The sequence below is a fragment of the Hemiscyllium ocellatum genome, chromosome 16 (assembly GCF_020745735.1).
Source record: "Hemiscyllium ocellatum isolate sHemOce1 chromosome 16, sHemOce1.pat.X.cur, whole genome shotgun sequence".
NCBI classification, from domain to species: domain Eukaryota; kingdom Metazoa; phylum Chordata; class Chondrichthyes; order Orectolobiformes; family Hemiscylliidae; genus Hemiscyllium; species Hemiscyllium ocellatum.
The window spans coordinates 33,342,359-33,464,631 of record NC_083416.1 but is presented as its reverse complement, the minus strand read 5'-3'; the positions used below and the strand labels follow the sequence as shown (position 1 = coordinate 33,464,631).

The 122,273-nt window shown below is 40.2% G+C and overlaps 1 protein-coding gene across 5 annotated transcripts; it reads left to right on the top strand.

Annotated features, from left to right (window-relative positions):
• The first annotated feature begins 30,261 nt into the window (after positions 1-30,261).
• slc26a2 (solute carrier family 26 member 2) lies at positions 30,262-91,277 on the top strand. 5 transcript variants are annotated; one of them, XM_060837116.1, is made up of 3 exons: positions 30,262-30,276; positions 84,869-85,492; positions 89,302-91,277. In XM_060837116.1, the coding sequence occupies exons 2-3, from the start codon at positions 84,881-84,883 to the stop codon at positions 90,829-90,831; spliced, it is 2,142 nt and encodes a 713-aa protein (XP_060693099.1). In that variant the 5' UTR covers positions 30,262-30,276; positions 84,869-84,880; the 3' UTR covers positions 90,832-91,277. The 5 variants fall into 5 exon arrangements, with proteins under 5 accessions (XP_060693099.1, XP_060693101.1, XP_060693097.1 ...); XM_060837118.1 differs by lacking the exon at positions 30,262-30,276 and adding an exon at positions 52,742-52,813; XM_060837114.1 differs by lacking the exon at positions 30,262-30,276 and adding an exon at positions 67,101-67,236.
• Positions 91,278-122,273: the final 30,996 nt, after the last annotated feature.

Sequence of the window (122,273 nt, the reverse complement as noted above, 5' to 3'; positions counted from 1 at the left end):
CATATGAAGACAGTATTGAGGCATTTGATTGTCTGTACAATGGATTGGAGTTGATGCATTCATTACACCATGAAGAGAAAAATATCCAAATGACATTTCAATTATGATCAGATCATTGAAAGATTTCTTTTGAAAAGTCATTTTCATTGGGCTGGCAGGTCTTGTAGCCATTGTCATATAGTTATAGAATCATTGAGATGTACAGCACGGCAACAGACCGTTCAGTTCAACTCATCCATGCTGACCAGATATCCTAAATTAATCTAGTCAAATTTGCCAGCATTTGGCCCATATGTCTCTAAACCCTTCCTATTCACTTACCCACACAGTTACCTTTTAAATGTTGTAACTGTACCTGTCTCCACCACCTCTTTTGGCAGCTTATTCCATAAATGCACCACTTTCTGCATGAAAACGTTGCCCAGAGGTCCCTTTCAAACCTTTCCCCTCCCGCCTTATAACTATGCCCTCTCACTTTGGACTCCCCTACCCTGGGGAAAAGACCTTGGTCATTCATCCTGTCTATGCCCCTCAAGATTTTACAAACCTTTATAAAAAGCTGTCAATCAGCACCTGGAAAATCAATTCGTATTTTTAAGTAACCTCTCAGATATATTAGACTGGACTTTCTAAGGAGTGGCAATCTCAAGCAGATTGCTACAGCTTCCCTCGTTTTTGTGAAACAAGAGATTCCACATTTCTGACAGGAGATTCCGCTCAGCACTCCTTCAGAAATACATGATTTCCATTCAGTCAGTTGTCTCATAGTGCAGAACTATCAGAGGGCAGGCAGCCCATGCCCCCTTTTCACAGCAATCAGCTAGTGCATTCTGAAATTTCACAGTCCAGAATCACAGTCAGTCCCTTTGACAGCTGCTACCAAGGGTTAAGTCCATAATCGCTGCTGAAAATGTGTTGCTGGAAAAGCGCAGCAGGTCAGGCAGCATCCAAGGAACAGGAGAATCGATGTTTCCTTCCAGCAACACATTTTCAGCTCTGATCTCCAGCATCTGCAGTCCTCACTTTCTCCTCGAAGATTACGTCCACAATGAAAGTATGAGGTTCAGGTGCTAGGAGGGTAGGTTGCCAGGTTGATGTGTAAGAGTGTGAGGTGTCAGGTAGGATAGAGCCAGGTTAGATAGAGTCCAAAATGTAAGGGAAGGGTTTTGGGATATTGGATCCAGAGAAGAGAGAAGGCTGAAAGGGGTAACCAGTCCAGAGCCAGGAAAGAAGGGCTGGAGAACTTTTTTTTATTCATCTGAGGGATGTGGGTGCCCCTGGTTGAGCCAGCATTTACTGCCTGTCCCTAGTTGCCTTTGAGAAGGTGATGGTGAGCTGTCTTTTTGAACCACTGCAGTTTACCTGCTGTAGGTTAACCCACAATGCCATTAGGGAGACAATTCCAGGATTTTGACCCAGGATTCTGCTGGGTCTGAATTGGGGAAAGGAGGAGTAGGGGAATATAGAGGAGCTAGTTTGGAAAGGACATAGGGGAATAGTGGAAGGTTTTTCGATATGAAGCAGGGGAAGGAGGGGAATGGGAGAGGGTGGTGAATCTCTAGATAGGCTAAGTAGGGATCAGGGAGGTATGGAAACAAGTGTTGGGTCTGGAGTAGGGCTGAAACATCTCATCATATCCTATCAAATCAGGAGGTTGATATCTGATGAGGTGTAGTTCGGGTTGAGGGAAGTAATTATGGAGTTAATTGAAAAGTTATTCAGGAGACTATGCATTTAACAGATTAACGTTTCCTAGTAATTATTTACTTTATTTCATCAGAACCCTCCAAATTTGCCAATTTAAATAGATGCTTTTAGAGGGGTCCAAGGGGGATCATCAAAATTACCAAGCAATTTCTTTGGAGTTTGTTCTGATGGGGATTCCACAGGGTCTACATGTGCAACTCCCAAACTTGAATAATGGTTGCATGGCCAGCAGAAACTCTGGGCCAAAGTCTCAGATCTTTTGCCGATCAGTGGAAACCACAAAATAAGACATGGTTTTCCAGAATATACTTTGTGAAGGTACAGTGTTTGTTTTCCATACTGCTTTCTTCTTAAAAGAAAATATTTCACCTCCTAATTAAATATCATGTCAAGTATCCTGTGACCACTACAAATACCTATAATGCTATGGGAATGTCATCAGCTCCAGTTTGCCCTGCTCGGAATACAACCTTTTTGGTTCAGCATACTTTGCCATTATTGGATTGATATTTGGTTAGAATCAAAGAATTCTGTACCTAATACTATTGTTGGAATATCATCATTAAAAGCATGGCAAAATATATTACGAACATAGCCTAGATCATAACATTTCTTATTCTTAAAAGGCAAATGTAAGGTGTTGTGTTCTGGATGCAGCTCGATTGATCAAACTACCAGGCTTAAAGCAAAACACACTTTATTCTTATACTACAGTTAAATACCACCAAAAGAAAGAACAATTGGAATAACTTAACTCTATTGGATTAGATTATTTAGCTAATAAACAACAACTGTTCCAATACAGTAACATCCTTTAAACACACCCTTGGCAAACACAAATTCAGTAAAATAGATTATCTCACATGCAATTCTAGCACTGGGAAGAGAGCCCATGCTTTTAGCTGTAACAGAGAGAGGAATAACAGCTTCCAGATCCAGTTTCAAAACTCTAGCATCTACTGAAAGTTAAACTAAAATCCTGATTTTGTGGGAGCTTGACCCCACCCTTTTATGCTGCTTCTGTTAGAGTGATAGAGTCATGGAGATGTACAGCATGGAAAAAACCCTTTGATCCAACTTATCCATGTCAACCAGATATCCTAACCTAATCTGCCAGCATTTGGCCCATATCCTTTTAAGCCCTTCCTATTCATGTACCCATCCTGATGCCTTTTAAATGTTGCAATTGTACCAGCCTCCACCACTTCCTCTGGCAGCTCATTTCATACATGCACCATGCTCTGTGTGAACAATCTTTCCCCGTAAGTCCCTTTTAAATTTTCCCTTCGCACCCTAAAACCATGCCCTCTAGTTCTGGACTTCCCCAACCCAGGGAAAATACATTGTCTATTTACTCTATTCATGCCCCTTATGATTTTATAAACCTTTATAAGGTTACCCCGTCAGTCTCCAACACTCCACGAAAAACAGCCCCAGCCTATTCAATCTCTCCCTACAGCTCAAACCCTTTAACCCTGGCAACATCTTTGTAAATCTTCTCAAGTTTCACAACATCCTTTCTATAGGAGGGAGACCAGAATTGCACACCATATTCCAAAAGTGGCCTAGACAATGTCCTGTACAGCTACAACATGATGTCCCAACTCCTATACTTAATGCTCTGACCAACCTTTTAAAAAAAACCCAAGGCCTCACAAACTGTTCACATTATTGGCATGAAACAGACTGCTCTCACCTCTGCCCCACCCTCTCTTCATATAAAAAGGACACAATACACCTCTTAAAGCTATAGTATCATCACACAATCAACCTGCTCAGAAATATTATTGCACACCTCTGTGCTACTTGAGGTGGGACTTGAACCTAGGCCTGCTGGCTCAGATGGTGGGACATGACCCCTGAATCGCAACACCTCCTTCCGGAAGGTAGCTCATCAGACAGGTGTGGGTGAGGTCCTATTTGGCCCACACAAGGGCATTAATTTGTGATAGGATGGGAAGGTCTCATGTAGCCTTCTGATGTGGACACATTATATTCTGTTCATGAGAACATTTAGAATAGTTGGAAGAATCCCAGCATTAGAAGAGAAAAGATTGGTGAACTTGCCAAATGCTGATTCATGAAAATATTGTTTGAAGTCATTTCAGGCTTGTGGTACTTCCTTTCATTCATGTGAAAAACTGGGCAGTCCTGCCTCGAATCACTTGTGCACTTTTAAAGATAATGTGGCACTGAATCCCAGTTTGGGCAACATTCCACAGCTGGCAGATTGTGAATGGCAGCCATTGGTTTATAAATAGCCCCATTCATTCCAAATCATGTCACTTCATGATTCCATCCACACCCCCAAACCCCCAGCCCCTCATATCCTTGTGATGATATGTGCCCTTCTAACTATTGCTATTGGCCGTTTTAACTCCTGTGCAAAGAAATCCAATTTATTTCATGACTCCATCACCTTTTGCCCTTACATCAATTTATCTAGCATTCAAGATGGGCAAATTAAATGAAATAAGATTATACATAAAGATGTAAAATCTTAGGATTGAGGACAACCTTCTTCCATTCCATGATGCTGGACCTGAGATGACTAAATAGTCTAATATTAGATCTACAAACTTCACCATAAGTGGGTCAAATGTATTTCTGAAATGCATTTGTGGGATTTTTGAACATTCATATGCTCCTTCCATTGTTTCTTTTTGTCCTCCGCCTGGGCTTATCGAAGACACTTGAATCATTTGACTCTTTTGCCAACACTTCACCTCCAAATTAGGTGATCTTGGCCTGTAAATTCCTTCAAGTTGTGTTGATAAAGATGTCAAGTGCAGGTTACTAACTGTCTAAGTAATCACAAAATGTTTTTTTCTTGCTTTTATCTCAATTTCAGGTTATCTTACACAAAATATTAAGCAATCATAAATCACTTGATTGTTATTCCATCTGATGTTGCCATCAACACCAATGGAATGACAATATTTAACAATGAGTAAGAAATTTATCATTTTCAATGGCATGTAAAATGTTATATAATGTTATTGGATCTCAAGTAATACCACATGTTCTATTCTTTGGGGATTTACTTCTAATTTTTCAGCATAAAAACATTAGAGCCAAAATTTTGATCTGTATTTTGGATGATTGCCATCATGGTCTCACATATTTCTATGTCCCTTATCACAATTATATTTTTATCCCAATTAATAAAGTAAGTATTAGCTCAAACATATCTGCGCCTTACAAAACACAATTAGTGTGATCCTAAATCACATCTGTGCCTAGAAATGTAGCAAACACACCACCCTTCAATACAATACTGCAATTGTCTTTGCCTGTCACATACATAGACGACTCCATGAGAAAATTATGTTGTAACTATACTGCATGCACAAAACAGAAACTAAAATTCCAACTACAAGAAAATAGTTGTAACTATCTCGAACTATGTCAGAAAATTTGCGTGAACATTTTGGAATTTGAAAAAGCATGGTAGTGAATATTATCCACAGTACAAATAAAAAAGCATACTTAAGTTTAATCATAAACAAATATATTCATATCTGTAACAAGCAAATATGCTGATTATCTCCAACTATCTCAGAAAGTATAATGCTAAAGCCTATATATAGTGAGGAAGTGAGCGCATAGGGAAAAGTTAACTTGTGTAGGCACAAAAATGTTGGGCCAAATTACCTTTTTAAGACCATAGTGTATTATTCTATGGTTTGAAAATGAGTTGTTGATCTCTCAGTCAAAAAAGCTTGATAGAAACACTGAGTAAGAAAATGCACTCTATATCTGAGATGTATGTACAGCATTTGATTCAACTATAAAAATACCATAGCTTTTGATTATCTTTGTACTTTAACAAGTTTATTTAAAAATGAAATATTGAAACATATTCTTTTCATTGAGATAGTTTATCATGTACTGTAATTATGTGGTTTAGTTTCCTGATTATAAAATGCAAAATGCTCTGAAAAAAGTTGAATTTATAACTGTAACTGTGCTGACGAAGACATTCCATTAAATCAGCTTGTAGGGCATGACCTACAAGGTAATCCATGTGTCTATAAGTGTGACAGGATTAGTTTGCATGTTAATTTCACATTGATACTTAAGTCTTAATGAAACAACAGTCTAAATAATATAACCTCGTGTCTGATGCAAATTTGAAATATCAATAATTTGTCTTACCACTTTACAATTACTAACTAGCCTGTTGTGTATTTCCAGCAATTTTTGTTCCACAGCTCCTTATTATGCCCTCACGAAATGGTTTTATGTTTTGAGACTGCTGGCAATTGAAAGGTTTTAATAACTTTCACGACTTTTATTTTGTAACAAACATTTGACCAATAACAGAATTGTCTGTTAACTTTTGGTTAAAATATATCTCCTTTTACCAAAATATATTTTAAATTTCATTTAGTTAAACATAAATGTAATATTATTGAGATATTTCTGTAGTATTTATTATAAGTAGTATTGTATCCAGAATCTGTAACTGAAATCCAAAATATAACATGACAAATGGAGAATGCACCAATCACACATCCAAATCCTTAAAGCATGAACACAAGATTTGTGTTTCAAATAATTCAAATGTTTCAAATAACAATTTCTTTCATATTTTAGTAATCACCCATTGTATCCCTTTTAATTACATTGCAAAACAAAACATTCTTTTTAACTATTACTGTCAGTTATACATAGTCTGTAGCTAGAATTAAAATAATCAGCTCAACAGCTGCTTAATTTCTACACTAAGTGCATAATGTTTACGTTAAGTGCAATAAATGGTTTCCAAGATAATAAAAACTGAAAGAACTGTGGATGCTGGAAGTCAGAAACAAAAACAGAAATTGCTGGAAAAGCTCAGCAGGTCTGGCAACATCTATGGAGAGAAATCAGAATTAATATTTTAGGTCGAGTTACAATTCCTCAGAACATAATTCATTTTTGGATCACTGGGCCCAAAACTTGAACTCTGATTTCTCTCCACAGATGCTGCCAGAACTGCTGAGCTTTTCCAGCAATTTCTGTTATTCTTTCCAAGATAATGTCAGCTTTCTTCTTTCAACTGAATGAAGTTACGCAAATGTAGTATTTTTACCAATGCTTTGTTACTTATTCCCATGATGATGCATTACATTATATATTGTTTTACATCATAAATTGAGTCTAAAATATAAATATATAGAGAAACCAAAATATTGGTATAACACTAAAGGTCCCAATAATACCTCTGTAGGCCATAATGGTTGCTGATACAGTTTATTATTGCAAATGGTGTCTGCGCGAATGTTAGTCTAGTACTTGTTTTATACTATTAATAGCTAAGTAGAAATTTGTCCTTTGCAGATGTGATAAGTTAAAAATCATTACACATATTTTCTGTCTAGCTACACAACTTTGAACTCTAGAATTCAAGTGTGGAAGCTTACATTCTACAAAGTTACAAAGACAATTAAGTTAATGGGGCTTTTGTTGCAATGCAATTAAGCACAACATTCTGCATCCTCTCTGACTGTTCGATTTTGTGTTTACATAATCTAAGCTGCTAATTTGTTTTTACACATTAATGAACCCTTTTTCAGATTTCCATTTCAACAGCAAGGGCTTTTCATAAACCCTGAAAAAAATAGCATACATTTCTGTACCTCTTATGCTATAAACTTTGCTGATGTTTCAATAGGATTTCCACAAAACTACATAACAGTACTTTATCTAATCCCATCAGAAACTCCATTACTAATAATAATTTTCAAAAATGTATTAAATGAAACTTTATATGAATAACTATTTTATTCTATACCATCTGTTTATTTCTGATGGCAAAATTGCATTTTAACAGTTACAGTTATTTTTCAAACTTTTCTCTAGAAAGTTTTATTGCTTAAAATAAACACATCCATATAAATAGTAACTTATAGTTTAGTTAGCTTATCCTTTCTGGAGTGTTACAGATATTTTTGTGCATTTTTCCTAGACTATTTCTCATTGCTTTTGCCTTCTCCCGCCCTTAATTTCTCATTCTGCGTCTTTAAAGTTTCCTCCTCATCATTTGTGTGCCTCTATCTACCCTTTCTTGCTGTCTGCTTCTCATTTCCTCTTTATCTCTTTTGTCCTATCTTCTTTTGATATTTCCTGCTACCTCTGTATGCCTTCCACTGAAGATTATTTTTTGCTTGTTTCTAGATTAGATTAGATTAGACTTACAGTGTGGAAACAGGCCCTTCGGCCCAACAAGTCCACACCGACCCGCCGAAGCGCAACCCACCCATACCCCTACATTTACCCCTTACCTAACACTACGGGCCAAACTAAATATCCAATTTAGTTTGGCCAATTCACCTGACCCGCACATCTTTGTGACTGTGGGAGGAAACCGGAGCACCCGGAGAAAACCCACGCAGACACGGGGAGAACGTGCAAACTCCACACAGTCAGTCGCCTGAGTCGGGAATTGAACCCGGGTCTACAGGCGCTGTGAGGCAGCAGTGCTAACCACTGTGCCACCGTGCCGCCCACGAATAGCATAATTTTCTCTCACTATGTGAGAAACATAGGCTTTCAGGAGAATAACCAGCATTGAAAAATAAGTGCAGTAAATTCCGTTGGCTTTTGCCTGGAAACAGTGTCTCTAAGATGCAATGCCAAGTAGATAGATACTTACATGTTTTATATTATATTAAGTACTTTTCATTAGATTATCTTTGAAATGTTATAAAAAGTATTTGCAGTACCTTATCTTTATCCTTGATATTTACTGTTTTCTTAGTGTGAGCCACATATCCAATGATCCCAGTGTCAAGAGGAAAAACTATTTCACAGTCTGGTGTAACAAAACAATCTTCGAAAACAGAATCCTTTTGAACATTAAATAGCCTAGTGGCAAGTTCAGGTGTTCCATTCCTAGATCTGTACATGAACAAACTCATACAATCTGCTTGAATGAGAAATGTGACTCTTCTGAGTATATTAAACACTGTCTTTTCCATATTAATATCCTGCATGTCTCGAATCAGCTCAAAAATAATTTCACTTTCCTCAACAGAGTTTACCTCCCGGAAAGTACTGTAGTCTCTTTTTGGTTCTTGAGATCCCAGCATGTTAGCAACATGTATCGATCGTAGTCTTGTGTCGTAGTATTCCTTGGCAAAGTTAGGATTGCTGTCCAAAAATTTCTCCACTTCTTCTTTCGTCGCACTCATTTTGGAATACGTTGTTTCCTGACCTTACCCACGCCCAATAGAAAAATTAGTTTCCCAAAATAAGCTAATAATATATTGTCATTCATTCCATTTCAGTGCTTCAGGAGTAATGATGTTTCATGGTAACAGTAGCCTTACTAACACCTACACAGATCCACGGTTAGGTGCAGCACTCAACAGCTTTCAATTACATTTTCTCAGTAATGCTGAAGATGAAAGTAGGATTACACCTTAGCATCACCTGACATTAATTAAGCCTCAAACTGATCAAACTGAGATATATTTTAATGTTAAATGATGATCAATTGTATAGATAACTATTCAGTGCTAACTCCTAATGTCTATTTAATTGTACTAAATAATTGAAAACAGCTGAAAGTAAACTTATTGTTTCTGACGTATTTATTTTTTCATTCAATTAATATGTCAAAAGCTCATGTAGCATAAGAAATTTTTAAAATCTCTGTTAGCATTGGAGCCAGTTTAGAAATCTCCATTCCTACATGCTGCATTATCCATGTAGGGTTACATTTTCAAATTCAGCTGGCACTTTCTTTAAATTAAAATTAAATCATTACCTTCTAAACAGAGTAGAAGGTACTTGGATTGAGTTGGATTGAAAATCCTCCTGTCATCCCTTGTTGATTTAAATGCTTGTAATGGGATAAGACTTCTTTATCCGAGGATTAAGTTAGTAGATATAGGCCTTGTAGGTACAAGGTTATTCTTGTGATGCAAGTAGTGAAAAACATTTAAGCATTTGCATATTGCATAATTATGAATTTATACAAGTTTCAGTTATGGAAATCATTGAGAGAAAAATTAGGGTAGAATTTGACAGTGGAGGGTATGACATGTAAGTAAAACTGGATGCTATAGCTGTTTGATGCTAGTATCCCCCTAAACCTGCTTTTTATCATGGGTATTTTACCCAATGTGAAGGAGGTCTTGGGCAGATTCATTGCTCATCAGCCATTTGAGGCCGTTAAGTGGCCAATTGATTGTATTTTGAGGCCTCAGGCTGCCACATTTGTGATTTGTATGTGACAGTGAAAACTGGTACCAAATGTAAGGCCAAGTTGTGGCCTTGTTCTGGATAAGGCGACCTACTGCATCCAGTACCATTGGAGGTCCTTATTCTGTCTAGATCTCCCATTTCAAGTCAATTCAAGAGCGACTATCATAATCGCCTGATGAGCCTGCAATGTACAGGGAGGTTTGGTTGACTTTTACACCACAAGTTTGAGAAGAACAAACTCACACGTACAATGTAGCCCTTAGTCAAATTTTATTAACACAATTGAAAATCTGTTTATCTCAAAAATAAGAATTCTTCATAAAGTGTACTAGTCTGATAGCAAATCATTAAAAATGTCTTTTAAAGATGAGTGGACCATTTAAATGTTTTTGTGATCGTGTGGTAGTAGTTACTAAGTAAATGATCTTTAATATATGTGAACATTTTAAAACTTGCTAAATGGCTCAAAATTTGCCATTATTTTGAAATGCTTCCAGAACTAACTCAGTTGGTAAAATGTCAACATTTGCACTGGAGGCACACTCAGTTTTGAGTTTTATGTCTCCTCACCTTTATTGATTCTTTCATCATTCCGGAGTATAAAACTATATATTAGATTAGAATCGCAAATTGAGGCCAATCAACCCATCGAGTTTGCATTGACCCTCCAAAAAGCATCCCACCCAGACCCCAAACTCTCCTACCCTAACCCCGCATTAGCCATGACTAATTCACCTAGCCTACATATTCCTAGATACTACAGGCAATTTAACATAGCTAATCCACTTAACTTGCACATTTTTGGACTGTGGGAGAAAACCAGAGCACCTGGTGGAAAGTTACACAGAAAGAACGTGCAAACTCTATGCAGTGCATCACTCAAGGCTAGAATTGAACCCAGGTACCTGGCACTGAGAGGCAGCAGTGTTAAACACTGTACACCAATGTCGCCATATTTATCTTAATCAAATTCAAAAGCAGAAAGAGTTTAAACAGCAAAATGTTGAGGAACAACTGCTCAAGGAACATCCACAGAAAAAAACTGGTATAAGATTTCACATGGCTGCATATGCTAATGTTTGAGTTTAAATCAAAAGTAGAACCTATTGAGGTTAATTACAGTGGAATAATATTTTTTCATGCTATCAATGCGAACACTGAAACTATGGCTATATTGGTTTGACAGAACTGGTTTCCTTTGCTGTCAAAATTGCAGAGGTCAGATTTCAAGTGCAGGTAGTTTTTCTATAATGCAATGGTTGTGTACTTGTGCAGCCCCTTTTAGGAGAAAAATTGCACTTTAGAAATAGTGCTTAAAGTGTTGATGATGTAATTGCATTACAGCCAATACACATTTTAAAAGTTGGCGCTTTAGAAACAGTGTCCCCAATTTGGCAATCGCGTTATAGTGAATTTGCATTGACGAAACGCGTGTTATGGCAGAATGACCTGTACTAAACAAATTTGAGATGAGAAGTAGCCAAAGAAGCAACAAATGAACAATACATTCCGCTTGAGACAACTGAAGCTTTTGCAACTGAATTTGATCAGATTGCAACACCGACCAGTGTTATGACAAATCCAAGTTACACATTGGATGCTGAGAGACTAGAAACTTTAAAGAGAATATCTGACCTTCTAACCATTCAAAGAAGAATCTTCAACAACTTTAACAATAGCATATAAAAAATGCATCTCCAGATAACACACTTAAATACTGTTGGAAAAAAGACACATTTTGTTAAAACTTTTTATCTTGCGCTTATCAGAATACTTCACAAGAATACCAATTCAAAGAAGAAACCAATTCAAAGAAGAAAAAACATTTGCAGTGCATAAGAAGACAGTGCTGATTGGTTGGTATCTGGACTCTGATTTATAGAGAAATTGTCTTGGAGAACGCACGATTTAATTTCTTCACGGCTCACTAGAATCTTTGTCCATCCAAATTCTGAAAGATATGTGAAACCTGTGCGATTAGATACACGTGATCATTGTAGCAAATACAAATTCTTAGTCTGATACTATAAGGCCTTATCATTTCAGCCTTGGATCATTCTATTACATCACAAGATGAGTTGCAGTAAAACCAATGCAAGATGTATTTATGGCAGTAATCAATGATGCCAAATTCAAAACTTCAAATAATGTAGATATTGTAGAGAAATTTATAGTAGAGATCTCCTCAACATAGTCCTACGTATCTATTTCCTCACTGGTGCAAAGAATTTGCAATGCTGGAAACAACTCCTTATTGGTTCTGCTCTTAAATACTTCATTTAAATGTGGCAGTTGTTGACTGTCAAAATTCTATTATATCTTGGTATGTCAGACTTTTGTTGAGATGATAAGCCACACTTCAAAAAGAACTCCTGATTTTTGTTACAGGAAGATTAACAATTGACAAGCTATGTTCAGGCCTGGGAAATTAGTCTGTAGCTAATGGCAAGGGAGCTAAGGATTGACAAATCCATTGCTCAAGCCTCATCTAAATGAAATGCCACTGTTGTCCAAGCTTCCAGGATCATCTCACTTTCAGAAAAGATTGAACTTGAGATTGCATGCTTCATCAGCCATGGATTTCAGGTAAGTCCTGTTTAGAGGGATTGAGTTGAAATTAACTAACGGGAATATGGTCATGGAAACAGTGAAATTGATGGATGGGTTGAGGTAGATAGCAGTGATAGCTCTGCTCCTCCTGGTCCTAGACAAAGGATTTTCTTTTAAATTCCATACCCACTTCTAGCTGACAATCATGGGAGAGTGAGTGCTGAAGAACTACCAGTGACACAGTTCTAATATCTGTTCACACTACAAAGTCACAAACTCAAATACGTATTCACCTTTCTCTCTACACATCGCTGACAATCCTTCAGCCCTTTGATGTGCTGTTAAATTATTCTGCACAATAGTAGACATTATAAATAGAATGTAAGTAATTTGTTTTCCTATTTGGTAATGCATATGTGATGTTAGCATGTCTCAACACAGTGCTTTCTCTACATGCTGGTAGCTTGCATGTCTAGATAAATCACTCACCTATAAATTCTTCTCCTACTGCTGACACAACCCTACAGGGTTACAGTGACAGGTAGTTAGGATTCTACTATACTTTCTGACTTGAATTATTTCTTACACATACCGTGCATTCACTTCAGTCACATCAGCTGCCACAGTAGTTGATTGTCCTGGCTCAGTACAACATGAACACTGTCACTTTCACAGGAATATCTGACTTAACATTACCGTGAGAGGGAATTTTATCTAAGCCTACTTCTGACTTACCACTGCTCTGAGACACACATCAACATATCCACTGATCTATATAAAGAAAACCTAGATAACAATGAACATTTGGACCAAAAAGGATGATATTGTTTCAAACCAAGGAGATTTGTAAAGAGATGGCTGTAGTTTTAAAATTCATGTTGACGAGAGCACATTGTGAGTTATATGCAATACTGCAATTTTCCTGGAACAATAAGAGCGAAAGAATACACTGTAGAGCCAATAGGTCTAAGCAAAAGGAAAACTGCTTGGCAATAGAATTCTGATTGGCTCCTGATCAGATGACCAAAGCTTGTGTGAAGCCAGCACCACAGAGAAACACCGAATTTGTAGAGAGAAAGCATCAAATAATCTCTCTTTTACCTGTGAGGAAATGAAGTCTCCAGTAATTTCTGCAAATTCCCTGTTGAAGGAGAAGGAAAGTGTCTTTAAAAATAGTGAAAGGGCAAATTTTCAATTGATAAATAAAAGACAACATTGATATGCAAGCAACCTCATCTCATTACCAAGGAACTTAAAAAGGAATTGAAAGGAAAAGAAAAATCAACTCACTGAATCACATGCTCCAGTCTGATGCTATTGAACTTTGTTTCTCCGATCTCCTTATTTCTTTTACAACTCTCAATATCCATGTCTTGTCTGTCTTTGTTTGCTGTTTGTGAAGGGGAAAGTTAAGGAAGGAGAGAATTTGCATTGCAGATTTTTATGCCGGCAATTCATATTTTGTAACTGCCATTAGTTAAAGACAATTTATTCATACGAACAGTTATTTTCTTGTAAAGCAAAGAAAACTGGTGAGTGTTTTCTTTTAACCTAGGTTCGTCAGTTGAGTAAATTGGGGCCCTTGGATCGCTTGACTAAATGTGAGCTCTGAAAATTATGAATACTTGCATCAATGATCTCTTAATGTAATCTTGCAGCATGTCAAGGTCAAATAAAGAACATTCCTTTATGTTGATATGTGAGGCTTCTATAACAAGAATCTGATCGTTTAACAATCTTTCTTCTCCTATGATTAAAATATTCACTTCCAAGGATTCATCTAGAGATGTTTCCGTAGTTGCTATACACCATAATGCCATATAGTTTTGAAAACATTTCAATAATTTTTGCATAACTTTCACCAAACCATGCAGAAATACAAATGACTTATGTTATCAATATTGCTTAGACAGGAAGTACTTTTTATGTACAGGCCCTGTGAGGCCTGGATGTTTAAGTTCTGCACCTGAAGGAGGAACTACTTTGGTTTTTGACAGGTAGCTGTATTTCAGCTACCACTACTACACTCCTAGAGGTACACTCAATTGTATTGAGGTGGCTCCTGGCTTTATGCAATAGCAGAAAATGGGTAATTGGTAAATTACAAACTAGAAAAAGACTGAGTTCACAAACAGTAAAACTACTGCCATCTGCTTTTAGTCTAAACATCTGTTTCTAGGTGCAGTCCATTTATAAACTTTGAATAAATGAACTACTGAGTGGGTTACATCCGTTGCAAACCCTGACTCATCAGAGTTCCAGACATGAACTAAGCCACATAATTTCCTTACAAATGTACAAGCTGAAATTTGGAGTGACTCCAAGTGTCAATAGATTTAGTTTCTCCAGTCAACAAAACATTTCTTCCTGAGTTATGATCAAAGAGAATAAGCTCTGATTTCTTCTGAGTGCAATATGTTCATTGTTGTCCAAAAGTCACTGAGTTATAGATTCATTGAGATGTACAGCACAGAAACAGACCCTTTGGTATAACTCGTCCATGCCGAACAGATATCCTAAACTAATCTAGTCAAAAGACCTCTCAACCCTTCCGATTCATATACCCATCCAAATGCCTTTTAAATGCTCCAATTGTACTAGCCTACATTACTTCCTTTGGCAACACATTCCATACATGTACCACTCTATGTGTAAAAGGTTTTCCCCAGAGGTCCCTCTCACCCTAAACCTATAGCTCTGGACTCTCCCACCCCAGGGAAAAGCCTTTCTCTATTTATCCTATCTATATCCCTCATGATTTTATAAACCACTTTAAGGTCACCCCTCAGCATCTGATGATTCAGGGAAAATAGGTAGAAGTGACCTGTGCAAGAAGGATGGATTGCACCTGAAATAGAAGGGGTCTAATAGACTGGCAGGGAGATTTGCTAGACCTGCTCAGAAGGATTTAAACAATAAGGAGGAGGTGTGGGACCCAGAGAGATAGTTAGGAAAAATCAATCTGAGACTGGTACAGTTGGAAAAAGGAGCGAGTCAAACAGTCAGGGCAGGCTGGGACAAAGCAGAGAACAAGGTAAGACTGATGAAGTAGACTGCATTTTCATCAATGGAAAAGGCCTAACAGGGAAGGCAAATGGACTCAGGGCATGGTGAGGAACAAAAGGGCTGGGATATCATAACAATTACAGAAATGTGACCCAGAGGTGGATAGGACTGGCAGGTCAATGTTCCAGGAGGCAGGAAGGGTGTGTGTGTGTGTGCGCGCGCGCGCGCGCGCATTGGGGGGGCGGTGGAGGTGGGGGGGGGGGGGGGCATTTTTGAATAGCATTACCTCTCTACTTAAGAGAGGATTTTCCTGAGAATATACCAAGGGAAGTTTTTTTTGGTGGAACTGAGATATAAGAAACGGATGATCACTTTATTGGGATTGTATTATAGACCCTCCCTAATTGTTAGCAGGAAATTGAGAAACAAATTTGTTAGGAGATTTCAATTACCTGTAAGAATGATAGGGTGATTATAGTAGAGAATTTTAATTTTCCAAACATGGACTGGGACTGCCATAGTATTAAGGGTTTAGATGGTGATGAATTTGTTAAGTGTGTACAAGACAATTTTCTGATTCAGTATGTGGATATATCTACTAGAGAAGGCACAAAACTTGACCTACTCTTGGGAAATAAGGCAGTGCAGGTGACTGAGGGGTCAGTGAGGGATCACTTTGGTGCCAGCAACCATATTAGTTTAAAAATGGAAAAGGATGGACCAGATCTAAAAGTTGAAATTCTAGATTGGCGGAAAGCTAATGATGACAGGATTAGGCAAGAACTTTCAAAGGTGCCTGGGAGCAAATGTTCACAGGTAAAGGGATGGCTGGAAAGTGGGAAGCCTTCGAAAATAAGATAACAAGAGTTCAGAGACAGTATATCCCTGTTAGAGTAAAAGGAAAGGCTGGTAGGTGTAGGGAATGCTGAACGACAAGACAAATTGAGGTCTTGGTTAAGAAAAAGAAGGAAGCATGTGCCAGGTATAGACAGGAGAGATGGAGAGAACCCTTAGAAGAGTTTAAAGGCAGTTGGAGTATACTTGAGAGGGAAATCAGGAGGGCAAAAAGGGGACATGAGATAGCCATGGCCAGTAGGACTAAGGATAATCCAAAAGGTATTTTACAAATACATTAAGAACAAAAGGGTAATTATGGAGAGAATAGAGGCCCCAGTTGAAAAATGTGGTGCTGGAAAAACACAGCAGGCCAAGCAGCATCCGAGGAGCAGGAGAATCGACGTTTTGGGCATAAGCCCTTCTTCAGGAATGAGGCTGGTGTGCCAAGCGGGCTGAGATAAAAGGTAGGGGGGTGGGGAATTTGGGGGAGGGGTGCTGGGAATACGATAGGTGGAAGGAGGTGAGGGTGAGGGTGATAGGCCGGAGAAGGGGTGAGGGTGGAGCGGTCGGGAAGAAGATTGCAGGTCAAGAGGGCGGTGCTGAATCCGGGGGTTGGGACTGAGATAAGGTAGGGTAGGGGAAATGAGGAAGCTGGAGAAATCTACATTCATCCCGTGTGGTTGGAGGGTTCATAGGCGGAAGATGAGGCGCTCTTCCTCCAGGCGTTGTGTGGTCAGGATCTGGCGATGGAGGAGGCCAAGGACCTGCATGTCCTTGGCGGAGTGGGAGGAGGAGTTAAAGTTTTCAGCCATGGGGTGGTTGAGTTGGTTGGTGCAGATGTCCTAGAGGTGTTTCCTGAAACGTTCCGCAAGTAGGCGGCCTGTCTCCCCAATGTAGAGGAGACCACATCGGGTGCAGCGGATACAGTAAATGATGTGTGTGGAGGTGCAGGTGAATTTGCAGCAGATATGGAAGGATCCATTGGGGCCTTGGAGAGAAGTAAGGGAGGAGGTGTGGACGCAAGGTTTGCACTTCTTGCGGTTGCAGGGCAAGGTGCCGGAAGTGGAGGTTGGGTTGGTGGGGGGTGTGGACCTGACGAGGGAGTCGCGGAGGGAGTGGTCTCTCTTGACCACTGATAGGGGTGGGGTCTGTTTGGAGATGGCGGAAATGACGGAGGATGATACGATGTATCTGAAGATTGGTGGGGTGGAAGGTGAGGACCAGTGGTGGTAAGGACAAGCCAGGGAACGATGGATCGGTGAGCCTGACATCAGTGGTGGACAAGTTGTTGGAGGGAATCCTGAGGGAAAAGAGTTACATGTACGTAGAAAGGCATGGACCGATTAGGGAAAGTCAGTATGGTTTTGTGCATGGGGAATCATATCTCACAAACTTGATTGAGTTTTTTGAAGAAGTAACAATGAGGATTAATGAGGGCAGAATGGTGGACATGATCTATATGGACTTCAGTCAGACATTCAACAAGGTTCCCCATGGCAGACTGGTTAGAAAGATTAGGTCTCATGGAATGCAGGGAGAACGAGTCATTTGGATACAGAACTGGCTCAAAGGTAGAAGACAGAGGGTGGTGGTGGAGGGTTGTTTTTCAGACTGGAGGCCTGTGACCAGTGGAGTGCCACAAGGATCAGTGCTGGGTTCACTACTTTTCATCATTTTTTATAAATGATTTGGATGTGAGTATAAGAGGTATAGTTGGTAAGTTTGCAGATGACACCAACGTTGGAGGTGTAGTGGACAGCGAAGGTGGTTACCTCAGATTACAACGGGATCTTGATCAGATGGGCCAATGGGCTGAGGAGTTGCAGATGGAGTTTAATTTAGATAAATGCAAGATGCTGCATTTTGGAAAAGCAAATCAGAGCAGGACTTATACACTTAATGGTAAGGTCTTAGGGAGTGTTGCTGAACAAGGAGATCTTAGAGTGCAAGTTCATCGTTCCTTGAAAGTGGTATTGCAGGTAGATAGGATAGTGAATAAGGCGTTTATTATGCTTTTCTTTATTGACCAGAGTATTGAGTACAGGAGTTGGGAGATCATGTCGTGACTGTACAGGACATTGGTTAGGCCACTATTGGAATATTGCATGCAATTCTGGTCTCCCTCCTATTGGAAAGATGTTGTGAAACTTGAAAAGGTTCAGAAAAGATTTACAAGGATGTTGCCAGAGTTAAGGATTTGAGCTATAGGGAGAGGCTGAATAAGCTGGGGCAAATTCTTTTGGTTAAATGCCAATTATATTGATTTCATGTAAGATTTCACTCCCAAGTCTATCAGATTTTCTCTTTCTATCATCCCAAAATTGCCTCACGAACAACTTACCCCACCCCATGGCACCCCACTCATCTAATACTTACCAGACCTTTCACCTTGCCTGAACAAAATGAATTCATCACTGGCCAGATATCCATGAATGCACCAGCATTCCTGACACTGGCACCAATTATAAAAAGACTGTGACATACCCAGAGAAGCACCGTCAAAACAAATTCCCAAATACTTCATGACATTTACCCCAGTCACAGCCAATTAGGAGAATTTGGTGTCTTGTTTTACAGGATGTCACCTGACAGTCCTGGTGATTGGGGTGGTGCAGAGGAGGGCTAACCTCTTCCCCAGGAATACCAGAGAAGTCCACAAGACCAGAGCCTGCCAGCATGGTTCATGGTTATCACACAGGTCAGTGTGGTCTCAGCTGTGTGTCAATGACCTTCTCCCCACTATAAGTGTAACCATTGTCACTCTGCTACCTCACACTCACTTTTTATCTGTGACTGCATGAACCTCCCACTGAGGATCTTGCTCCATCAGACTAACCATTGAATGCAACATTACCTCCCCCCCCATGTCAAAATCCCCACACTATGCACTCACCATGGCCTCTGCATTATCTATTCTGTCACTCAGGGCATCTCACCAGCTTGCACTTACCAGCACCCAACACCAACAGCTAACAAAACCTATTTTCATCTTAATGCTTCCATTTCTCTCATTTGAAGAGAAGAATCCATATAGAAAGAGACAAGATGTGTGGTGAGGTGCCCAACATTCACATCTTCACCCATTAATGTCGGAGTATTACCTCAAGTAACTGATTGACTGTGCCAAGCCTCTGGGCAGGTATTGGAGGCTGTGCTTGACTTATAGTACACAGACGTTCTGATTCAAAAGGATCACCCTTGGCTTGATTGAGGACTAAAATCTTCCATCGGCCTCCGAAATCAGTCCGGCGCCATTAACCACGCGGCCGCCACAGCGCCCGCGGCAACAACCACTACCGCGCCCGCGGCAACAACCGCCGCCACCTACCATGATGTAACTTTCGCCCCCACAGACCTTGCAGCAACCGCAATCGCTGCCCAGACAACCCCCTCCACGATCGCCAGTAAGACCATCGCCGATGGATTTGCAACCTCTGCGCTATCAGGAATAACACTGTTTCTGTCGTCGCCACAGCCACTTCCGCCCCCTGGGTTGCCGTGGCCGCAGCCACTTCCGCCCCCAGTGACATCACTAACCTGCACGACCACAACGCCGTATGTGTCTCCGCCCCCTCACCAATCTTCGACACCACGCCGAACCCCGCCCCCACGCCGATCTCCGTCACCACGCCCAACTCCGCCCCCACGCCAATCTCCGTCATCACGCCTAACCCCGCCCCCACGCAGATCTCCATCACCACGCCTAACCCCGCCCCATGCTGATCTCCGTCACCACGCCCAACTCCGCCCCCACGCTGATCTCCATCCCCGGCCCCACGCCCAACCCTGCCCCCACTCCCTGCTTCAGCCTCACACCAGGTCCTACCTCCCAGCCCTGCCGTGTTTTCACCATCCTTCCAGATCTACCCTTCTCTGAGGATGAAAGATCAGTCCTTAGCAGAGGCCTCACCTTCATTCCCCTACGCTCTCGGATTAACGAGTTCAACACGTGGTGAGACATCGAACAATTCTTCTATCGCCTTCGCCTCCGTGCCTACTTCTTCAACCAAGATTCTTGCCCACCCTCTGACGACCCCTTCTCCCACCTCCAACACACCCCATCCACCTGGACACCCCGTGCTGGCCTCCTATCCGCCCTCGATCTCTTCATAGCCAACTGCTGCCGCGACATTAACCGCCTCAATCTCTCCACCCCTCTCACCCACTCCAACCTCTCACCCTCGGAACGTGCAGACCTCCACTCCCTCTGCTCCAACCCCAACCTCACTATCAAACTGGCAGACGGGAGGCGCGGTGGTAGTTTAGCGCACCGATCTTTACATTGCTGAGGCTAAACACCAGCTCGCGGATACCTCCTCCTACTGCCCCCTTGATCGTGACCCCACCTCCCACCACCAAACCATCATCTCCCAGACCATCCATAACCTCATCATCTCAGGGGATCTCCCATTCACCACCTCCAACCTCATAGTCCCACAACCCCGCACCGCCCGTTTCTAACTCCTGCCCAAAATCCACAAACCTGACTGCCCCGGCCGACCCATTGTCTCAGCCTGCTCCTGCCCCAGCCCCACCGAACTCATCTCTGCATACCTCAACACGGTCCTGTCCCCCTTAGTCCAAGAACTCCCCCCCTGTGTTTGGGACACCATCCACGCCCTCCACCTCCACCATGATTTTCACTTCCCCAGTCCGCAACGCCTTATCTTCACCATGGACATCCAGTCCCTGTACATCTCCATTCCCCATCACGAAGGACTCAAAGCCCCCCGATTCTTCCTTTCCCGCCGTACCAACCAGTACCCTTCCACTGACACCCTCCTTCGACTGACTGAACTGGTCCTCACCCTGAACAACTTCTCTTTTCAATCCTCCCACTTCCTCCAAACCAAGGGAGTAGCCATGGGTGCCCGCATGGGCCCCAGCTATGCCTGCCTCTTCGTAGGATATGTGGAACAGTCCATCTTCCGCAGCTACACTGGCACCACCGCCCACCTTTTCCTCTGCTACATCGATGACTGTATCGGCGCTGCCTCATGCTCCCACGAGGAGGTTGAACAGTTCATCCACTTTACCAACACCTTCCACCCCGACCTCAAATGCACCTGGACCGTCTCAGACTCCTCCCTCCCCTTCCTAGACCTTTCCATTTCTATCTCGGGTGACAGAATCAACACGGACATTTACTATAAACAGAATGACTCCCACAGCTACCTAGACTACACCTCCTCCCCCCCTGCCCCCTGTAAAAACACCATCCCATATTCTCAATTCCTTCGTCTCCGCCGCATCTGCTCCCAGGAGGACCAGTTCCAATACCTTACAACCCAAATGGCCTCCTTCTTCAAAGACCGCAATTTCCCCCCAGACGTGATCAACGATGCCCTCCACCGCATCTCCTCCACTTCCCGCTCCTCCGGCCTTGAGCCACGCCCCTCCAACCGCCACCAGGACAGAACCCCATGGTTCTCACCTACCACCCCACCAACCTCCATATACATCGTATCATCCACCGTCATTTCCGCCACCTCCAAACGGACCCCACGACCAGGGATATATTTCCCTCTCCCCCCCTATCTGTGTTCCGAAAAGACCACTCCCTCCGTGACTCACTGGTCAGGTCCACACACCCCCCACCAACCCAACCTCCACTCCCGGCACCTTCCCCTGCAACCGCAAGAAATGCAAAACTTGCGCCCACACCTCCTCCCTTACTTCTCTCCAAGGCCCCAAGGGATCCTTCCATATCTGCCACAAATTCACCTACACTTCCACACACATCATTTATTGCATCCGCTGCACCCGATGTGGCCTCCTCTATATTGGGGAGACAGGCCACCTACTTGTGGAACGTTTCAGAGAACACCTCTGGGACACCCGGACCAACCAACCAACCACCCCGTGGCTCAACACTTCAACTCCCTCTCACACTCCACCAAGGACATGCAAGTCCTTGGACTCCTCCATCGCTAGACCATAGCAACACGACGGTTGGAGGAAGAGCGCCTCATCTTTCGCCTAGGAACTCTCCAACCACAAGGGATGAACTCAGATTTCCCCAGTTTCCTCATTTCCCCTCCCCCCACCTTGTCTCAGTCAAATCCCTCGAACTCAGCACCACCTTCCTAACCTGCAATCTTCTTCCTCACCTCTCCGCCCCCACCCCCACTCCGGCCTATCACCCTCACCTTGACCTCCTTCCACCCATCACATCTCCAACGCCCCTCCCCCAAGTCCCTCCTCCCTACCTTTTATCTTAGCCTGCTGGACACGCTTTCCTCATTCCTGAAGAAGGGCTTATGCCCGAAACGTCGACTCTCCTGTTCCTTGGAAGCTACCTGACCTGCTGTGCTTTTCCAGCAACACATTTTCAGCTTGATTAAGGACTGCTGACAACTGTGTAATATTTCCTGACTGAAGCCTATGCTAAACAGCAAGCCACGACAGAGGTGCTGTGAATCTGGTAGCTCTAACAAAAAGGCAAGGCAAGACAGGAGTTCTGCGAGCATCCAGTTTGGCTCAAGGTTACTGAGCAGTAGGGGAGCTGACCAACATCTTGATCAAGTCCATGAGGTCAGCTCCTGTCCCTGGACTCAAAGTGCCCTTGTAGCTGCCTTACAATGGTAGTTCCTGCTGTGCCCTGAGGTGCAGCAATGTGGCTTGAGTGGATCAGAGTCATGTTATGATGCTATAGAGACGCTGGCAATTACCTGATGCCAAGATCCCTAGACCTGGAGTGCATGCAGTCATTACCCATGAAGCATGCTGCAAGATGCTGGTGCTGGATGTCCAAATGGAGGTGGGAAGCAGAGAGCTGGAGTTGCCAGATACCCACTTAATCTTTCACATTGGAAATTCTCAGCATTTAGTTTGCACCTGCCAGATATTAGGATAGAAAGCTGAATATTAGTCAGGTGAGATCTGCAGGTAATAAAGCTGACAACAAGCAATGATCCTCATTAGTAAGAATGTCACTCCTACCAAGCAAGAATCGCATTTCAGAATTCTATTGGAAATGCAACTAGTTGCACCCAACATTGAGAAAGGCCTCACTGGACTTCTTACATGGTTCTCCCAGATTTCTTGCCATTGTCTACAGTATTCAAAGGGCCTTATAAGATTCCATCTTTTGTGTTCCTAATGTTACCCTCCCATAGATAAGGAATCTGGCAAAAATCATTTATAAACACAGCATCAATAAATACTATGATTACGATATAATCCTTATTCTAATACACATTCCTTTGAATCTTAATTGTAAACTTACTGCTATATGGAGAATAAAATATGTTTAGGATGTTTGCTCTGTCTTGGTGTTGTAACAAAATTAAATATACAGTGCTTTCACTAAATAAACTGATTTTCTCAGAGTGACAAAGAAATGCATTCACATGATGTAATAAGAACAGTGAATCACAGTGCTTTTCCTATACCACTCAGTTATGAAGCAAAAAGACCTGTGTGTTTCATTTGGCTCATGATAAATTGTGGAATTCTAAGACTGTTGGAGCAAAACAGCCTTGAATTGAAGTTTTGTCGCCAATATAAACCACTACTCTGACTGACTAGTCTACAATTTTCTGATATCAAAAATACTGCAGTCATTCTACGCTTGAATTAATTTACTGTATTCAGTGTCTGCCCTTTAACATTATATAACTTGTTTAAAAAAGTATTCAATAAAAAGATGCATATTGCAATCAAGCTATAAACCATGCCTTACTGTTATTTATTGAAATCTATCAAACATTTAATGCAGCATAACATAAAAGCAAACTTTTGAGAAATGGTAGCAATACAAACATTAACATGGCCAACCAGAGACAGCTCCAGATCAGAAGAGGGAAGCTGCACACGCAGTTTTGATTTAACTATTTGTGCAAAGGATGCACGGTATAACAAATAGACTTTCTAAATAGGGATTGGAGGCAGATAGCATCAAAATATTTTGAGGCAAGTTAGATAGCTATTTGCTGACATATCACTCAGCAAAGAATCCAATCTTTTGCCAAGTTAATGTCACTTAAAGCAAACCTTGTCTTTCAAATCAAGGTGTAATCTGACCACATTAGATACTGGAACTGTTTGTGAAAAAGTGTCTGTGTCGTAAAAAGCATGAATCATGCCAGAAATTGCTCCTAGGTCACTGATGCTACATTGGGTGATTTACTGGAGGAAGTGGAAAGCAGGAGATAAGTCATGTATCCACAGGGGATAGACACAGTCCATACAAAGTCTTACAGGCAGTGAGACTAAAGAACCATTCAGTTTTATTCCAGAGTCAAGCCTTTTACAGCTGCATCTAGCTGCAAAAGATGCTGTATAACAATGGTCCCTCAGATATGAACAAGCAAATTGAATGTATCTTCAAATGTCATATCCCAAAAATTGCACTGCCACCCTCATACACTGCTCAACATCTAACATCACCAATCACCTATTTAGAAACTCCAACAATCATAGTTTATTCCCAACATTCATATACTTTACCTTACCTTACCCATTTAGCACCTGTATATGAAACTTCACATATTGACAGCCATTCAACCATGATATCCAAATCTCCACACTCACTGCCAAATTCCCCTTTCTCTTGCTAGAACATAAATGAAAAGAACTTACTGGAGAGGGACTGGTGAATTGAATTGAATTGAATTTATTGTCACAATACTGAGACATAGTGAAAAGCTTTGTCTTGAGAGCAATACAGGCAGATCACAGAGTTAAATGGCATGGATTAGTAAATAATAGGTAAACAGCTGCAAAAATCAAAACACAGGTACAGGTGAATGCTAAGCGTATATGAGTCCATTCAGTATTCTAACAACAGTAGGGTAGAAACTGTTCCAAAACCAGCTGGTGCTTGTGTTCAGGCTTCTGTACCTTCTTTATGAATGCTGACGGCCTTTCTTGTGGGCCTGGTAGATGGATTCTATAGATAGGAGGTTGACCTTTGTGATTGTTCGAGCTGAGTTCACCACTCTCTGTAACCATCTCCGATCTTGAATGGTACAGTTGCCATACCAGGTTGTGATACATCCAGACGGAATGCTCTCGATGCTGCATCTATAAAAGTTGGCAAGAGTATTCGCCGTCATTCCAAATTTCCTCAGCTGCCTGAGGAAGAAGAGATGTTGCTGGGCTTTTGTAACCAGTGCAATCACTTGAAGAGTCCAAGAGAGCTTGTTGTTGATGACCACTCCCAGGAGCTTGACACTCTCCACTCGTTCCACCTCTGAGCTATTAAGGTGTAGGGGGGGTATGAGTAACAGACTGCCAAAAGTCAATAATGAGTTCCTTGATTTGGCCAGCATTGAGAGCTAGGTTGTTCTCAGTGTATCATTTTTCCAGGTCTTCCACCTCCTGTCTGTTTCATTGCCATCCGAGATTTGACCAACTATGGTGTTGTCATCAGCGAACTAGTAAATGAAATTAGTCTGATATTTGGTGACACAGTCATGGGTATACAGTGAGTAAGTAGGGGGGTGAATGCGCATCCCTGGGGGGGTTCCAGTGTTGAGTGTTAGTGAGGATGAAATATTGTCCCCAATCTTTGTTTGCACATCCTCATTCCCATGGGGGAGATGGTGATCATTGTCTCTGGAACAGCCATTACTAAGACTATAATCACTGTCAGAGTTGAAACTATTGAAGATGATGGCTCCTGGTTAATCTTCCTCTCACATCCCAGTTGTCCTTCATCCCAGAGGCTCTTCTGATTAACAACCAGCATATGGTGTAAGCATGGATCTCTTATGTTCCTCACCATTCCTTCATCTTAACTTTATTATTGCGGATTCCTTCATTCAGTTACCAAAGAGCTGGCACATAATAGTGGAAGAATAAGCACAGGACGAGCAAGAAGACACAAGTGTCAGATACCAGCACAACATTATTTGAATGTTATCTTACCGTTGTGGTTTATACATGGTGAGGCACATTGTTTAAGTGATTTGCAAACAAACTAGTGAACTAGCATAGTCCAGGTACCAGTTCAGCAGAAGAAAAGTTCGCACAGGAGTCCTGAGGCAAAAAATTCAAATGATCACCTCAATGGGAATGGTACAGGTGTCATGCACACTGAAATGTTTTGGTGTATTGAGCTAGCATACCTAAAGCCCTCTGTGTAATCTCAAGGAAAATCGTCAGAATATGGTGCTATAACTTGAAACCTATTTTCTCAAGCATGAAAATGCTACCTAACTCCATCATCATGCTTGTGAAAGCAAACTGATGTAATGTATGAAGGCTCCTATCTAACCTACCATTGCAGCACCAGAAGAAGTCAACCAGTGGTGCAGCAGAATTTGAGTGTGAAGTCTCACAAGCTCAGATTGTTGCTAACAGGACTTCTTAATATCACTGTCTAGTGATCTGTCCCAGGTATTGAGTTTGTGGCAGTGTCTCAATGGAACATCTACCTGTTGACCTCTCTCAGGGTGACAGTAATCATCTTGCTAGCACTCCAGCAGTCTTTGTCAATGCCTGTCAGACAGCCAGGTCACATTGCTACTGTCCATGCTGTGTGCTACAATTTTGAAGCACAGAATTCTGGGGTTAAAACTGCTCAAGGTTGTCTTGCAAGGCCATTGGCAGTCTGCACTGGTGAAAGTCAGCCATCTTTCACCAGACATGCTGCAGCCACTGGGATACACAGCTGAGGAGCAAAAACAAAAGACAAATGAAGGGAATATACAAGGATGGCTCATTGATACATTGGATGATGCCTGAGTAATTAATATGTGAAATGGCAGATTTGCTTAATAAATTGAATTTGCTATATTCATATTGTGTTTGAAGGAAAGATGTGATGATTAGAATCAGGGAGAAGAGAAAGGGTGGAATTGTTGATGAATGGGATTGCATTGGATGAGTTATGCATGATCTTCCCAGTGGAAAAGGACAATGCTTATAGCCTCTTCCTTTTGTTCCTTTTCTGTTCTTTCTCAGCTGATTCTAAAAATCTTGCGGGGCAAGGGGCTGTGTCCTCATGCTGTTGAGGTTGAGCGGCAGACAATGATGAATCTTTACCGTGGATTATTACCCTAGTCATTCTGGGGTTGATCAAGTGGATCATCTCAATATTAGGTTTGGAAATACAGACTCTGCGGCACTAAATTGGTCTGAACAATAATCCATCACACCCCAAAGGAAAGGACACAGCAACTGCCTATCCCCCTCTCCCCATCCCACTCTACTCTCAGAGAATGACCATTCTTCAGATAGCCTTTTTAAACAGATTTCAGCCATTTTATATTACTGTGGATATCACTGGGTTTTAATCAGAATCCTTCAGTAATATGATCTCCAAGCAAAAGAGGTATGTAGTCAGAATTGGAGGTTAGCAAAGTAGGAGATGTGTGTGACAATATAAATAGTAAAGTATAAATATTCATGCAATTTAGTGCAGTCAAAACAGCCAATCGCAATGAAGAACGAGTTCTGGGAAAAGAAAGAAAATACAATTTAATTTCTTGGTGGGAATCCAGTTAAATTCAATTATTGTTGCAGTAAAATATTTATGTAGGATAGCCATCAAATAATATAGTAACATTTAACTTAATATTTCTTATTGCAAAAGCATACTTTATTCATAAAGAATCTTTGTGTACATACACCATTATGAAAGCAGTTTGATTCTGTATAGTCTTTGCATATGGAGAACAAACATTGGAGTTTGACTTTCTCTATAGTTGCATCAAACCCAAAGGCATTTCTTATTTATGCAAGATACTATTTGCATGTATTTGAAGCACTGGGAGGGTTCAGCAACTGAATGTATCCCCACTGAACTTTGCCAGGAAGACTAGGTGAATTACTAGGGGACACAGGTTCAAGGTATGGGAAAGTGTGTTTAAAATAAATGTACAAGACAAGTTTTTCACACAAAGGATCGTGAGTGATTGGAACCTGTTGCCAGAGGAATTCGTGGAAGTAAACACAAAGCAACATTCAAGAATTACCAGGACAAATCCATGAATAGGAAAGGAATAGAGAGATACAAATCCTGTAAGTTAAGACAGTTTTTAAATGGAAGGACAAAATGTTTCAGTGCAGGCTTGGAGGGCTGAAGGGTCTGTTTCTGTTCTGTATTTTACTTTGTTCTTTATTTTATTTGACTTTAGATGGTGACCTTTCCCCACTGTGCCTTGGTGGTACATGCCCCAAACTTTAGTGTGTCCATCAACACATAGTCCTGGACCTTGGAATGTGCCAGTCTGCAACACTTGGTTGAGGTCAACAGTTTGCATTGGAAGATCCAACAAGTTTTGGGCAGATCAAAGAGCATCTTTCAACGAGTTGATAGTCCTTCAGGCGCAGTTAATGTTTGTGTTGGTGTATGTCCATTGACACAGTCCTGTATCATGGAGCTGCTCAGGATGACTCCACAAGAATCACTGCATCTTTCTCCAAACCTCCTTTACAAAGACATTTTCCAGATGGAGATGTGTGACAGGCTGTACTCCCTGCAGCTGAGGGCTGTGTGAGGTGGTGGAGAGAGTCCAGGCATACATGAAGGATCTCACAGATAGTGCCCTTCTCACCATCGGCCAAGCAATGCCTTGGTACTTGTTAGAAAACTCTGGTGATGAGGCATTTTGTCAAGTCACTTTGACAGTCTGCTCAATTAACAGCCTGACAGGATTCACCTTCTCTTATTCCCTCAAGGTCTTGAGAATGTTATGTGCTGAACACTGTTTTATAGACTTGTGGTCAAAGGTGTTTTCTTCACAAATCTTTCCACAAAGGGCAGGAGTTATGGAATGGTCCAACTTCTTGGAGAATTTCACGGCAACAAGGCCAGACTCATGCTTCATAACAATGGGGACAGGTAGAAACTCAGTACATAATGACATTTATTGTTTGCACACCGAGGGTCTATGCACAACTTGATGCAGCCACACATAAAGGTGGCCATTAGGATGAGGGTGATGTTGGGTACATCCTTCTCCTCCCTTATCTCAAACATTGAACATGGTATCCTTTCAGACATGGCCCATCTTTGACCTTCAGATGAAGTGGAAGATGGCTCGGGTGACTGCAATGACACATGTTCAGGGAATGGACCAGACCTGTGCCATGTACAACAGCAGAGAGACTGCCTCACACCAAATTACCATTTTTTACCTGCAATGGAGAGGGAGCACTCCCATAAGCCCAGTTTCTGTCTCACCTTGGTGATATGCTCCTCCCAAGATTTTGAGCACACCCTGACCCCTCCGAACCATATTCTTTGCATCTTCAGATAGTCTGTCCTGACAGTGAAGGGAATAATAGATTGGTTGATCCAGTTCCCAAAGACATACCATGGCACTGGAGGTCAGTTTGAATTGATTGCAGATGCTCATGAGTCTGCGCACTGATAGCAGATCCGAGCAGAAAATGACAACGTCACCTATGTACAGGGAAGCTTTGACCTGCAGACCTTTGCCACCTAGAGTAGTCAACCCTCTCAGGTTTGCATCTTTCTTAATGGATTCAGCAAAATGCTCTATACAATGCACACAAACAAAGCAGGAGAAAGTGGGCAGCCCTGCTTGGCTCCAGATCTGATCAGAAAACTTTCTAATTCCTTCACATTGATATAGACTGAACTAACAATGTTGATGTAGAATAATCAGATCAAATTGCAGATCCCCTACCTAAAGCCCATTTTGGACAACACCTCCCTCATTTAGGTTACCTTAGACAGGATTTTACAATTCACACTCAACAGTGAGACTGTAGTCAATTTCTAATTTCCTCTCTCTCCACCTTCTACTTGTAGGCAAAGGTGATACCTTTCCTCATGGATTTGCATATCCCAACTCCCAGCATACTGTCATACATCTCCAGCAGGTTCTGACCAATCAAGTCCCACAGAGCTGAATACAACTTGGTTGGTAAGCCATCACTTCCAGGAGCTTTATTCTCTTCAAAGGATTTAAGACCCTTGGTCAGCTCATCCAGAGATTACATTTAACATAATACTCCAACTGAAGACTACAGATTGAGGGAGATGACATTGTTCCAATTGAGGTGAGAATTATCATCACAGAGTTCTATTTGCCATGTATTTATTATCCAAAATACTAGAGTGAATTCAGTGAATCTTAAAATCTGATGTATGCTTTCAATATTTGTAACATGTTTTGGGTTGCATTACTACTTCTTTACACATAGAAGTGTGTCTTCATTGGAATTAGGTTCAATCTTTTTGTGCTCCAAATATGGATTCCTTCACTGTTGAATTCTAAGTAGATCTGACCCTTTTAAGTTCCACGAAAGTTTACATAACTGTCAAATTCCACAGAGGACCTCAATGATCTGAGGAAATCATCCAGAACTCATGATGGCTGACTTTTCTCATAAGTTTTTTTGAAGAACATAAGCTCAACGGTTGTAAAAATTACAGTTGACTGTGTCTTGTGAACTTGGTGAACTTAGCTTATCAAATCATGCACAGCGCCAATGTTCCTGACAACTTGCAACAAAACTGTGTTACTCTGCAATTTTTAATCTGAGTTTTCCTTATCAGTGATTTTCTCACTGCTGTGGTTAGGGTGTGTAAACTTTACTTACACTTTCAAAAATATTCGATGCAATTCATTTTTTGAGCACTTATTTTTAGGAAAATAAACCTTTCACTCTTACAACCCTTTACAATGGCTGGTATACTTTAAACCAATAGTTTCAGTATCATGACACCTGCTTTACCAAGTAATACAAGGTTTTTCCAGAGTGATCCAGGTAACTGTAGGGGTTTAAATACTTTATATTACTGGGTAACATCTGAAACCTACTGACCTTTTTTAACAAGCTTTCGTGTAGACTGGGTATAATCCAAATCTTTCTGATCTGATTAAAATTGTAGCAGAAATTGAAGTTTCACCTATTTCAGCATGGCAATCTATTCCTTTTTCACATTTTGTGAGACAGCATCACTTTCATTGCATATACAATCCTATAAATGAACTGCTGCGAACAATACATCGTCATTTCAGAGACTATAACATTTCTCATACCTAGTTACAGTCATTTGGATAATTTCTAATACAGATCTTAGGTTTTGATGGCTTCTTCTACCAACCATGCCCTGTAATAGCAAGATCATTCGAAACAGCAAAAACTATAAGCAAGATTACATTAAAGGCATCTTAAATTTATTTCATCAGAGTTACTCAAAATTATAATTACTGAATTTATGTTCATGTGTACTTTTGTAAAACTACTTAAACAGTTAAATCTTTGCATGAATTAAATCAAGTATGCATAAGTGTGAGAAAATAGTTTAGAGAATGTCAGTGTTGTACTTGCAAAACACTTAGACATGCATGAGGAAAATAATAATGTTCCCTCGGTTCAAAGATTAACAGATTTAAACAAGACTGAAAGCTAACAATGAAGAGGCGAGCAAAACCCCAGCAAGAGAAAATAATTACGGTCAAAGTGTGTACCTAGTAAAAGTGATGTGGAAAGAAAAGGGGGAATGAGTAAAATCTGCATTTTTAAATCAAATTATTTCAAGCCACATCTTGTTTTCACACTAAACTGAGGATATAGTACTGAAAACAATCAGCTAAAAATAGTGTTCTTGGTTAATTTTTAGAATTTGAGTCGTTTGTCTTGCAGCTTGGTAATAGGCTATCATCCCAGCATGTATCTGTGTATCAGTTTAGACTGGAACTCTCGTAGTGTATCATTAAACCTCACTATCTGCTCTGTAGTGTATCACATTATCCAGAGTACATTTTGGACTGTAATCTTCTATTTAATCTAACTAGCTAAAGCTTTAACTTCTTCCCCAATATTAAAAGGATTAGCAAGATCTGTACTATATCCAGTCTACATAAAAATGGGGAGAAAATAAGCAAGCTTCAGATGCTACCCAATAATATTAAATCTTTAAAGCCCTTTCAGCAAAGTTAGCAACATAATGTTTTTAAAGGAGAATTCCCTTTAACTAGTATGACTAATCAGGTGGGTGATACCTATCAATTTGATAGGCAAGTTCAATACTTCCAGTACTGACTCTCATGAGAAGGACACTTCTCTTTAGTGCTGACACTCACTGGATCTTTGACCCTCTGGCCCAAGTTCTCACTGGGCCAAAGGTTGCTGAGGTCTGACTCTCACTGCACAGTTCCCTTGGCGCTGACAACATTGTATGCAAAGATTCCTTGGATGGAATCTTCTGCACCCACCCGTACATTTAGAAAGCTGGAAGGGAGAAAGTAATTGGGTGGGAAGTCAAAATTGAGAATCCCAGTGCCATGTTCCAATTTTGGCATTAGAATTCTGATGTTTGGTTCTCACAACATTTCAGGCAGGCCAACCTGTGGACCATAATGGTCAGGAATTTCTTTCTCATTCATTAGCAAAACATGAATACTTATTAATACCCCAGCTAACTAAAATTACATTCAGGAAGTGAAAAGTGAAAAATGAAGTAGTACAAAGCCAAACATCTATATGAAGCATACACCTGACGTCATAGACTTAGAGTCATAGTGTCATAGCAATGTACAGCATGGAAATAGACCCTTCATTCCAACTCGTCCATAACAACCAGATATCCCAAATTAATCTAGTCCCACCTGCCAGCACTTGATCCATATCCCTCTAGACCTTTCCTATTCATGTACCCATCCAGATTTCTTTTAAATGTTGTAATTGTACCAGCCTCCACCACTTCTCTGACAGCTCATTCAATATATGCACCACCCTTTGTGTGAAAAAGTTGTCCCTCAGGTCACTTTTAAATCCTACCCCCTCACCCTAAACCTATGCCCTGTAGTTCTGGACTCCCCACCCCAGGGAAAAGACCGTGTCTATTTACCTTATCCATGCCCATCATGCTTTTACAAACCTCTATAAAGTCACCCCTCAGCCTCCAACGCTCCAAAGAAAACAGACCCAGCCTATTCAGCCTCTCTCTATAACTCAAACTCTCCAACCCTGGCAACATCCTTGTAAATCTTTTCTGATCCATTTCAAGTTTCATAACATCCTTTATGAAAGCTCCATTGAGTATACATTTCAATAAAACTTGGGAAAGGATATCAATGTTACTTGGTTTCAACTGTTACAAAATACAAAGATTGCAGACATTCCGGTCAGCCCAGAAGAACACTCATTTGTAACCAGTTTCACAAGGCCTTGTTGATTTTATTGTTAACTGAATGAGGACTATGTGGCCTAGCCAGTCTTCCCAAATAAGGCAGCCTACTGGCTGACACGAGCAAACCTGACCAGAGCAGGTATGTGGTTTCAAAGGAAAAACAGATACAACAAGAAAAAAAAGACAGTAAATAGAAAGAGTGAAAAGGTGTGTCAGGGAGTGAACCGAAATGGGCGTGTTGTTAGAGATGTCAGAGCAGCTTGGGGCCCAATGATCAGCTACTAGGATGTAAAAGAGAGAGTCACAAAGATAAGGTAAAGAGACCAAGCAAGATTAGGAGCTGCATGTTGAGAGCTGTTCTGCTCCCAGCAGATGTTACTACTGGATCGGTCTGATCCCAGACTGATATCTGTTTTGAAAGATCACATTATGTCCTTCTTTGAAAAGAAGCTTTACAAAATAGTTTTCACATGGCACAAGTATACTCCATGCTGTAGCTTTGGTGTCAACAATAAAACAGAAATTTCTTAGACAAAACAAAAAAAAGGGAAAAGAGAATAAATTAAGCTTCTTACATATGGCACAATTTGGAAAGATTCCAAAACACAGAGTAAAAAGACAAAGCAAAAACAGAAATTGCTGGAAAAAGTCAACAGGTCTGGCAGCATCCGTGGAGAGAAAGCAGAGTTAATGTTTCAGGTACAGTGCTTCTGATTTCTAGCGTCGGCAGTTTTTTTGTTTTTTTTTGTAAAAATACAACATTATTTCTTCCAATATTACCTCTTCACAGTTCTTAAATACCAGAGAGAGTTCACTTTTCTATCATCTCTACAGGTTTGACTCAACTGTTTCTTTCAATTCCAATCTTGAGACTTTAATGTTTTCTTCAATTAGTCACAAAACTGAATTTAAGTTTTCTTACCTGTAGAGCTTGAAACCAGATAAATCTTGTTGACTATGAGTTCCTTGACTGGGATTGTTAACATGGGCCAATCAGGAAGCCCTAGCTGACCAATATAACCAGGGATTAGAATTTCCTCAGTTAAGGATTGACTCTGAGCTGGCTGGTTCTAGCCAGTATATTGTGAGGAGGAAGAAATGTAGAGTTTGCTGAGCTAGGAGACATTTGATTTCTGGTTTTCTTTTTGCTTTTGTGTTTCTCTTTTTCTTTTACTGGGCTGAAATTGGGTGCACAAGCACTCCTACCATCATGCTGCTGCTGCTCCTGCTGCAGCCTGGGCCTGCTTCTACTGCTGCAGCCTGGGCCTCTCCAATTTCTGGGCCTGTTTCTACTGCTGCAATCTGAGCCTCTCCAATTTCTGGGACTACTTCTACAGCTGCATCCTGGGTGTCTCCAATTTCTGGGCCTGCTTTTACTGCTGTAGCTTAGGCCCCATCTACACACAAAAATAAGAAAAAAAATATAACTAGGCATTAGAATCTCTTCAGTTGAGGACTGACTGAGCTGGCTGGCAACAACTAGTGTACTGTGCATAAGTAAATAAAGGGTAACTTGGTGATGAGATAATGGCACCAGTCTCATTACCTGAAAATAATTCTTTTAGGGTTCTAACCAACTATTTCTATTCTGGAATTTTAAACTAAAAAACCTTAGATCCAGTTTGCTGGGTTTCTCCAACAAAGACAGGTAGTAGGGTGCCTGATATTTGTCTCCTCACCATTATAATTGTATCTTGGAGTCTGAGGGACAGACTCTATCTTCTATTGAGGCTTCATACAATGTGAGGTGGAGTGATTGAAAGTTGGAAGAGTAGAGTGTTGGAACTTACTTTTGCAGAGTCCAGAAGGTTATCAACTTTCTACTGTTGCTACATGTCAGCTTGTGCATTTTGACAAGTTATTAAAGCCCAACACCATGAATCTTACCCTGCTTGGGGCTGAGCAGATGCCGGATCTCTGGTAGCCCTCAGTGTATCAACAACCTGGAGGGTTTCTTCCTTGGGCAACTGCAAAGACCTGGCAGTAATGCATTCATTGTAGTGTGCTCCTGACTCTTATCCAACTAAAGTAGCTGCACAATATCAATACCTGGGTTACTGGAGCATGTAGAGGACAGCCTTTTCTCAGAAGGATCTGTGGGGGATCCAAGATGGCGGTGACCCAGCAAGTCTGAGTCTATAGTGCCCCTCCCAAGACTTGGGCAAAGTGGCTCTCCCACCTTCACCACACTCACCAAATCATTCAAAATAGTTTCTACTTAATGTAATTAGTTGCTTAATACTGAATTTAAACAATTTAATCTCCAGTAAAAATGACTAAAGGGAAGGGAGCCCGCAGTTCTCAGCTGGCAGGAACCCCTCCCCCACCCTCTCCAGCTGCAGCAGACCCGTCCACAGCAGCCCCGGAGGACTTATCTACTGTGGCGAGCCTCATGGAAATAATCTCATGAGGCTAAAATTGATGCCTTCATCGAAGAGTCCCAGAGCCGATGGGACTCACTCTCGGCCCCGCTACAAAAGCACGACTGAGACATCAAGGAAATTGAACGCCGAGTCGGAGGGGAGGAGCTAAAGGCTGCGACCTCCGAGACTACAGCAGAATTGGCAGTGGATCAGGTCCGGACTCTTGAACAGCGAGTCCGGACCTTAGAGAATCACATTGACACTGTCGCTTCTCGAGGTCGTCGAAAAAATATTCATTTGCTGGGCCTTCCCGAACGCTAAGAGGAAGGCCAGCTTACAGTGTTCCTCGAGCAGTGGCTTCCACAGCTTTTAAACCTGGAGGCTGGATCAAGCCAGGTAAGGGTGGAATTGGCCTACTGGGTTGCAATATGCAGGCCCGGCTCAAACCAGCGCACCCGCCCGGTCCTGTTCCGGCTGCAGAACCATAAGGAGAGGCAGATGCTCCTAGAAGCTTCTAGAAATCTTGGGAAAGATCCCCAAACCATGATTTATAAAGGATCCAAGATTATGTTATTCCAGGACTTTTCCCCAGCTCTGGTCCGAAAGAGGAAAGCGTTTGATGAAGCAAAGAAGTGTTTAAGGGACTTAAATAGTCAGTACTCCTTGCGCTACCCAGTGACGCTATGCTTTAACCATGCAGGGTCCGTGTGTAACTTCGGATTGCCGGAAAACGCCAAGGAATTTTTGGACTCTCTTAGATAAATTGTAAGAGATAATTGATGTTGGTTTGCTCTCCTTCCACTCCGGTTTATATCCCCCTTTTTTTATATTAATCCCTTTTTTTACCTTTCTGTTTAATATTATCTTCGGAGGGTGGAGAGAGGGCTCTATTTATTTGTTCTCTACTTATATATAGGCCAGGGAGTCTAGTTAATGTTGGTGGGGGGAGGTGGTTACCTTATCCTATTTTATTTCTGTCTTTAGGAGCAGGGTTGTTTTCCCCTGTTATTTTGTATTATTATATTTAATTATTACTTGTTGAGGTTGTAATTTTATAGTTATATATGGGGCATTGGTTGGGAGAGAATATGATGGACGTTTGGAAAGGAAATGATACCCCCTGGGATTGAGGGGGAAAATCTCCATTTAAATATTTTTTATTATTTAGGGATAGTTTTTTATTATATTGATGTGAGTGTATTAAAGAGCCTTTATCTTTGTGAATTTTATATGCTCTAAGCTCGGGATGTTCTGGATAGGGTTTCCCCTCCTGAGGGGTCTCGGACTTGCCCGTACTGACTATGGTTGATCAGTCAGTTAAGTGGTGCACCTGGAATGTCAAGGGGAGTAATTCACCTGTCAAAAGGAAGAAAATATTATCAAACCTCAAGAAAGAAAGGGTTGATATAGCTCTCCTACAAGATACACACTTATTGGATAAAGAACACTTGAAATTACAACAGGGTGGATTTGATCAGGCCTTTTTCTCTTCTTTCAGCTCAAAAAGCAGGGGAGTTGTTGTTATTCTTATTCAGAAGAATTTCCCTTTCAAAATCCTAAATGGACGATATATTCCGATTAAAGCCCTTATAAATGGAGAGGAGTATAGGATCTTAAATTTGTATTGCCCCCCCCCCCCCACCCTCCCGGCACATCCTTTTAAATTTATAACGGAAGCCTTCTCGAAATTGATGGCTCTTGGTGCCCGTCATACTATTATAGGGGGAGACTTTAATCGTATTATGGATCCAAAAATAGCAGGAGTATCTCCCAGATCTAGACAATTGGTGGATTTGAACAAAGAATTAAGACTAGTAGATGTATGGAGATACCTTCATCCAGAGGGCAGAGATTTTTCTTTTTACTCCAAGCCACATAAATGTCATACCAGAATCGATATTTTTTTTGCCCCCTTGATTTTTTAAAATTCCATATCATCCTGTAAAATAGGCAGTATAGCAATTTCCGACTGCGCTGCTGTATATATGGAAATCAAGGCGAAGAACAATGAGATGTCCCCTCGGCATTGGCATATGGACCCCTTTCTGTTGAAAGATAATAAATTTGTGAAGTACTTCTCTCAAGAATTTAAAACTTTTTTAGAAATTAATTCAGGTATGGCTAGCAACCCATCAATGATGTGGGAGACCATTATCTCATACTCAGCGACCCAGAAAAAATTAAAGGGAGAACAACAGCGTCTGCTCGAAGCTCGTTTAAAAGCGGCTGAAACAGCATACGCTGACAGACCTTCTATTATCAAATTGCAAAGGATTACGGCCCTTAGGACAGCTCTAAACACCACGCTTACCCAAACGGCTAAGAGGGAAATATTATTTGCAAAACAAAGGTTATATGAATTTGGCGATAAACCTGGTAGATACTTAACATTTCTCGCAAAGAAAAAGAAGGCCCCTCAAACTGTCACGTCTATCAAGGAAAGTACGGGTATTCTGACTCATGATCGTAAAAGGATTAATGCAATCTTTAGAAAATTTTATTTTGATTTATATAAGCCACAGGATTACAAAGACAGGACGAGGAGGATGCAGTCATTTTTTAAAAGCCTGACCTTTCCGGACCTAACTCAGGAACAGGTATCGGTCCTGAATGTTCCCCTAACAATCCAAGAAATACTTGACGCAATCAGGCAACTTCAGAGCAGTAAGGCACTTGGCCCAGATTGCTTTCAAGCTGAATTCTATAAAGAATTTACAGGAATATTGGCTGTATGGACACTTATGGACATATATAACTATTCATACAGTCAGGGCTGTCTCCCGCCTTTATTGAAAGAGGCAAATCTCCCTCTTATCCTCAAAAAAGGAAAGGACCCAGAAGATTGCGCGTCATACAGACCAATATCCTTGCTAAATGTAGATTTTAAAATCCTCTCTAAAACGTTAGCATTGAGGCTAGAATGGGTATTGCTACATGTCATAAAGGAGGATCAAACGGGGTTTAGTAAGGGCCGTAGATCATCCGATAATGTTAGAAGGGTTTTGAATGTGATTCAAGCCTGCCATCAAGGAAAGATACCATTAGACACGGAAAAGGCATTTGACAGGATTGAATGGTCATATTTGTTTTACACATTGGAAAGGTTTGGCATTGGAAAGGTGTTTATCAAATGGGTCTTAACACTGTACAGTGATCCCAAGGCAGTTGTGATTACCAATGGATTAGGCTCGGATAGCTTCAGTGTGGATAGAGGCTGCCGTTCAGGGATGTCCTCTCTCTCACCGTTGCTATTTACGCTAATAATTGAGCCACTAGCAGGAGCTATACGGGCTGATCCTAATATAATGGCCCCGAGAATTGGTACAGGTAAACACAAAATTACCCTTTATGCAGATGATGTTCTTCTGTTTCTCAGTAATCCCCTGATGTCCGTGCCTCTTTTAATCCAAGTTATTAATACATTTAGTGTATTTTCAGGCTATAAAATTAATTTCTTAAAATCGGAGGCTATGCCAATGGGTGGCCTTGCTAGTATTGGATGGATCCCACTTATTGGATGGATCCCACTTTCCCTTTCAGTGGTCTTTGGAGGGTTTCTTATATTTAGGCATTTTATTACCCCAGTATTTGGTCAGTTATACAAGGCTAACTTTGTGTATTTACTGGAAAGGATAAGGCAGGACCTCCAGCGATGGGGAGACCTTCCAATTTCCTGACTAGGTAGAATAGCACTAATTAAAATGAATGTCCTGCCCCGTCTCCTATACCCTATGAGAGTGCTTCCGGTGATGCTGCCGAGGCTAGCACTAAGTAAATTATATTCCTGATTCCTGATGAAGGGCTTTTGTCCAAAACGTCGATTTTACGGTTCCTCGGATGCTGCCTGAACTGCTGCGCTTTTCCAGCACCATTCTAATCTAGACTCTGGTTTCCAGCATCTACAGTCATTGTTTTTACCTACATAAATTATATGGATGGTTGGGTTCCATTATCTGGAATCATAGACGGCCCTCATTAAGCTGAAGAAGCTGCAGCTTCCACAGGCAAGGGGAGGATTGGATTTCCCAGATTTTAGGAAATATCAGTTAAGTTCCCTATTAAGTTACATAGCCAATTGGGTCTTGTCTGACCCGCAATCAATCTGGCTGGACATCAAAGCTTCTCGAGTAAAATGCCCGCTTATTAACTTCTTATTTTCAGACAAGAGGAAAATCATCATGGATCAATGTAAAAACCCTATGATACTAAAGACAATTAAAGCTTGGAACATAATGCGGTAAAATGAGGGCAACTCACATAAAACATCACCCTATGCTCCGATAGTGGGAGCATGGGGATTCCAACCAGGGTTTACAGATGCCACTTTCAAACTCTGGAGATCGAGGGGTATCTCCTGGTTAGGGGATCTGTTTAAAGAAGGGGTCCTGATGTCTTTGAACAGCTGCGTCAGAAATTTGAATTACCTAATGGAGACCTCTTTCGATACTTCCAAATTCGAGATTACATACAGAAGAAGACTACGTTATTAGACAGTCTTTACAAATCAGATAGAGAACGTAGAGTGCTATGGCCAATGGAGGTATCTTCCGTCAGCACTATTTATCATTTAATTACAAGATAAAGTATCGGGAGATATGGACTATCTGCTTAAAACATGGAATCAGAATTTGGGACTGAAAATCTCTATAGAAACGTGGAATGATATTTGGGAAAATGCCAGAAGAATCACCATTTGCAACAGAACTCAGGCCATTCAGTTGAAGATACTTCATAGGACCCATATAGCACCAGATCGATTGGCAAAATTTAAGGCAGGAGCATCTCCAATGTGTCCCAAATGTAAGATAGAGGTAGGCACTCTTGTACATTGCTTATGGACCTGTCATAAGATCTGTAGGTATTGGACTAAAGTAGCAAGTGTTCCGACAGAAATCTTAGGAACGGAAATTAGAGTGGACAGTGTATCTCTCCTTTAGGGCTTTTCAAACTTATCCTCCCTGGATTATTTTCTATTCTCTCTTTCTGTGCAAGGAAAAATATTTTGGTAAACTGGGTGGCTGAGAGCCCCCCTGGACTTTCAAATTGGCACAGATTAATCATGAAATATATTCCCCTTGACTTCCTTACAAATACGGTGCACCAAAAGACCGCATTATTCCATAAAATATGGCAGCCCTTCTTGAATTACATAAGTACAGATATTTCAGCCATCCTGACAAAGGTTTTTGTTTAATTGAGATGGCGAACCTGGCTGGTCTGGGGCCCCTTGTGAGAGGAATTCCGCACGAATATGGGTTTTGTTATGATTTGATGTTAACACATTTCGAGCATATATCTCACTACTCAATTTCTGTGTTGTCTGTCAGTTTTTTTTTCTCTTCTTTGAATAATATAAGAAACTTAATTATACACTCTGGTTAGTTGTAGGTTAGATTAGTAGTTACTAGATTAGTGGTGCTGGAAGAGCACAGCTGTTCAGGCAGCATCTGAGGAGCAGTAAAATCGACGTTTCGGGCAAAAGCCCTTCATCAGGTAGTTAGTTGAGTTTTGTTGTTTTTCTCTCGGTATCTTTTTTTTTGTTTGATAAAGTTTGGTTATTATTTATTTCAGATTTAATTGTATATCAATGTTTATAGTTGGGTTTTTTTATTTGTAAACTCATAAAAATATGTTAAATTTTCAATAAAAATATCTATTAAAAAAAAAGAAAGATCTATGACTTCTTCCTCAGTGTTGAAGGATAAAATGTTGGCTGGAGGGACTGGTCTCTTCAGAGCAAAGACTAGATGGCTGTGGCTTAAGCCAAAGAGAGGGTCTGATCTGTAAAATAGGCTTGGAAGATTGGGCGTGTTAAAAAGCCACACAGTAATGGAAATTGGGGAGCTAAGCAGTACTTGGTGGTGAATCTTGCTTGGTTGCTCTGACATTGAGGTTTCAGAATCTGTTCTTCAGACTCAAGGATGCCGTTCTCCTAGGGGTGAGGAGACAAATGTCAGGAACCTTGATACCTGTCTTGGCTCTTTCAGTCTTACTGCAGCATGCTTTCTTTAATGAGACAAAGATGATTGAATGTGGCTGGCCCAGCTATTAGTATTGATGCTGGTAGTAGAAAGGTAGTGAGCTGTCCAGAGAGAGTGAGTAAGAAGTGCAGAGGACAGGAAGGTTAGTAATTGGGGGAACTGGTGTGATTGGAAGTCATTGAATCATCTTGCAATATGAGGTGTGCACAGTAACTGAGTTCGAGTGAGTGAACGTTGTAAAGGTGAAGTTGGTGGCAGTTACCCGTACAGAGCCTAGAAGATTATTAACTTTGTCCTGCTCTGTTGGATACTCCTTTACACCACTGATCTGTTTGGCATCTCAGAACAGGCTGGGTAGATCTGGTGCTGTGGTCTCTGGTGACGCTGAAAAAAGAGGACAATCTGCCAGTTCATTACACCAACCAATGGGACCTCCAGGTGCCTGACAGAAAATCAGTGAACCAACTCACATCTGTTGGCCAGCGTGATGTAATTGTTCCACACTGCAACTGCAAAGGACTACTCTTGGCTTCCAGCATTTGGACTGGTGCACACTGGGATTTGAATATGGTGCCAATGGAGTGACACTGGAAGGTGCCAATGAGCTTTTCTCTTGCTGAAGAGTCTAACAGAGCATGACAGCAGCACCCTGTGGGCATGGTGCTGACTTCAGACAGAGAGAAGTGGAAGATTGTATGAGAGAACACATTAGAGCTCATGGACTGAAACCCTGCAGAAAACTCCCTGAAATTGACACTGAGGCAATTTTGGGGAAAATTCAGATTTTATGTTCTTTGTAAATCATTGCTTGATTTCGTTTTTAATGATCAACATTGCATTGCATTGCATTTAGTGTGCGATATGAGATGAAGTGGCCCATTGTTGCCAGGACAACATGTTTTTTTTGAATGGGTATTAGTATGGTAATTCTTGAAACAGTGGCTTTTCACTGATGTTCACTGAATGGAAGACCCTTAAGTTTTATAGTGAGAGGTTTTGTAGGGGCTGGAGGAGTAAACTACATGGTATGTTAAAGATAATCTGGAGAAACGACAATACTACAAGAATTCCAACCTTTAAAGTTTGAATACAAGAACATTGCACTGAACTGACAGACGTCACTGAACCAATGGGGAGGTGATGCCCTAGTGGTATTATGGCTAGACTATTATCCAGAAACTCGGCTAATGTCCTGAGTTCAAATCCCACCAGAACACATCATGGAATTTGAATTCAATTTTAAAAATCTGGAACAACTAATCTACTGATGACCACGAAATCATTGTCAATTGTCAGAGAAACCCATGTGGTTCACTAGTGTTCTTCAGGGAAGGAAATCTGCCATCCATACCTGGTCTGGCCTACATGTAACTCCAGACCCAAAGCAACGTGGCTGACTTTCAATTGCCATCGAAATGGCCTAGCAATCCACTCAGTTGTATCAACAGCTAAGAAGTCTCAAAGAAATAAACCTGGATGCATTGATCTGGGCTCCAGAAAAGTCAATAGCAGAAACAGTCCTGCAAAGTCCCCCTTACTAACACCTGGGGGCTAGTGACAAAATTGGAAGAACTGTCTCAGAGATTCTTCAAACAACAGTCTGACATAGTCACATTCACGGAATCATACCTTACAGACAATTTCCCAGACATCACCATCCCTGGTTATGTCATGTACAAATCTGGCAGAGGTGGTGAAACACTGGTATGCAATCAGACCCTTGGGAGTCCTTAATGTTGAATCTGAACTGTATTAAGTCTCGTGGCTTCAAGTTAAACATGGGCAAGGAAACCTCCTGCTGATTATAGCATTCTATCCTCCTTCAGCTAATGAATCAGTACTTCTCACTGTTGAACAACACTTAGAGGAAGTACTGAGAATGGCAAGGACACAAACTGTACTCTGGGGGATTTCAATGTTCACCACCAAGAGTGGCATAGCAGCTAGCCAGTCAGACCTAAAGGACATAGCTGCTAGACTGGATCTGCAACACGTGGTGAGGGAACCAACAAGAGGGAAAAATATACTTGACTTCATCCTGACCAAACTGCCAGCTGTAACTTGTCCATGACAGTATTGGCAAGCGGGACTACTGCACTGTCCTTGTGGAGAAAAAGTCCAGCCTTCACACTAGAATAACCTCCATCATACTGTGTAGCACTGTCACTGTGCTACTTGAGACAGACTTCGAGCAGATCTACCAATTCAAGACTGGGCTATGGGCCATCAACAGGAGCAAAATTGTACTCCAGTACAATCTTAACCTCATGGCCTGACATATCCGCCACTGCACCATTAGCATCCAGCCACGGGATCAACAAGTGATCCCCAGCATTACACCTTACTTCAGCCAATTCCATTCACTCTGTAATATCAAGAAATGGTTGGCGACATTAGATATTGCAAAATCTACAGGCCCTGATAACATGCTGGTGACAGTACTGAAGGCCTGTGCTCCAGAACTTATTGCTGTCCCAGCCAAACTCTCTCAACACAGTTACAAAACTGGCATTTATCCAACAATGTGAAAAATTGCCTCGGTATGTCCTACACATAAAAAGCAGGGCAAATCCAAGCCAGCCAATTACTGTCCCACCAGTCTACTCTCAATCATCAGTAAAGCAATGGAAGGTGTTACCAACAATGCTACTAAACAGCACCCATTTTGCAATAACCTGCTCAGTGACGCCCAGTTTGGGTTGTGCCAGGACCACTCAACTTGTGACCACATTACAGCCTTGGTTCAAATGTGGACAAAAGAGCTGAATTCCAGAGTTGAGGAGAGAATGACAGCCCTTGATATCAATGCTGCATTACACATCAAGGAGTTCTGGCAAAACTGAAATCAGTGGGTATGAGGGGGCAAACTCTCCAGTGGTCAGAGTCATACCTCTTAGATAAGAAGGTGTTTGTGGTTGTTGGGGAGCAGTCATCTCAGCTCCAGGACATTTTAACAGGAGTTCCTCAGCATTGTGTCCTGGACTCCAGCATCTTCAGCTGCTTCATCAATGACTGTCCCTCCGTCATAAGGACAGAAATGGGGAAACAAATGAGTTCAGCACCATTTGCGATTCCTCACAAATTGTGATTTGTGAAATGCTCCAAGACCTGGACAATATCCAGGCTTGGGCTTACAAGTGGCAAATAATATTCACGCCACACAAATGTCAGGCTATGACCATCACCACTGTGAGACAATCTAACACAGCCCCTTGACAATCAATGGTGTTCCCATCACTAAATTCCTCACTCTCAACATCCTGGGGGTTGTCATTGCCCAAAAACATAATTCGACTTGCCATATAAATACAATGGCTGCAAGAGCAGGTCAGAGGCTAGAAACCCTGCACTGAGTAACTCACAGTCTGACTCCCCAAAGCCTGTCCATCATCTTCAAGGCCCAAGTCAGGAGTGTGATGGAATACTCCCCACTTGCCTGGATGAGTGCAGCTCCAACAACATCCAAGAAGCATGACACCATCCAGGACAAAGCAGCCGACTTGATTGGCACAACATCCAAAAGCATCCACGCCCTTCACCACTGATGCTCAGCAGCAGCAGTATGCAGTATCTACAAGATTCAGTGCGGAAATTCACCAGACAGCACCTTACAAACCCATGAGCACTTCTAGAAGGACAGAGGCAGCAGATACATGGGAATACCACCATATTTTTCCCTCCAAGTTTCCCTCCAATCAACTCAGTATCCTGATTTGGAAATATATCACCATTCCTTCACTGTCACTATGTCAAAACCCTGGAATTCCCTCCCCAATGGCATTGTGGGTCAACCCACAGAAGGTAGACTGCAGCAGTTTTAGAGGCAGCTCATTACCATCTCAAGGGTACTAGGGACGGGCAATAAATGCGAGCCAGCCATTGAGGCTCACACCCCACAAATGAATTTAAAAAGTTCCACGGTCAAACCTTCTGTGATGTGTTGCATTGTAGTTATCAAATTCATTTTACAATTGATAATTGTCTTTAAAAATTCACAATGAGCTTCTATGTTTTGAGAGATTGGTAATTTTAAATCCTCATATTTTGGCAGTTTTAGTTTAAAACAATGTTTTCTCCTGCCTTCAATTATGACATGATTGCAGTTGAAAATTTGGTTAAACTAAACTTCATGAACGGCGTCCAGATTACATGATCAAGGCAAAGGGAAGGCAACCGTTGCAAATGAAAATTTAGATATCGGTGATTAAACCCAAAACCAAACCTGAAATTGCTGGAAAAGCTCAGCAGGTCTGGCCGCATTTGTGGAGAGAAATGAGAGTTATTGTTGACCAACCCTTCCACTGAACTGATTAAACCCAGATAGATTTGGATTTTGACATAATTCTGTGTGAAATTACTAAACCCTGTGAATTGAGGGATTGCTTTATCAAAACAAAAAGTGAACAATTGAAGAAGTCTGAAAAACCAATTCAAATGCAATGGCTTAAAAGAAATGTTTAAGAATGTGAAAGAAATTGAATGTTTCCAAGTAACCTATGTTTGAAGGATTCAAATCAAAAAATAAAACTCAAGTAGCATTGAAGGGCTGAATAGCTTACTCCTGCTCCTATTTTCTATGTTGCTATGCAAAAATAACAGGAATGGTTCTCGTTTTCTGTCTGTCTGCAAAACAATTGTTCTTGCCATCATTACTATGTTGGACATTGGATCAGAGCTGGTGGGAAAAACAGCTTTGGAGGATTGTCTAATAATTGGATTGAAAGCTTTCAGAACACACCACTGCGAATAAGCAATTTTAAACTGGTCTTTTCCTTTCCATTCCAGTCACAAAGTGCCATTGTCAGCAGCTAATCAAGTGTATCACAACATATGATATATGTGATAATTCCATAATGTCTTCAGTGTAACTCTACCATTAAGAATACCCATATCACAATCTGAAATCACCATATCCACTTTCAGGTCAGTATTATTTGCAATGTGAGGATTTAAGAGAACAGGAACTAAATTCCCTCCTTTTAAAGTGTTAGGCTTTTTGTGAATTCTTTTCACAGGACATGGGTGTTTCTGGCGAGACCAGCATTATTGCCCATTCATGTTGTTAAACTACCTTTTGATAAACCTTTGTACCTGTGTTGCTTGTCTTATAGGAGCTCAATAAATGTTCCTTTATTCAATTGTGTCAAGCAATATATTCAAACTTGGCAACAGAGCAATGCATGCCTTGAACTGTAGACTTTATGAGATTTTGTTGCAGTAACACATAGGACTAGATTTTGAAATTGCTACACAGTAATAAATGGGTTGTGTTGATTTTCCACACAAAGTAGGAATAACCAGTGAAATTGCCAATGAAATAATTTATTTATCTCGTTCCTGCCTCAGGCAACTGTCTGTGTGGAGTTTGCACATTCTTCCCGTGTCTGCGTGGGTTTCCTCCGGGTGCTCCGGTTTCCTCCCACAGTCCAAAGATGTGCAGGTTAGGTGAATTGGCCATGCTAAATTGCCCGTAGTGTTAGGTGAAAGGATAAATGTAGGGGAATGGGTCTGGGTGGGTTGCTCTTCTGAGGGTCGGTGTGGACTTGTTGGGCCGAAGGGCCTGTTTCCACACTGTAAGTAATCTGATCTAATCTAATCTCAATTTACCTTTCAAACTAAATATCTATTCTGAGACTTGAATCATGGATTATCAAAAAAAACATTAAAATGTTGATTAGAAATATTTATTTATCAGAATAAACACACACTGCAATTTACAGAGACAATTTGTATTTTTGGATGTTAATAACATTGTATATATAGCCAGTAATTTAGAATATTTCATTAGCTTTTGCACATCAGTTGTTTAATTCCATTTTGAGTTTCAATATTACTAATTATTTTGTAGCACTAGAATTTATTTGTCAGGAAATTCCATGGATACACTCCTGTTTCATTATCCTATGCATGTGAATAAGGCTTGATTCTAACTCTGCTGAAGTAATGCCAATGAAAAATAAGTTTATCTGATGAATTTCTTGCCCACTATGGTAATATAAACACTTTTCACTGAAAGGAAAACTGCAGACATCTTTCTTAGGGCTGAAGACAAGAGTAGGCTACAATCTGAACGACCCTCCACAGGTTATGTACATCTGAAGTTGTTCCAGCATGGGACTGAGAGTTAATTTGGAGGAGTAATATAGATCCTCAGTACTTGAAATACATATAATTACAAATGTGAAGGTTGTTGTTTATTGCTCAACTTAAAATCATTTAAACAGCAATAGTAAAAAAAAACAAACAAGGTTAAAAAAAAGAACTTTGTCAGACAGGTAATAAACTCATTTATATGATGCAAAGGTTTGTAAAGCACAATTATTTATCTATAGGGTAAAGGTTCATGGTGTCTTCATTACAATGACAGAGAAAAAAAGGGTACAGAATTGCAATATACATGCAACATTCATTTTTTTCATGTTTAAGCAGTCTAGGATGGGCTGGTGCATCAAATTGCTGCTAGACATATTTATTTTGGTACTTCCAAAAATACTTAGAAGAGCCCAGCATGGGAAACAACCTTCATACCAACTGAAGAAAATATATCCAGACTGAAAGGTACTGAAAACATTAAAAAGCTGGGATTGTTTGCAGTGGATGGCTGCATTTTGGAATCCAGGTATTCAAAAGAGTTTTGTTAAAAGCCGTCAGGAATCAACCTGATTGAATTCACTGGAATATTACTAATGTTTGCCCTGTTGCCCAGAGATGTCAACATCGTGAATATGTCAAGGAGCAAATTACTGCCGATGCTGGAGTCTGTACTGAAAGCACAAATGCTGGAAATCACAACAAGTCAGGCAGCATCCGTGGAGCCATCTAAACTCAAAGTAAACTTGCTCTCTCTCCAAAGATGCTGCCTGACTCACTGTGGTTTCCACAATTTTTCTTTTCAGCGCATGTGTTATTGTGGGCTTACAGATCATTTGGAAAGGGATGAGTAGTGAAAAAGATTGTCATAATCCATTTTGGATCAATCACATGGGCTGGATTTTATTGGGAGCTGTGGCTGCTGATCTCATGTAAAAATGCTGGGGCGAGTTTGACTCCATGCTATGGGGCTGTTCTCAGCCAAATAACACTTGAAACAGCATTAATTGGCTTATGATGGTGCAACTGGCCTCATCTAGGTGGAAGTCCTGCACATGAGGGCACTCACATATCAGCAGCATTACTGGGAGCAGTGATTACTGCTGGGGTTGCTTCCAATCCCTAGAGCTACCCATATTTGCAGCTCAATAAAGGTAGCTGAGGAGTGGGTATTACTGGGACTGGGTCTCACTGAGGGATGCAAGGAGGAATAGCAGCCAGGGTGGACAGAGTGAGGTTGGGGGGGGCGGGATCTAAAGATGACAGAAAGTAGAGGATATCTGCAGCTTGGGTAACTCCAGTTGGAAAAGTGGGTGACTCAAGGATACAAGGATTCCCCCGTTGACTCACTTTAATGCCCAAAGCCGAAACAGTGCTATCTACCAGGCTTGCAACACATCCTTGGTTTTCTCTTTGTAGTAATGGCCAGAATTGACTTAAGTGGCCATTAATTGGCTTAGTGCCTCAGGAGATGCAATGGTGGGCATGTAGGTGGGTTTGCCCAACGCCTTGCCCATTTTGCAGAGGCAAGCATACAAGCAGTGGGTAGGAACATAAGGCAATGTTCAGGGTCCTAAATTCTAGGTAATGCTGTAACAGTATCCTTTTCCCCATTACCCTCCATCTTCTAACCTGCTCCCTGGGAATCATAAAGTTAAAATTGTAGGAAGGAAAAGGGGGAGCATATGTGAAGGCAATACCAGGATAGAAGAGCTAAATTCAAAAAGCAGTGTCACAGGGGTTAGGGGTGGCCAATATTCCTCCTGTATTACCAAGCCACATACAGCTCAGACAAACTGATTAGAAACAAATAGTTAACATCTGCGAAAAGGAAAACTATGGAAACTGGCACCAGCAGTGGGACAAAAAGGAATTTTTCAACTGGCACCAACTGAACTAGGTACAAACCAAGATCCTGACTGAGAGCATGAACAGAACCGTAGAAAGGATTTAATCCACTCAGGTAGGAAGAGAGCTTAGAAAGAAACTAAAATAAAAACAAACTACAGAATTAAAGAGGGGATGTGATGCTATTACAGGTTATAAACAGTGTTAATGGGTTTAGGCATTTTACAGGTGGTAGTTAGTCACAAGCCTGCTTCTGGACAGCACAGTGACCTGTCATCCCTGATTGCTGGCACAAACAGAGACTCTGCAGCTTGGCCATACCCACAAGAAAGTTAACTTCTACGGAACCTGTTAGTAGAAGGAGAGGCACGTGCCAATGCACATCCAAAGGTCATAAAAATATAAAACTTAGGAGCAAAAACAAGCCATTTGGTCCACTGATTCTGCTCCGTTATTCAATGAGATCATGACACAACTTAATCAACCACTCCCCATAAGCAAATCCATTCACACCCAAAATGAACCATCTGTGGGTTGCCTCCAATGTCAATATATTTTTCATTTGATAACAGGACCAAACAAGTTTATGGTAATCTAGGTGTGATCTAACTAGTATTTTTAAAGCTTGATCATGATTCTCCTATTTTAAATAAAGGCTAACATTTCATTCATCTTTCCCACAACCTGCTGAACTTGTATGCTCGCTTTTCATGCAGAATGACTCGTAAATTGCTCTGTGCTGCACTATTCTACAGTTTCTTTTCCATTTAAATAATATTTAGCTCTTCTATTTTTCTTGCCAAAGTGCATGACCTCACATTTTCCCACATTATATTCCATCTACCAAGTTCTGCTGAGCTGCAATAATATCCCATGCAAAAGTTTTACGTTGCTACTTAACTTGGCCTCTTGCCTCTCTGCCCCAAGTTTCTCTCTCTACAAATGAGTATTTCCAGTATTATCCATTTTTATTCCAAATTTACAGCAATCACAATATTTTACTTTTAAATGCAATTCCTTTCTGCTCATATAGTTTCAAATTTTCTGTAGAGGAGTGCTGCGCAGAAATGGCTTTTTAATCATCACAGTCTAAAAGAAAGAGCTTATACAAAAGCAGGGGAAGGTAGAGATCCCATGGACCAGAGTAATCTAAACAACAGCAGAGGGATAGAAAAGAAGAGTCCAGATTTACAGAGTATAGATATTCAAAAAGGTTTGAGGGATCTCAAGAACAAAATTAGATGATTTTACAAATATATGAAGGAAATGTGGTGTAAAATTGATCCTTTAACAGGCATATGTGAAATCTCACTTTTCCAAAAAGAATATTAATCATTATCTTAACAATGCTCTCTTGTATCCTTTCTAGCACTGCCATTAGACTGATTGGCCTGTAGTTTCCAGATTTAACCTTGTGTTTTTTTTCAAACAAAGCTGTAACTTTGGCAGTCTTTCAGTCCTCTGGCACCTCATAATCAGGGATAATTGAAAGATTGTAAGCTTGCCTCAAGATGTCAACATACTGCACATTCAAAATATAACAGAAGTAACTTGCTGGTGAACAGAGTTCCTTCAGTGTTCCCATGCACCGTCTCAAAACTCCATGATAAACTATTCACAAATTCAGCTCTGCTAAGTCGCCATGCAAGAAAGACCATGTGAAGAAGAAATACATTTTTGTTGGTAGCACAGTCTTCTCTGGATCAAATATTATGAATTCAAATCTGACTGGGCTTTGGGGCTAACACTCTTGTACCATCTTCCAGAATAAAAATATTGATCTAAGATGCCCTAAATGCTCCCTGAAGTGAACATAAAAATCTCACGGCATCATTTCATGGAGGAGGGGAGCTACTCCAAATTTGCTATCTAACATTTATCCCATAATCAATCAAACAAAGAATGTCAGAAGGAAAAACCACTAAAACATGAGAATGAATTAATTGGTCCAAATACAACTTGTATACCTGAAAATGGACCACTACTGACGTTTCCAAGCTTAGCCAGCTTTTTATTAGTCTTTATTCAGTATTATCAGAATGCTGTGCTAATCTGATATCTGCAAATTGTTGCTTTCCCTCCATTTCAGTGATGATTATGCTGCAAAGTAGTTTTTCTATAAACACTTTACATTATTCTGAGGCATGATATAAAAGCAAGTCTACATTTTTTTTCTCAACGTCTAAACTGGATAACTAACTCAGTTGAAGTTATGTTAATATTCTTTCTTCACCTCAGCTACCCTAATTTCTGTACTTCAAATCAATTAATCCTCCTGTCATGTGCTATCTCCAAAATGACACTTTTGTTTGTTTTAATCCTCAGTGGGCCTCAGCATTTGTTTAACTATATATTCATCATGCTTTGATTATAAAGGATTTTTGGTTTCTCCTTTATGTTGTCTACCAACATCTACTCTTCTCTCTATCCTATAATGTCACATAAATCTGATATAGAAAGCAAAATAGAGAGTGTGGGTAAAAGAATGGAGTTAAGAGACAGATAAAAAAGAGAGAAGGAAAATGCTTGTTAAAATATTTTAAGCCATCCAATAAGGAAAAAAAGCCACACTATTAAAATTAGTTTTCACTGGCAGAGGGATTTTTTTAGCAGTAATTAGGATTTTTTTACTTCATGAAAATATATAATTAATTACAACTGGAATGGACATGAGTGTTTGGTAGAACTCCAGTAGGTAGTTGTGGCACAGCCTCCATTACACAGACAAACTCAGATCAATTTCCTGGTTAATACATTTAAGTGTACATATTCGTACTCATTGGAACTTTTGGCCACTTTATATGTTAATAACAATAAATGTTGAAGTTTGCATTATACGTTTACAGAAAAATCCACTATATGAGATTAAAAATCTGATTTTTTTTCTCTTCAAAGTTGATTTCGTTCTGTATTTGTTTTAGTTGAAAAAACCTGTAAGCCAGATGGAGATTTCAAAAATATTGCTGTGTCGCAAATGAAATGTATACACTCTGCAAAAGTATACGCAAACTATTTGATTTCTTTTTATATTTCTTGCCTAGAGACACAAGCCTAGAAAGAAATGAAGATAGCCATCAAGAAAATTTAGTAGAGCCAGTTGTTACTTTCAGATACTAACTGACACTATAAGCTCCATCCATCAGGATATAAAAGACTGTTCCTGGGAAGAGCTAGTGAGTATCTAAGATGTTCAGTTGTCTTTAAGTCGTCTACTTACCTTTACATTGAACCCAGTGTCTCACAAGAGACTATGTATCTTTGATGTTATGTAATTTATAGGAAGTAATATGTAATAAACCTATTTGTCAAGACCAAGGCCAATCTTCTGTCAAAGGCATTTATGCATGGACATTCTTCCTCACTTGGTAAATTAATGTATATGAGAAAGATTGGTGCCAGTGAATCTATCCAAGGTATTAGGGATGCAGCTAAGGATTCATTCACTGTCTAATAAAATGTAAGCACTTCTGGTTTCAAAATTACAATGCTGCTCAACATGGCCCTCACTCAACTTTTGAGAAAAGATAGAGCAAAAATAAAAAATGTGTATATAGCTTATTTTTCTGAATACAGGAGTGTCTTTTGAAGTTGTTTGATATTGCTGTGCATGAATTTAGGAATTCCATTTTGCAGACATTGGTCACAACAATTTATGTAACCAAATCAATGTGATATTGCCAGGTCAATCAAAGGTAAACCTTGAAGTTTATGTACACGCAAAGCCAGCTGGCTCATTCTTCTTTCAGACCAAGGTAGTTTATTTCCTAATTTAAATGTTAATAGAGGAATTGTGTGATGTGAACATTATATTCACACCAATAAGTCAAAATGATATTTCACAATGCTACAAGATTGAAATTTACCTTTGTAAAGCACCATGCCTTGTAGCTCCTCATAATATATTCAACTTAGTAAGTAAAATACCAAAACTTCAATGTCAAATTGCACTTGAAAGGAAAGTGATGGTTGGATGTCAGTGTAATTCTGACGAGGTCATTGATTTCACTGGTGTTCTTGGTTTTAATGAAATATAAAAATATTGGGTTAATTCAAGGTGTGTAACAATTGATTGTTGACATTTGTGCATGAACATATTGTTTCATTAAGGTTATAAAATTATCCAGGTGGATAAACCCATTAGTACTGTTCACTTAAACTTCCAAATTAGACTGGGTACATGCTGTATGGGGAACATGGATTACTTCCAAATGTTCTTTGCCACAGAGCACTAATACTTCTGTGCTACTGCATTAAAAGGACCAGAGTACAATATTTAGAATCTCATGGAATGTTAAACTATTATTTTTTCTATGATTCATGGAATGCAGTTTTAAAACAAATGACAAGCTTGTATATTTATGTCTTTAAGCAGAATTGAAGGTAGAGATCCCCACATCTCCAGTAATACCTATTCATAAAGTAGTGAAGCACAGAAATACAAGGCGAGTCTTGCACTCCTTTTAGGTGGCAAACCTGGAGGCAGGTAGGGCACTATATTAAACACGATGGTAACATGGGGTTTGTTAAGGCCATCTTTCCATCTCCAACAGAATTAATTTCTAGGCAAAAGAGCACATGGTTTACCCTCTCACCTGATGCATTAAGTGGCCAGCTAAGGGACACTTAGAGCATCAACCTGGAGTGACAGGAATTGACCCAGCTGCAGGAGGACTTTTTGCCATGTAGCATTCCTGACAGACCAAACTGTGCGTCTAAGATTCCAGGGATGTTCCTTTAGTAACAATAATGGTACTCTCTCCTGTGGTACTGCTGAACAAGCTGTTGCCGCTAATTGACAGCTACTCTCACTGGGCAGGACTTTCATTCTTTGGACCTTGATTCCAGACAAAAGTGGCTTCACCACTGCCTGATTGAACCTGCCCAGGAAGACACACTTGTAAATATGTGTCTGACTCCACGTTATTTATGTTGTTGAATTTTCAATGCATTATTAGTTGCTGCAATGGTTGCATCCATTTAGGGACATTGTACTTTCTTTCTGGTCCATTTTGAATGATGAAGGTCTAATGATTCACCATGTATTGTGTCACATCATCAGGTGTGGCATTTGAGTATTTTGACATGTTTAAACTTTGGTTTATGGTTTAAAAATGTTTAAATTTTGTGCATTATTTGCAAAGTCAAGGGCATGGAACATAGCAGATAGTGTTCACTTAATTATCATCTCTCTGAGGCTTATGTCTGAGCAGTATATGCAACTGTGGCTCAGTTGTTAGCACTACTGCGTCACAGCATCAGGGACCTGGGTTTGATTTCACCCTTGGGTGACTGTTTGTGTATTCTCCCCATGTCTGTGTAGGTTTCCTCTTACAGTCCAAAGACATGCAGGTTAGGTGGATTGGCCATGCTAAATTGCCCATAGTGTCTAGAGATGTGGAGTTTAGGTGAGGATACAGGGATAGGATGGGTCTATGTGAGATGCTGTTCGGGTGGTTGGTGTGAACTTGATGGGCCAGATAGCCTGCTTCCACATTGTAGGGATTCAATGAACTCAGTTTTTGTATATTTTGCTAACATCCTCATGGCGTTATCCCATTTGGAGAAGGCGTTAGTGAAATTTGTGCGATATTCTTCCAAATTACACATGCATGTAACTTTCAATGTTGCATGTTGCTTGCTTCTGTCAAGAGCCTGCAGAATTTTTCCTTGTTGGCATTCTGGGTACTGACCCACCAATGCAGCTAGGCCAGCATCCAGACCTGGCCACCAGACACAGCTTCTCACCAACTCCTTCTTTGGTGGAGTTCACCCAGTGTGTGGTGACGATTTTTGCTCAAGACAATCACTCTAACTCCCCGTAATAATGTGCTATCATCTATGGTGATCTGGTCTGGATTGGTCCAGAAAGGTTTCAATTCTGGTTGTGATGGCCTTTTTGTTTCCCCCGTCACCTCCAACTGCTTTTGTTTTACCAGGACAGGATCTTTTTTGTGCCCATCGTCTGATATTGTCAGCGTTGAATGGAAAACTGTCCAGAATGGTTTAAAACCAGAATGGATTCATCCAGTGGTGGCACCACCAGTAGTGTACCTGCGAGTAGGAAGAGGCGCACAGCACATTTGCCACTTGGCCTTCCGGACGGTGTTCCAACTTATAATTGAACACACTTAGACTAAGAGACCACTGTTGAATTTGATTTGAAACTATGAGCAACGCGGCCCTGTTCTCTTTCAATAGTTCTAGCAAGGCTTTGTGGTCCATTCCTGTTGCAAATTTACGGTCATAAAATTATTGGCAGATCTTTCTCACATCAGAGAGCTCTGTCAAACTTTCCTTCTCTATTGGGCTATATCTTCATTTGGCATTAGCCATAGTCTGAGAAATGCACGCTATCGGGCATTCCTGTCTGCTGGACCACCACTATCCTCATACTGTACAGGGAGGCATCACATGTCGTTACAATATTTCACTTGGGATCATAGTGAGCCAACACCTTAGATAGAAATAGCTGATTCTTCACTTCCTTAAAGGATATGTTTTGGCTATGAGGCCATTTCCAAGGCTGCCCCTTACAAAATATATGGTGCCAGGATGGAGGCCAAGTTACATATGATTTTTCTGTACTAATTCCCCAGTCCAAGGAAAGACCTATTCTCTGGTACAGATGTGGGAGCCAGGGCACATTTAATCATCCTCACTTTATCTTCCAACAGGTATAACATAGTCTTCTTGACCCTGCAGCCTAAGTAGATGAATTGAGATGCCTTAAACATGTGTACTTTTTCCCTCCTAAGGCAAACCCCCACCTTGAAGAAACATTTAAGCACTATGTTCAATTCCTCTAAATGCTTGTTGGTCTTTCCGGTTATTAGCACGTCATTCAGATAACTGGTGACCTGGGCTAGACCTTGTAAAATGTTCACCATCATCCTCTACAAAATGGCACAAGCTGCTGAAAGGAGAAAGTGAGGACTGCAGATGCTGGAGGTCAGAGTCGAGAATGTGGTGCTGGGAAAGCACAGCTTGTCAGGCAGCATCTGAGGAGTAAGAGAATCAACGTTTTGGACATACACCCTTCATCAGGAATGAGGTTGATGAAGGGCTTATTCCTGAAGGGTCAATTCTCCTGCACCTCGGATGCTGCCCAACCTGTTGTGCTTTTCCAGCTCCACACTCTAGACAAGCTGATGATACCCCAAAAGGCAGTCTCATATATTGGTACAAACCTTCATGGTTATTAACTGTAGTATACCTCTGTGAATTGTGATCTAATCACAACTGCAAGTACGTATGGCTCATATCCAGCCTCATGAAGGATTGCGCATAGGTCCTCTATTCAAGGGATTGGATCTTTATCGAAATGCGAAAGCGGTTTACCGTTTGTGTGAAATGACCCATCTGGCTTCACAATTGGTATATCTGGTGCTGCCTATCTGGTTTGATGATTCCTTCCCTTTCTAGCCTCCTAATTTCTGCCACTGATTTTGCACACAAGGCAAATGGAACTGGGTGGGCCTTACTGGGTGTAATTGCTTCTTGGTCAACATACAAGGTGGTCTTGGCCCTTTTGATAGTCTCTAGACCTCCCTGAAAATCTTCAGGGTATATATTAGAACATCACTCAGGCAGCTATTTATTAATCGAAAAATGTTGAGCTAATCAAACTAATCTTTCTCAACCAATTTCACCCCATCAAGCTTGGGCCCAAGCCTTTTACTACCATCAGTGATAACGGAACTAATTGATTCTCATAAGAGACCGGAAACAAAGTTGTACCCTTAATCTGTAGGGGTTACCCAGTATAGGTTCTCAGGAGTATAGGTCTTAAGTGAGGACTGCAGATGCTGGAGATCAGAGTCAAGAGCGCATGCTGAAAAAGCACAGCCAGTCTGGCAACATCTGAGGACCATCAGCCCTTCATCAAGAATGAGGGCCATGGGCCAAGGGGGTTGAGAGATAAATTGGAGAGAAGGTAGGGCTGGGGGGAAAGTAGCTGGGGATGTGATAGGTAGATGAAAGTGGGGGTAAAGGTGATAAGTTGGAGAGGAGGGTGGAGCAGATAGGTGGGAAGGAAGATGGACAAGTAGGACGGGTCAAGAAGACAGTGCCAAGTTGGAAACTTGGATCTGTGATAGGTGGGGGGGAAGGGAAATGACAAAATTGCTGAAATCTACATTGATCCCATGTGGTTGGAGAGTCCCAAGGTGGAAGATGAGGCATCTTTCCTCCAGGTGGCAGGTAATAAGGGTATGGCACTGGAGGAGGCCCAGGACCTGCATGTCCTTGGGGGAGTGGGAGGGGGAGTTGGAGTGTTCGGCCATGGGGTGGTGAGATCACTTCATGCGTATGCCTCAGAGATGTTCTCTGCAGCATTCCGGAAGTAGGCGTCCTGTCTCTTCAATGTAGCGGAGACTGCATTGGGAGCAATGGACAATGTAACTGACGTGAGCGGAAATGCAGGTAAATCTTTGACAGATGTGGAAGGCTCATTTGGGGCTTTGGATGGAGGTGAGGGGGAAGGTGTGGATACAGGTTTTGCAATTCTTGCAGTGGCAGGAGAAGGTGCCGGGAGGGGAGGGTGGGTTGGTGCGGGCGTGGACATGACAAAAGAGTAGCGGACGGAATGGTCCTTATGGAACACAGTTGGAGTCTATTTGTAGGTGGCAGAAATCGAATAAGCAGAGCTTGGTGGGATAGAAGGTGAGGACCGGGGGAGCGTTCTGACCTTGTTGCGGTTGGAGGGGTCGGGTTCGAGGGCGGAGGTGTGGGAAGTGGATGAGTTGCACTGCAGGTCATCATCAACCATGTGAGAGGGGAAAAGATCTTTGAAGGAGGCCATCTGGTATGTTCTATGGTGGAATTGGTCCTCCTAGGAACAGATGTAGAAGAGGTGGAGGAATTTGGAATAAGGGACAACATTTTTACAGGGGGCAGGGTTGGAGGAGGTGTAGTCCAGGTAGCTGTGGGAGTCAGTGGGTTTGTTGTCGATGTCCGTGTTGAGTCGTTCACAGTTAATGGAGATGGAGGGGACCAGGAAGGAGCGGGAGGTGTTTGAGATAGTCCAGGTGAACTTAAGGTCGGCATGGAAAGAGTTCGTGAAGTTGATGAACTTTCAACAGCCTCATTGGAACATGAGGTGGAGCCGATACAATTAGTTTATACCATGCAGGTGTAGTTCTCAGACTGGCCAAGGTCTTACACAAGGTTAAAAAAAAACCCAAGTTTTTCTCTCCTTATAGCTCGTACCCTCTAATCCAGGAAGCTTCCTGGTAAATGTCTTCTGCACTCTCTCCAAAGTCTCCACAGCCTTCCTGTAATGTGGCGACTGGAATTGAATGCAATACTTGAAGTGTGTCAAATCATATAAACCTGCAACATGACATCCAGACTCTTGTACTCAATTCCCTGACCAATAAAATCAAGCATGCCATCCATCTTCTTGACCACCCTATCTACTTGTGCTTTCAGCGGGCTTTGGATTTAAACCCCGAGATCCCTCTGTTTGTCAATGCTGTTCAGGGTTTTGCCATTAACAATATATTTTTCCTTAACATTTGTTCTCCAAAAAGTGCAACACCTAACACTTACCTGGATTAAACTCCATCTGCCATTTCTCCACTCATATCTGCAACTGATTTATATATCTCTGTATCCTACACTATCCACAACTCCACTGATCTTTGTATTGTCTGGAAACTTACTAATCCAACCAGCTACATTTTCATCCAAGTCATTTATATCACAACCAACAGAGGTCCCAGTACAGATCCCAACAGAACATTACTAATCACAGACCTCCATCCTGAGAAGCAACTTTCAACCACTCTGCTCTGCCTTCTATGAGCAAGCCAATGCTGAATCTGCGTGGCCAAGTTAACATGAATCCCATGTATTGTAATCCTCTGAATGAGCCTACCCTGAGGGACCTTGTCAAAAGCCTTACTAAAATCCATGTAGACAACATCCATTGGTCTACCCTCATCAATCATCTTTGACACCTCCTTGAAAAATTAAAGCAAGTTAATAAGATATAAGTTGCCCTGCATAAAGCCTTGCTGACTGTCCCTAATTAGACCATGTTTTTCCATTTGGATTGGTTCTGGTTTGGATGTTTTAAGCAATGTAACTGTTCCAAATGAAATGTAGGTGGACTTTTGAGGGTGTGCACTCTCTTGGATACCAGCATATGAGTTCTCCTACTCAATTCAGGCCAATGGGACTCATTTGCCATTTTAACCATTTGGCCATTTCTTTGTTTTGAGGTTTTGCTGTGGGCTGAACTAGGGTCCCTCAGCTCCAGATAAGGCTATGCAATTGTTTTCACTCAAGTAGTATTTCCCAAGTTCAGTTGGCCTAGTGAGGTGTCCAATAGCATAGCCTGTAACTCATATGCTCCATTTGTTGTATTTTCTAATTACAAAGTGAGTGGTAGTGCTTGTTTAAAATCCTGTTGGACTTCAGCTAGTAAGCAGTTTTGCATGGTCACATCATTAATCCCAAAAACCAAACATTTTCTCATCATCTCACTTATGGTTAAACATGCCTCTGCCAATTATCACAATCTCATTAAAAATCCCAATATGGATTCCCCTGGTTTTCTCATTACTGCTGAAATACCTCCATGAAGGCTGGAGTCCTGTCACCAAGTCACCCTTCATTTACACGTGCATAGTACAAAACTCTGACCCAGCTTGCTCAGAGCAGGCTTCTAGAGCAAACAGAACCTCTGACACTCCTGTTTATATCTGTCAGCTAGGGGTCCTTGATCAAACCAGGTTAACAGCTTCAATCAGGGAATTCTTATTACACAACATCCACCTGACTGACCTCGTTACAAACACAAGAGAGCTCTGAGTTCCCAGCCACCAGCAGTTGCTGACCTGCTGAATAGAGTAAATAAGATGTTTAATTTGGTCTGGAAATATTTTGTATTCATTCACAGAGCAACACTGGCCAGGTCAGTTTTTATTGTTCATCCTTAATTGTCCAGAAAGCAGGTGAGAGTCTGCCACTTTGTTGTGGGTCTGGAGTCACATGTAGGCCGGGCCAGGAAGGATGGGTTTTTCTGACAATCAGCATGGTTTCATGATCATCATTGGACTCTTAATCCCAGATTTTTATTCAATTCAAATTCCACCAACTGCCACAGCAGGACTTAAACCCTGATCCTAGGGCATTACCTGAGTCTCTGGATTAAAAATCTATAGATAAAACCACCAGTCCATCCCTATATCTAATGGCCATGAGGATATGATGGGACTGTCTACCACATTGCATCATCTGTTGCTGCTCCATCTGCACCATCTACTCCCTCTACTCCCTCATCACCAGCATCATTTGCCCTTTTAAAGAATCCATCTGGCTTCTTCATCTTCCCCTGTGAAAATATTTCCCCTTTGCTGAGTGAAGTTGTGCACAATGCAGCAGACCACAATAAGTCTGGACACACTTTCTAGTGTTCTACCTGAGTGCTCCAAATAGTGGAACCTCAAGCCTCGCAGTCAGTTCTCTTGTTGTCTATTGTTGAGGCACAGACACCATTACCATATTTTGCCTCAGCTACATTTTGCAGATTCCACACTGATGTCATTAGTTAGGTCTTCTATGGGTATTCCCTATCACCATTTGCTCTTCTGAACAGGGCATTGATAAACTTACTGATGCATTGGTGAGTGGTAGAGAGGGATAATACACACACATCCCAATGGAGTAATGGAAAGAATGACAGGCAAAGAAGTCCAATTCCATGGTGACTCTCAAATCTATCAAGTTAAAAATCACACAACACAGTGGGCGGCACGGTGGCACAATGGTTAGCACTGCTGCCTCACAGCGCTTGAAGACCCGGGTTCAATTCCCGACTCAGGCGACTGACTGTGTGGAGTTTGCACGTTCTCCCCGTGTCAGCGTGGGTTTCCTCCGGGTGCTCCGGTTTCCTCCCACAGTCACAAAGATGTGCGGGTCAGGTGAATTGGCCATGCTAAATTGCCCGTAGTGTTAGGTAAGGGGTAAATGTAGGGGTAGGGGTGGGTTGCGCTTCGGCGGGTCGGTGTGGACTTGTTGGGCCGAAGGGCCTGTTTCCACACTGTAAGTCTAATCTAACCAGCTTATAGTCCTACAGGTTTAATTGGAAGCACTTGCCTTCAGAGCACTGCTCCTTCATCAGGTGGGTGTTGAGTACAAGATCCAACTCAAATCTATCAGCATTGGATCATTTCCCAGTCATTGAGGCACAGGTCTTTTTGGACGAGCTGGAATGACAAGTGAATGACAGCAACTGATCTGGTTGAGGTGCACTTTGAACAAATTGCCCAGAATGATCTGCTCGTCATAAATGTTTGAGCTTTCTGTCCTTTCCTGATCACTTTTGCCCAATGTGGAAATTCTGTTTACCACCAGATAGAGCGTAGCCTCTACCCACCCATTGTTATCAATGCCATCTTGAAGACTGTCCAGATTACTTATTGTAGATACAGTCATGTGTACAGACATTGTAGCAGCAAACTTGGAACTTGAAGTCATGATCGTACACTTTCCTTTAATCACTATTGAGCTTGTCACCATCACCCTTGACCCTTGGTCCAATAGCCTTGCCTTGAAGTAAGATAAGTTCCTTATCAGCCCCATATCAGCTGTCACCATTATGCTTCCCCTTGGCACAGTGACACTTCCCTCCACCCACCTCACTCTTAACTACTAACCATGCACTTCCAATATTATTTAACTTTGTACAGTTTTGTTTGTTTGTTGATGGGATCTGACATACCCAGCATTTTTTGCCCATTGTTAATTATCCTTGAAACCAGTAGTCAAGAATATTGCAGTCAGTCTGGAAGCACATGTAGGTCAGATCAGGTAAAGACATTAGGCTTCTTTCCCAAAAGGGCCAAATGGGTTTTCCCAAATATTGTTACAAGCTTACCAGTAATGGGAGTCACATTTCAATTCCCAATTTAATTTTTATTTTATGTTATTTGTTGAATTTAAGTTCTACTAGCTGCCATTGTCGGATTTGAACCTACGTCCCTGGAGCCTTGGAGCAAAAATCATCTTGAATGTTAGAGAAGGCTCGATGGGCTAAATGGCCCGAGCCTGCTCCTATTGTATATGTTTCTATATTATACTCGTTCCAACTCCAGTACATTAATTCACCTGATGCACGCTACCTATATACATTTGTAGATCCAGAGGCATATATTTCTTGTTTGTGCGTTATTTAATTTGGGAGCTGCAATTCATTCTCTTGAGATTACCTTCTAAGGAGCAAGCACAACATTAAAAACACATGCAAAAGAACTTCCAGGTGCTTACAGTCAAACATCTGAGAACTTAGTATCTAAGTTGCATCCCTCCTTTGGGAAGGTGATTTTTGGTCCCTATTCAAAGTTCTCTTGCCCACCAAGATTTCCACCCTAAGAACAACACAAAATTCTGCCCAATTCTTCAGGTCAAGTGATTTTTTCATGAGAATTCTGATGAATTTATTCAACCAGAAATGTAAATTTTATTTCTCTTCACATGCACTGCCTGATCTATTGGGTATTTTCAGATACTTATGTCTTTGTTCCAGCATCTGTATTATGCCACTGTTACTTACTGTAGGGTTATCCCCTTCAGCTCAGCAGCTGTGTACATTTTAATGTTAAAAATTTTGGAGGAGCAAATTTTTGCAGGTACTGGGATCTGTACTGAAAACAACAAATGCTGGAGATCGCAGCTGGCCAGGCAGCATTCATGGAGAGAGAGCAAGCTAACGTTTCGAGTTTAGATAACTTGTCGATTAAATATATTGAAGTTGTTGCGAGGGTTCTTAAAGGTGGAGACACTCTCTCTCTGCTTTATCTGAAGTGGCAGACCCAGCTTCATCTGTACTGAAATTCCTCCTATTGCTCCTCCTGTTTCAAGAACCCATCTACTATTTATAACTGAATTGTGAACCCGCATGGTTTTGTGCAGGGAAAGTCATGTCTTACAAACTTAATATAATTCTTTGAAAAGGTGACAAAAGTGATTGATGATGGAAGGGATGTAGATGTCATATACATGGAATTCAGTAAGGCATTTGGTAAGGTTCCCCATGGTAGACTAATGAAGAAGGTGAAATCGCATGGGGTCCAGGCTGTCCTAGCTAGATGGATAGAGAACTGTTTGGGCAACAGGAGACAGCGAGTAGTAGTGGAAGGGTGTTTCTCAAAATGGAAACCTGTGGCCAGTGGTATCCCACAGGGATCCATGCTGGGACCACTGTTGTTTGTGATATACATAAATGATGTAGAGGAAGGTGTAGGTTGCATCATTAGCAAGTTTGCAGATGACACTAAGATTGGTGGAGTAGCAGATAGTGAAGGGGACTGTCAGAGAATACAGCAGAATATAGACAGAATGGAGAATTGGGCAGAGAAATGGCAGATGGAATTCAATCTGGACAAATACGAGGTGTTGCATTTTGGAAGATGCAATTCCAGAGCAAACTGTACAGTAAATGGAAAACTTTTGGGGAAAATTGATGTACAGAGAGATTTGGGTGTTCAGGTCCATTGTTCCCTGAAGGTGGCAACGCAGGTCAGTAGAGTTGTCAAGAAGGCATACTGTACGCTTTGCTTCATCGGACAGGATATTGAATACAAGAATTGGTAGGACATGTTAAAGTTGTCTAAGACTTTGGTTCGGTCACATTTGGAATACTGCGTACAATTCTGGTCACCACATTACCAAAAGAATGTGGATGCTTTGGAGAGGGTGCAGGGAAAGTTCACCAGGATGTTGCCTGGTATGGAGGGTGCCAGTTATGAAGAGAGGTTGAATAGATTAGGATTATTTTCATTAGAAAGAAGGAGGTTGAAGGGGGGACCTGACTGAGGCTGACAAAATCACGACAGGGTGGATAGCAAGAAACTTGTTCCCAGAGTGGAGGACTCAATTACTAGCGATCACAAGTTCAACGTGAGAGAGGAAAAGTTTAGGGGAGATGTACATGGAAAGTTCTTCACTCAGAGGGTGGTGGGTACCCTGGAACGTGTTGCCAGTGGAGGTGGTAGAGGCGGGAATGATAGCGTCATTTAAGATGTATCTAGACAGATACATGAATGGGGAGGGAGCAGAGGGATACAGATCCTTAGAAAATAGGCAGTAGATTTAGATAGAGGATCTGAATTGGAGCAGGCTTGGAGGGCCGAAGGGCCTGTTCCTGTGCTATAATGTTCTTTGTTCTGCTCTTTGACCATTAATTGGACAATGCTGGAAAAATCTCTGTTCAGTGTTTGCTTCTGGCACCTTGTGAGTCAGGAACCCACTTTTTACCCTGACCTTAGCATCCTAATCAAGAACATAAAATGTTTTTCATAGTCACTAATATATGCAGGATCATCCAGCAATCAATCTACAAACAAACAGTAATGAAGTGTTGATTGGTGGATTATATTAGCCAAGGTGCTTCTCCTGCTGTACTTCAAATAGTGCTGTGGAATCATTATACTCATCTGATAAGGAAAATGGAGTCTCAATTTAATGTCTCATCTAAAAGACAGCATTTCAAACAGCGACACACTGTTCACCACTAACATGCTACAATACTGGGATGAAGCAACACTCTAGTTTATAAACTCAGATCTTGAGAGAAAATGTTAATCCTATTACCTTTGATTCAATGGGGAACAGTGTTATCACTGAGCCAAGGTTGACACTTAATTACATATTATAAGTTTGTATGGTTCTTCTCCTGTCCTGCTGCTAAGACCTCTCCCCATAGTACATTGATATTAGTAGGACTTCAATAATTGAATTTGACCCTAACTGTTTTGTAATTTGTACAAAGTGACTTGATTTTCACAATGGTAGTGGCTATGAAGAGGCAGCTGATAAAAACAACCATCAGTGATTGAAGTTTGCATTCTATTGAATTCTCATTCTACATTTTATCTAACATGAAGTAAACAAGTGTTACGTTGTGCAGAATTATATAATGGAATTACTGGCAGAGACCTTGAGAAAGAAACAAATAATTTAATCTCAGTTTTGATGATTAGATCTTCACTGGAAGGCAGGAGATTTTTTCTTTCTCTCAACAGCAGCTAAACTGGAAGAAAATCAGACATGCAGCAAGTCACCAGGGATCCGGGTTCGATTCCAGCCTCATGCGACGACCTGTGTGGAGTTTGCACATTCTTCCCATGTCTGTGTGGATTTCCTCCAGGAGCTCGTTTCCTCCCACAGTACAAAGATGTGCAGGTTAGGTGGATTGGCCATGCTACATTGTGCATAGTGTCCAGGGATGTATAGACTAGATGGGTTAGCAATGGGAAATGCATGGTCATGGGGAGAGGGAAAGAGGGGCTGGGATGCTCTTCGGATGGTCAGTGTGCACTCGATAGGCAAAATGGGCTGCTTCTACACTGTAGGGATTCTATGTTTCTATGAAGTCAGACGGCATGTGTAGACAGAACAGATTTGATCCTGTTTCATGTGTGGAGCCTTAAACACAATTGAAAAGCATTTCCCACACGTGGAATTTTAACAGATTAGGAATGTGCGGAACAGAAGAACAATCAGTCACGAGTTAGGGTTTGTTGGACAGGAGAGGAGGCAAATCTTTTCACCCAGAGAGTGATAGGATCTGGAACTCCCTGCCTAAAAAGGATAATAAAGGCAGAAACCCTCAACTCATTGAAGAAGTGTCTGGATAATTGTATTAAATGCTGTAACCTGCAGGTCTACAGATCACCTGCTGGAAATTTGGATTAGGTCAAGTGATTTGTTTCTTGGCTGATACAGACACTATTGAGAAACATTCATCTGTGTCATGTTCTATAATAGTTAGATGGCCAGTTTACTGGCTAATCTTCGAAGTCAAGCATTATTCGTTGTATTTGCCAATACAATAAGATAGTTACTGTTGCAATATCATTTTGGTAATGATGAATACAACACATTTTCAAAGTGTCATTACTGACGCAGTTGAGATTTTATATTCAGAAATTTAACGCTGCTTCTAAATTTGTCAACATTGAGTGAGTAATATTTGACTGGCTGCAGATTGTAAACTCGTTTAAGCATATCGAGTTGCTATTACATTTGAGTGCACAGTGAGATGCACATAAATAGATCACATTTCTTAACCTAAATGGGTAATATATTGACAGCGATGCTGGGCAAGGGTCCTGAGATTGAAACAGGTGAGATTCAACCCGCCATTCTCTGTCGGCTACACTAACTGACGTGCATGTAAGTTTCTGGACTATTACAAAGTATGCATTGGATATTATCATGAAGGGAAATCTGAATTAGTAAAAAGTAAATCTGCAACAAAAGCAGCTATAGTTATACACGATCCACTTCTCACACTCATGTCCAGTGAGTGGGCGGAGCTCATCCTGGCCTGTCCTCATACAGGTCCGTGAGCGGCGGCACATGATCGGAGCCCTGACCAATCAGGTGGGAGCGGTGGGCGGGGCTGCAGTCGTCCCCGCCCACAACGGTGACGTTTCCCGGCGTATGGCCGGGGATGGCTGTACGTGGCCAATGACCCAGTGGGTATTTGTCGCCGGCAAGAAATATTGTTCCCGTTTGTTACATTGTTTCATTGTAACAAGTCAGTGATTACTTGTTACATTGTAATCATTGCTCAACCTGGCAGAAGGTGAGTGTGGATTTTTTTCATTGTGCAGCGAGGCGATTCCGTGAGTTGGTTTCATTGAAATTGAGCAGCACGGGATCGCGCTTTCTGTTTCCATGTTGTTAATTACTCAATAGTTTAATAGTTTCCTTAGTTAACCGTGATCAAAACCACTTCTGCACCTTTCTAAACAAATCTGCTAATAATTCCTTCTGGATGTCAGACGCTGTCCTTTTGAAAGTTAAAGATAACTTGATCAGATGCCCCAGTAATCAATACCACTGCCTGATGGTGTGACAGTAGGTTCTTTTGTGATATCGCAGGTACCTGTCAAGCAGGAAAAGTCTGTAGTATTAATGCTTTCTGCCTGAAGTTGATCTGTGACACACCTTTTCTCTTCTTTTATCTTAAAGCGAAAGTGGATTGGATATTCAGTTAATTTTGTGCGAAATTGAAACTAACCCAGGGGAATCTAAAAATTAAGATCAAAAACTGCTGTAAACATTCAGCAGGCCTGACAACATCTATGGAGTGAGAATGGTTAATTTTTCAAATCGGTGACCTTTCATCAGAGTTGGCTTTTCAGCTTGATCTGTTGGCAATTAGTTGAAACTGGGTTTGCACGTTCTGACCTTTCCCTGTCGGAAAGTTTAGTAACAGACAGAGCAGAATGAAGTTCTGCATATACTATGCAAACCTTAATGGAGTGACACAAACTTTTTCAGATAGTTAATTGCTGAAACTAATGCAGTTTTGTTGTTGCATGGCCTTTTGGTACAGAAACATCAGTGGCCCAAAAGAGACACCATGCAATCTTCCTTAGGATGGTGATTAACTTCCAGGAAGAGCTTGGATTCAGCCAAATTCTTAATGGACAAGGCAGTTAAGGCCCAACAGTTTGAACTATGTATTACAAATGTACTAACATTGGCCTGTCTTTATTTGGCTGTGGGGAGGGGGTATAGGTGACGCTGTTCAAAAATGGTCTAACTTTCTGAACTTGCTGACAACTGCTCGTGCTCAAAAAAAATAGGTTTAAATAACATGTTAGAATGGTTAGATGAGAGAGGAGGCAAATCTTTTCACCCAGAGGATGATAGGATCTGGATCTCCCTGCCTAAAAAGGGTAATAATAAAAATAATCTGTTTTTATCTGGTGCTTTTCATTACCGAGCATGTGTCCAAGCACTTTATAACCAATGAAGTACTTTTGAAGTGTGTTAACTCTTGGAATATAGGAAGCATACCAGTTAATGTGTGCACAACAAATTCCCACAATCTGATAATGACCAGATAATCTGTTTTTATTGTTGATTTGAGGGATAAATATTGGCTAGGGCACTGGGGATAAGTCCCTGCTCATCTTTTGAAATAGCACCATGGGATTATATTATGCCCACTGGAGAGGGATAACAGGGCCCTGGTTTAATGTCATATCCAAATTATGGCATCTCTGACAGTATAACAGTGCAGTACAATACAAAGTGTAGCCTTGATTTTTCTACTCTAATCTGGAGTTGAACTTGTACGCTGACTCTCGGAACTCAGTGAAAATGTTATCAGCTCAGCTGTAGTGATTCCAATAAGTTTGTTTTGCTCCATCTGTTATGTTTAACTGATATGTCTTGGTGCTAAATGTTTTTAATATTGTCATGGCAAACATGATCCGCAATGTCATATAGCGAGTCACACCTTTTATTTTTATGATATGTTAATATCCCATTACCATTTCAGTGTATATGGAAACTAAAATAAACTTTTTATCATTCTTCTTTAAAAAAACGAATCTGATCATGGCTTCATAAATTAGGCTGGATCAATATTTTCTGTTGAGGTGATGGTGGGCTTTTTCAAAATCATTGTGAGATTATTGAATAAGAATTTTATAAGCATTTGAAGCCTGTTTGTAAAAGGCAAATTGTAAGGAAATAACTTCAGTCTTCAACTTTCTTCAAGGAAGATCAGGATATTGAATTCTTACTCCAAGGTTGTTCTTTGGCAATTAGTTGCAGATCCTTGGGAATGTGCTGTGATGGTTTTTATTTCATGGGTAGGACTACTCGGCTGGAATTTGGATCAAACTCTGTGCCGCTGGCTTTAACCTAATCCACATGCTAGTTATCTTGTCAATGAGCTACCACCACTACCTCACTTCCCATCAAAGTACATAATTCCATAATATTTGTATTATTGTGGCACTTGTTTACTGTAAATATACCTTGCATAACTGTTGCTAAGTCAAAAGTGCAGTTATAATTATATCCAAATACTTTTAACTATTTGTTTAACATTGTGGAATGTTCAAAGCCCAAATGTTACATCAGGTGTTGCAATGTAATTTTTTGATTAGTTAATTGTTTCATTTGGTATGCTTGCCTTTATTGGTCAGTACATTGAGTGTAGGAGTTGGGTGTACAGAACATTGGGTAAGTCACTTTTGAAATATTGCATTGTTCCTATAGCAGAGGAATTCAATGTTGTGAAATTTGAAGAGATTCAGAAAAGATTTACAAGGATGTTACCAGGATTGGAGGGTTTCAGCAATAGGCAGAGGCTAAATAGGCTGGGGCTATTTTTCCTGGAGCGTCGGAAGCTGATGGCGGACCTTTGCAGAGGTTGATGAAATAATGAGCAGCATGGATACAGTGAATAGCCAGTCTTTTCCTGAGGCTAAGGGAGTCCAAAACTGAAGGCCATAGGTGAGACAGGAAAGATTTATAAGGGAACTAACTGCACTTTTCATACAATGAGTGGTACGTTATGGAATGAGCTGGCAGAGGAAATGGTTGAGGCCAGTATAATAACTTTTTAAAAAGGCACCTGAATGGGTATATGAATAGAAAGGGTTTAAAGGGATATGGGCCGAGTGCTGGCAAATGGGACAGTTTTGGATATCTAGTCGGCATGGATGAGTTGGACCGAGCTGTACATCTCTAAGACTCTATGACTGGACATGAATGGCACAAAAAGAAGAGATGGTGGACTTGTACAAATAATTAAGCAATACAATCATAAGATAATCTGGTGGCTCTGCCTCTGCAGAATGCATGATCCCTTTGAAACAATGTCTGTTGCCTCATGAGAAGTTGGCAGAAATTCCAAAGTAGCAACAGAATTTATTTTACTGGGGATACTGTTTGCAGATGAGATGTGGAATCAGTAATGCACTCAACAAGCACTGGTCTATTTGGATTACTTCAGTTGCTAAGTGCAGCTTGGTGAGCAGAAAATGGTCCAAGTTGTGACTGTTAAGCAATAGGTGTACCTAGCGGTTTGTCTATTGTAAATGATGTGATGGAAATAATCTGCAATGTTGAAGAGGTGGATTGAAAGCATTGGGAACGAAAGCGGGTCTAGATGTTGCTACTTAAAGAAGTTCACTAAGATGATTACAGGGTTACATTATAACAATATTTTAATTTACTTTAATCATTTTTATCTGAATCAATTTGTTGGAACAGAGATAACAATCTCTTTATTACTAATTACAGTTTCTAAAGTGTGTTGCCACCCTGTGGTGATTACAACCTACTGTTCCATTTGTATAGTATATACACCAGTGTCATGGTTTTGATAACTTCATTAAGTTAGCTGGTTTGTAATTGCATTTCTTCAGATCTTGAGCATGACTGTAGACCATGCTAGCGCATCAAAATGTAAGTAAACTTCAGTGAAACATTTCTTCCTGTAATTAGATGATAAAGTTGGCTTGATTGAACTGGTAGAATCCTGGGTTCTTAGGGGAAATTGATTTCCAATTTCCTATCAGGACTTGCTACAGAATTTACAGGAAAGGCCTTTTTCATTGCCTGATGAGCCGTTAAGCCTTAAGCCAAGACCCCAGATTGCCTTTTTTTTTCTCTTTGTTTATGCACTTAAGACAGGAATACATATCTAGGCCATCTTGAGCTTGACTAATAGAACCAACTAAAGAATTAGCCAATCAGAGTATTATATTTTGGATCATTTCGTGTTGATCATTGCTGATGTATTCACCCATGTACAATGGTGACTAGTTGTAAATTAATTTTGTGTTATTGTGAAGCATTGACTTTTCCAATATTATTCAGAAAGTAAGGCAGTCCCAGATTCTTTCCTATTAACTGTCATCTTAAATATCTGTTGCCTGCTTCCAATAATAAATGAGGATTTATCACTAAGATTAAATTCCTCATCCATGCCTTTGTCAGTATAATGGAGTTTTTGTGTAATCAATCCCTTAAGTTAAGTAGTTTTTGTTTGTGGAAAAGAAGTTTTCTTCCTGTGTTTGCTTTTTTTAGTGTCACTACATTTACAGAAGGGGTTGATTAGCGTATGGCTGATTTGCAGTATTGGTTCAATTCCTGCACCAGCTGAGGTTACTAGGAGCATTGTTCTTCTCTCAACCTCCTCTCCTTGGTGACCTTCCGGTTAAATCACCACCAGTTGTCTCTCTTTTGTGAGAGAGCGGCCCTGTGGTCTAGTAAGAGTATGGTGACTTTGACTTTGACTTTGACAAATCCATACCTATAAAAGTTAATCACAAAGAAACTGCGCACACTCTGACTTTCCAAAAAGTGGCTCCCTAAGATTTAACCACCACAGACCATGAATTTCCTTTTTTTATGTGACTATAAATTTAGTGCCACCTCTGGCATCCTGCAACAGAGATCAGTCAATTAAGTTGAAGATTTCTCACAGACTATAAAGTAGGGATTTGTTTTTTTCATGGAATGCGGATATCCTCCCTAATTGTGCAGAGGGCGATTAAGAGTCAACTACATTACAGTGATCTGAAAGCACGCTTAGGCCAGACCCAGGTCTACTGGTACAGCTCGGTTGCTCAGTGTTTGGCACTGCTGCTTCACAGTGCCAGGGATCTGGGTTTGATTCCATTCTTGGGCAACTGTCTGTGTGGAGCTTCTACATTCTCCTCGTGCTTGTGTGGGTTTCCTCCGGGTGCTCCGGTTTCCTCCCCAGTACAAAGATGTGCAGGTTAGATGGTTTTGCCATGCTAAATTACCCATAATTTGCTTCCATGCTGCAGGGATTCCATGATTCAAGTAAGGACAACTGTTTCCTTCCCAAAGAACGTTTAGTGAACAAAATGGGCCTTTACAACCATCTACAATAGTTTAATCCAGCAAAAATACCACTAGGGCATCACCTTGTTCTTCGAATTTGCAGTATAATCACTATCCAGAAAAAAGGCAAATCCAGATTAAGGTTTGCATACTGACTTAAAAATAAACTGAACAATCATAAATTTAAAATATGTAAAAATCATGTAGTTTTCAACTTAATCTTCAGAGGAATAAAACCCCATACTTGCAACATAAGCTTTTCAGGGCAAGAAAGGTTGTTTGAAGAGTTATGAATGGCCATGTTGTTTAAAAGCTCAATTGCAACTGTAAATCATTTCTCTTCATTTATACCAAAAAAAATCGAATTTGAATTTAACACAGAATCAGTGAATTAGTATTGATTTACATCTGTGAAGACAGCAATAGCGTAACATGGGGGAGAGTGTATATCTAACAGTGAGTTCCAGCTTTGTATGTTTTAAGCATGCAAAAGCATGGTAGAAATTGCAATTGGTTGAACATATCAATGGTGGCAAGTGCTGACAGTTTTGACATTTACAAATGCAAATTCCAGACCTGTAGGAAGGAATTTGTTTCTTTGCTATATATCAAAAATAGTGGCTCAGAAAATGTTACCAAAATTTACACTTAGATATATTCTAATCTTGTTGTTTTGGTATAATCAACAATAAATTCATATTGTCATATTACCACTCAATGATAAGATGTGAAAGATAAAATTAGTAAATTCATATTCTTTGAATGTATTACCTCTTACACTGAAATGTTATTTTTTAAAAAAAAGACTTACCAGTATTTTTATAAGATGTTATTAATGTGTATTGTTTCATATATAATGTCTGGATTGAAATTTGTTTCATGGTCAACCCTCAATTGCAATCATGCTTCCATAATTCTCTTCACAACTTTCCATGCAAATAATAAAATGGTTTTATCTCGACGTAAAACTGTTAAAATTAAGCAGGTCAGGTGCATTACAAGAAACTACTGTTGGTGCTGCTTATAAAATGATTAACATCTCTGAAAAGAATGACTTTGACTTTGAATTTGGCACCCAAATTTTTAGCCCTGTATGAAAGTACATTTTGGAAAGGTTCCCACATTTTCTATCAGATTACAGTTATTAGAATGTAGTAACAATGTAAAATGTTAATTTGCAGTGGATAGTGTCCAAAATTCCGTCAGCACTATTGAACGTTCCTGGCTGGAGGATTTTTGATGGGAAGATGGAACTGATGGTAAAACAGTGGGGTAGTTTTAGTCCTCTATCACCAGCCAGGAACATTTTGTGATGTGGACATGTGCCAGAGTTGCTGAGTAAATGTTTTGAATTATTACTGCTCTTTTTTTAAGCACCTTATGCATTGAGACTAAAATGGTGATATTCTTTTTCAGGAGAAATGTTGATAGACCCCTTGGCATGCTGCTTGATGTCATTTGAACTATGCCACGCGATCTTAACCATCCATCTGAGCTGCTCAAATGGACCTTTTTCTGAGTCTGATATTTTCCAGCATTCTTAGCATAGAAATTGTGTAAGGCATAAGCCTAATTCCAGGATGGGAGCTTGACCCCATTTAACATTTGATTCAGAAGAGAGTTTCAGCTACCAAGTGGGTCAAACTAATAACTTTTGCCATTTGCGTATACGAGTTGGGATGTTATGTTGAGATTATACAGGATGTTGGTGAAGCCTCTTCTGGGGTCTGTGTCCAGTTCTGGTCACCCTATTATAGGAAGGATATTGTTAAGTTGAAGAAGGTTCAGAAAAGATTTACTAGGATGTTACCAGGAATGGAGGATTTGAGTATTAAAGATAGACTGGGATTTTTTTTTCATTTGGAATGTAGAAGGTTAAGAGGTGACCTTATTGAGGTTTATAAAATCATGAGGGATATAGATAAGGTGAATGGCAGATGTATTTTCCCTGTGGTGGGTGATTTTAATATTAGGGAGCATATTTTTATGGTGAGACAAGAAAAATTTATAAAATGGAAAGGAGGGGCAAACCATGCACAGAATGGTTCATATGTAGAATGAACTTCCAAAAAAAGTGGTGCATGCAGGTACAGTTGTATCATTTAAAAGAAATTTGGATAAGTACATGAATAAGACATGTTTGGAGAGGTGTGGGCCAATCACAGGCAGGTGGGATTAGTTTTGTTTGGAATAATGGCCAACATGGACTAGTTGGACCGAAGCCATGACTGTATTCAATGGCAGCAGCTTCCACTGTAATCTGGAATTTTTCAGACTAATAACACTTTAAGTTGGAAAAGTAAGTTCTCATCTTTATCTTGCTTTTGTATTTAAACTGAACCTTCTCATGCTAGACTCCCCCACAAAGAGAAAATGTCTTCTCAGTATTTACCCCTTCATTCCCCTCAGTTTCTTGTATGCACTCGTCATTCTTCCAAACTGCAATGTGAATATACCTAACCTGCTCAACCTTTTCTTGTAAGACAACCCTATATCTCGAGAATCTGTGAAGATAGCTTTCTTTGAATTACTTCAAATGAAAATATCTTAAATTGAATAATCTCATTTCATTTCAATTCAATTCAATCAATACAAAGCAGATAGGTATGGAATATTTTATGTAATAGTTATGATTACATTCCTGATGTTAAGTTCTAATTTGATAATTAGTCAAGGACTGATTCATTGGCCAAACTGTCCGATTAACTCTTTTTGTAAAAGTGGATCGTGATTCTTCCAGCTTCTAAGGAGTGACTTTCTTTTTTTTAAGATGATAGATCAAAATTTAAAAGCTTGTGTAATGTTTTTTGGAAGTAAAGGAGCTCAGCTCAAGGCAGAGGTGGGCAATGTTTCAATGGTATAAATAGAGTAGTGTTAATATTAGATAGGACATGATTTGTTTAACAAGCAGTCCAGGGTCAAATAAAATGTCAAGAATGCAACTTACCAGGGTTCAACCTGAAGATTGTGACTGTCCCAAAAGAATCAGTGACAAAGCAGAAGAGCTTGTTACTGGAACCAAAACTAATGTTGATTTTCCAGATAATTAGCTTTAGAAAGTCCTAACTCATTCAGGAGTTGATATCAGATAGACATAGGTGTTGACTAAGGAGTCAAAAGCAGAGGTAGAGCTTGGTGTAGATGTTAAAATGGATTTGGATCTATTGTGTAGTGCACCACGTCTATTAGGAATGAAGAACTATTAATATGCTGGCTTAATTTGAATTTCGGTAAATTCAGCTGTGAAATTTGTTCTCAGATTGAAGAAAGAGAAGTTTTTTTTGTCAAATGAGGTTAAACAGTGTCACACGAAGTTAGTGTCAATATCTAAATTAACTATTGTTAAGCAGACGACTGAGATTAATCAATACATGTGATTTTAATTATGTGATTATAACTAAGCTAAATTAATCAAGAAATGTTAGTTTCCCTACTAATTCTGCACATTTAAGGAGTATAGTGTAATTGTTAGGCCAATTAGCCCTGATTAAAGTGAATGTTCTTCCTCGCCTGTTGTACCCCATGAGAATTATCCCATTGTTGCTACCCAGACGAGTGTTACGGAGGCTCAATGGTTAGATAGGATCCTTTATTTGGTGTCACAGACACCCCCAATTAAATTCTACTAAATTGCAGCTCCCTCAGGGTGAGGTGGGGTAGACCTTCTGGACTTAGAGATATCAAGTAAGCGCTCTGTTAGCAGGTGTGGGTGACTGGGTACAGGAGGATTCTGAATCGATTTAGTTTGACGTTGAAACCTCAGTCCTCTAGTTAATCTATTATTCATGGATAAGATGGAATCCATGATTGAGCAGTAGAAGAGCTCAATCTTTTTTTTTAAAAAAATTCGGTGAAAGCTTTTGAGGACAATGAGGTTAAGATGAGGGCAATTGGCTTAAGACCTCCCCGTTCACCCCGTTGATGGGAGCCCAAGGATTTAAATTTCCGGCCGTGGACTCCAGCTTTAAGCTATGGGAGAATAAAGGAATCTCTTGTTTGGGAGATGTATTCAAGGGGACATCTAAATGTCCAACTAAATAAGAAATATGAATTGCCTAATAGGGACCTGTTCTGGTACTTTTCAGATAAGGGATTATATACGGAGGAAGACCATATTGTTGGCTCACCCTTACAAGTTAGACATGGAGAAGAGTGCTCCGGTGCACAGGCACTCTTTCAGTTAGTACTTTGTACCATTTATAGAAAGGACGTGCCTTAGGAGAGAGAACATAAAACATTACAGCACAGTACAGGCCCTTCTTTGCTCGATGTTGCGCCGACCTGTCATACCAATCTGAAGCCCACCTAACTACACTATTCCATGTATGTCCATATGCTTGTCCAATGATGACTTAAATGTACTTAAGGTTGGCGAATCTATTACCATTGCAGGCAAAGCATTCCATACCCTTATGACACTGAGTAAAGATTTGGAATCAGGAACTAGGTAAGGATATTTTATTGGAGACATGGGAAGTTACGTGGGAAAATGTAAAGAAAATCTCAATATATTAACAAAGCACAGGCCATGCTTTTTTAGATTAGATTACTTACAGTGTGGAAACAGGCCCTTCGGCCCAACAAGTCCACACCGACCCGCCGAAGCGCAACCCACCCATACCCCTACATATACTCCTTACCTAACACTACGGGCAATTTAGCATGGCCAATTCACCTGACCCGCACATCTTTGGACTGTGGGAGAAAACCGGAGCACCCGGAGGAAACCCACGCAGACACGGGGAGAACGTGCAAACTCCACACAGTCAGTCGCCTGAGTCGGGAATTGAACCCGGGTCCCTGGCGCTGTGAGGCAGCAGTGCTAACCACCGTGCCACCGTGCTCTTGAAGATTTTACACTAGGCTCAAATGGCATCAGAGAAGCTAGCTAAGTTCAGAGGGGAGCATCTCCAGGCTGTCCCAAATGTAAAATTAGTGTAGGCAATCTCACGTACTGCTTTTGGTCATGCTGCAAGATCTGGAGATATTAGAGTGCCATAATAAGGAAGCTGAAGGAAATCCTAGGAATTGAAGTCAAAGCGGACCCAGTATCATTTCTTCTGAGGTTGCCAAATTTTTCCTCTTTGGGGAAACACAGGAACAGATTGTGTAGCATTCTTACCCAAAGTGTGAGGAAGAAAATTTTAATGAATTGGACATTGGCAAAACCCCAGGTCTTATGGGGTGGCTCAGGCTGGTGATAGAGCATCTCCCCCAAGACTACCTCTCCAATATGGTGCACGACAAAACCGAACAGTTTTATAAGATATGGCCCTTTCTAAATTATATTGACGCAGACTTATCGGCATATGGCTGTGATATAACCATGGGAATCAGTTTGGGTGCCTGTGGGGTCCTGAAGGGGGAAGCTGGGAGGGTGGGGGGCTGTAAACAGGTACAGTGACTGGTGCCCCTAGGGCTGGGAGCTTTAGTGGAGGTATGGTGAGTGAAATAGAATAAAGTAATGTGATTTAAGCTAATTTGGAATTCAGCTTTATTTAATTTTTTATTGAATTTGATTGTAGTTTAGTTTAAGTTAAGTAGATAGTTTGTTCTGGTAGAATAGTAGGTAGTTTTATCATTAATAGTATTGTGATATGACATTGTTGTACTATCTTTATCTTTATATATAGTTGTGAAAGATTTGAAAAAATGTTTAATAAAAATATTTATATATTAAAGTGTCATCAAATCTCAGTGGTTGTGGAAAGGTTAAGGAGGTTGATTGTATGATTGTTAGAAACACATGGAGTACCACTTGTAACTGGCTGATGTCGTTTCTGCTGAATTGGGTATCAGCTTCCAGTGGTGGACACAATGCTGGTGGGGAATGATGCTTTTGAAAATTTAAGAAGAAATAGATGGAGAAATGGGCTATTGGTTGCACAGGACAAGTGGGTTTGAAGAGAGTGGCTTTGACAGTGATTTTGAAATAGTGCATGAGGAAAGGGAAATTTTTGAGTAGATTGGATTATGTGGAGGTCAGGAAGGCAGTTGAGAAGAAGGGTGATGAAAAGATGAAATGAATCACTAGGTTGAAAAGAAAGAGAGGTGAGCAAGAAATTGCCAATAGATAGAGATACTGGTTTGGTTGGGTTGGATGCTGGAAGAGGATGAGGTACTCAGAAAAGGATGTGCACACCACAGTTAAAGTTGGAACTAATGTCAGATAATGGTTAAAGTGCTGGATTATTCTGGATTGAAACTGAATAGTGGCATTGTACTGTAAGTAAGCCTGAAAAAAAAGTAGTGGATAATTTGGCTAATTAAAATAAATCAAAATGATGAATGATCTGTTTAAATTGGATCTGGCACTTGACTGGGAATCTGAGATATCATATGGGTTCAGGTCAGTGCTGGAACCCTTGCTGTTCATGATGCACATTTAAGTCCAAATCATTAAATGTACATAGTATGATCAAAGCATTCACAGATGACATGAAAATTAAAAGTGCTAAATAGTGAAGATATTTGTAAATGGAATGAGGAGAACTGGGCGGCACGGTGGCACAGTGGTTAGCACTGCTGCCTCACAGTGCCTGAAGACCCGGGTTCAATTCCCGACTCAGGCGACTGACTGTGTGGAGTTTGCACGTTCTCCCCGTGTCTGCGTGGGTTTCCTCCGGGTGCTCCGGTTTCCTCCCACAGTCCAAAAGATGTGCGGGTCAGGTGAATTGGCCATGCTAAATTGCCCGTAGTGTTAGGTAAGGGGTAATGTAGGGGTATGGGTGGGTTTCGCTTCGGCGGGTCGGTGTGGACTTGTTGGGCCGAAGGGCCTGTTTCCACACTGTAAGTAATCTAATCTAAAAAAAACTACAGCTGGTCAGGTGGGCAATGGAAATTCAGCCTGAAATATCATGAGGTAATGCCATAGAGATTACACTATGAATGATAAGACCCTAGAAAGTACTGAAGATCAACAGGATCTTGATTTGCATATCCAAAGATCCTTGAAGGTAACAGGGCAGATAGGAAAGGTGGTTAAGAAAACATACAAGGTATTCATCTTAATTAACTGAGATATAGAATACAAAAGCAAAGAGGTTATGCTATAACTATATAAAATTCTGGTTAGGCCACAACTGAAATACTTAATACAGTTCTGGTAACCATATTTTACAGGATGGATGTGATTTTCCCTTTTTAGAGGATGCAGAGGAGATTTACCAGGATGCTGCCTGAGTAGGGGGTCTTAGCTGTGAGGAAAGATAGGCTGGAGATATTTTCCTGAGAGCAGCAAAAGTTGAGAAGGGATACCGATGGGGCATATAACATTGAGGGGAATTGATAGGGTGGATAGGAAGGCACTTTTTCAAGTAATAGAGGAGTCAATATCTAGTAGGCATAAATTTAAGTTGAGATAGGAGAAGACTTGAGAAATGTTCTTACTTAAAGGGTGATGGAAGTGTGGAACTCATTACCTGAAAGGGTGGTTGAGTCAGAAACTCTCATACTGTTTATATATTTAGTTATGCTGCCAAAGCCTTGCAGGGCTATATGCTGAGAATTGGTAATGGGATTTGTGTAATCCAATCTTTGTTGACAGGCATAAAGATGATGGACTGAATGGCCTCCTGCTGTGCTATAAACATCTGATTCTATAAGGAGATGAGTTATCAGCTCAGTGTGCTGAAGCTAGTCCTTCTCTAATGTCCAATGAAGTGGTGATCTGGTCTGTACAAAAAAGTGAGCTTAGGGAAGGAGGCAGTGATTGAATTGTCTTGAACAAAGTATCACAGGCAAGGTCAAGGGCAAGATCCAGGTAAACCTGATTGACAATGGCAGAAATGTCTGACAAATGGACTGCAGGATTGGGGCTGTTGGAATTGTTTAGGAGATGGAGCAAGAGGCCTTCCCCCTTGGGCAGTAGTGAAAACAGAAGGATGTAGTGGATCTGTCATGTCTAGAAACAATGAATGATGGCCAGGTTTGCAGGGGGTTAAGAACTCCTATTGCTCAGCCTGTAGATGTCTCCAAAGACAACATCTCTCTCTCTCTCTATCTGTCTGTGTCTCACTTGTCTGTCTCTGTCTCGTGGTTAGATTTAGTTCATATAAGAGATGCTTAAGGTATATCTGGATGGGATCTCTTCCAAAATAAACAATCTTCTGTCATGACCAACCAAGTACAAGTAGCAACTAAAGCTAGAAATTCAGTTGTATCCTTTAACAACTTTAAAACTAGCAGGCTACTTGCTGGAGGTTGAAGTTTTTTTAAAATGTTCTAGATGAAATGCTTGAAATTGAGTTTGGCTTTTTCAGAAGAGAGTACATCACAATCAAGATTGCTCAGGTATCTTTATGCTTGCAATAAGACCTGCTTCACTTTAAGCTTCTGTCAAATAAGCATTCAGACAATAAAAGATATCCGGTTTATCACAGCCATGTTAATTTCTGAAAAGGAATCGCAATATTCACCAACTTGAGTCAGAGGATCTGCTATTTCCTGATAATATAGACCTTATCAGGAAAATCTGATGGAAAAAATGTTTGGGCAAGTACATGAGTCAGAACGATTTTGAATTATATAAAATCTATGAAATTAACATTTAAGATAATGCATTGAATATATGAAATTATAGGTATTAATCAAGTTTGGCATCTCAAGAAGTTGGTTGTAATTTGCACTTGTTTTTCCAACTAGAATATGTTGCAACAATCAGCAATGGAATGCTGCAATGCTTAAATAGCCCTTAACTAGTGAGTACTGGGAAATTGGAACTGTATCCTTATTGTGAAATTGTGCTTGATTAAGTAGACCCTTCCCACTGGGTTCTGCACAACAGTCGCATATTCCAGACTATTGGTTGTCTGTCGTGTAGTGAGACAAATGAATAACTTCAAAGCAAAGCAAGCAGAGTAAGCTGTAAATAATTTACTGTTTTATTTTCCCAATTGATAGTTTCACTGACTTTTTACTTGTTCATTAATGACTTGTAGGATTTGTTTATCCTTGAAGTTTCCTTTAGGAACTTGAGAGGCAATGGTAAAGAAAAGTTTAAATCGAGAGCATAATCTATGTTGTAGTAATAATCAACAAATTGCTGTAAGTTCTAGCTCTAGGGTTATATACTTTTGTAACTGAAGTATTTATCATCTTTTAAAATAGTTATATACACATTGTCCTTGAACACTCTTGTGTACACATTTTCTGTAAAAATAGAGCAGCAACTGATTTTCTTTGGTTTGTGAAGGGATTAGAATTTTTTGTAGTAAAATCAACACTTCGTTCCATGAAGTTGGCCTATAGTGTGTATTTCTAAGACTTGTCTACTGGCTGAAAACCATAAGTACTTTATAATTAAATTTACTGGAGTTACTTGTATAGAATGAATAATATTTTTACTATGAGTTATACAGTCTTCTCTAATGTTGAGTCAGAGTGTTACACAACACAGAAACAGGCCCTTTGGTCAACAAAGATGAATTGGACCATGTTGGCAAACTAAACTAGTCTCATATGCCTGTATTTGGTCCATATCCCTCTAAATCTTTTCTATTCCTGTATCTGTCCAAAAGTCATTTAAATGTTGTAAGTATACTAGCCTCTACCACTTCCTTTGGTAGCTCATTCCACACACGCACCCTTCTGTAAGAAAAAATTGTTGCTCAGGTCCTTGCTTTAAAAAAAATCTTTCACCTCTCGCTTAAACCTGTATCCTCTCTAGGTTTGGAGTCCCCTACCCTTGGAAAAAGACCTTGGTAATCACATTATCTATGCCCCACATGGTTTTTTAAACCTCTGTATGGTCACCCCTCAGCCTCTGCTCCAGGGGACAAAAGTCCCAGCCTATCCAAACCCTCCTTGTAACTCAAATTCCCTAGTCCCAGCAGCTTCGAAAGTTTTTTTGCACCTTTTTTAGTTTAACAATGTTCTTTCTACAGCAGGGCGACTGGAATTGTACTCAGTATTCCAAAAGTGGCCTCACCAATGTATTGTATAGCCGCAACATGATAGCCTAATTCTGAAGTTCAATGCTCTGACCAATGACTGCAAGCATGTCTACCGCTGCCTTCACCAACTTGACGACATGCGACACTGCTTTCAAGGGACTATGAACCTGCACCCATAGATCCCTCTGTTTGACAGTACACCCCAACTCCCTGCCATTAACGATGTAAATCTTGCCTCATTTATCTAAATTAAACTGCATCTAATACCCATTGGCCCATCTGATCAAGATCTCTATGTACTCTTAGATTTGCTTGATTACTGAATCTCATTAGACTATGATGAAATAGTATTAAACATTTTAAAATATTTTTAGAAAATAAAACATCATGCACAAAGGTTCCAGTGGATTGGAAAATGGCTAATATGGTGTGCTTATTCAGATAGGAAGGTAACCAAAATGTGGGAAATTACAGACCAATTAGTTTAACATTTGTTGGGAAAGTGTTAGAATCAATTGTTGAGGACACGATATAAGGGACATTTGGAAAGTCAAACTCTATCCATCAGTGTCAGTACGGTTTGATGAGAGGCAAATCATGTTTGGCTAATTTGCTAGAGTTCTTCAAAGATGTAACAAGTAAGTTGGATAATGGGAATGCGGTAGATGTAATTTATCTGGACTTGCAGAAGGTGTTTGATAAGGTGCTGCACAAAAGGTTAATCACAAGATGGGATCATATGGGATTAGGGGGAACTTTAGCCTGGATAGATGACTGGCTGATGGACTGAAGATAGAGAGTCATGATAATTTTTTTCTCTCTCTGGATGGCAAGATATTACTAGTGGGGTGCCATAGGCGTCAGTCCTTGGATCCCAGCTATTTACAATCTGCATTAACAATGCGAATACAGGGATAGAAGGCTCGATAGCCAGATTTGTAGCCAACACAAAAATAGGCAGGCCGGTCAGTTGCAATGAGAAATGAGAACCTTACAAATGGATATAGCTAGGTTAGGAGAGTGGGCCAAATGTGGCAGATGGAGTTGAACACTGAGAAGTGTGAGGTCATGTGTTTGAGTTAAAAAAATGGAAGGCGACCTATTATCTCAATGGGGTGGTCTGATGCAGAGCAATCTAGGTATACTCATTCATGAGTCACCAGAAATGAGCATGCAGATACAGCAGATAATAAAGAAAGCGAATGGAATGTTGGCTTTTATAGCTGAAGGAATAGAATATAAAGATAAGGATCCATTATTGCAACTATACAAGGCATTGCTGAGACTGCACCTAGAGTATTGTGCACAGTCTTGGTCTGCTTATTTGAGTAAAGATGAAATGCATTGGAGACAGTTCAGAGGTGGTTCATGAAATTGATCCCAGCGATGAAGGGTTTGTCGAATGAAGAAAGATCAAACAGTTCAGGCCAATACTGTCTGGAATTTAGAAGAATGAGGGGAAATCAAGTTGAGGTATTCAAGATGATAAAATGTTTGGATAAAATAGAATTGGAGCAGATGTTTCCTCTTGTGGGGCATTCTAGGATGAGAGAATAAGACTATGGATTAGCAAATTTAAAACTGAGTTGAGGAGAAACTACTTCTCTCTCAGGGCTGTGAATCTGTGGAATTTGCTATCCCAAAGTGTGGTGGATGCTGGGACAATGAGTAAATTTAAGGAGGAGTTAGACAGATTTTTAATTGGTAATGGGTTGAAGAGTTGTGGAGAGAAGGCAGAAAAATGGGAATGAGGAACATATCAGCCATGATCAATCGGCAATACTGACTTGATGGGCCAAATGGTCTGATTCTGCTTCTGTATTTTATGAACTTATGCACATTATTTGTAAACTTAATGCTATAAAAATGTGTAAATCATTATTTTATCTTAGACTTCTGAAGGGCGTATTGAAAATCAGTGCGTGTTCTTGCCAAATGATAGAATTTTTTGTTTCAGTTTTTTAATATCCTTTTGCTTCTTGGTTGCAGACATAGTCTGGTTAGTTGAGAAATTTAATATTAGCGTGTTTTGAGAAGATTTGTAGCTCAGGTTGAGGTTCTGGATGTAAGTTTGCTCGCTGATCTGGAAGGTTCATTTTCAGACGTTTTGTCACCATACGAGGTAACATCAGTCAGTCTCCGGTGAAGCACTGACATTATGATCCACTTTCTATTTGTGTTTAGGTTTCCTTGGGTTGGTGATGTCATTTCCTGTGTTGTTGTCATTTCCCATTTTTCTCAGAGGGTGATAAATGGGGTCCAAGTCGATGTGTTTGTTGATAGAGTTCTGGTTGGAATACCATGCTTCTATCAACAAACACATCGACTTGGACCCCATTTACTACCGTCTGAGGTAAAAAAGGATGTAAAATTTATGTCACCAACTCAAGGAAACCTAAACAAATAAATAGAAAACGGATAATAACATCAATGCTTCATCAGAGGCTCACTGATGTTACCTAGTATGGTGACAAAATGTCTGAAAATGTACTTTCCAGTTCAGTGAGCAAACTTAGATCCATAAGTTAAATATTTCTTAAGGAAGGAAGACAACTGCATGATTATGGTTCACAATAGTCAGTATATTGCCTGTCCTATTTGATCAAACTTGATAATGTAATCCCTTGCTACATACATATGTTGAGATTTGCTACTTCAGTGAGCATAAGCAAGACTAACTAATTCGTTCTATTTGTTTAGACAAATTGCAGAATGACTTCCTTGGAAGCTAATAATGCTGACAGCACGTTGGTTCTCAGTACACCACCCTCTGTCAATGCGAAAAACAGGAAATATTCTCCCGTTATATTGGAAGAGCAAGAAAGGAAAGCATTAGATGTGAAGAAGATTGCAGTGAAAAAGCTGAAGAAGTGCTGTTCTTGCACCCCAACAAAGGCAAAAGACTTTTTTGTTGATCTCTTTCCTGTTATACGATGGTTTCCAAAGTACAAATGGAAAGAATGGATTTTGGGTGATATTATGTCTGGACTGATTGTGGGCATCCTACTTGTCCCTCAGTCAATAGCCTATTCATTGCTTGCAGGGCAGGAACCAATATATGGGCTTTACACATCATTCTTTGCCTGCATCATCTACTTTCTGATGGGAACATCAAGGCATATTTCAGTTGGTATCTTTGGTGTGCTTTGCTTAATGATTGGCCAGGTTGTGGATCGAGAAGTTCAGTACTTTGGGTTTGACCTCAATGATGTTAATAAAACTGCCCAATCAGAAATGTTTAACCAGTCCACAGATTTTTGTGACAGAAGTTGTTTTGCCATTCGCGTTGGCTCCACTTTGACATTTATGGCTGGAGTCTATCAGGTAAGTTGAATACTTATCTAAATCTAAATTGATGCTTACTGTATGCACAATATAATGATTACTTGATAGGTTTGAAACTTATTCCATGAGAGTTAGAACTAAAATTACATCAATTCTGCTAATTATCTTACAGTTAAACCTCCTCATTAGAATATGGTTGAATAGAAAATTGGGGACAGAAAAGGCATGGAACTTTTAGTGAAAGCTTGAAGTTTCAACTTATTTGGGTTTCATTTATGAACATTAGGCACAGTGTGTTTGAGAGCCTTCACTTAAGGCAGCAGTTCCTATTTTAAGGTGACAAGTACTGCTGTGATAAAATGCAGGATATAAACAGGAAATACACTGCCAGTCTTCATGAGGGTTGGTGAAAATAAGTTCTCAGCAAAACTGAACAAAACACCAAAAATCTTTTCTCAAGCTGTACCAGGAAATCTGGTCATAATTTTAACACTGCCCCTGAGCAAGTGCATTTGCAAGAAGTTAAAATATGGGGATCAGTGAGGCTCAAAAGTATACAAGGTTGTATAATTTGGAGATGGGTCTGTTTTGGCATCACAAAGAAATTTAGATCAGGCAGAATTTGTTTGGATAACCGTAAAAGATCGACTAATGCATGATTATACTTGCCTGCATGATCTGCACTGAAAATATTGTAATCATAAGCCATATAATTGATTTATGCTCACAAATCCCTGAGTACAATAATGGTGGAAATTTTAAGATTGGGTTTAATAACTTTACTGATATAAACAAAGCCCCATTGGAATGATTCCTAGCACCCCCCGCCCCGCCCGAGCGTCTTGCTTACAGTGGCCCACAAAAGAGTTTTCATTAGTTTTCTAAAACTAACATGCTCAAATCTATCATCATTACCCATTGCCACATCTTCTAGATAAGCACAGAATAGGGCATGAAGCAATCATCTCAACAATCATTCATATTTTGGAATCCTCATTGAGACATGCGAAGTCTAAGCCAAGTGCTATAAAGCATGGGTTTGGAGTTAAATTTAATTCATATAAAGAAAAATATGCCAGGATTGGGAAAGAAAAGATCAACACAATGATAAAAGAAACAAAGCTTTGGAGAAAAAAAATGGGTTTAATGGAGCAAATGGTTGCCTTCTAAATTGCTGTTTGATTTCAAGATTTTACATTTCCATCTCTAATTTCTGGAAGAATGGGATTTAGTCCTGTAAATTAAACTTTTATGGCCAGTGAGATTATTTACTGCAGGATCTGTTATCATTGCCTTCTAAAAGTGTACTTACTTCTACATTTCCCAGCCATCTTTTAGTGAGGAAGTATTCTAATTTTTGTGAGTTTACATTATATTAATTTGGCAGTGAAATCATTGAGGATTGTTGCCCCTACACTGTAGAGCAGTATTTCTGAAGGCACCTTCCAGATTTCCAATCTCGGCAGCACTTGTGGACACTGCAAGTTGTTGGCAGGTTTACGTTATTATAGTGGCAAGGGCTGTTCACATCCCCTTTATCAGGTCGTTATATTTTAATTACCTTTTTCTGTTATCCATTCCAATACAAACAAAAGTTCAAATTGGATTTTAAGCTGAATTTTCATGCAATTTAGATTTCTTACCCATTTTATAAAAGAATAAATCAATCCAACATAGAGTATAGGAGATGGGAGGTCATGTTGCAGCTGTACAGGACATTAGTAAAGCCATTTTTGGAATGTTGTGTGCAGTTCTGGTCTCCCCCCTACAGGAAGGATGTTGTGAAACTTGAAAGGGTTTAGAAAAGACTTACAAGGATGTTGCCAACGTTGGAGGGTTTGAGCTGAAGGGAGAGGCTGAATAGGCTGTTTGTCCTTGGGGTTTCAGAGGATGAGGGGTGACCTTTCAAGGTTCATAAAACCATGAGGGGCCTGGATACGGTCAATAGACAAGGCCTCTTCCCTGGTGTGGGGGGAGTCCAGAACTAGACAGCCTAGGTTTTTAGAGTGAGAGGGGAAAGATTTTAAAAGAGACTTAAGGGGCAACTTTTTCATGCCAAGAGTAGTGCATGTATGGATTGAGCTGCCAGAGGAAATGGTGGAGGTTGGTACAATTACAACACTTTAAAAGGCACCTGGATGGGTATATGAATAAGAAGGGTTTGGAGGGATATGGGCCAAGTGCTGGATTATGAGACTAGATTAATTTAGACTATCTGGTCAGCATGGATGACTTGGACGAAGGATCTGTTTCCATGCTGTACATCTCTATGACCTTGATAAGGTAGTGCTCATGTTAACCAGTATATAAATTATTTGCAAGATCATCATGGTTGGGAGCTGAATATTCAAGGATAATAAAACGCTAGAAAAGGAGATCATGTATCAATGTGAAAAAAATGACATCAGTATAGTAGTGAGACATGATCTTAGCTCAGAGCAAGGTGTAGAATCGGATTAGGTGGAAATAAGAAATAAACAATATAAATCATTAGTTGGAATTGTGCATAGCCCCCATAATAGTTACGCTGTAGGATAGAACATTACTATAATTTGTGATTAATCTTCTAAGAAAAAGCACTTCAATAATCATATCAACTTTAAACTTCATATGGTTGGACAAATCAAATTAACAAATAGCTTTTAGGATGAGTTCATAAATTGCATTCTGACTGTTTTCCATATGTTGTGGAGCCAACTATTGAACATGCTATGTTAGACTTGGGAATGTATAATTAGACAGGGTTAATCAATAATTTCATTAAAAAAGAAACAGGAGTCTGAAGTGTAGTCAGTGTTATAATGGTTGCCATATCTCCTACAATATATACAGAGCAAACTCCAACCTGCAACAATATGATGATCAGCTATGGGTCTGCTTTCAACTTTAATTGAGGGACAGCTAACACCTGGGAGTAACTTCCTTGCTCAAAATAGTGAAATGGATGTTTAATGTTCACTTGTGGACATGTAGGTCGTCCCATCCATTAAAAGGAATTTCTGGAAGTATAGCACTGTCTTAGTAATCAGCAGATTTTTCACACTGGATTTTGTGTGCAGTTACTGGTATGCGACTTGAACTCAGTTTTGCTGGTTGCAAACTTATGAATTCTAATTATGTGAAGCCATATCCATTTTTTGAATGTTGGATCACTTCATGTTAGTGAAGCAACAATGTTGGCATTGTTGCTGTGTATGTATAAAACCTTTTTTTTAAAAAAAAGACAACAGCTTTTCTCAAAAGACATTTGAGGAGATTCAACAAAATAATTGTCTATAATTCCACTTGACTTTTTTTTTTCTGAATCTACCTCACAAATGAGAAAAGTGCTACTAGAACGTTGACTTGTATGACTTAAACTCAGTTAAAGGTAAACTGAGCACAGTAAATAATGCCTTAGTACAAGCTGTGATTCCCATTGTACTGTTCGGACAAAAATGTTACTATTTGTAGCAGTAACGACATGAAGGTCAATGCAATCAATTAAGATTTCCCACGAACTGTTAACAATAGCCACTATTGCATGCTTAAACCTCTTTTGTGCTGTGTATAACTTGTATAGATAAATAACTGTGTCAATTATCTTTTTTTTACAGGTATTAATTAACTGAGCATTTACAACATTTTCTGTTTTTTTTGTTTCATTTCCAGCATGTATTTGTTTAAATAAAGAGGTTTTAACAGAATGTGACACTTGATTACTTAGTTCCATAGTGTAAAGACTGTTGGAAATGAAGGGCATGCAAAATACAGCACATTAACCACGATGCAAACATAGGAACTCTCAATTATTTCCAGCTCTCTGACTGTTATGCCATTTATAATTGTTTTCTTAATTTTGCTTCCAGATTGCCATGGGCATCTTCCAAGTGGGCTTTATATCAGTGTACTTGTCTGATTCCTTACTTAGTGGATTTGCCACTGGAGCATCATTCACCATACTTACGTCACAAGTAAAATACCTTCTTGGGATCAGCATTCCACGTGCCCATGGTCCTGGTTCACTTGTGCAAACCTGGGTGTACATTTTTAAAAATATCCATAGAACTAACGTCTGTGATGTCATAACCAGTGCATTATGCCTTCTTGTTCTAGTGCCTTTAAAAGAAATAAATGAATGTTATAAATCAAAGTTAAAAGCACCAATTCCAGGTGAGCTTCTGGTTGTAGTTGTTGCTACCTTGGTCTCTCATTATGGGCATTTGAATGAGAAGTATAATTCAACTATTGCCGGAAACATTCCCACTGGATTCATGGTTCCCACCTCTCCAGACTGGAGCTTGATACCTCGAGTCGCTGCAGATGCCCTTCCAATTGCTATCATTGGGTTTGCAATTACTGTTTCTCTTTCAGAAATGTTTGCCAAGAAGCATGGGTATACTGTTAGAGCCAATCAAGAAATGTTTGCTATCGGCACCTGTAACATTATTCCAGCATTTTTTCATTGCTTCACAACCAGTGCTGCCCTGGCAAAAACTCTTGTGAAAGAGTCCACAGGTTGCAAGACACAATTATCAAGTATAGTGACTGCTTTAGTGCTTCTCCTTGTGCTACTTGTGATTGCACCTCTTTTCTACTCCCTTCAGAAATGTGTCTTGGGTGTCATAACTATTGTAAATCTTCGGGGTGCTTTAAGAAAATTCATTGACTTGCCCAGAATGTGGAAAGTGAACAAGGTGGACACTGTCATATGGTTTGTCACAATGCTATCATCGGCCTTAATCAGCACAGAAATAGGACTGTTGATTGGGGTTAGCTTTTCTGTGATCTGTGTCATTGTGCGAACACAAGTACCAAGAGCCACTACACTTGGCCATCTAGAGGGAACAGACATTTATGAAGACTTAGGACGATATAAAAATCTTCAAAATTTGACTGGTATCAAAATATTTAGATTTGAGGCTCCATTGTACTATGCAAACAAAGAATTCTTCAAGAGGTCCCTGTACAAACGCACTGGAGTTGACCCCACTCTAATAATTGTAGCAAAGAAGAAAGCAGAAAGGAAAGTAAGTCGGGAATTGGAGCACAAAGTGACAGAAAATTCTGGTACTTCCATCAAGACCGAAGTCACGGTGCAACTTTCCAAGCAAGAGTTTGAATTCCATACAATTATCATTGATTGCTCAGTTATTCAGTTCTTGGATACTGCAGGTATAGCTGCAGTGAAGGAAGTCTTTAAAGATTATAAACAAATTGGAATCTCAATTCTCCTGTCAAATTGTAATGCCTGTGTTATTGATAGCCTTCGCAAAGGAGGCTATTTCGAAAATGGTAACATCCACAGTCTGGTATTTTACAGTATTCATGATGCTGTCATGTTTGCATCGAACGTACACCAAAAGAATGGTGACTGGGAAGCAAACACCTTCTGTTAATGTTCGACTATGACCAAATACAAGAAAACTGCTCTTCATTGTTAGCTTGAGAAACTTGAATATGTTGATTCAAAGAACACTGAAATAATTTCTCCATTTTAACTAAATTACTTTGTTTTGACGTATGTTTCTGTATATTTCTAATCATGTTGCAATATTGTGAGATGGATTAGGACCTGTAGAGTTTTTTTAAGCAATGATATTTGATAAATCTTTTTTTAAATGTTTTTGAGAGGAGAGAGAGGCTCCTGCTTAAATATGTAATGCAGAGGAAGTTAATTTTTCAATAGGTTGTTATAGATTTAAAAAATAAATGTGTAGACTCAGTTGTGAAATTACTCTTGCAAAAATGTATCTGAAAAAATTCTTCTAGCAGTAATTAATGGATCTGTTTTTTTAGCTGGTTAAAGGTAGAATACTGATTTTAAAATGTATTTCATTTTATAACTCAGAGCTTTTTGTCTTCATCATACCTGAAGTGTTTTACTCAAAAAGCTAGATTTATCTGGTTTAATTTTACATTGTTAATAGGGTAACTCAGTTTTACTTTTTAAATGAAGGTTTTGTGCAGTAACAAATATAATATCACTACCTACCATGCAATAACTAGCAAATAGGGTCAAGCATCCTAAGACAAAGAAAATATGTTTCTGTGCTGGCATAGATCAAAAACAGCTGTTCTAAAAGTGAATAACTTTTTTTTAAAAAGATATGAATTTGTAAATTATTGCAAACTTTTCCTTTGTTTCTTCCTGTTCTGTTTTGTTTCCCTGTCAATAGATGTTGAGTCTTGATGAAATATCTTTCTCTCACCCTTGCAGCCATTTCTTTTCTTTTGCTATTGACTATGAAACTGAGTCTGACCATGCCCCAATTGTTGGTTGTACAGACATTCTGCCATAAAGGAATCAAACGAAAGAAGCCTAACTGATTTGACATTACCTTTCTCCCTACCTAGAAATAATAAGGCCAAATTATCTGTGTCTGTTGAGATCCCATTTTTTTGGCTCAACTGACCAGAACTCACATGTTACACTTTCTGATCTGAATGATGCTTTAGCCACTTAAAGAAGTATTAATGATGGAATGAAGACACCAGTGATATGTTTTGTATTATGAAAACATAAACCAAGAAGAACCTTTTTTAGATTTGGAAACCTATTGTGTAAGTTAAAATTTAAGAACAGTAGCAAATTTATTCTATAGAGATAAAAATACCACCAAAATACCTATGATCAGTTTAATCCTTTAGTACTTGCTCTCCAGATTAACTTGAAGGACTGGTTATTCAATAACATCAGAAACTATGCTTATTATGTGAGCATATGTTTATGTAAGCACATACATTTTGCTTGTCCTGACATTTTTAATTATGTTTCCCATCCTTTCATCTTGCATCTTTAAAACTCCACTTAAGTTTTGTACTTTTATAATAATGTGTATAAATCCACTAACAATATGCCTTGAGCAGTAATTTTACATCAAGAGTAGGCTTTATAAAAGAATATTAAGCTGCTCACTAAATCCATAAGCATCACTTCCCAATAAAAATAAATGGAGCAGTGCCAAGATACCAAGTTTGTCAAACAGTAAATGGTATTGACTGCACAAAAATATATCCAATATTCAATAATAGATTCAAAATAATGGTATCTCGCGAAAAAAACATTCAAAAGATGTTGATCCAAAATGTGACATTCACCAAGAGTAGAAAATCTTAATGGTGTTGCAAAACGTAGCTATTAGAAGCCCTAACTTTCATAACTTTTTTATTGGACCGAGTTCACTTGAAGTACTCTACTTTATCTGCAATGAAGGTAATCGAAAATGTTGATACTATCTTTAAGGTCAAGACAGTTACTTTTTTAAAAAGTTGAACTTGTAATTCATTGGAATCTTATGTATTTGACACATCATGCCTTACTTCGAAGTCCGAGATAGATCAACTTTTGATTTTTTTCAAAATTAGAATTTAATCCTGCATATTAACATGACACATTGACAAAGTGAGGGTATTCACTTTCATTATAGTTTACACATTGATGGTAAAAACTACTTCATTTTCTATAACATTGTCATTTAACTGAAAAGGGCAGAAAATAATTTTTTTTCACTTTGCAGTGTAATTTTCATTTTGTCTTTTCTCTATTGTGCCTTTTAGTACTGAAGTAGCCTATGATTATGAAATTTTTAAATTATGTGGCACGATTTAATTACTGTATAAATAAGAGCATTTTCTTCTAGCGTTAATATCTATACATTTTTCACCCAAAATGATTGTGAGCACTTTTTAATCCATATCTCCCACTCTTCGTGAACAAATCTTTCTGGTAAACTGTTCATTTCCAAATGTTGTAGCCTGTGTAAAAAAAATTCCACACTCAAACAACATATTTCCCCATCTCCTCCTGGTTTGATTTTCCTGTTTTTAGAGGGACTTGAGAGAATTAAAGTTGTGGATACCTTTATAAATGAACACAGGTGTGCATTTCAAGGCAGAATAGATTTCTCTGCTGATTCTTCCTTTTGGTTCTCCCCCCTTTTTCTGTAATTCCATGAATAAATTAAGGCCATATGTGTAATGTGAATGTTTGGATCACAGTACTGTTATGAGGAAAAATGGTGGAAGTAGTTCATCTTTGCTCCTATGAAGAGATTATACAGCAATCTAATATTCAAGACTAAGTGGATCCATCACTAAAGTATGATTTGTGGAGTAGGCAGCAAAATTAAACAGTTGACTACTATATTGCCAGGTTGTGCCAAAATTTAATTAAAGTATATCAGACCATGGATAGTAGTGTGTTAGGGGTGGCACAGTGGTTAACACTGCTGCCTCACTGCGCTGGGGACCCAGGCTCAATTCCAGCCTCGGGCAGTTGTGCAAATTCCACACAGACATTCTCCCTGTATCTGTGGGTTTCCTCCAGGTGCTCCAGTATCTTCCTAAAGTCCAAAGATGTGCGGTTAGGTGAACTGGCCATGTTAATTTGCCTGTAGTGTCCAGGGATGTATAGGTTATATGAAGTAGCCATGGGAAATGCAGGGTTACGGGGTGGGGGGGGGAAAGGGAGGAGGAGGAATGCCTGTCCTGGGTGGGATGCTGGGATGCTCTTGAGAGTTGGTGTGGACTTGTTGGGCCGAGTGGCCTGTTTCCACTATAGGGATTCTATGATTCTCTCTTACTGGAGTCCTGAAGACTCGTGGGTTCAAGTTCTAGGGAGAGAGAGTCTATGTTTGCAGTGGTGCCATATTTGGCTACAGGTAGGGAAATTTAGGTGCTCAACAGGTTAGTGCAATAGATCCAGATAACTCTAGGTAAGCATCTTAGACCAGAAAAACTCTGCAAGCAAGGCAGAAGATTTGAAATGAACCCAGGGAAAGACTTGATGCTGCCTTCTGGTACAAAAAATGTTACACTAGACTGTAGAAACGGAGTGAAAAACACTATTGTAAGTTATTCTAGGGCCTAAAAACTAACTGACTGGGTAAATATTTAAAATACAGCAAAGTAATTAAATAAAGTGCTCCTTTTCATCATTTTACATTTTCAACTTCAACCAATTTTTTTTACTGAATTGTCAACTGATGATGTACTAAATACTTTCGGTGATGATTTACTATTCAACAAACATGCATTTATGTAGCTCCTTGAATGGAGTAAAACATCCCAGCGTGCTTCACAGGCAGACAAGCAAACAGCAAAAGAATGGCCAAAGGAGAGGTTGGAATGGTGAAAGCTTATTCTTTCAAAACCTAATCATTTGAGTAAGAGGAGCAGAAAGGTGGTGTTCAGGAATGGGAAATCCAGTGAATGTGAGCTAGGCAGCTGAAAACACCACCTGTTTTTTTTTATGGAAAAGAAAGTTCACAATGCAACAGAGGCTGGAATTGAAGGAGGGCCGTGGCCTTGGAAAATAGTATTGTCTATCCATTTTAAGTTGATAAATAGTAATATTCCAATAATGCAATATTTTCATTTTCTAATGCTTGGCTGCAAACATTTTGTTTGCTGTATACTGTACCTCATTAATGAAAAAGGTAGTGCCAAATTATATTACTGGACTACTGGTATTGTAATTTACCATTTGAGTTAACATGTACAATTCTCTTCCCATGGATAAAAATTACGTTCTTCTGTGTAGCACTAAATTGTTATTGTAATGCACTGTATTATCACTGAAAAATAATTTTTAAGGCTGCACTTGATTTGGGTGACTTATTTTTTCATCAACATTTTAAGCTTTAATTCAGTTGTTTTTCCAAATTTTTTAAAGGATTAGAAAGGTAATTTTGAATGTGCCTTTAAAGTCTGAAATATTTCATTTTTTTCTTAATGCCTAAACGCACACTAGTTGCTAGTAATTATATAATATAGCTTGTGGATAATTTTAATAATTAATGGAATATATTTCTAAAATATTACTGAACAATAATTAAAATCAAAATCTTTGATTGTCTCAAATGTTTGAAGTTTATAAATTCAGTCTTTGTAGCAACTTATGGTTAAAAAAAACATATCTATGTTAAACAAATGTTTCCTTGCGTTATTACATGAATTCATCTTAACCATTCAAATGCCTGTTTCTCCCCTCACTCTAATAAGCTATATTTGGTATTTAATTATTTTGGTTTTGTTTTTAATACACCCATGCTTTTGTCTTTTTGCTGGTTTACCTTGACAACTCATGATATGGCACAAGTTATTGCTCATTTTGTTGACTATTACTCACTGCCATTTCCCTCCCATTGTCAGTGGAAAAAGTGTTTATTTAACACTAGTCGGTTGTTTTTCTTCTGTATTTGATGTAATTTGACATTTAAAATTTATGCAGAACTACTATAAAATAATCCACCCATTCAAAGGTTTGAAACTTTTTTTTAAAGAAAGTATTGAATTTAAAATGTTGTGCAAAGTGGAGCATATAATCAGGGCTCTGTTTTAATTGTTTATTTTTAAACCTTGTGAATGATGCAGTCTCAAACTTATTACTGTACATTCAGAATCCTGTACTTATATCAAATTATAACATTGTATATAGAATAGACCCTGAATTATTATGGTGTCAATCTAAACCAAGCGAATTTGCTTGAAAAAATTTTAGTTTTTTTAACAAGTACACAGGAAATGAAACCTTAAGGTTTATTTGGAACACAGCATTGGTGTGTATGTTTAAAATATTCAGTTAAACTCAAACATTATCTTTGTACTTGTAAGCACCAGGCTTTTTTTTTGCAAATCATGGTTTGTCCAAGTACAAAGTTCTGGTTGCTTCATATCCTGTCTTAAAATCCTGAAGAATCTCTGTCCGATAATATATTGAACTTTAGCATTAAGCACAATATAAGTTAAATGTTTACAATCTGTTTTAAATCTGCCAAAGGCAGAGAGAATGTGACTGGGAAGTCTCTCATTGTCTACTTTACTTTATTCCATTGTATTACAAATTGAATTAATATTAACACTGTTCATATCCTTGTGATCTTGTCACAAGGCAGGCCATGATAAGCAATGGCTATGAACGCAGCAGAGATAGGTAGCCAGTTTGAATTTTTACCTGCATGTATGTGGGTTGATTGGGATTGTCACCAGGAACTTCTAGATGCAACTTGCAGCTGGCCTGATTGTCCCATAAAACCACCTCTTGTGACTCCTAACCCACGCCTCCTGGCACAGGATCTGAAGTTGTCACCAGGCCATAGTTGCAGCCGTAGGCCATATGTGAAACCGTTGCCTCTGCAAAGAGGTAGCCCAGTAGCAGAGCTCTGTATTTAGTTTAATCAATTGAATATGCTTTCCTAAGGTGAAGGGACCCTCCCAACCCCCATGATGTAGTGATTAACTCTGACCATGAGAGACTGTCATCCTACCAAAGCTGCTAGGGTCCTCTGATTGGGCCTGTGGACTTGGAACCTTATCTATCATCCTAGCCATGTCTAGATCAATCCAGGTGGTTCCCTGCCCATCAGTGTGCAGTCAAGGCTTGAACTATTACCATCCTTGATTCTTGTACTGGGCAAAACCTTTTGCACAATGTTAGAATTATCTAATCTGAGGGAAAAGGAATTTTGCATTGCATTCAGTCAGTCGGAATACTTCATAAATAAGACTTTGTATTGTAAAATGATTTGTCTTACCAGTTTTGATGTTCTGTAAAGAATATCTGAAAGCATTGTGCATTATTTGTAAGTGCGTCTGTTTGAACATTGACAAGTGTTCCATTCCATTCCATAAGATTGACCTGAATTAAATTTTTTAATAACTACTTTGGTTTGTTTTTCCTTTTTTTTTACTGTAATAGATAAACAAGTATTAATAATGTACAACTGTGGGCCAATTTAAGAAAGAACCTCCCTTCTACATAATGTGAATGTTCCCATTTCCAACATCAAACACATTTTCAGGTTATCTGAGAGCCGGTAAAGGCTAGATTTAAGGCTAGTCTTGTGCAGTACAATCATGATTCGAGGAAATAGATTGATACCACTAATATCCATTGCACAGAGGATCTTTACAACCAGTGCATCGCAGGCTTTCAGCTATCAAAGTAATCCCTAACTTATTTGACTCAAGGTTGTGGAGGAGAAAGGTCAGTGTCTTCACTACTGGCTATCTCAAGCTTCAGCAATTATGGTCTTCAGTGTTGAGAATTGTCCTTTTGTGGGTCTTTTGGTTTGATTTGTTGTTAATCCCTCTGTAATAGATGACGCTTTTAATAATTGGACATAACTAAATCACACAACAATGCTCCTTGTAATCTTTCATTTGAGCTTTAACCCATGTGCAATCTTTTTCATTTAATAAAATTAAATATATATAATCAATATGAAATAGCCCTAACTGACATTGACTTACCATAGAGATGTACAGCATGGAAATAGACCCTTTGGTCCAACTCTTCTATGCTGACCAGATATCCCAACCCAATCTAGTCCCACCTGCCAGCATCTGGCCCATACCCCTCCAAACACCTTCTATTCACATACCCATCCAGCTGCCTTCTAAATGTTGCAATTGTGCTAGCCTCCACCACTTCCTCTGGCAGATCATTCTATACACATACCACCCTCTACATGAAAAAGTTGCCTCTTAGGTAGCTTTTATCTTTTCCCTCTCACCCTAAACCTATGCCCTCTAATTCTGGACTCCCCCACCCCAGGGAAAAGACCTTGTCTATTTACCCTATCCGTGCCCCTCATGATTTTATAAACTTTTTATAAGGTCACCTCTCAGCCTCTGATGTTCCAGGGAAAACAGCCCCAGCCTATTCAACCTCTCCCTTTAGCTCAAATCCTCCATTCCTGGCAACATCCTTGTAAATCTTTTCTGAATCCTTTCAAGTTTCACAACATCTTTCCAATAGAAAGGAGACCAGAATTGCATGCAATATTCCAAAATTAGACTTCTCAAATGTTTGAGTGGTGTAGGTGTGATTAGACTGGTTTTTGTGGAGGAACTGGGCAGGTAGAGGCAAACAACCTCTAATTCCATTTATAAAAAACCCTGTTTAAAAAAAAAGTTTCCATCTAAAGTGTAGTCTTTAATTTATTAATAATTCAGTGCTGTCGCAGGCCTGAGGTGGCAATGGAGCCAAGCATGTAGCAAGGTCATCAAGCTAGAAGGCCTGCCTCCATTTCCCAGAACATAGGTCCTAACCTTCGTTATGACAGTTGGACCAAGGACCTTGTATCTCCCCCTCACCACCTACCCAAATACTTGTCCCATGCTTCCTCATAGCACAGTGCTCTTTCACTCTGTCTCCATATTGGAAGCTATGTAATACTAATTGGAAATATTTTAAATGGACACTGAAGAGAAATGAGCTTGGTTCAACTTCATTTGATAGCATTCAAACAAACCCCTACTGGAAAAGAAAAACTCCAAATGCATTCAAGAGATAAATCTGGTCAGGTGTGAAAACAAGCATCTATTCAGTAATCACATTAAAGAATCCTCTTTTTTAAGAAAAAAAACTCAGTCAAACCACCTATGGAACATACTGCTCTGATTAGGGAGTAATAGTATTTGAAATTTAGTAAAACATTCATAACTTGCTTTTTTCCCTTCTACATGTTTTTAATGACCAATAAATTAAAATAACGTGGCCTGTTTTTTTTTGTCTCGCTGACAACAGCTGGCCTGCCAATAATTGTAGTCAATAAGGTGTGTTTTTCTTTCTGATTTGAAAGCAAACTATGTTCAAATTTAAATTCAGATCAAAACTTTGAAATCCTACGTGTACTTTTAAAATCTCATGTACCTCCACAAATTTGCCAACTTGCTGGTCAACTTAGCATTGCAGGACAGAATGCTGAAATCAGTCACTGCAATGAAAGTATATTGACATTTAAAATATAACTCTTGAATTTTTTTTTGTATTTCAAAGCAAATGGCCTACAGTCAAAGAAGCAACTGCCTTTTTCAGCTGAGGGGTATACCAAATAATGACTCCTTTTGGAACAGGTTCAACTTCATCAACATTCCAGAGGCTTGAATGGTCCATTTCCACAATTGAGGCTGGCAAGGGCAGTAGAAATTGTGAAAGGCAAATATGATCAGAGCGTTGAATGCTTAGTCCAAAGATTGGTATGGAAGTGATGAGTTTTGGTTCATAAGGTGCTGAAGTGATTACTCGGAAAATAAAGTTTTACCATTAGTCCAATCTTCAAATGAATCTCTCTGGGACCAGTCTCTGAGTCGGCCTTATAACAAGGGCCACAGAAAAGATTTTAAAACTCATTAGTGGTGACATTTGAAAAATTAAGGGACAAGACAATAGTGCAGTGTAACAATATGGGTAATGAAAACCACTGTGTTGCAAGAGGGATCAACATACAGACAAAAGGGTATGCCAGTAAATACAAGCAAAGGAGGGAGAAGGGCTTTGCACTAAAAAATGGGATCGAGGAGAGCACAATAGCTAAATGAAGGGAGATTTAGAAATCCAATGAAAAAGTTTGAGATCATAGAAACGTGTATAGCATAGGCAAGGAAAGCCCAGGTATGTTTATTTCTGTCAGAGTTCATGATGAATAGTGCACCAGAGATTAAAATCCATGCAGAAAATAGTCTTAAAAGAAAACTAGTCATTTTAGTCTGAATATGCAGTGCATCCAAAATGAAACAGTTGGAAGAAGGGCACAAACACATAAATGGTTTGGGTGTATACATCAGTTCATAGATATGGTCTTGAGCTGACTGTGGTTGGGAAATGGATATCCCTGGCTACACAGCATTACAATAAAGAAAGACAAATTGTTACCACCCGCCCGGGAGAATGTGCTGATTCTCAAGGCCTGGGCGGCACGGTGGCACAATGGTTAGCACTGCTGCCTCACAGCACCAGGGACCTGGGTTCAATTCCCACCTCAGGCGACTGACTGTGTGGAGTTTGCACGTTCTCCCCGTGTCTGCGTGGGTTTCCTCCGGGTGCTCCGGTTTCCTCCCACAGTCCAAAGATGTGCGGGTCAGGTGAATTGGCCATGCTAAATTGCCCATAGTGTTAGGTAAGGGGTATATGTAGGGGTAGGGGTATGGGTGGGTTGCGCTTCGGCGGGTCGGTGTGGACTTGTTGGGCCGAAGGGCCTGTTTCCACACTGTAAGTAATCTAATCTAATCTAATCTAATCTACCATGGTGATTGCCAAAGTTAAGGATTAAATCAAAGCACACAGGCTCGATTTACATGTCTGTTGGAATTGAGTTATCAGAAAACACTGACCTGTTTCCGGTACTTAATAGGAACTGTGATTTATTATAAATAAGCAATTTCCAATCACAAACAGCTATGAATTACTAACATATGGCTCCACAGATTAAAACTTTTTAAAACTCCTATACATGCACACACAGACTCAGATAAACAAAGTATAATTAGTTTTTATGAGTGGAGAAATTGAAAAGTTAAGGACAAAAAGCTTCATTTTTTTAAAGGGCATTACTGAACCAGATGGATTTTTAAAAATGATAATGGTTTCATGGTCATCATCAAACTTGAAATTTCAGATTTCTTATTGAATTCAAATTCCATCATGTACTGTGGCAAGATTTGAACCCAGATCCCCAGAGCATTAGCTGAGTTTAAACACAGAACATTACAGCGCAGTAAAGGCCCTTCGGCCCTCGATGGTGCACCGACCATCTGAAGCCCATCTAACCTACACTATTCCATTCTTGTCCATACGAGATTCTGAATTAATAGTCTATTAACAGTTCCCCCATGCCTCTTCCTCTCAATATCTTCTAATTAACCTGTTCAGAGATATTATTTTACACTTCTGGAGCAAGTGAGATTTGAGTCTGGGCCTCCTGGTTGACAGTAAGTACATTACCACTGCACCATAAATGCTCTGGGCTTTGTCCTCTATCATTTATACCTAAAAGCTATTTATCTTCTCAGAAACCAGTGAGTTGTCATCAAGCTGGTGATCTTTGGCATCTATGAATGGTTTCAATTGCACATATTAATGAGCTACCTGTTGCCTGCCATATCTCACTCTGCACATGACCTGTTGCTGGACCATCTGCAATCTTCCACCAACGACCTGAACAAAGCAACTCTTTAAACATCATACATGTTGAGTTTTGGTGATTTACTTTTAAATGTGCAGCAATTCTTTTCAAAGTTCTTGCTTTTGAAAACAATCCCTTTCTTCATTTTAGTCCACAATCAAAAATACAGAAAATAAAATGTTGTGGTCTTTACAAGCCTTCATTCTTTGTTTCTGGAATTTCATCTCATGTTTCAATATATAGTATGTGATAGAAATGGCAAAACACAAGTTTACATCTATTTTCTCCCCTCATACAATATTTCAGCATATCATAAATTTTCAACTTCAGGACAATGCAATGCAATCACATTATTGGTTCCAGAAATATGTATAACATTAACATTTGAATGGTTGGAATAACAGATTTTGATACTGCATTTAGAATTCTAAACTTTTCGGAGAATGCCAATGCATTATTGTTGTCAATGTAGTTTAACATTTCTCTATTGTCATGTCAGATTTAGACGTCAAAGTATTGAAGAGCCAACAATAATTCCAAAATATCCTTTGCTACAGTAGAGTCTTTCCCCTGATATTGGTTTAGCTTCTGGGAAAATTACTCATTGATATCTGAATTCCCTACTCATAATTTCTTACGAAGACTCGAGCTACCTTCTAGTTGCTGGAAACAATCACTATTTTCAAAGTCATATGAAAAATCAGGGATGGTCAACACTTGTTCATTTATTAAAATTGACTTCGGCTTCTCAAAGGCTGCCTGGTATTCCATTGACCACACCAGTTCTGCTTGTTTCTGTAACAAATTTGTTAAAGGTACAGCTACTGTACTGAAAATACACACAGATTTCTGGTAAAACCCACTCATTCATAATTTCTCATTTACTTTTAGGAATAAGGTATTCTATTAGATCTTTCATTTTCATTTAGCTAAATATATTACTAAGTTATCCACCTGTAATTGCTTCAACAGGTCTTTTATGTGTCTCTCATGCTCTTCTCACAATGTTGTAATATATAGTAGCATGTATAAATAAACCACACAGTTACAGATCTCAGCTATGGTTTTGAGTCATCATGATTGGGAATGTAATCACTGCATTCCTTAACCCAAAAGGCAACATTAAACAATGCTGTAATCAATTTGGTGTGACAAAAGCGGAAATTTCCTTAGCCTTTAAAGTTTTCCAGTATGTCTTCAATAGAGAAAGAAGACACTCTGCCAATCTTAAGGATACAGTCTTCCAACCATGGAATTGGATTATAAATCTGTTTTCATGACAGTATTTATGACAGAGTTTAAGGGTTACTGTGGATTATATCTGCCATAAATGCTGTTGGTTGCGAATCTTATCAGATCGAATGGATCAGTTGGAGAGACAGTTAGAAGCGATGAGGAATTTGCAACAGAATAGTATACGATGGATGGCAGTTGTACGAAGGGAGGAATGTCTCAGATACAGTCACATAGATGGGTTAACTCCTGAAAAGATAAGAGAGGTAGACAGCTAGTGCAAGAGTCTTTTGTGGCTATACCCATTTCAAACAGGTATGCTGTTTTGGAAAATGTAAGGGGTGATGGATTCTCAGGGGAATGTAGCACAATTAGCCAAGTTTCTGGTAATGAGACTGGCTCTAATGCAACAAGGGGTACGTCGGGTTCCAAGAGATCAATTGTGATCGGGATTCTCTGGTCTGAAGTATAGACAGACGTTTCTGTGGCCAGCAGCGAAAAGTCAGAATGGTGTGTTGCTTCCCTGGTGCCAGGATCAAGGATGTCTCAGAGAGGGTGCAGAATGTTCTCACAGGGGAGAGGGTCCAGTAAGAGGACATTGTCCACATTGGAATCAATGATATAGGAAGGGAAAAGGTTGAGATTCTGACAGGAGATTACAGAGAGTTAGGCGGGAATTTAAAAAGGAGATCCTCGAGAGTAGTAATATCTGGATTACTCCCGATGCAACGAGCTAGTGAGGGCAGGAATAGGATGATAGAGCAGATGAATGCATGGCTGAGGAGCTGGTGTATGGAAGAAGGATTCACATATTTGGATCATTGGAATTTTTTTTGGGGTAGACGTGACCTGTACGAGAAGGACGGATTGCACCTAAATTGGAAGGGGACTAAGATACTGGCAGGGAAATTTGCTAGAGCTGCTCGGGGGGATTTAAACTAGTAACGTGGGGGTGGGACCATGGGAGATAGTGAGGAAAGAGATCAATCTGAGATGAGTACAGTTGAGAACAGAAGCAAGTCAAGCAGTCAGGGCAGGCAGGGACAAGGTAGGACTAATAAATTAAACTGCATTTATTTCAATGCAAGGGGCCTAACAGGGAAGGCAGATGAACTCAGGGCATAGTTAGGAACATGGGACTGGGATGGGCAGGACTGGCAGTTTAATGTTCCAGGATGCAAATGCTCCAGGAAGAATATAAAGGGAGGCAAGAGAGATGGGGGAGTGGTGTTTTTGATAATAGCATTACAGCTGTGCTAAGGGAGGATATTCCAGGAAATACATCCAGGGAAGTTATTTGGGTGGAATGGAGAAATAAGAAAGGAATGATCACCTTATTGAGTTTGTATTATTGACCTCCTAATAGTCAGAGGGAAATTGAGAAATGAACTTGTAAGGAGATCTCAGGTATCTGTAAGAAAAATTGGGTGGTTATGGTAGGGGATTTTAACTTTCCAAACATAGACTGGGACTGCCATAGCATTAGATGGAGAGGAATTTGTTAAGTGTGTACAAGGACATTTTCTGATTCAGTTTGTGGATGTACCTACTAGAGAGGTTCAAAACTTGACCTACTTTTGGGAAATAAGGCAGGGCAGGTGGCAGAGGGGGAGCACTTTGGGGCCAGTGAACATAATTCTATTAGATTTGAAATAGTGATGAAAAGGATAGACCAGGTCTAAAAGTTGAAGTTCTAAATTGGAGAAAGGCCAATTTTGACGGTATTAGGCAAGAACTTTTGAAAGCTGACTGGGAGCAGATGTTCGCAGGTAAAGGGACGGCTGGAAAATGGGAAGCCTTCAGAAATGAGATAACAAGAATCCAGAGAACGTATATTCCTGTCAGAGTGAAAGGAAAGGCTGGTAGGTATAGGAAATGCTGGATGACTAAAGAAATTGAGGGTTTGGTTCAGAAAAAGAAGGAAGCATACGTCAGGTATAGACAGGATAGATCGAGTGAATCCTTAGAAAAGTATAAAGGCAGTCGAAGTATACTTAAGGGGGATATCAGGAGGGCAAAAAGGGGACATGAGGTAATTTTGGCAAATAGAATTAATGCAAATCCAAAGGGTTTTTACAAATACATTAAGGACAAAAGGATAAATATGGAGAGAATATGGTTGTTATGGGGGACTTTAACTTCCCAGATATTGACTGGGAAAGCTATAGCTTGAGTTCGTTAGATGGGTTGGTGTTTGTCCAATGTGTGCAGGAGGGTTTCCTGACACAATATGTAGACAGGCCAACAAGAGGTGAGGCAATACTGGATTTGGTTCTAGGTAATGAACCAGGCCAGGTGTTAGACTTGGAGGTAGGTAAGCACTTCGGGGACAGTGACCACAACTCGGTGACTTTTACTTTAGTGATGGAGAGGGATAAGTGTGCACTGCAGGGCAAGAGCTATAGCTGGGGGCAGGGAAATTATGATGCGGTGAGGCATGACTTAGGATGCGTGGATTGGAAAAACAGGCTTCAGGAGAAGAACACTAATGATATGTGGAGATTGTTCAAGGAACACCTATTGAGTGTCCTTGATAAGTATGTACCAGTCAGGCAGGGAGTAAAGGGTCTTGTGAGGGAGCCGTGGTTTAATAGGGAATTGGAATCCCTTGTGAAAGGGAAGAGGGCGGCCTATGTAAGGATGAGGTGTGAAGGTTCTGTTGGGGCGATTGAGAGATATAAGGTGGCCAGGAAGGATCTGAACAGAGAGCTAAGATCAGCGAGAAGGGGACATGAAAAGTCCTTAGTTGGTAGGATTAGGGAAAACCCAAAGGCTTTCTATAGGTATGTCAGGAATAAAAGGATGACTAGGGTAGGTATCGGTCCAGTCAAGGATAGTAGTGGGAAGTTGTGCGTGGAGGCGGAGGAGATTGGTGAGACACTAAATCAATACTTTTCGTCAGTATTCACTCAGGAACGGGACTCTGTTGCTGGTGTGAATATTGAGTCACAAGTGATTAGAATGGATGGCCTTGAAGTATGTAGGGAGGAGGTTTTGGGAATACTGGAGAGGATGAAAATAGATAAGTCTCCTGGGCCTGATGGCATTTACCCTAGGATCCTCTGGGAAGCTAGGGAGGAGATAGCAGAGCCATTGGCCTTGATTTTTATGTCGTCATTGTCAACAGGAATAGTACCAGAAGACTGGAGGATAGCGAATGTGGTCCCCTTGTTCAAGAAGGGGAGTAGGGACAGCCCGAGTAACTATAGGCCAGGGAGTCTCACTTCTGTTGTGGGCAAAGTCTTAGAGAGAATTGTAAGGGATAAGATTTATGAACATTTGGATAGGAATAATGTGATCAAGGATAGTCAGCATGGTTTTGTGAAGAGCAGGTCGTGCCTCACAAACCTTATTGAGTTCTTTGAGAAGGTGACTAAGGAGATGGATGAGGGTAAAGCAGTAGATGTGGTGTATATGGATTTTAGCAAGGCGTTCGATAAGGTACCCCATGGTAGGCTAATGCAAAAACTACGGAGGTATGGCATTGAGGGTGCATTAGAGGTTTGGATTAGGAATTGGCTGGCTGGAAGGAGACAGAGGGTAGTAGTTGATGGACTAGGTTCATCTTGGAGTGCAGTTACTAGCAGTGTACCACAGGGATCTGTTTTGGGACCGTTGCTGTTTGTCATCTTTATAAATGATCTAGAGGAGGGGCTTGAAAGCTGGGTGAGCAAGTTTGCGGATGACACAAAGGTCGGTGGAGTTGTGGACAGTGAAGAAGGATGTGGCAGGTTACAGCGGGATATAGATAGGTTGCAGAGCTGGGCAGAAAGGTGGCAGATGGAATTCAATGTAGCTAAGTGTGAAGTCATTCACTTTGGTAGGAGTAACAAGAAGATGGATTACTGGGCTAATGGTAGGCTACTTGGTAGTGTGGATGAGCAGAGGGATCTTGGTGTCCATGTACACAGATCTCTGAAAGTTGCCACCCAGGTAAATAGTGCTGTGAGGAAGGCATATGGCGTACTGGGCTTTATTGGTAGAGGAATTGAGTTCCGGAGTCCTGAGGTCATGTTGCAGTTGTATAAGACTCTGGTGCGGCCTCATCTGGAGTATTGTGTGCAGTTTTGGTCGCCATACTATAGGAAGGATGTGGAGGCATTGGAACGAGTGCAGAGGAGGTTTACCAGGATGTTGCCTGGCATGGTAGGAAGATCGTATGAGGAAAGGCTGAGGCACTTGGGCCTGTTCTCATTGGAGAAAAGAAGGTTTAGGGGAGATTTGATAGAGGTGTATAAGATGATTAGGGGTTTAGATAGGGTAGACACTGAGAACCTTTTACTGCTAATGGAGTCAGCTGTTACGAGGGGACACAGCTTTAAATTAAGGGGTGGTAGGTATAGGACAGATGTTAGGGGTAGATTCTTTACGCAGCGGGTTGTGAGTTCATGGAATGCCCTGCCAGTAGCAGTGGTGAACTCTCCCTCTTTATGGTCATTTAAGCAGGCATTGGATAGGCATATGGAAGTTATTGGGCTAGTGTAGGTTAGGTAGGATTTGGTCGGCGCAACATCGAGGGCCGAAGGGCCTGTACTGCGCTGTATTTTTCTATGTTCTATGTTCTATGGCTCCTCAAAGATCAGCAAGGGGGCCTTTGTGTGGAACCACAGAAAATGTGGGAGATACTAAACAAGTATTTTGCATCAGTATTTACTGTGGAAAAGGATGTGGAAGATATAGAATGTAGGGAAATAAATGGTGACACCTTGCAAAATGTCCATATTACAGAGGAGGAAGTGCTGGATATCTTGAAACGCATAAAGGTGGAAAAATCCCTAGGACCTGATCAGGTATACCCTAGAACTCTGTGGGAAGCTAGAAATGTGACTGCTGGACCTGTTGCTGAGATATTTGTATCATTGATAGTCACAGGTGAGGTGCCGGAAGACTGGAAGTTGGCTAATGTGGTGCCACTGTTTAAGAAGGGTGGTAAGGACAAGCCAGGGAAATATAGACCAGTGAGCCTGATGTCAGTGGTGGGCAAGTTGTTGGAGGGAATCCTGAGGGACAGGATATACATATATTTGGAAAGGTAAGGACTGATTAGGATAGTCAACATGGCTTTGTGCGTGGGAAATCATGTCTCACAAACTTGATTGAGTTTTTTGAAGAAGTAACAAAGAGGATTGATGAGGGCAGAGCAGTAGATGTGATCTATATGGACTTCAGTAAGGTGTTCGACAAGGTTCCCCATGGGAGACTGATTAGCAAGGTTAGATCTCACAGAATACAGAGAGAACTAGCCATTTGGATACAGAACTGGCTTAAAGGTAGAAGACAGATGGTGGTGGTGGAGGGTTGTTTTTCAGACTGGAGGCCTGTGACCAGTGGAATGCCACAAGGGTCCTCTATTTTTTGTCATTTACATAAATGATTTGGATGTGAGCATAAGAGGAACAGTTAGTAAGTTTACAGATGACACCAAAATTGGAGGTGTAGTGGACAGCGAAGAGGGTTACCACAGGTTACAACAGGATCTTGACCAGATGGGCCAATGGCCTGAGAAGTGGCAGATGGAGTTTATTTCAGTGCTGCATTTTGGGAAAGCAAATCTTAGCAGGACTTATGCACTTAATGGTAAAGTCCTAGGAAGTGTTGCTGAACAAAGAGACCTTGGAGTGCAGGTTCATAGCTCCTTGAAAGTGGAGTCACAGGTAGATAGGAAGAAGATAGTGAAGAAGGTGTTTGTCATGCTTTCTTTTATTGGTCAGCGTATTGAGTACAGGAGTTGGTAGGTCATGTTGCAGCTGTACAGGACTTTGGTTAGGCCACTGTTGGAATATTGCATGCAATTCTGGTCTCCTTCCTATCGGAAAGATGTGAAAGTTGAAAGGGTTCAGAAAAGATTTACAAGGATGTTGCCAGGGTTGGAGGATTTGAGCTAAAGGGAGAGGCTGAACAGGCTGGGGCTGTTTTTCCTGGAGTTTCGGAGGCTGAGTGGTGACCTTGTAGAGGTTTACAAAATTATGAGCAGCATGGATAGGGTAAATAGACAAAGTCTTTTCTCTGGGAACTAGAGGGCATAGGTTTAGGGTGAGAGGGGAAAGATATAAAAGAGAACTAAGGGGCAACTTTTTCACACAGAGGGTGGTACGTGTATGGAATGAGCTATCAGAGGAAGTGGTAGAGGCTGGCACAATTGCTATATTTAAGAGAAATTTAGTGGACTATATGCATAGAAAGGGTTTGAGGGATATGGGCCGGGTGCTGGCTGGTGGGACTAGATTGGATTGGGATATCTGGTCGGCATGGAGAAAGTGAGGACTGCAGATGCTGGAGATCAGAGCTGAAAAATGTGCTGCTGAAAAAGTGCAGCAAGTCAGGCAGCATCCAAGGAGCAGGAGAATCGATGTTTCGGGCATAAGCCCTTCTTCAGGAATGGCTGAAGAAGGGCTTATGCCCGAAACGTCGATTCTCCTGCTCCTTGGATGCTGCCTGACCTGCTGCGCTTTTCCAGCATCATATCTGGTTGGCATGGACGGGTTGGGTCGAAGGGTCTGTATCCATGCTGTACATCTCTATGACTCTGTTTACCTTTCTGCAGTCTTTGCAGAATCTAGTTCATCCATCCAGTTTGGGAACTAACACTACTCGTGAACTTCACCAGCTTTGACTTGATTCAATAAAATGATTTTTCACCATATATAGCTTCTGTTTCCACTTGTTATTCTGAGTTCAACCAATTAGGATGTGAATTTATTATTTGCACAGATTCTTCAACATCTATATCATTTCTAGCTAATGTAGTACATCAGGTGTATCTGTACAGATTATTTCATACTTTCTCACTAATCTTACAATATCCACCTGCTGTCCTTCCTCTAAATATAACTATAATGGTTTACTGTCCAGTATTTCTGATTTGGCTAGTTGCAAGAGGTTCACTTTGAAACTGATAAGAACATAAATCCTCTCACAGACCTGCAGGCAAAGAACACATGGCTGTTTATTGAATACCGGTACCACCCAGATAGTATAAGGAAATTATCCAATAGCACGTGAAGCTCCTAAGGCTATGTCTTCTTCCAACTCACTCTAGATGTTTATGTGGCATGACCAATTCTTCATCCTATGATCAGGAGTATCCATCAGATAAGTCAGTTCACTAACCTTAATAACTACCTTGTATGGATCACTGAGTTCCAGTTTTAGAAGTTTTCCTCACACAACATCCATACATCATCTCCTACTTGAACCATTCTAGTTATGGAATATTTGACTTCCCATTCCTTCATTTTGAAAGCTTGCATTCCTATGAAACCTTGCAATGCTCCTGTGCTACCCTACATACTCCTCTGGGTATTTCTAGAAATGTGGACGTGTAATTCAATATTCAGCAATGATCTTTTAGTTTCAAGAACTTCCCCTGATCAGTTTCAATGTTCCTCTAATCTCAAGATTGTAAATCAGTTGAAATTGAACCTAATGAATTCAGTTGGGGAATCACTGGTAGAAAATAATAATAAATCTAACATTTTGTCCCTATTCTGTGGGTATTCGTGACAGTATGCCAGGACCAGGTTTTGAGAATCTAATAGAATCTACCCAATGTCCTCTGTATTTGCAGATAATACACAGCTGACTTCAGTTCTTTTAGATCTAACTGTTGATACTTTAGACCAGCCATTTTCAATGGGGCCATATGGCCCCCTTCAGGGTCCTGGCACATTTGAAGAGAAACACAGACTGCAAACTGTGAGAAGGGTAGCCCCAAGAGTTTATGGGATTATTGCCTTTCCCTCAATATATTTGGTTGAGAACAGATTCTGCAAGCTAGTTTTCTTGCCAAAATCCAGGATAAGAATTGATATCTCACAACAAGAGGTGACCTCCAACTGTCATTGTCTAATTTGAAAATCATGAAACTTGCAGAAAAGCACCAAGCTCAAGGATCGCGTTAGGCCCGACAGATGTTTATTTTCATACCAGCCTTTTTTTAAAAGTTTTTTCCAGAATGTTGGAACATCCAAGTTTTCTTGGTGTTCAATAATAAATTGATTTTCTGTCTGTCTGTTCATGTATCTCTGTTAGGAACCTGAGAAGAACTTTTGGGTGACCATGCCAAAAAATGGTTGAGAATCACTAATTTAGACAAAGTATAATCCTGATCAGGTCGTATTTCAATTGGTAGTTCACGATGAGTTTTTAAAAACTGCATTGACTTTTCCACTAAGTGTAATGGTGCTTAAAAGAATAGGTCCTGGAAATGAGGTTGTCATATTCTTAATTGTAATATATCGGTGATCTGCTTTTGTTTTTGGTAATGGTCCTACATGCTTGACTATCACTCAACAAAATAGTTCTTCAAGAACTGACATGGGTATCAAAGGTGCTAGTTTAATTACATGTCGAGATTTTCCTGCTACATGATGTATATGGCACATTTTACACAATGGTAGTGTCTTCCGAAATCTTGGTCATGTAAAATACCTGTTTATAGATGCTTGCATTTTTCATATTACTATAGGCCCTTCTGTAAGAGCTTTGTGTGCTATTCCAATAATTCCTTACACTATCTGGGTGGTACTTCTATTTGGTAAACAGCCATTTATTCTTCCTCTGCAGGTCTGTCAGAGTGTCCACTTGCTCATCAAAACTCAGACTCATTTTAATATGATTACATTCTGGAATGCCTTTAGCCTTCAGCACAAGCTATCTGTGTCAATCTATTTAACTTTGGATCTACTTCCTGAGCCTGAATTAAAAAAACCTTGCCAAGCACTTATTTCGAATTATTCTCATTCTTAAATAGAAATTCAGCGACCCTTCGTGTGCTTGAGGGATCACTGTGACATTGTTTAGATGTTGCTTTGGACATTATACATGATGAAAAAAACACCTGGAACAAGTTCTTACAACTATTCTATCTCTTTAGCCTCACACAGACTTTGCATGATTATGGATGAAGTTATAGCCTTCACTCCACCCAAATCATTCTGTGTGAGTAAATGCACTCATCCATGAGTCATTTCTTAATGACCTGATTATGACTGCTGCAGAAAACAAATCACGCTCTGTTTGATATTTGTACAATGGAAGTGGGATATACAGTACCTAACCAATTTATCTAACACTTTTTTTATTGAATTACCTTGAGGGAAAAATGAATCCTTCACCAGGAAAGGGGTTTGAGCAGCTCCTGTACTCTTTGGTATAGTTATTGGCTGAGTTATACATTTTGAAGAAAAAAAAGGTAATCTTTTCTTTAGACAAAAATCCTTTACATCTCTCACCAAACCTATGTATTGATTTGACACACATTACAGTGCTTATCTGTGGTCATTGACTTGTGGTTACAACTGCAATTAAATCAGTGGTACTTTCTTTTTGAGTTCCCTTTTTGGACTCATTTTTCCATACTCTAATAATTCCAAGGGAGTTCCCTTATAACTTCCAGCATTCTGAATGAATGTGTCGCACATGGTTACAATGGAAAATCTTTGACTTTTGATTTTCACTTCCACCCTCAGTACTGATCTGAGGAGGAGATTTTAGGATATTCATTGCTATCCATTCTTCACACTGGCTAGTTGATTTCCTTAGACACTCCTTTTTTTTATCCGTTCAAATTCATAAAGATGACAGAGAAAAGGTTTAGTTTTATATGTCAGCTCAAAGACAATCAGCAGTAATGGCTGAAGATTATCAGTTGCAACCATTTGATCCTCAGTATAGGTTTTTAAATTTCCCTAAGAGCATAACATCTCTAAGAGCTTCATACATTGTTTCAACTTCTAATGCTCATGTCTACCTGTCAATATTACTTTGCTTAACTCTTTCAAATTAAATGTACATTTGCCCAGGCTGTGATTTTTTTAAATTTCCAAAACATTTACCCTATTCGTCTTGGGCCCTACAGTTTTACTTTACAGGGGCATAATCCCCTAAAAGCTTCCTCTGACAAGGAAGCATCATTTCCTGTCATTTACCTATCAACTTATATCGAATGAGCCATCTCCAGGTTCCCTTTGGCCAATTAATTTGTACCACTATATTCTCAAAGGACTTGGAGGATGCCTTCACATTCTATTCATCGCATTTTGGTATGAGCTGGCAAAACTTGAATATTTTCTTATGACACTTTAGGTTATGAATTGGATTTTCCTTTCCAGATTGAGGAGAGGAGGTTGTGGAAGGCAGTTTTGGGCAGACGAAAGCAAGAGGGGAATGGGTTGGGGAGAGGCAGGTTGCATGGGGAGAGAGAAGAGGGAAAATTTGAAATCATTGAGAAAATGAATCCTTAAAAACATGAATATTGAATTTCAAGCTTAGGACCACATATGGGGGAAATGCTGTTATAATGTGTACAGTGCCATTGTTAAAATGAAACCTATGGTTGACATATTAGTTTAATAGAAAGGATAGTTACTGCCTGGTTAAAATCTTCCAACTTTGTGCAGATGTGACGGAAGCTCATGAATTGTGAACTCACCAGTCTGTGGAAGATATGATTAGAGTGAAGGCTTATTGTGTATAGAAGTGTTCAGCTATTTAGAAAACCATTTATTTCTACCTTTTGCCTGATGTCTTGTAAAACTTAAAGTACTATGGTTTCTAAGTAATTAATGCTTTTCTTGGTGCACTGTGAATTTAGCTTTAATGGATAATTAATAATTCTTCAGGCTATTGATAAATTCTTCAAATTCTATGTAAGTCCAAATCCCTCTTATATCAACTCAAATACAGAAGCAATTGTTAGTATCTGACTGGATCATCTAATACATGAGTTGGTGATAGTGCAAAATGAACTCTTGAAAAGCATAACAAAGGAGACCCCTTTAAAAAGAAAAACAAAATTACCCCGCTGTTGCAGCATTTAATTTGCAAGGTTTGTGAAGGTTTGTAGCTGAGGTTGAGGTTTAGGGTGTAGGTTTGCTCGCTGAGCTGTAAGTTTGATATCCAGACGTTTCATTACCTGGCTAGGTAACATCATCAGTGGCGACCTCCAAGACCTCCACTTGGAGGTCGCCACTGATGATGTTACCTAGCCAGGGAATGAAACATCTGGATATCAAACCTACAGCTCAGCGAGCAAACCTACACTCTAAGCATTTAATTTATTAAGGAGTCCTTGACCTTGCATTTTCAATTTTGATCAATTGTGAAGGTAATTTAAAACAATTGACTACTCTATTTTGGTCCTTTGTTTTGTTTTCCATGAAATGGTAATGTGGGTGGCCTGGTGTCATCAATATTCAACTATCAGAAGCTTCAAAGGTGAATGAATCATTTAACATTGATGGCTGTCAAATTTGAGCATGAAGCATAAATTCAAAGCATAATAGGGTTTCGTCTTTTTTCTTCATAAAGTCAAATCTGGGGGAACATGAAAATAGGGCCTTTCCATCATGTGAAATAAATTATATGTATTTGGAGGACAGCCTGAGCAAAAAGCTTGTTTATGATGTTTGTTGTCTAAAGTAAAACTTTCTCAAGTATGCTTTATTCCTCTGTGCTTTCCTTCCTTCATGCTGCTGTTATGGGCAGAAGAAGTTGAAGGCGATAGGCTGTTTTCACTGGAGCGTCAGAGGCTGCTGTGTGACCTTATTGAGGTTTATAAAATCATGAGGGGCATGGATAGAATAAATAGACAAGGTCTTTTCCATGGGGTGGAGGAATCCAGAACTAGAGGACATAGGTTTAGAGTGAGAGGAGAAAGCTACAAAAGATACCTAAGGGGCAACTCTTTCACACAGAAGGTGGTGCGTGTGTGGAATGGGTTACCAGAGGAAGTGGTGGAGGCTAGTACAATTGTGCCATTTAAAAGGCATCTGGATGGGTATATGAACTGCAAGATTTGGAGGGATATGGGCCAAGTGCTGGCAGGTGGGATTAGATTGGGTCGGGATATCTGGTCGGCATGGATGATTTGGACTGAAGGACCTGTTTCCGTGCTGTACATCTCAGTGACTCTATGGCTCTATGACTAATAGAAGATTCTGAAATGTACTACATTATTTTCCCCAATCTTGCTTAACTTCACATTCCTTGCCTATTTTAACCTTCATGTTATCACTTTTGTTTCTAGACATGATTGATATTTCCATTAAGTGTAAAGATTCCTTTTTTGACATTCCTCAGAATTCTGGCATAACCCTTGTGTTTTGAGTTTTTATGTACTCATATGAAGTGGCAAGGCAGATATTTATTGCGCATCCCTAATACATGAATATCGAAATTGTGTAAGTTGCTGACTGTATCAGCCAGAATTCTGTGTAATAACTCTGTGGATGGAATCTTATCAGGGTTCAAGGGATGTGGGCTATAACGAGATTTGTGATGGAATCAGGCAGGAAGTCTGACAAAGCCTATCTCAACATTGGGAGCATTGGAAGCATCTTACTGCTGAGTGCTTGCTGAGTAGCATGGTGAGTTGCCAATTAATAGGTAATAAAACTTGTTAAAAATCTTGTTCATACCACAACTTAGCTCACTAATATTCACCAAACTTGCCAAACCAGCTCAACATTGGGAAATCTCCACATGGAAATTAGAGTAGGTACATGGCAAATTCAACTTTCTCCTTGTTCCAAAGGATCTCCAAGTTGGACACTGAGGACCAACATCTCAGTGTATGCCCCACGGGCATCAGCCACAATCCACTCTACGGACTTTGGCATCTGACACATGGCAGCCTCGATGAGGCCTCATGGCACATCTCCGATCCACTTACAGGACACTTTTATGCTTCAACGCTGCCCCTTGAATAATTATCATCGTAATGCTGCTGGGAGGACACTGTGTGCTTGGACTGGATCAAGCTGCATCTCTGGCTCTGTCATAGAGCTCCTCATTCTGAGCTTACCCATGTGGGCTTGTTTTGCCTCCCCTTACTTTTTTTGCACTTTGCTCCCTCAGCCATAAATACCAGGCTCAGAATGCCACTGTATTTCCTTTCCATTTATTGTGGTTACAGAGGAAGGGAGGTTGGCAGGCTTCAGTCAAGACTAGAAGATAGCCTTCACTCAGGGGTACTTGCACAGTAAGCCAAGGCACCCTCCAATATCTGTCCAGGGGCTTGAACATGGTCAGACAGCCAATTCAGGCAGTATGTATCAGGATCCTCTACACATCAGGTGAGAGAATTGTATGGCAACACATTACCCGTCCTGGCTATTCCTCTCAAACGGGGGCTGTTTTCTACTTTGAATGAGAGAGACATAGGTTTAAAGCAGATGAACATGGACAGCACAGATATGAATTTTGGTGCTGGTGGGGAGATGTCCCAGGCAAGTCAGTAGGCAGCACAGAGGGCATGCAGGGTTGGTGTTGTCGGGCCACGTGATGGAAGATATTGCAGGCAATAGTGAGAGTGGTAGGGCATGATCCTCAGAGGCAAGTGGGTATAGGAGGAGGGATGGAGTCAGTATGAGGTATGAGAGCGATGATAGGACTTGTACTAGCTGAATGAAGAGTGTTATTTACCTTCTTCTTACAGCACTTGGAAAATCCTCCAAAAGGCTGAGACTGCTTTAAGCCAGATAGCAACCTGGAATTTAGTTGGCATGATCTGGGGTCATGACCTCTACTGTAGGTCATAGGGGAAGAGGATGCCCTGCATCTGTAGTACACCTTCCAGCAGGATCTCTGTGCTGATTTCTCCCTATCTACAATGTATGGGGCCAATGTGAGGAACCAAGCAGGGCATTCAGACTGACTGTCCTTTTCTGAACGTACAATGACCTTTTAAAGATGGTGCAACAGAAGAGATGCTCATCTTTTGGCAGATACCTGGTAAGTGTTGAGTGGTTCCGGGAGTGGTACATGATAAGATGGAGTTAGAATTGAATGTGAAGGATACCTTAGAGGTGGGGTAGGTCATTATTGAGGTATGTTTTGGTAAGCAATGGCAAGAACACTCATTGGCATTGTTGTGAGAATCCCCCCAAGACATTCAACACAACTCATACTTATCAAATAAACATGTAAGTTTCAGCCTTATTGTTCTTTAAAAGATTCAACAGATTTCAAGTAACATCAGATCACTGTCCATCAGCAAGACAAGTGATGAACTGATGGTTTTGCTGCCAAACTCTGTCCATTACTCACCCACAGTGTCAGTTTATAGTACTTGCTGCGTTCACTGGGCACTGTGCCAAAATAGCTCACAAACTGACTGAAGATCTCCAAGCCCTAATCAAAGGAGTCCAAAACTGGGGATTCACAATAATAAGTCTTCCTTCCAGCAAACCGGACACCAGCATCATTTTGCTGGCCCTGATTCCCAAATCTTTCCAATGTGTAACTGATCAAACAGTGCGGAAGATAGTGCAAGTGCAGTATACTCTCCCAATCTTCTTTTCACCACCCGAAAAACCATCACAGTCTTCACCTTCATAATACAACTCCCTCACTACAGTAAAGTCCTTTGTCACATTGAACCCAGGCCAAGATTGAGTACATTTTGTCTAATGTACACCAATCGCCTTCCATAGTCCTAAAACACCTTCATCACTTTTCGATCTTCACATATCTCACTTCACCCTTATCAACACAATTCTTAATTAACACACTTGATGCCAAAATGTGCAACAGTTTTCACCTTAGCTTGCATTTGAAACATACTGAATACTTGTCTCATGATTAATTAATTACGCATAGAGTGGTAATGGAATTTGAACTTCAAAACACGGGTGATGTTTCCTGGCAAGGTCTTATTTGGTATCATCTGGATGAACACTGAATGTAGTATGGAGTGGTCGAATTCACCACCCAGTCTCTTTCAAATATCATATGCCAATTGCTTATGCACCTTTTCTGCTATCTAAGTATTACAGAAGTGATTTACAGAAACATGCATCATTTTTCATTTATAATTCTTTTCGCAAACAAAACTAATAGATGCACGGTTGGTTTGGAAGGATTAGCAATCAGAGTCACTCACAAATTAGAGCAGGATTTCCCTGTGGTCTTCAGGATCCTGCCATCAGGTTTAAGATGATGGTGTTGGGGTGCTGTGGTGTGGGCTATCAGGAGCTCATACCATGTGGGAAAGTCACTTTGTATCTGTGTTTTTTCTCCAAAATGGCCACATAGCCAGAGAATGTACTCGTCATTCAATTAACTAAGGTGACTAGAATCTCAAAATTGGATGGTCATATAATCACCAAAACAAAATAAAAACAGTTATTAACACTCACCTTTTACTTATACCTCAAAATGGAAACCAACATCAGTACATGGGAAGTGATTAAAGTTCATCTGATAGTGCCATCCAGTGACAAGAGCTCATTACTGCAGTTAGATAAAGTTTTTAATTCTGATTTGTGTTTATAATCATGGTGACAGCAACTGTGCTTATGGTTTGTTTGGACTAAATTAAACAGCAAACTCTAGATCCAGATTTGTGCAGTTTAGAGCAGAAATCTGCAGGTGCTCCTCCACCGGGGCATGTAACCTTCCTCACTGATAGAATCTACATTAAAGCAAGTGGAATGGTCTGATCTTGGCAATACTTGCCCATTACCTCCCATTAGTGCCATTAAGCTATTGTTCATGTACTTGACAGGAAAACATTTAATGGTATGGAAAGTAATAGCTACCACATACAACTTATTGGGTCTAAAAATGTAATTTGTTGTTGGTCTGACTCCTTCAAAATTGTTAATGTTCGGGATTTTGAATGTATATATCTGTGTGTTTCTGTTTCTCTTTTGTCTCAGTCTAGATTCCATGTCTTTCTGAGTCCTCATTTTGCTTTCTATGCTTGATTTAATTTGGATTACTATTTTCTGATTTTGACTCCGTATGTTTTCAGTTCATGTTTTTCAATCTGATAGTCTCACTCTTTTAATTCTCCAACATACTCCCATTATGATCTGTACATGGCTTCCCATGCTATTCTAATCAACATAAATTTCTGGAGCAGTACATTATCTTTCATTCAGTTGCCTTATAGCCCTCCAGACTAAACATAACACTTATCAGGTCATAATGTCCATTTCGTTTTTTCAGACAGAACTGACTGTTGTCAGCTTTTAGATGATTCTCTTTAGTGATAATGTGCAACTAAGGACTAAAAGAGCAAAACCTCAAAAGGTAATAATCTCCAGATCACTTGATCAAGCCACTAGCGAATTGGCATAGGATAAATAAGGTTAGAGAGATGAATGCATGGATCAAAGTTTTGTATGCGAGAAATGGTTTTGATTCATGGGTTACTGGAAACATATTGGGGAAAGCAGGAGTAGTATCAATGGATGGTCTTCACCCAAATCATGCAGCAACCAGTGCTCAGGTGATTTATATAAAACTCCAGGAGTAGGAAAGGCTTTAATGTAAAAGATAGAGGAGGGAATCATGTTAAAGGTGACGTGGGATATCAAAGGAAAACAAAGCAGCAAAGCAGCATAGTAACAATAAATTAAGTATGGCAGGAAGGAAAGAGAATCTAAATTTAATAGTACTCTGGCAGATAAGGCAAGTGTTTTTAAACGTTTGTGCAGCAATCATAATAAGATTGGTGAATTGTACGCACACTTAAAAATAAATAAATTTAACTTGTTGATTATTAAAAATAAACATGAGTGGAACTTTGGAAAAATAAGAATCAAGGGAATGATGGTTGGGTGTCTCGTGAGTTAAGGATGTGATTATTACAGTTGTGGAAGATAACTTGAACTCAAAAAACACAAGGTGTAGAATAGGAGTAGAGATAAGAAATAGGAAAGGTAAGAGATCATTTGTGGGTGTCAGTTACAAACCTCTTAACAGTACTTGCACTGTTGGACAGAATGTACAGGAAGAAATAAATGAGGCATGGAAAAAAGTGCAGTGAAATCCTGCCACACATCTATTCGCAGTTAGCAAATTTACATACATGCACGTTCCATTCTGTCCAAGATATCACTTATCATGAGAACAATGTCAGCTTATCCACAGCTCTGGGAGGCAAAATAAGATGGACAGTTGTTAGAATCTGACACTACTGAGGTAGGGAAATGGGTAATTTCATTACTTGGGAGTAGAGGGATAAATCTGGGAAAAAGAGGGAACAAGGACAGTAGGAGGAATGCAAATTCAACAGTTAAGTGGGGGACATAATTGCATGGGAGGACATGGGATACTGCAGGAGGTGGTTTATTAGAGGTCACCATGGAGCATGACCTGCATTTCATAATTATATTGAATCTTAAATGTGAACTCCAAATGGAAAATCCCCATGATCACACCAGTTTTTTTCCCCTTCTCTCCACATATGCAGGGTCCACCTTTGAGTGTCAGGAGGTCCTTCCAGGGGCATTAGCATCAATCATTTGTATGATACACTGCAAATCCCTTGCAATCATATTATCCTGCATGTGAAATGTGCTCTCTGTGGGTTGCAACTGCATGTTACAAACAATCTTGACCATGCCATTAATCATTGTAGTTTGAAGATAGCCATCTCTGTGAAGCAGAAGTGATCTTAACAGTGGCGCCAGGAGGCCACAAAGCACAAAGCTAATGCAAGATCTCAAATGTTGCACAGGAGTATGGAATTGATTTCCTGCCACTCTATACTGTAAGTAGGTTGCAACTAATGCACAATGCTCTTTTACACAATGTTACCTTTCTTGGATGGTTTGGGGCTGTGAGCACAATGTATCATTACTCATGCAGCACTTAAAATCTCCTGCTGTCTCTTTGTGATATGTCTGAGGCTGCATTCATTAGTAAAAGGTCCAGTGTCAACACATTTCAAAATATGGGAATCTTTCAACATAATGGAGACATTTGTGATTCTATAAATATAAAATTAGTCTTTCTGGGTCAATGAAGGTGCTAAATGCCGAGCAGAATTTTACAACCAACACTGCAAACCAACCAATACCAATCCCCTGCTATGCCCATCTTCATGTTACACTTCCAGATGAGTGGGCCTGTCGCTGAACTGGCCGTGAATCAGAGATAGGCTATAGGGGAGCCGCTTGCCAATTTGAAGCCTTGAGTTACATAGAACATAGAACATTGAACAGTACAGCACAGAACAGGCCCTTCAGCCCACGATGTTGTGCCTACCATTGATCCTCATGTAAGATAAACCTAAGGTACAAACCCTCAAATTTCTGTGACCATATGCATGTCCAAAAGTCTCTTAAATATCCCCAATGACCTCGCTTCCACAATTGCTGCTGGCATTGCATTCAATGCTCTCGCAATTCTCTGTGTAAAGAACCTGCTTCTGACATCCCCTCTATACTTTCCGCCAAACAGCTGAAAACTATGACCCCCTCATGTTAATATTTTCTGCCCTGGGAAAAAGTCACTGGCTATCAACTCTATCTATGCCTCTCATTATCTTTTACACCTCAATTAGGTCCCCTCTCTTCTTTCTTTTTTCCAATGAAAAAAGTCCGATGTTGTGGTTCTGTTCGCCGAGCTGGAAGTTTTTGTTGCAAACGTTTCGTCCCCTGGCTAGGCGACATCATCAGTGCTTTGGAGCCTCCTGCGAAGCGCTTCTTTGATGTTTCTTCTGGTATTTATAGTGGTCTGTCTGCATACATGAACATCAACTAGCCATGAAACGACACGACCAGCTATCCCTAGTAGCCACACACACAGACAACAAGCAACATGAATTCGACTGGGACAACACCACTATCTGGACCCAATATACCAACCATTACAGTGGACAGCTGAAACTGACAACTGGAAGCGGCAAGGACAGACCACTATAAATACCGGAAGAAACATCAAAGAAGCGCTTCGCAGGAGGCTCCAAAGCACTGATGATGTCGCCTAGCCAGGGGACGAAACGTTTGCAACAAAAACTTCCAGCTCGGCGAACAGAACCACAACAACGAGCACCCGAGCTACAAATCTTCGCACAAAAAAGTCCAAGCTCAGTCAGCCTCTCTTCGTAAGATAAGCCCTCCAGTCCAGGCAGCATCCTGGTAAACCTCCTCTGAACCCTCTCCAAAGCATCCACATCTTTCCTATAATAGGGCGACCAGAACTGGACACTGTATTCCAAATGCGGTCTAACCAAAGTTTTATAAAGCTGCAACAAGATCTCACAGCTCTTAAACTCAATCCCCCTGTTAACGAAAGCCAAAACACCATATGCTTTCTTAACAACCCTGTCCACCTGGGTGGCAATTTTAAGGGATCTATGTATCTGCATACCAAGATCCTATTGTTCCTCCACACTGCCAAGAATCCTGTCTTTAATCCTGTACTCAACTTTCAAGTTCGACCTTCCAAAATGCATCACTTCACATTTATCCAGGTTGAACTCCATCTGCCACATCTCAGCCCATCTCTGCGTCCTGTCAATGTCACACTGCAGCCTACAACAATCCTCTATACTGTCAACGACACCTCCAACCTTTGTGTCATCTGCAAACTTGCTAACCCATCCTTCAATCTCCTCATCCAAGTCATTAATAAAAATTACAAAGAGTAGAGGCCCAAGAACAGAGCCCTGTGGAACACCACTCACCACTGACTTCCAGGCAGAATACTTTCCTTCCACTGCTACACGCAGTCTTCTGTCGACCAGCCAATTCTGTATCCAGACAGCTAAATTTCCCTGTATCGCATTCCTCCTGACCTTCTGAAAGAGCCTACCATGGGGAACCTTATCAAATGCCTTGCTGAAGTCCATATACACCGCATCCACCAGATGACCCTCATCAACTTTCTAGTAACATCTTCAAAGAACTCAATAAGATTTGTGAAGCATGACCTGCCCCTCACAAAGCCGTGCTGACTGC

Bases quoted from the DNA above. Each gene is read 5' to 3' on its own strand.
- slc26a2 (XM_060837116.1), top strand. From the start codon at position 84,881: ATGACTTCCTTGGAAGCTAATAATGCTGACAGCACGTTGGTTCTCAGT. The intron at 85,493-89,301 runs GTAAGTTGAATA...TTTTGCTTCCAG, and splicing joins TTATGGCTGGAGTCTATCAG to ATTGCCATGGGCATCTTCCA.